The sequence below is a fragment of the Xyrauchen texanus genome, chromosome 25, assembly GCF_025860055.1.
Source record: "Xyrauchen texanus isolate HMW12.3.18 chromosome 25, RBS_HiC_50CHRs, whole genome shotgun sequence".
Lineage (NCBI taxonomy): Eukaryota > Metazoa > Chordata > Actinopteri > Cypriniformes > Catostomidae > Xyrauchen > Xyrauchen texanus.
Window position 1 is genome coordinate 40496263 of NC_068300.1, and position 144179 is coordinate 40640441.

General features: G+C 39.7%; 4 protein-coding genes across 5 annotated transcripts; 3 read left to right on the forward strand and 1 right to left on the reverse strand.

The window, feature by feature from the left end:
- Positions 1–9409: 9409 nt before the first annotated feature.
- aar2 (AAR2 splicing factor) lies at positions 9410–13937 on the reverse strand. 2 transcript variants are annotated; one of them, XM_052091711.1, is made up of 4 exons: positions 13760–13937; positions 12703–13461; positions 10577–10806; positions 9410–9751 (listed from the first exon to the last, which is right to left on the reverse strand). In XM_052091711.1, the coding sequence occupies exons 2-4, from the start codon at positions 13457–13459 to the stop codon at positions 9584–9586; spliced, it is 1155 nt and encodes a 384-aa protein (XP_051947671.1). In that variant the 5' UTR covers positions 13460–13461; positions 13760–13937; the 3' UTR covers positions 9410–9583. The 2 variants fall into 2 exon arrangements, with proteins under 2 accessions (XP_051947671.1, XP_051947672.1); XM_052091712.1 differs by having other exon boundaries at positions 12703–13464.
- A 714-nt stretch (positions 13938–14651) lies between these two features.
- Positions 14652–48692, forward strand: LOC127618997 (translocating chain-associated membrane protein 1-like). Its single transcript, XM_052091714.1, has 11 exons — positions 14652–14923; positions 18711–18771; positions 21090–21211; positions 22830–22946; positions 23028–23086; positions 32294–32378; positions 32493–32563; positions 35121–35225; positions 35871–36014; positions 39499–39656; positions 44735–48692. Exons 1-11 carry the CDS (start codon positions 14804–14806, stop codon positions 44803–44805), a joined length of 1113 nt encoding a protein of 370 aa, XP_051947674.1. The 5' UTR covers positions 14652–14803; the 3' UTR covers positions 44806–48692.
- Positions 48693–56219: 7527 nt separating this feature from the next.
- On the forward strand, positions 56220–88835 carry LOC127619008 (PRA1 family protein 3-like). The gene is made up of 3 exons (XM_052091738.1): positions 56220–56478; positions 60000–60217; positions 87880–88835. The coding sequence occupies exons 1-3, from the start codon at positions 56309–56311 to the stop codon at positions 88053–88055; spliced, it is 564 nt and encodes a 187-aa protein (XP_051947698.1). The 5' UTR covers positions 56220–56308; the 3' UTR covers positions 88056–88835.
- Positions 88836–90889: 2054 nt separating this feature from the next.
- LOC127618998 (serine/arginine-rich splicing factor 6-like) lies at positions 90890–102924 on the forward strand. The gene is made up of 6 exons (XM_052091715.1): positions 90890–91104; positions 91984–92156; positions 94773–94888; positions 95140–95342; positions 102025–102102; positions 102181–102924. Exons 1-6 carry the CDS (start codon positions 90998–91000, stop codon positions 102602–102604), a joined length of 1101 nt encoding a protein of 366 aa, XP_051947675.1. The 5' UTR covers positions 90890–90997; the 3' UTR covers positions 102605–102924.
- The last annotated feature ends 41255 nt before the right edge of the window (positions 102925–144179 follow it).

Consider the following 144179-nt stretch of genomic DNA (forward strand, 5'->3'; position numbering starts at 1 on the left):
GCGTTAACTTTTGTTCTCTTACGAGAGGTTCTCTCGTATTGCGTAAGCTAGCTTACGCTATGGGAAAGATTAATCTTTTCTGAGATATTGAAGCCAAAAAATTATCCATAATTTTTGTATCCATTGTCAACGCAGTGCGGCAGCTGCAGACCTTGAGCGGGCTAGCTAGCGAGCTCATAGGTTGCTCTGTGGCAACTGCTGCAGCCTATAGACGAGCTTGGGCGAACTCGCATCCAATGAGAGGCGTCCGCAGCTCACTGCATCAAAGCCCGCCAAAATGGGCGTGACTAGAGTGCATATAAGCGTAGTTCAGTAGGCTGGAACCCTGATTTTCATCTCTTCAGCGAAGCTCTTCGCATCGCTGACCTGGAAGCCGCGTTGCCGTTCGAGGGGCATCAAGCAAGCGTGGACAGCGCTAGAAGAAGCCGGCCGTCTCAGCCACCTTCAGCCATCCTGCGAGCTACGCCATCCGACGACGTATCCTTTTATTCAGCAAGCTAGTTCTCACGAACTATTCACAAAAGAGTACGAGCGTCTTTTTCAAGATGCCTCGCTCCACTTGCGCCTCATGTCGCGCCCTTCTCAGCACAGGAGACCGCCACATCATCTGCGCTCTCTGCCTGGGACTGGGGCACGCAGAGCTCGCCCTCACTGAGGGCGGATGCGATTTCTGCGAGGAGCTACCGATGTCGACCCTGCGGGCTCGACTCGAAGCGCTCAAAGCAGAAACCGCCGCGCCGCCTTACCTTCAGCCGCGCAGGAAGAAGCGCCGCTCACAAAGGCTGCCGGAAACTGTGGTTGAAGCGACTGCCTCGCCGGAGCCTCTCCCTCGAGCATCGCTTTCACCCTCCCCGCCCCCCCGGGACGCGCAGTTGCCGCCGAGCGGCCACACTGTTGCCATCTCAGATGACGAGGCGGAGGATAAGGGCCGCTGTTCCATCATGGCTTCGGACAGCGAGGAGTGGTCAGGCTCCCAAGCCTCCTCCTCGGCCCAGGAATCCAGCAGGACCCGCGCCGGAGTCGAAGGGAGTTAACACGCCTCCTCACACAGGCCGTCGACCGCCTCGGGCTCGAGTGGTCACCGCCCCTGAGCAGGCACCCAAGAGACTCGACGGCTGCTTTCTTCAAAGCCATCGCCGCTCTACACCAGCGGCCGGGCCGCTCCCTTCCTGCCGGAATTACATACGGAGCTTGCAAAGTCGTGGAACGCTCCTTTTTCAGCCAGGACCCGTTCCCACGTCTCCACCTCTCTCGCGTCGGTGGACGGCGCCACTGAGAGAGGCTACTCCTCCATCCCCCGGTCGAGGACTCGGTAGCAGCACACCTTTGTCCGCCCTCCGCGAGATGGCGTTCCAAGCCTGTGCTCCCGTCTAAGGCCTGCAGAGCGACTTCCGTCTATGTTGGCGCGCCTATTCCGCCGCCGGCCAAGCCGCATCTGCTCTGCACTCAATGGCCGTTTTACAGATCCTACAAGCAGACCTTCTTCGGGAGTGGGATGAGAAAGGCAGGCACCCAGAGGCTGTTACTGATCTACGAAGCGCGACAGACCTCGCCCTTCGCGCTACCAAAGCTGCAGCCCAAGCTCTAGGGAAGTGCATGGCCTCGCTGACTGTGACCGAGAGACATTTATGGCTAACACTAGCCGACATGGGAGAAGCAGAGCGCTCCATGTTCCTCAATGCACCGCTCTCTCCGACCGGTCTCTTCGGCTCCGCGGTGAGTGGCATTGTTGACCGCTTCTCAGAAGTCCAGAAAGCCACCCAAGCCATGAACCTCTTCCTGCCGCGTCGCGCTAGCTCCTCTGCAGGCCGCTCACGTGATCAGCCTCCTGCACGAGCCTCTTCACAGCGCCCAGTTCAACAAACTCAGACTTCTTAGCGTCGACAGGGCGGCCGCCCTCGATCGCGCTCAGACAGCCGCCGCAGACCGCCGCCCCGCGGGCCTCGATTTAAGGTAACGCTGAAACCAGAGCAACCGAAGTCTTCCTAACTTTGTTGAACAAACGACGGCTCAGTCCCGCCGCGGCCGGACCACCGTCAAAGCTTTGCCCCTGTCAGTCCCCTTCTCTCAGGCTACTACAGTGGTGAATTTAGCAGCCAACAAGCCGGTGACACTGCCCGCTTGCCTGCACTCAAACGCCGTTTTCACGGCGACCCAAATAAATCTTGTAAAGAGCAAACATGTCTTATGTGTAGAAAAAGTGCCCACAACCCAGTGTTCGCCCCTACACACAAGCATAACACATCCCGTGCCCCTATCAGAGCAAGCTCTCATAAAGCGGTTACGAACCGCTCGAGCGTCAGAGTCAATGAAGGCGCCCACAAATGCGTGCGCGCGCCCATTCTCTGCCCGCTCTGTTACACGGCCAGCATTCCAATCGGGAAGTCACTCACAAAACAGCCTGTTCATGCTGTCTGCGAGCAATCATGCATAAACACACTAAACGCGCTCACACATTTTGTTCAGCGCTCTGTGTGCGGCAATCAGAGCGAATTGGCCATTCACCCTCTAGCGTTACGCTTCAAAGCGTGGGAAGCTATTCCAGGGATATCCAAGTGGGTGTTAAGCACAATACAACAGGGCTATTTGCTACAGTTCGATCGCCGCCCTCCTCGCTTCAGAGCGCGGCTCGAAACCACTGTGAACACAGAAGCAGCGTGCATGCTTCGTTCAGAAATAGCAAGCCTTCTGTGCAAAAGGGCCATAGAAAAAGTGCCACCCTCTCTGAGCGAGTCAGGGCTTTACAGCCGTTATTTTCTTGTTCCCAAGAAAGACGGCGGCCTCAGACCCATATTAGATCTTAGGGTTTTGAACAAGGTGCTTGCAAAAAGACCTTTCAAAATGCTTACAATCAGGAAACTTCTCGCGCATGTGCGCCAGGGGGACTGGTTTATTTCTCTCGATCTGAAAGATGCATACTTTCAGATTCACATAAATCCCCGTCACAGTCCTTCCGTTCGGCCTGTCCTTAGCACCCCGTACTTTCACGAAGTGCATGGATGCGGCACTCGCACCCCTGCGGAGTCAGGGTTTGTGAATTCTGAACTATTTGGACGACTGGCTGATTATGGCTCAGTCACATATGGAGCTTCTGTCTCACAGAGCAGTTCTCCTCAGCCATCTGAACAGTTTGGGTCTTGCAGTCAATTGGACCAAGAGCTCACTACAGCCCAGTCAGACCATTTCCTTCCTGGGAATAGAACTAGACTCCGTGGCAATGACGGCTCGCTTATCTACACAGCGCGCACGCCGTGTTCAGTGACTAGCCGCATCTTTTCAGATGAACAGCCTCACGCCTCTGAAGAAATTCCAGAGAGTGCTAGGTTACATGGCCTCAGCCGCAGCAGTACTTCAGCTGGGTTTACTGCACATGCGCCTGCTTCAGCATTGGCTAAACACCCGCGCGTCTCGCCGGGCTTGGGCCACAGGCCGCCAGCCCATCAAGGTGACTCAGACCTGTATATCAGCTCTGCAGCCCAGGACAGTGGCCGAATGGTATCAGCGGGGAGTGACAATGGGAGCTGTATCTCGCCGAAAAGTCATCTCGACAGACGCGTCCAACACGGGTTGGGGCGCGGTCTGCGAGGGCTCTCCGGTTTTCGGCCTATGGTCAGTTCAGGAAAAGCTCCTTCACATAAATTGTCTGGAAATGATAGCGGTCGAGTACGCGCTCGTGCGCTTTCTCCCGGTCATTCAGGGTCACCACGTCCTGGTCCGTTCGGACAACAGATCTGTGGTATCCTATCTAAACCGTCAGGGCGGTGTCAGATCCAGGAACCTCTTCCATCTGACGAAACGCATACTGAGTTGGTCCCAGTGCCACCTGCGCTCGCTGAGGGCGACGCACGTGCCAGGCCACCTGAACGACGGCCCGGACAGACTGTCCAGAGACAATATTCCCCCAGGGGAATGGTCCCTGCACGCTCAAACAGTCCAGACGTTGTGGCACCTATTCGGCAGAGCAGAGATAGACCTCTTTGCGTCCAAAGAGAACTCTCACTGCCCAATATTTTTCTCGAAGCGAGGACGCGCTGGCCCAGGACTGGCCCAGACGCCCGCTTTACACCTTCCCTCCCGTCTCGCTATTGCCACAGGTAATGCAGAGGATCAGGAAACGCGTCACTCGGTGCTCCTCATAGCCCCGCGTTGGGAGAATCAGACATGGTTCCCGGAGCTTACGCAGCTGTCACTGACAGCACCGTGGCCCATCCCAGTGAGAGCAGATCTCCTCTCTCAAGCTCGCGGCACAATCTGGCATCCCCACCCAGAGCGCTGGGCGCTGCATGCGTGGGTGATCAACGACTACCCGTCGCTCTGCCAGAAGGAGTAATAAACACCATCATACACGCTAGAGCCCCTTCCACGAGAAGACTCTATGCATCAAAATGGTCTGTGTTCTCAAAATGGTGCACCGACAGAGACCTGGACCCGCGGACATGTGGGGTGTCGTCGCTGCTCGTATTTCTACAAGAGCTGCTGGATAAGGGCAGATCCCCATCCACGCTCAAAGTGTATGTGGCGGCCGTTGCGGCGTTCGCTGAACCCCTGCACGGCCAGTTATGGGGTAAAAGCGAGCTGGTCATCCGGCTTCCTCAGGGGAGCTAGAAGGATGAACCCCGCGCTCCCCATCGGTTCCTATCTGGGATCTTTCTATAGTTCTCGAAACTATGAAAGCCCCCTTTCGAACCACTTCAATCCGTGGATTTGAAATACCTTTCACTCAAAACCGTTTTTCTGACTGCCCTGTCATCAGTCAAACGTGTGGGAGACCTTCACGCACTGTCTGTCAGCGCTGCGTGTCTTGAGTTTGGACCAAGTGTCACCAAGGTCATTTTAAAGCCTAGACACGGCTATGTTCCCAAGGTGATCGGTACTCCTTTCAGAGCACAGGTCATTTCCCTATCGGCGCTGCCAGCACCCGATAGCGAACGCGACGCCAATCTCCTTTGCCCGGTCAGAGCACTGAGATTGTATACTGCGCGCTCCGCTGCTTTCAGACGCTCTGAGCAGCTTTTCGTTTCGTTCGGAGGGCGCACCAAAGGTCTCGCCGCCTCGAAACAGACACTATCTAGATGGATAGTGGACGCTATTGCTGCTGCATACGCGTCAAAAGACCTGCCATGCCCGTTGGGCATTAGGGCTCACTCCACTAGAGGCATGGCATCCTCGTGGGCATGGTCCAGCGGGATTTCCATTCACGACAAATGTATGGCAGCGGGATGGACTTCCCCCTCCACCTTTGTCAGATTTTACAATATGGAAGTGCCCGCTCTGCAGGCAAAACTACTAGCGGTTTAATACGCTACAGCTCCCCTGGTGAGCTGCACTGATGAGACACATTCCACACAGACCGGCACCGCCGCTCTGTCGTTCCCTTCCCACTATGTGCTTATGTATTACACAATCAATGACCCGCATTCTTGCCGGCCAAATATTTTTTCCCCACGCATAAGGGCTCCCCCGGGTCCCCCCTTAATTCCCTGGGGCTCATACAGTGGATGCTTGACGTGCACGGCGTTGACAATGGGTTCCCGTAGCGTAAGCTAGCTTACGCAATACGAGAGAACCTCTCGTAAGAGAACGTATCGGTTACCTAACGTAACCTCGGTTCTCTCTAGATGAGGGAACGAGTATTGCGTAGCTGGCCGTGCTTCGCGCCACGAGCGACTTTTCGCTTCAGTCAATGAAAACCAGGGTTCCAGCCTACGAACTACGCTTATATGCACTCTAGTCACGCCCATTTTGGCGGGCTTTGATGCAGTGAGCGCTGGACGCCTCTCATTGGATGCGAGTTCAGCCCAAGCTCGTCTATAGGCTGCAGCAGTTGCCACAGAGCAACCTATGAGCTCGCTAGCTAGCCCGCTCAAGGTCTGCAGCTGCCGCACTGCGTTGACAATGGATACAAAAATTAAGGATAATTTTTTGGCTTCAATATCTCAGAAAAGATGAATCTTTCCCGTAGCGTAAGCTAGATTACGCAATACTCGTTCCCTCATCTAGAGAGAACCGAGGTTACGTTAGGTAACCGATATGTTTTTTAGGGTTACAATACTTTCTCCTATCCCAGTATAATATGAAGTGTTCAGTGTAATCAGATTACAGTGTAATTAGTTACTTTAAGATAATTTATTTTAGGAGTGTAATACATTACATGTAAAATGACAAGTACAAATACAAGTACTATATGTCTGTTTGCATTTCTGTGACAGGAGGAAATACTGTACAGATGTCATTTTGAATATGTTGAATGGAACAACAAACTTATGAAAAGTGTTTTTAAAAGTAATTAGTAATCTGATTACTTTTCTCATGGAATTTGTTTTTGTAATTTTTTATTAAGATACCCAACACTAATAATAGTAGGAGCAAAAAAAGACACTTTTGATTGCAGACTTGAATTTCAGCAAATCTGAGGACAGTTTGAGACATTGTTGAGAAGCTTCTGAAACTCTATAGGAGACACGTGATATTACTGGGATCTTTTTCTCAGGAGAAACATCTAAGAAGCAGGAGACTTCAGAAAGTCTTAATTTGCTCTTTATTTAATCTCATCAGTTTACATATTAAAGAGAGCTCATTTGTGATTTTTTTTTTCTTGAGTTTCAATGTACAACACTGAAGCATGGGTTAAAATTTGTGCAGGACAAATAAACAAAAAGGTGAATGTCCACCATTGGTCCAGTAAAAGCTCTGATCTCAGTCCAGTTTTAGAAACGTTGGCACTGTTTTTAATAAAACTGTGATGCACAGATGTAGTCTTGACTATTCTGAGCCTCCTGGAAAAAATATGTTCCAAAAATGGGACCACACTGAATGGACTGAAAACCTCAGTATGAACAGACTCCTGCATACTGCAGGACAACTGAAATTACCCAACAGTGGAGCAAAAGCAAACTTATCTATGGGCATAAAAATCAAATGGTAAATGCGCTGTACAGCAATTAAGATGCTTTCACTTCGCAATTTCTGTACCACTAGCGTCACCAAAATAATCAGTTATCAAAATGTTCTAAAAGAAAATTTTCAAATGTTTATGTTCAAACACCATGTAAAAGTGAATTTTGCATAACAGGTCCCCTTTAAAAAGTAAGTTCCAAATTACTGTTATTTTGGAGCCCTACATCTTTAGCCCTCTATAATCTCACAGTGAATGGTAAAGATTTAGAAGGGAAAAGGGAATAGGGATTATCAATTCTAAATGGAACGCATCCATTGAAGAGCACGTCGGGGAATCCCCAGGGTCTGATGTAGTGGAAAACTCCACTGTTGCAATGCAATGCATCTGTCTGATTACATGGTGCATGGCGATTTCATGTTTTCAGCAGTTTAAGTTTTTCTGATGTACTTATAAATTAGCTATTTTTATTTGATATCCATTTGATGTCTGCAGAAGTTATTACTCTACCCCCTGCGTAACATCATTAACGACAGCTCTATATTGTTGAACTAATGTGGTTCTAATGATGGATGTGCGACATATTTACTACGGTTACACAATGGTGGTTAAGCAGTGAGTTACGCCATTGTATGGGATCCTTTTACATTACTAGGAAAAGGTGATGGACTATTACTTAGTAGTAAGAGATAAAATTGTGTCTGAGTTTTGAGCTGTTAGCTTTGACCTAGTAATGTTATTGCTGTTGATTTCAGGTTCATCACTCTTTGTTCATTTAATGTTTCTATTGTTTTATGCACTTAAAATGGACTAGATATGCTTATATAAATATAAATATATAATATTATATATATATATATATATATATATATATATATATATATATATATATATATATTATTTCTTACTACCTCACCATTGTGCTCACACATTGAACTTAATTTCTTCAAAGGATCAAGTGAGTGCCATCTTTAAGTGTCCTGCCTGCAGGGTACACAATAGATCAACTGCAAAATGTGCAGCAATATGGAACAAAGCCCATCGCTGTACTGTTTCTGCTGATGCAGTGGAGTCCACTGCATAAAACTTGACACAATTTCTTGTGTTAACTCTGCTGTTTTCAAATATTCTGCTCTTTTACAATATTTTTGCTGTTCAAATGTTAATATCTTGCACCTCATTTTTAGAATAGGTAATGGACTATCAGTAAGGGTTAAAAGTGGTTCAGTGTTTTTAGATGAAAGTTTTGATTTGATGGTAATTAATTTGAGTTCATTTTTTTATCATTTTATGTTGATTTTATGGTCATTAATGTTTGTAATTCTGCTATTGTTTTATGCACTTAAAATGAAGTTGTCTCAGTGTTTTAAATAACAAAATCTGGCCTTTGCACTGTCATTGCTGTTATATTAAAATGTATTTCAATCATGTCATGTTAAATGCACTTTTTAAAAATGTAAAAGAATGGAATAAATTATTTTCCTCTTTGTAATTTCATATTAAAATGATTATCCTACTAAAATGCATGTGAAATAAAATAAAATGGTTGAAAGTAATCCAAAAGTAATCAGATCAGATTACCCCAAAAATTGAATCTATGAGATTACGTTACTGAATGCATTTTTTGTCATGTAATTTGTAATCAGTACCTGATTACAATTAATAAGTAATCCATTCAGCACTGCATATAACTAGCATTTATTCAATTAAGTCAATCCCACAAATAAAGAAATAATAAACTGAAAACACAATATTGTAACTGTGCATCAGCTTAAACTGATTTAACTGAACTGCATTACTATTACAAAAATATAGTGCTCCAGCAAAGTTCTGGCAAATCATCAGCGACCACAAATTAACCACAGGTTAAGTGCAAATCATTTTTTAAAAGGTAGGCAGCCTCACAACAAATTCAATTTTTAATGCAATGTAAATGATTAATGCAAACAGAGCTGCATATATCTTTAGTTCCTGGGTCACCTCTTCCTTAAACTATCAGTCCACCACCAACTTATACAGAGAACACCTGTATGTTGTATGATACACTACTGTTTTTATCCATGGGGAATTGAGGAAACAAGGAGGATTTGAACATATATTATGAAGACCAGATTATTGGTAATATGAATCATTGCAAAGTATTTACAAATGACCGGTTTTCCAGCATGTGAAACTGTAGTTTTACTACCTAGGGATCCTGAGTTTTCACACCTGTCATACGTCACATTAATGCCTAATATCCGATTTCTGAGGCAGCAGCGAAACAAATGTGACTGCGTTGCTACATATGTTCATGATAGCTTAAAACTATTTTATAAAAATCCATTTATCTGTCCATGGCTGTAAGTGATTCCTGCTGAAAAACTAAACATGCGGAGATGTCCAACAATTCAAAGCAACTACCAACTATCAAGAGTCTCAAAGACATAACACATGTTCTGTCTGAACTCTTGTGGTGATATTTGGTATTCAGGAACACAAAAATGTCAAAATCAACAGACAACAAAGTAGGGAAACAACCAACTTTAATCAAATGCATTGGTCAAAAACATTTCAGACAGTGACAGGAGAATATATTGTTGCTGCAGTACTATGAATGTTATATGAAATTACATTAGCGGTGTTCATGTGAAAAGAATGAAGCATGCAGTTTCAAGCATAGTATGAAAGTGGATCTCAGATACAGCTTTAGTCCACCGTGACTCCCTCTGGAAGCTCCACCACCACTGGAGCACAGTCTTCAAGATCTGCATCAAAATCCCACCGAAACTTCTTGGTCAGATGGGCTTTAAATTTATCAGCTCTTTTCCGTAATGTGCTGTCCACCCCTGGGCTGCTGGCAAACTGGAAAAAGTCCTGAAAAGCAACAAAGGGAGGCAAAGTAGTTTAAAACAAACAAAAAAAAAAACTGATCAAATGCATTTACCAAGACATATTTATCTCCGGTTATGAACAGAACGAGGTCAGACCAATTTTGTTCCAAGTGTAGGTAATACAGTGGCCACTAAAAGTATTTAGACTCTTCAATCATACTTAAAAATTTACAAATGTAATTTCATTAGATAACAAAATATCAAAGCAAGTGGTGTTTATTTCTACACTTTTTCCAAGGCATTATAAAAAGTTTATGATTGAAATAAAACAATAGATATAGACTTCAAAATGAAGACAAAACTTGTGACACTCTGTGGTTGTCAAACGTTAGTGAAACCTGTTCATAGTAAATGTGCTGAACTCCACCTGTGGTTGCTCTGCTAGGACACCTGTGAGAACTTGAGAAGAAATTACTTCAACTGTACATCCACTAAAAATCACCAGAACACCAGTTACTAAGTCCTTGCAAAGTGGTTTAGAAAGGTGCAGTTACAAGCAGGACTGCAGACAGGAATTCTTGGGACAGTACAAAATTAATTCAGCGGGCCCCCCTCCAGTCCGTGGCGGGGTTACTCACCCCAATCCGGATGGCGGAGGACTGTCAATCTGCTTCTGAGACAGTCAATCCAAGCATCTTATCACATGGCTCGTTGTGCATGAACACTCCTCAGTAACACATCATCAACAAGCTAACATCTCTCCCCCCCAGTGAGCAATTGTGGCATGCTGTGTGTTAACACACTCAATTCCAACAACCTTATATTTTTTCAGTTGATACAATGAGCAGGAAAACTGTGTGAATTGTACCTGCAGTGTGGAGGTGAGGAAGTTGTTCTGGGAAACGATATCCACAAAGAAGTCTGGAGGGATTTCTCCCAGCTGATGATAGAGCACAGCGATGAGTCCCAGATACAGGTCTTTCCTCTCTCTCATGGCATCCTCAGAGCGACACAGCAGAGCCAGTAGTGTCTTCCAGTGCTCAAACGCCTCATACACATTACCAATGATGAAACATACAAATGCAAACTGCAGTTCTCCTACACATAAGAACAATGCATTACTCCATGATCATGTTCTGTGATTAAATAATTCATAACAGTTATAATAACTACATTTTTCTGAATTTTTTTTATATTACATGCAGTTGCTATGCGGTTGTTAGGGTGTTCTAAGTGGGTTTAAGCATGTTACTATGTGGTTGCTAGTGTTTTGAGTGGTTTTAGTACATTTCTATGTGCTTAGGATTGCCAATTTTGAAGCTAATAAAATACGGGGCAGTTGTTGGGGGTAGGGGGTCTGCTGGCTGAAGTTTTCAGACGGTCCCTTACCGAACGATTTTGCTATGATGCAATCAACGAGCTTAAATATGGGACAAACCACGTCCCATATTGATTAGATATAGGATGCATCATTTCATCTTTAAATACGGTACGATCCCGGTGGCAACCCTATATGTAGTTGCTAGAGTGTTCTGAATGGTTTTAGTACATTGGTATGCAGTTACTAGGGATTTCTGAGTGGTTGCTTTCTAGCCCAGTTCAAAAGAGCCCACCCTTAAAGGGGTCATGACATGGGTTTTTTTATTGTATTATTATGTTCCCTTAGGTGCAATTATAGTATTAATATATATTTTTTTAAGAAAAACTTTTAAAATCTAGTGATTTATGACCTTTTCCCACCCTGTTTCTCATCCTCTGATTCAAACAGTCTGTTTTGGGGGCGTTTTCCATTTAAGACTTCAGTGTTAACGCCCACTGTTATGATTGGCTAACGTCAGTGCCTATGTATCAATTATTGACGCCCCCAGCCAGAACAATATGCAAGTAAAAACACTGTGATTATTCATAATGAATGAAACTGCGCTTTAAAAAGTAGTTTAAAGTTTAAAATAGATTACTTACAGTTTGCGTTGTCGTTGTTCCCAGAATAGTCGGCACGGACTTATCTTTGAGCAACAGTTTTCTGGCAAAGCCAGCATCATATTGAGATTTGTTTTCAAAACAGTCATCCTTAAAATGTACAGAACAAACGCTTAAGTTAACACTGCCGTGACTGGGACGTCCGCAAAAAATAAACTGCATCCATTTTTCCCTGACGTCTGGATCTTTCGGCAGCTTATTCAGAGGTTTTGTTTGACCACAGCCAGGAACAGCACATCTGTGTGGCATCGTAATTTTCCTGTGCACAAGTAGTCTCTGTCAGAGCTTGCTGTCCATCGACTGAACACTTGTGAGGCGACGGCGATACCGAAATGAGCGTAGTTGTCTTGCGCTTAAAGCGTAGTTATCTTGTGCTGGAGGCGGTCATATGCAAACGCTGGTACGTCACTTCTAACCGTCACGTCACTTCTAACCATGAATCCAGAACGAGCTGTATTTTGAGCTTTTTTTTTTTTAAATAAATGATTCGTTTAGAATGGGGAGGACGTCTTAAAATATTAAACTTGCAGGACGTTTTAATGATACAAAGACCTCTTATATACCAAAAGATCAAGGCAAATTTGGTTTCTCATGTCATGACCCCTTTAAGTGTGGATATGGCATGGTTCCCTCCTTTACCGTAAATCTATGGGTTTCTTTTAATGTCTGCAGGGAACAACTCTCCTCAACAAGCTGCATGATTTGAGGTATTGAGGCCTGTAGCACATGGTGTGGGACAAATGAGGTGTAATAATTAGAGTGAGGAGTTGGGCCTTACCCAGAGTTTGAACATTAATATATGCTTGCCTTGACATACATTACAAATGAAAACACTTAATTACACTAAATAAATATAATTTAGCTCCCTTACTAGACAAAACAAACAAACAAATTAGATATCTTGAACTTTCACAACAACAGGATCGTCCTAGAAGATTTAACATGTTTCTTGGTTAGTAAAACTGGAATTAAATGCAAACCTACACCAACATCAGAACGACAACCAATGCTCACCTAGTACATTGAGCGGCTGCTCTTTATAATGGCTCTCAATTACGCAGTTGAGAGAGTAGCTCAGATCCATACTATACTGAGTGATCTGAGCAGGTGTGGCGCCTGGCGGGTATGCCTGTTTGGGAATGTTGGAAAAGCGCAACTCTGTGCCTTCTCTTAGTTTCATCCGAGGAAGTCTGTCCAACCCCTCCTTCATATTCTGACATTCCCGATCATTGCGAGGAAGATTCTGCTCCTCCCTGTCTTTAGTATGGGTCAGCTGCACTTCTGGGATCACATCACTGAAGGCACACACCCGACCACTGAGTGGTTGCAGTGCACTAGCAACCTCCTGATTGAGTCTATCGGTGAGGGACACCCACTTTCGAAGGGTGTCATACGGGTAGGGCCCCAAATATGCATCCAGTTCTTGAATATTGGCCCTCATTTGCTCAACCTCATCTGGGTTCTGAGAGAAGTCCAGATCTTCTTCTCTCATGTTCCAGTGTGCTACGATCACCTCCCGTGGTTTCAGGGTGAGGAACAGACCCGTTTTGGGACCGATCTCACCACAGGCGCCATTAGTGTTGGCCGAGCAGTAGTGGAGGAAGTGAAGTCCTGGAGGAATCATCTTCACCCCGCGGAACCGAGGACCCAAAGTCCAGGTTTTGTAGTCAATTCCCAACTCAGTTCCCTCAGGAACACCAAGTAAGACCAGCGTGGCGCCTTCTTCAAACAATCCCAGAGCCACCTCAGGGTCCATGTCTGTTCCTGCCATTTCTGCTGAATGTAAATAAATGAATAAATATTATATTATGTATAGTATAGTATAGTCACTTTGTCATTTCTTAAACAGCATTACTGTATGATGTAAATGTTTAAAGATATAATTGTTTTGTGTCTGATGTCATAATAGAATAAATTACAGCTTAGAATATTACACACTATCACTTGTTTCTATCCCAAAAAGTTTTATCTCCATTAAGTTGCATATTGCTATAAAAATGTGGTAGATACGATTATTTTTATGAGTTTAATCAAATGTTTTTTAGATAAAGCTCTACATTAGCAAGCTAACCTCAATGAAAATATAGATGTCCAAGGAATAACAGACAATTAATAACCACAAAAGGAGAAAACACGTATTAAAATGAATATTTTGTAAATACAAAAATAAATAAACTCGTAACACCAAAATGATTGCGCTCAGTCACAAATCCAAAATTTTAAATTGAAGGCCATGCTTGTGTGAATGAAGAAACAAATCCCGGTAAATAAAAGACATCAAAATAAAAGTCCCATATACACGTTCAATGTTTTATTTGTCAAATGTGCAGCAACGTGCATCACTTGTAGTCAACGAAATGTGTTAACTTAAAAGCTCAACTTCTCCTGAAATAAATAAAATAAGTTATATAAAAGGAATGCCGTGCGTAGAATAAGAGTAGGATCAACTTGGTTCCTGGATCTCTTAAAATACAGAAAAACAACAGAAACAAAGAATAATTTAGAAGAGAGTTTCAAGATTATGAATCAGATTTTTAGCATATATCACATATAAGTTAGGCCTTAATGCATGTCTAAGGAAAATGAATTGTGGCTGTCCTGAATTTAAATGTACAATTTCAGTCAAACATGCGGTCTAACTAGTCGAACAAAAATATGCATGACTGACTAAAATTATTTCTGGTTCTGTGCAGGCTCCGCATTTGTATAATTTGTTGCCACAGTGTTCGCCACAATAACACAGTTACAACTGCTACTATAAAATAGTAATGGGATCTCCTTCAAACAGTGTAAGAAGATCCAAATATTTCTGTTACGTTATAACACCATGTGGGGGAATCCGACGGATAATAAAAAGGGGCATATGAATAGATTTTTTTCCTGCTGCTGCAGAACAACGATTTGTAGTATGGACTTTTATTGCAACACGTTCGTAGGATCCTTCACCGCTTCCGGCACACATCATAAGAGGGTGTGAGTGTGTTGAAGCTTTCATGACATGAACAGTGTGAATATACTGGAGATCTGCTGATCTGTTTGCGTCACCTGCGAGTATCTGCAGTAAACACGGCTGTTGATTACCTGAGAGAGAGAGAGAGAGAGAGAGAGAGCAGCGATGGGATTCCGAAAGAAGAACAAGAGTCCGCCTGTGCTCAGCCACGAGTTTGTCATCCAGAATCACGCGGATATGGTGTCGTGTGTGGCCATGATCATCCTGCTAGGACTCATGTTTGAGGTTATTATTATGTAATGTGTACACTAATATAACATTATTACATACTAAACACATATTATCACGTACCCTGCTAGGTCGCATGTTTTAGCTTATTTATAATCATACATGCTTCTAAATAAGTCGTTTTATTCCTGGTTTTTAATAATCATATATTCAACAAAAACACATATTATATATTCCTGGTTATTCATAATCATATATACACCAAAATATCAAATGAAATGTCTAAAATGACACCATTAAATATGTATATTATATGTATATGTAAGAAAAATTCAATAATTTAGTGATGTGGAAAAATGTGGCTGATTTTAACAAAAAAAAAAAACTACTGATATTTTGTCACTTACTTGACTTATTTTGTCATCAGATCATTGTTTTACTTAGTCATTATGATTTAAAAAATGTACAAAAGTAAACAATTTTTTACTATAAATGATTTCCATTCAACTTGTTGTACACATAACAGACACATTTTTAAATGAGCCACAATCATAGATACAGTGCCTATAGAAAGTCATCATACCTTGTCATGTCAATTTACATTATGGAAATTTAAATAAATTCAAACTAAACTTTTCCAGCTGTATTTAGACTTTATACCTTCAACATCAAATTGAAAATACCATATTGCAAATTCTGAACAATTATTAAAAATTGATTAGTAAAATACTTGGTTTAGATAAGCGATCAACCCCCTTAGAGTAACCATTACAAACTTGCTCAGGTGCAACCAAATTCCCTTAAGATCACAAACCTGGCTAATTTGACCCCACCTGACATCAGTTGTTTTGATTACTTCAGAATAAAACCAGCTGTTCCATGAGAATTCCATTACTGCACTTCTATGTCTGCGATCTGCCGTAGAAGAAGAAGAAGAAGAAGAAGATTCCATTACTAGTACTGCATGGTGATGAATTTAAGAGTTCACCATGGTTGGAAAGGTGCTTTCAAAAGGGCTCTGGGATAAAATTGTGGAAAGGCACAGGTTAGGAGAAGTGTACAAAAATATTTTAAACGTTTCTATCCTTCTGTGTTCCATTCAGAGCATTTTTAAAATGTGGAATGCACATGACACCACCAAAGCCTTGCCTAGATCGAACCGTCCGTCCAAATTGGATGACAGATTGGATATTGATCAAGGAAGCTAGGATTTGCAAGCCCTTATGGCTGAGACTGATCTGTCTGTGCTTGTGAGAGCAGATTCCCAAGCTTTACACAAAGCTGGACTGAATGGAAATCTGTTCTCATAGTCAATGTGTTGAATGCAGGAGTAAAGACCTGAGCGACTTTGACGAGCCAAATTGTTTTGGCCAGATGACTGAGTCAGAGCATCTCTAAAACGGCAAGACTTGTGGGGTGCTCCAGGTCAGCAGTGGTGAGTACCTACCGATAGTGGTCCGAGGAGGGACAAACCATAATCCGGCGACATTGTGTTAGGCACCAAAGGCTCATCAATGCACAAGGGCAACAAAGGCTATCCCATCTGGTCTGAACTGACAGAAGGTCTACTGTGGCACAAGTTACACAAAATGTTAATGATGGTTACAGGAGGAATGTGTCATAACACACATCGCACCCTGCTGCGTATGGGGCTGAGTAGCAGCAGACCGGTCAGAGTGTCCTTGATGAGCCCTGTCACCATTGAAAGTGGCTACAATGGGCACGCAATCATCGGAAATTAACCTTGGAGTATTAGAAGAAGGTTGCATGTTTCAGTGAGTCCTGTTTTCCTGTACAACACATGGTCGGCCATGTATGTGTGCACCAGAACACACAACGGGAAGACTACTTGAAGGTCTAGGGAGCGTGGTGCTCTGGGCAATATTCTGCTGGGAAACACTTGGTCCGGCAAGTCACATGGATGCGATTTTGACACATGCCACCTACCTAAACATCGTTGCAGACCAGGTACACCCCTTCATGGCAATGGTATTCCCTGATGGCAATGGCCTCTTTCAGCAGGATAATGCACCCTGCCACACTGAATACATTGTTCAGGAATGGTTTGAGGAACATGACAAAGAGTTCAAGCTGTTGCTTTGGCCTCCAAATTCCCCATATCTCAATCCGATTGAGCATCTGTGGGATGTGCTGGACCAACAAGTCTGATTCATGGCAGCTCCACCTCACAAATTATCTGCTGCTAATGGATCTGCTGCTAATGCCTTTGTGTCAGATACCACAGGACACCATTAGGGGTCTTGTAGAGTCCATGCCTCAGCGGGTCGGGGCTGTTTTGGTGGGACACGGAGGATCAACAGCCTATTAGGCATCATAATGGTCATAATGTTTTGGCTCATTGATGTATGTGCAGTAGAAACTGTTTTTTTTATTTGCAGTAGAAAATTTGTCTTGTTTATATTTCGAATTCACAGCGCATTAGCCACAATGCTACATGCAGCCAAATACAATAACTCTTTGATTTTGTAATTTATGATGACTTATACACCCATTTTTGCAGTTGTATCAGAGTAATTATGGGCAAAATACAGACAAAAGGACTTAAGCAGATGTGTGAATGTGTTTGGCTGCAGATGAGACATGAGTGAATGGGCACTTGTGAGTATTTGAGTTGGTTACTTTTGTAGACTAATTAAACAAAAGAAATCTTGCACACCACTGTGTTCATGTTGAATAATGACTAAAAATCATTAACAAAGTAGTAGGTAGAGCTTCAGGTCAGACGGATGACATGGACCAATGGCAGTAAAAAGGTGTTCAGCAGCAGGATAGAACATTTCCTGAAAGTTCACCCAGATGAGCTGTTATGAACGACCGAAACAAAAACACCAGATTTTTTTCTAAATTACATCATACTCATTTGTTCTTCAATTTTGTTTGAGTATATCTGGGCCTTTATGTTGTAGGGATGTTTCTTTTCAGCAGGGACTGGACAACTGTCCTTGATTGAAGGGAAAATGGATGATGCCATTTACACCAAATTCACCCAAAGGAAAATCTGTGGCCCTCTGCTAGTCCACAACTGAAGATGAGCAGGTGGTTCACCTTTTAGTACAACAGCGACCTTAATCATACCACCAAAAAAAAAAACAAATGCAGTGGCTTAAGGATAGGTAGCCAAGTCAGAGACATGACCTTAATTCAAACCTGTATTCTAGTTTTTAATCTTCTAAAGTGTTGGAACGGTTGGCTTTTTTTCCTGTTACTTTAATGTTTTAAGGCAAAATAAATAAAGCTGGAAATAATTGTTATAATAGGTTTTGATTTCAGGCTGTAAGACAAAAAAGTGACTATTCCAAAGGGGTATGATGAGGCACTGTAAATACTAGATGAAAAAATATAACAACATGGTGATTAATGAGGGGGGAGGGAGGTTATTTTACACTTCTAAAACATTTTTGCACTTGTTTTTGCAGCTCTAAATAGAACTCCGAATTGAAGTGCAGAATGATCTAGCAATGAACAATTCTAAATAGTGAAAACATTAACAGCTTAATCACATGCCCTTGTTTTGCTTCCTTATTGCAGTGATTCCATTTGATCTAGGTTTGGTGCCAGCATCTGTCGTATGAATAGAGAAGAGATAAATGTTTGGTTAAATAACAATTGTTCTGATAAGAATAGTCTCTCTTTAACTATCATAAACTACATTTGAGCTATTTTGATATACAGTATGACAATCAACAGCTAATGTGTAAAAGCTACCCTTAAAATTCAGATCTCAAACTATCCTGCAGAAATGCTGGATGATTTTTAAAGGTTTTTGAATCACATGTTGCATTATGTTTGTATGTATTAATATAACTTATTTTCTCAATTGCAGGTGACAGCAAAGTTTGCAATCATGTTCATCACCATACAGTACAATGTTACTCAAAGCCTGGGTAAGTTTGTCCACCTCAGGGTCCTTTTATGCAGCTAAAGGCCTCCATATACTTCCGGTGAAGTTATTCTTCATTTGTGAACATTCAGACACCAATCACACCGATGTGGGAGGTGTTTAGAGGAGCATTTAAATATGAGGACACTACATGTAAAACTAATGTGACATTAAAATATGTTATCAATGACTTTATGCCTCATTCTATGAGTAGAATTCATATGAGATCAGTAAAAGAAGATGTTTTAACCACTTGATGATCATTTTAAGTAAAATATGTTGAAGAAAACTGGTAATTTGTCTTGTTTACATTTTGAATTCATGGTGCTAATGTGCTAACATGCTATAATATGAGGCGATTACACACTGTTATTGTAATGTATGATGATGCTTATACTACTGCAAAGATGGGTGTATAAAGGAGTGTTAATGTTCAGAATACAGACAAAAGAATGATGAAAATAATTGCTTTTGCTGCAGATGGCACATGAGTGAATGGGCACTTGAGAGTATTTGAATAGATTTGATTCCTTTTGTAGACTAATTAAACAAACAAAAAAAGCATGACATGGTCTTGGAAAATGTCTTTACATGAACGATCGTACAGATGTTGGAACATTTTCACCAGCTCGCTAATAACTCTATATGCAGGTGTGTTCATGTTGACCGATTTTGAATGACTGAACATAATAAACAGAATGAGCAAGGTTGGTAAAGCTCCAGGTCACACCTACTGATGACGTGGACCAATGGTAGTAACAACGTGTTCAGCAGTCTGTTAAAGTTTTCCTATAAGTTCGCCTAGGCGAGCCATTACGAACCGCCGAACAAACACAAAAGTATTTTTGGCCAGACTAAATTACTTCACACCCGTTCGTTCGTTCATTCGTTCCATTGCCAGATGCTTGAAAGATGATGTTTAAGGAAACAAAACTGCAACGCTCCCATTAGCTTAGCAGGTGTTTGACTGTCACCAGAGATGTCTCCTAGCAACCCAATTCATAAACAATTTGCAACACTAGCATTTGTGTTACAGGTGTATGATTACCAAAAGAGAGGTTCATTTACCATGTTTTGAACACCCTCTACTCTGCTAACGTTTGTTAAACAAGCTATATCATATAAATATAAATATCATGTAATGTAGAAACTTTGACTCATTTATCAATATTATTTAATATAAGTCGATGTTTATAACTTATTTTGTGCATCTTCCTGGGTGCTGACATGTTTGTGTGACGTCACGCACCTGCATCTCCGCATTATTGGAGTTTAACATTTCCACACTACTAGTTGGAATGACTAATTCAAGTGGCATTCCATTGCACAAATCCGGCTTTCTGACTAAAAGAAATCCATAGCAAGCGTCCATCTTCAGGGTCCAAGCAGATGAGAAAAGTAAAGAAAATGTCCACAATTGCCAAATTTAAAGAATAGGCTATATGCTATGGGTTATGTGGATAAAACAGTTTTTGTGGCAGATTTAAGCTTTCTTTTCAACTTATTTATTATTTAGTTATTGTGCCCCAAGGACCAGAAATTTATTAAATGTGTGGTGTGTCCTTGGATTCTCCTGGCATAAATTTTTTTTGTACGTTTTATTAACTTTTTGAGTGTTGCTCTCAGAAGATATGGGTCAATTAGGCATTTTGGGACACGGCCAGATATCTTAAAATTATCTGATAAATCAACGTTGTTTTGATTTCTTTTGTGAGGAATGTCTAGATGATAGCCGTCAATTGTAATAACTTGGACAAATAACAGATGGCACAAAAATATAAGGCCCTAGGTTTTCCCCAAAAATATGCAAATGACATTTTATCTAAATGTAAGCATTCACGATTGAGAAGAAACAGGAATTTAAATTATATTCCACAAGGTTCCTGAGGCTTATAGTGTCCCCTTGAGCCAGAATTTGACATTTGGTGTCTGGCCTCAGATGTCCCTTGTGTCCATGTGTACCGATTTTCTTTGTGTTTTGAGTTTGTGTTCAGAAGATGCATGCCAGTCAAACTTGGCCACACCCGACAATTGTAGTGGCTTTAATTGTGAAACGATTTGACAAATTGCTATTTTTGTCAGGAGCATCTCTAGGTGATACGGTTGTAAAGGTTGATTGTAGTCAGCTGTTGTGAACTGATGGTGGAGATTATCTGGCATTTAACCTCATCAACACAATGACTTCACAGGACGTATGATGAGACAGTTTGCAAAAATTGTCTCTAAAAAGATCTGCAGTGTTTGGATCATTGACTGAATAATGTGCTGAGATTTTGACTTTGAGATGAGCTTACTTTCATGTGGCTTTTTGATTTTGTTTAGAAACAGAGGACAAGACCGAGCCGGTGAATTACAAGTACGGTCCCAAAGACATTGCTACTGTGTTCTTTTACCTGCTCATCGCTATAATTCTGCATGCCCTGATTCAAGAGTACATACTTGATGTGAGTAATGTCTCATATTTTACATAAGTCAATGAGTCTAATTCACTAACTGCATATGCACATATTTTTGCAAACATTATCATATGGAAATCATGATTTATGCTTTTGATGTGAAGCAGTTCATAGGTTTGTATAGATTTATCTTAACATCTTGCAACAACTCAAATAATCATAATCAATCAATCAGAAATGTGTGGAGAAACTCCATTAGTGATGTTACTTTAGTGAAAAATATGTTTACATTTTAAAACTTGTTTGGAAAAATGGCAGAAACATGTTGATGTTGAAAAAACACTTCAAAGATCACCAGCATACAATATAATGTGGGCCGGATGTTGCGCCAGATGAGTTGACAGATATTTTCTATATTTTATGATACTGTATATACATTTTATGAATTTAAAATCAGGTTTGTATTTCCATTTTGCAAATCTGTTTCTTTACCACAAGTGAGTCTCTGTTAAACATTGATTTAGGGCATCAAATTTAGGTTTAAATGTAACCAGAATTGAAATCCTACTTTTAATGCAAGAAATTCTATTTAAGAAGATTAGTAACTATACAGAGTCCCTTAAGTGTTTAGAATAAAATACAGTCTACCTCTTACCAATCAACACGTAGATTGTGGTTTTGTTATTCTTTATTTTCATTTATTACTGAGTGGTTAATAATTAACCATTAACAATTATTGTTCTGCTGCTTCCAATCTGAGGACAAACGGTTTTCTTTTTTAACTACATGGTTTATATTGTAACATTTTAGAATTCAAACCTTTTAATAAATGCAATAAGTTATATGTTTTAATAAATACATTTGAATAAAATGCTGGAACCACCGATCGATTCAAAGGAAGTGAATATCGGTTGGTGGCCGATCAATCAGAGAATCCTTTCTCAACAGTAGACTTTTTCTGCTGCTCCAGTTGAGCCAGTAGCTCATGTATTTACTTGCCCGGTATTTTTTCTAAACACAATACATTTTAATTTTAAGCAATTTTTTTTCTACGTTCTACAATTTTATTTAAATTGTATTTTTCTTTACAAAAAATTACTAGGTTTTTATAATGGCATTTAATTGGCTCCATGAAAGATAATATATAAATGTAAGCCAAATTTGCTGGAAAACCATGAAAATTGCAAACTAATACTTATTAATCATTATATGCATCAAATTCCAACTCATTTCTTACTGTCATTCTCGCAATTTGGACAACCATGTCTGTTAGGTAGTGTTGGATAACATTACCTTTATTACAAGTTAAAATCAGCAGAATTTGCAAAAACAAAGTTCATTTCATCAATATTCTATTATCGTCAGCAATACTGGCCTTATAGGACAACAACTGGCCTGAAACTTTTTCACACCCTTGGCCTGCAGGTAATCCTTTTTGTTGAGCCCTGAAATATATAGCTATTTTTATATTTGAGGAAGGGGGCCCCTGCAAGAAGTAATATAATTTGAAAATCCCTGCCAATATCTTCTCCCATGCAGTTGGATGTATGCTAGTTTTTATCATCTGTGCATATATCAATAAAGCATTCACATTTCATTGGAAAATCTGTATTTAAACGGTCTTTCATGACCAGCCTAAAGCAGAAATCTGATTCTGTCTCCACAGAAAATCAATCGTCGACTACATTTGTCCAAAACAAAGCACAGTAAGTTTAATGAGTCTGGACAACTGGCTGCTTTCTACTTGTTCTCCTTCATCTGGGGCTGCAGCATCCTTACCAATGTAAGACATTTCTACATGAGATCTCACAGATCTCCTTTCCTCATTTGTGTACCAAATAACTAATTGTTCTTTTTTTCACAGGAGGAATTTGTGACGAATCCAACATTTCTTTGGGAAGGCTATCCTCATACCCACATGGCGTAAGTAAAGGATCATGTGACACTCATTAGCTGCGTTTCCACTATTGGGCCAAATGAAGCGTGCTAGTTCGTGTCAGGGCAAGTTGCGTTGGACTGAGGTGGGGTCAATCTCCAAGGCGGTCTTTCTCTTAGTCAGGACTCGCTGCAAAGCCCAAAATAAGCAAACAAACTGCAGCTTCAATCTCCACCATGTTCATTTGGAGGGCTAGCTAGACCTTAGAGTCTGATACATCAGCTTGAGCTGGATGGGTTTAGGGCAACGCTGCGGGGCTATTGGCCCAATGTTGGTAATGCTGATAGATTTTTTTGGATTCGCGGCTCTAGGTCTTAGGCTATAGGCCTTGGCTGACCAGTTGATAGCCCTGGCTCACACTGGCCCGATAGTTGAAATGTGGCTAATTATTCTTACAGCAGTGTTTGCACTTTTTTTTTTTTTTAACTCTTTCCCTGCCAAACACGGAATTTTCCGGGTTTTATGAAAAAACGCTTCCCCGCCAAACACGGAATTTTCCGGGTATCCGTGTTTTAGGTGGTATACGGTAAGGAAGATCCGCACGCATGTTTTGAAAGAGTACGCAACTCTTTGATCAAAGAAACTGACTGCGATCGTCTCAAACGTGAAGTGGAACACCATACTAATACTAAAGCACTTGTTTGATAAAAATGCCTTTTTCTCAGCTTTTTGTCCGAAATGTTGTTTTTGACAAAACCTACCTCTGTTCAAGTGGCAATAAAAAAAGAACAAATGAAGATAAAATAAAATCGTTTTTTTTTGCCTAAAAGCAGAGGCTCAGATCTTCATTTTGATATATAGCATCTTCATATATTCATGGAAGAAAATATTCTGCTGGCCATTAAAGTTTAGCGAAAATCGTCAAAAACCCTGGCGGTGGCTGGCAACTTTTTTTAAAAACGCTGGCGGGGAAAGAGTTAATATTTTGTAGTTGCATGTAGAACAAGATTTGTATATTTCCCGAAGAAACATGAGTGGTGTTTTCTGTGGAAAAGTCACTACCAAATTGCAAAGGTCATTGTGAGTGGTTGCCAGGGCATTGCTGTACAGTTGCTACAATGTTCTGAGTGGTTGCTAGATGGTTGCTTACTGGCCAAAGCTAAAAGATTAGTGGATTTTTTTCCCACTGTATTGTCTGCCTGGTGACAATTATAAGCCTGATCACTTCTCTCTGTGATTTTGAAGTATCATTCATGTAGTTATAGATTTTTTGTCTGAAACCAAAAATTGTGGAAACACTGTGCCGAAAACCAAAAAGGATTTTTTTAAATGAAACTTCGATTTAAAAAAAAAACAAAACTTTGATTTAAATTAAAAAAAATATATATATATATGAATTACTTTTATATTATAAAATAATAATATTTATATTTAGGGCTATCAATTTAACGTGTTAATTCAGTGCAATTAATTATATAAAAAATAATGTGTTAAAATATTCCTGAGCAATTCAAGCTTGTAGTACAGGGGGCAGTAAGCAAAACTTCAACTCTATAGACCAGGGGTGTGCAAACTCTTTCTACTGGGGCCAGATGCAAAAAGAAATAGTGTCGGGGGCCGCATCGTAAAAAATCTATTAAAAAAAGTTACTAGATGCAATGCAACTAGACCATTATTGCATCCTATTTATATTTCAGAATATTTTTCTGCTTTGACATTATTCAAGGAATTACTCCTTCTATATTAGTAATTCATCAGTCAGTTTCTGTTATGTGGTTACTTCTATTACAAATACTATTTTTGATTTTAATTTGATAAAAAATTATTGCGCTCCTTTTAACTTGGCTGACGTGCAAGTGCAAGCTGAGTGTGTGCAGTACACGGTGAGATACACGAGTTTCTCATGCTCTCTCCCATCTCCTAACTCTGCGAAGTCTGTGAATCATATTTCAATGAAACATCAGAACGAACCAAATCACTACAACGAATTAAACTTCCCAGCACTATAGAGGACATTATCGAAATGTGTGCTCTGCTAGCGTGTCTCTGTGTGCGCTCATTAAACTTGGTGCGGCCACTCGCGCTGCACAAGGACAGCTCTTCTCAGTTGCATGATGCGTGGTTGTATCGGGATATTTTATCGAGAACGAGTACCTGAGCAAAGGATCTAATCTGATATCAGTCCTTTCACAAATGCAGAATATCTGTTGTGTGGTGGTGCTTCCGTTCATTAAAAACTCCTGAACTCTTCCAATGTATGAAGCTGGTAGCAACTAACGAGAACACACTTTTGGAGACGATGCGTTGTGAAATGTGGCTGCACGAGCCAGCGACACTCAGTGTTCAGAATATTAATTTCATAAAATTTCTCAATAGCGGGCCAAAATTTCTAGAACCACTCTGATGGCCCGCGGGCCGTAGTTTGGACATCCCTGCTATAGACAACACGCAGCCCTAACAGACAGAGAACAAACCACACTTACCCAGAGCAGACAACACAAGATGAGAACACTTTCTGTGATTTGTAGGCCAATGATAGACTTCTGTTCAATAATATGGGAATAAAATATATATTGCATTGTAAAGCAACTTTTTGTATTTACTTTTGTAATGCTTGTGTTTCAAAATAATGTGATGAATTTTAATTATCTTTATAATTTTTTTATAATATATATTTTTATTTATAATTATTTAATCATTCTATATTGAATTGTTGTTATTTGAGGGGCTTTCTCAGAAAATATTTATGTGTCTGATTAATTAGATTAATCAGCATATAATTTGACTTTTGGCGAATTTAAGCACATCATTAGAGGTCGACCGATATGGGTTTTATAATGGCTGTAATAAACTATACAATTAATTAACTTTTATTTAGCGTTATATTTACGCAAACTTTCACACACAACTTAAAATAATAAGATTGTGTGTTTTAAATGGTAGATAGCAGTGCCTCCTGGTTTTCCTGTTAAGTCATCCCATTAAGTAATTGTTTGCAAATAACATAATTGTAATACATTGAGAAGGACACATGTAGGGATGGGATAACATTGTTAAGAAAATTAATGTTAAATAAATAAAATAACATGAAAACATGAACATATGACTATAAAAAAATAACACTGCATCAATATTATCGAAAAAGAAACATCTGAAATATAGCTGCATTAGTTGACGCTGAAGAATAAATGAAATCCAGGAAACTGAAGCCCCTTCTATGACACATCCTATGAGATTAATCAGATATCCTAGATACACAACATAAACATAACATTACAACTTGTATCTGCACTAAAGGATGCAAATGCAGTTACGTGCTATAGTCGGAGAGTGTAACTCCCGTTGTGGATGCGCTCTTCTAACAGCGCGCTGAAACACGGGCAAGCAAAAAGAATTCGCAACATTCTATAGTTTTCTCATAATGTTATGTATATGGCAGATATTACAATATTTTCATCTACTTTATCAAGTGATTGCTGACATCGCCTATATATTGGGTAAAATTATGACGTTTTAGTCTGAGTAAAACTGACTTAAATTACTGAACAACACATGATGATTATTGAGGAATTATGAATATAATTTAAAGGATATTTTCATCACTATATAAAAACTGTGACAAAAAAGTGTTGATTTTCATCGTCTCTCCGAATATAGGCTATTTCTGTAATATTAAGCTTTAATTATGCGTTTGTTATTGTAAGTAAAAATAGAGCCAATGTTATATTATGTTTTGTTATATATTATTTTAAATAGGCTTCTAATTTATTTAATTAAACTTAACAGCTCAAATAATACACAACTTTTAATAGAAGTAATAGAAATAATGTAAGCAGTTTTATTTAAAAAAAAGCTTCACATTTCTGACTTTTAAAATCTCTATAAATGGTCCCCATTCACTTCCATTGTAAACTTGATTTGAAAATGTTTTAAATAAATGATTTTGTGTGATAATTAACATTGTTACAAATGCTTTTGATTAATCATAAATTGTATTGAACCAAGATTTTACCTTTTAAGAATTATAACAACTAAAAGATAAAATAAATAGAAATGTTAAACTTTACAACCTTAAAATCTAAAATATTTCAGTTATTGTCTCCCTCTCCATACTGGCAGCTCAGACAGCCTGACTGATGACTGGACAGCTGAAAAAGAGCATTAGTATAGTGCTGACATAATAATGTTCTTCCCCTTACAGTTGCACCTAGAACTTGAGACATTTAAACATCTTTTTATTTGACTTTTGTGAAAGGAGAATGCAGAAGTGACAGGAAATGATAGGGGGAAGAATGGGAGCACTACACATCAGAGCATGTGCTGGCCACGTCACTGACTACTTATTTTATTTATGATGAGAAGAGGTCCAATGAAACATTCTGTACATGTGGAATATCTGGCCACTGTAAAATTACAAATGTCAAACTTAGTGTTATATCTATAGACCACTTCAAGGAGTGTTCGGTGGTGATGTCATTGACCCACGAACATTTCCTGCTTGTTGTCAAACTATTTCAAAACAACAGCAGGAGGCACTTTATTTGTAACTAACATTAACTCATCAAAATGTGGACCTTTTTGGATCCTCATAAGTAACTGAAAGGAATATGCGTTATTTTATGGTTTACATTCTTGAAATGGTCTGTACCAGCTGTACAGTACATTAAACAACAAGAGCACCCACATTTATTAATTTATATCCCATCAGTGTAAAATGGCATTACACAACAGTGAGTTTCAGTCCTTGAAGCTTCACTGCTTCACTCCACATGTTTGTGCTCATGCCATTCCAAATCAGAAGCTTGTGGGGATTTAGGTTCTTCCTAGTTTTAAATACACTTCTCAAGTCTTTTGAATTTGTTCATTAAAAACATTTGTTCAGATTTGTTCACTGAGACGTTTAGTGAATATTTCTGTTACATCAGTGTGCCAGTAGGTGGCAACAAATTACAATTTTCTTTATTGAGGACCTAAAGCTGACATGTCAGATTGTAAGGACTATTGTTTAGAAGAATGACATGCTTGTATAAAAACTACAATTATTTACTGTTATTTAAAGCACCTCTTGATCTTTGAGCAATGTCATCATCTAAAAGGTAAGCAATTTTGTAAAAAATTTAAGAAAAAAGCACAAAAACAAATTTACAGTTGAAGTCAGGGGTTTACATACACTTAAGTCATTAAAACAATATTTTTAACGACTCCGCAGATTTAATATTAGCAAATTATAGTTTTGGCAAGTTGTTTAGGACATCTACTTTGTGAGTGACATGAGTAATTTTTCCAACAATTGTTTACAGACAGATAGTTTAAATTGTAATTGACTATATCACAATTCCAGTGAGTCAGAAATGTATATACACCAAGTTTACTGTGCCTTTAAGCAGTTTGCAAATTCCAGAAAATGATGCCAAGTTTTTGGATAATTGGCTTCTTATAGGAGGTGTACTGAATTGGAGGTTCACCTGTGGATGTACTTTAAGGCCTACCTTCAAACACCGTGCCTCTTTGCTTGACATCATGGGAAAATCTAAATAAATCAGCCATTGTAATGTTTGGAGGAAAAAGGGCGAGGCTTGCGAGTTGAAGAACACCATCCCAACTGTGAAGCATGGGGGTGACTGCATCATGCTGTGGGGGTGCTTTTCTGCAGGAGGGACTGGTACACATCACAAAATAGATGGCATTATGAGGAAGGAAAATTATGTGGATATATTGAAGCAATATCTTAAGACATCAGCCAGGAAGTTAAAGCTCGGTCGCAAATGGGTCTTCCAAATGGACAATGATCCCAAGCTTATCTCCGTAGTTGTGGCAAAATGGCTAAAGGTCAACAAAGTCAAAGTATTGGAGTGGCCATCACAAAGCCCTGACCTCAATCCGATTGAAAATTTGTGTGCAGATTTGAAAAGGCGTGTGCGAGCTCAGAGTCCTATAAACCTGATTCAGTTACACCAGTTCTGTCTGGAGGAATGGGCCAAAATTCCAGCAACTTATCAACCACTTGACTTGAGAAGCTTGTGGAAGGCTACCCAAAATGTTTGACCCAAGTTAAACAATTTAAAAGCAATGCTACCTTCTGACCCACTGGGAATGTGATGAAAGAAATAAAAGCTGAAATAAATCATTATCTCTACTATTATTCTGACATTTCACATTCGTAAAATAAAGTAGTTATCATATCTGGCATAAGACAGGGAAAGTTTTCTGTGATTAAATGTCAGGAATTGTGAAAAATTGTTTAAATGTATTTAGCTGAGGTGTATGTAAACTTCTGACTTCAATTGTATATATTTAAATTGAAATACTTTGGCTTTACTTACAATATTATCTTCCAATATATGTCATGATTCCATTGCCTCTGAATGGCCCTGTTGATCTTAGATATTGGTCCTCGTGGTGGCGCGATTACACTGCTCAATCCGGGTGGAGGAGGACAAATCTCAGTTGCCTCCGCTTTTGAGACCTTCAACCCGTGCATCTTATCACGTGACTCTTTGTGCATGACACCGCGGAGACTACCAGCATGTGGAGGCTCGTGCTACTCTCTGCAATCCACGCACAACTTGCCATGCGCCCCATTGAGAGTGAGAATCACTAATTACAAACACGAGGAGGTTACCCCATTTAGGACCTAAATATAATAGATATTGGCAGATCACAATATATATTGCACATTTATTTATAGGCTCCATGTGAGAATTTTACAATACCAATTTGACATGATTGTCTAACAGAGTAATGAAAAGCAAATTACCTCTTTTTAATATAATGAAAGACAAACAAGTTCATATTTTCATAATAATGTAAAAAAAACTACTTTGGCGTTGATCAGCACCTGAACTATGTTCCTGACTCTACAATTGCATTCTTGGTGCAACAAAATAAACATTTTGTTATGATTGTCTCCCTCATAACCATCCCACTTACAGTCATTATTGCAAAATAATCTCCCACAGGATGATCAGGACTTCTCTGCTTCACATCGGGATCTTGGAGGGATACAGTACAGTCAGCCAGATATTATTATATGGTTACATGTAACAGACATGAAACACTGATTTGAGTAGAAATTATGATATGAGAAGAGAGAGACTGTGCATTCTCCTGAAACACCAAGTTCTGATCAACTTGTTAGGTGTTTAAGGTTATCCACAATACCATGTTTACTGGTCAAATATCTATCTGAGCACAGAAATATTTGTCATTAAATGCCAAAACTGACCAATCAGAATTGAGTATTCCAGACAGTTGTAACTTAACTTTTTTACTTGGAGATAATACGTCCTTCCCTTGTTTTAATATTGTATTTATAATACATTGATGGTTTTGAATGTTTGCTTTAATTGTAATGACTGTCCCATTCAGCTTTGAGATAGCTAGTAGATGGCTTTCAGTTTGACATTTTAAGAGACATTTGACATGTCTGCATTACAAAATAAATAAATGAATAAATAAAGACAAATGAGTAAAGAAATAAAGAAAAGAAAAAAGGAAAGCATTACCTTTCAAATGTTGTGGCATGAATGAATGGATGCTGTTTGCGTTTATAACTGCTCTGTAGTCCACTGGCATCTTTGGATCAAAAATATAGTATTAGTAAATAACTGGACAGTAACCATTACTTATATATTGTGAGTTGTGTGTATGCTTTTCTTCGTTATTACTTACGCTTGCCACAAAATCCAGTGTTTGTTTTTTTCAAATCCAGCAAATGTGTCTTTTTGTTTTCAATTTTGTTGTTTTTAATTATTTTTTTTTACAAATATTGTACAATTAGCTTTTTATTAATAGGTGTTTTCTTCTTCACATTTTCGCTACCCAGGCCACCCCCCACCCACCCCGAATAATACTCAAATTCTCAAATACTTAAACTAACTTACCTCAACCTGAGAATAGTGGGCTGTTGAGTAAAAAGAATAAAAATAACACTGATTATTTGCTTTATTCTAGCAGTAGCCAAGATTTTACCATGAACTCCTGAGACCCAGCAAATCTACAATTTTTGCTTAAACATTTTTAACATAATTGTTTGTGAGTAACATATGAGACCTATCATTTTGAGTTACTTTGACCAAGAGACACATTTTGAGTTATAAACACAAAAGTATAAAGGAAAGTCCTGGCTTTCTTATGATTTAGGCTAATTATTATGTTTCTGTTCCACATTTTCACACATTATTTGATGAAAGATTCATTCAAACCTACATAAAACATCTAGCTACAACAAAAATGTGTGATTTGGCTCATTGCAACATCCCACTAAAATTGTCACAAAACAAATCATTGCAAAAAATGTACACAGAAAAGGTTGAAAATTCCCCTCTGGCTAAACAGCATGAATGTAATACCAATATTAGTTATTTATGTGTAGTACAAGTCATTGTTTAAATTAGTAAACTAAGTAAGTGTGAAGAGACCGTGTTTAAACAAAGATTTGTATTAACTGAAGGATTAATGACTAAAGTCATAGAATTTACATTCTTAATTAACTGCGGAAGTGCGAACAGATGCATTGTCTTTTTTTTTTTTTTTGATGAAGGCTTTAGTTTGCAATTAATGTATTATCTATGTATTCCATTTTAAGAGTGTAGTCCATCCTTAGACCAAGGTGATGCAGGCAGAAGACCGTAAGGTGCACTGCAGTTCGACTGTAAGCTTGTGACAGATTCATTTCAGTGCAGTGTCCAGCGACGACGTATCACATGTCTGACGGTTGGAGTTTGCATCATTTCATCTTCTGTGAAGTCCATCATAGTAGACTGAAGTGATATCAGGCTGGCACAGGCTGCAGATATTCACCATCACTCAGCAACGTGCAGTAAAGGGAGTAGGACATCATGCAGGACCAGAGGTGGATCTGGCAGGCTCTGGTAACCTCAAGATATATTTCCCAAGGTTAAGACAGGGAAAAAATAGAATTATATTTGTGTAGATGCCATTCACTTTAAAATTGGATTATAGAATATGAGAAGTGTTTTTGGATTCAGGCAGACCTGATTAACTCTATGTTAATGGATATATTATTACAATTTGGTAAGCCTGTCTTTAATCTAGACATAAAGAGAGCGTCCCAAACCATCTTCGGAAGATTATTCCATAGTTTAGGAGCCAAATAGGAAAAGGATCTACCTCCTTTTGTGGATTTTGTTTTGATATTCTACTTGTCGTGGTCTGTTAAATATTTGTCACAACACATTATATGCACTATCTATGCTCAAAAACTGACCTACAACCCTCATTCTGTCTCTTAGTTTCCAGGTGAAGTTTTTCTATATCTGTCAGATAGCTTACTGGTTCCATGCACTTCCTGAACTGTATTTTCAGAAAGTACGAAAGGTAAGGCCACATGCATTTTGAATGGAAAGATTCGTTTTTCTATACTAGTCTATATGGTTCTTGAGATGCTATTCATAATTAAAAAAGATATTTCTTGTTTGTTCTTGATTTTAGGAAGATATTCCTCGCCAGTTGTACTACATTTGCCTTTATACCTTTCACATTGCTGGTGCCTATGTCCTCAAGTGAGTTTTTTCTTATTTCAGGGTGAATCATATGACCAATAAATCAGCAAGACAAATTAATCTGCTATTTTTTTTATATATATATATATATATATAATATATCTGCTATAATATTTGAAAATTCAAATCCAGGGTGTGCTGAGTGACTCCAGTCAGTCAACCAAATTGGCCCGGTTGCTAGGGAGGGTAGAGTCACATGGGGTAACCTCCTTGTGGTCGTGATTAGTGGTTCTCGCTCTCAATGGGGCACATGGTAAATTGTGCGTGGATCACAGCCTCCACATGCTGTGAGTCTCCGCGGTTTCATGCACAATGAGTCACGCGATAGTCGCACGGATTGACGGTCTGAGAAGCGGAGGCAACTGAGATTTGTCCTCCAACACCCCGATTGAGAACCGCGCAAGCACGAGGAACTACTAAGTAGTGGGAATTAGGCATTCCAAATTTGGGAGTAAAGGGGATAAAAAAAGATGGGTGATATTATTTCATTTGCTGTTTTTCAGCATTCAGCTCGAGTGAATGCTGTCATTAAATCAAAAGGGTGGCATACCATAAAGAAATTCTCAAATTCACATAAATTCACTTTTTACTTTTTATTTACATTTTGTGCTGTTAATATAAGTTGTGATGAATATTTTTGTGTGATATAAGATAATGAAACAGAAGCATTTACAATAGACCTGTCATAATGAAATAAATACGTAAATAAATAAATAAAACTACTGAATTAATTGTAACTGTAAATGGTGGATTGAAAGAAAAGACCTTAAAGGCACAGTTCACCCAGAAATGAAAGTTCATTATTTACTAACCCTCATGCCATCCCAGATGTGTATGACTTTATTTCTTCTGCTGAACACTTTTTAGAATAATTTTTCAGCTCTGTAGGTCCATACAATGCAAGTGAATGGCGGACAGAACTTTGAAGGTCCAAAAAAGCACATAAAACCAATAATCCATATCCATATATTCAGAAGCGATATGATAGGTGCTGCTATGACACAAATCAATACATCCTTTTTACAATCAATGTCCATTTTTACTTTCACATTCTTCTTTTGTTTTTGGCAATTCACATTCTTCGTACATATCGCCACCTACTGGGCAGGGAGGAGAATTTATAGTAAAAGGGACTTAAATATTGATCTGTTTTTCACCCACACCTATCTTATTGCTTCTAAAGATTTAACCTCTGGAGTCTTATGGATTACTTTTATTCTGCCTTTATATGCTTTTTTACCTTCAAAGTTCTGGTCACCATCCACTTGCATTAAATGGACATACAGAGCTGAAATATTCTTCTAACAATCTTGATTTGAGTTCAGCAGAAGAAAGACATACACATCTGGGACTGCATGAGGGTAAATGATGGGACAATTTTCATTTTTGGTTGAACTATCCATTTAGGTCTCACATGTTAGTTAGCAGTGGGGATTTCTTTAAGACTGCAAGGGAAGCTCAGCTTCCCCTATAATGTCAAAAAAAATAATGGTCAAATATGTACTATTGTGTAAACAATTTATTGACTAAAAATGCGTTAGAACACGTTCATCTCGAAGACGAGTTCGTTCAGAATCAGCTACATTACATATAGCAGGTCGGCTGACTCGATTTACTTCTCATACATTCCCGTAGCGTCAGTGCATTTCCCTGTTGAAGCCGAGCGTCCATTGACTTCAACGGGGCTGCTCTGAACAGTTTTTTTCAGTGCTTCGAAAATAGACGGTCATTGGATAAATGCTGCGATTATGTCCCGCCCACGGACGCTCAGCGTCTCTGGGGGTGAATGAGGAGTGGGCTTGCCCGGACTCGGGCTTCAGCGTGATGATTGGAGGATCTGTCGAAAGACTGCATCTCCTTTTGATTGACAGCGAATCTGTACTATAAGAAGTCACTGAAGCTATTTCGGCTCAGTCCCATCATGGATTTCTCAAGTGTAGTCGAAATACAAACTGCTGCAACCTATTTCTTTATATTTGTTTGGCGAAATTGCTAGTCAATTTGCATAATACATTTCACACAATTATACACCACATTCCTTGTTTCAGTTTTACCAAGTTTAATATATTTTGTTTTAGAGCGTTCGTTCGTTCGTTCGTTCATTCATTCATACAGTAGGCTAGGCTAGCGTCGTACGGGTGAAACTGCGCACGATGGCAGACGGTGCTAATATTGTCGACCTGATTTTGGTGAAGCCATTTGAAAGTCTTCCTTACGAGGAAAAATTTAGAATTAAATAGCAGGGCAGATCAACACCTAAGATTGATTTAGTGCAAAAAATAGGGTAAATAAGTTTATAGTGTAGGCCGAAAATGAGCTTCCCCTCTTTGAAAGACCAGCAGCCACCACTGTTAGTTAGTATATCACAATGTATGATTCATTCACAGTTTTTAAAATTGATCATCAAGTCATAGCTATTTACCTGGAAAATGAGTGCGCCAACAATGGCTCCATCTACGTAGGGGGCCTAAATCATAAAGAAAAAGTTTATGGACATGTGCGTGTGAATTATTGAAGAGTGAGCATAACTCATGATGTCTTGTGTGTTTTCTATCAGTCTCCACCGTCTGGGTCTAGTTCTTCTGGTGCCACATTACCTGGTGGAGCTGCTGTTTCATGCCTCACGACTCTTCTACTTCAGTGATGAAAACAAGCAGAAGGGGTTTGTTCACTTCCTATCTTCAGCCCTCAAATCATTCTGCATATACATGGTCAGGACTTTATTTTCCAGCATTTTAGCTGACCAAAATCATTACTGCAAAGTGATATAACTTCTGTATGATGTTACTATTATTTACGGACATTTGGTCATGTTGAATATTCGAGTTTAGCTTTATTAACAGGTTTGGACATCCTGGAATATTTTTAGCTGTTTAAATGTTACTGATGTATACGGTTGTTGTATGGTACAATAACTGACATAAATTTAGTTAATGTGGGTATTTTGTGTTTTCTGATATTTATGCTTTCTATTCCATATTCATTACAGACTACACATTTTGAGCCACAATAAACGTTCTACATCCCCAGTTATTTCTATTTGGACCTCTCTTTGTGCAGAGTTGCATTGTCATGCTGGAACAGAAAAGGGTCTCCAAAAACACTTTTTATTTCAATTTAGAAGCACTAATTATCTAGAACTTGTCCTCATTGTAATTACTGGAATAGCCAAATCCATTATTTAGAAGGGGGTGTTCCACATACTTTTGGCCATAAAGTGCCCAAGTCATTTCCCCACTCTGTTGGACTTCCTCTGCAGAGATAATTTTTGAGGTGATGAGTAAATGGCCCTGTGTTTCTCTCTCAGGTTCACGCTCTGGGCTCTTCTGTTTGTCATCACTCGTCTTCTGACACTCACCGTCTCAGTTCTGACGTTCGGTTTCGGCCTGTCCCGCACAGATAATAAGGGATTCTCCTTAGCAGAAGGAAACTTCAACGTGCTTACAGTCAGGTTAGTCAGATGGGAACACTAACATGTTTGGTTGCCTTACGATATTTTATTACAAGTATCTCTGGAATACTCATTATTATTATTATGTTAGTGTTTTACTGCATAATAATAAATAGCAAAATGTAAAAGAAGAAAAAAGTGTTTGACGTTTAGAGTTATTTTAGTGGAACACCTGTATTAACTGTTAGATGCTTCTCATCTGTGTCAGTGCATGTTGATATCAGGCATACTGAAGAAGATTTGGGAAGTTCTTGTGCATGTACATGTATGTCATTTTTTACATTTTCAGATCGGACAATTATTTCCTTTAAAATCTGCATGTAACCGGCAGCGAATCAAACGGATCGTCCAAAACGCATCTTAAATATACACTCCCGAAATTCATTCACAAACGTATCTTTTATTTTATTTTTGTATTATAATTTTTTTCTGATTCTCAATGCATTGCGCTCCTCTTGCTGTCTCTCTGTTTTTGATTAGCTGTTGCTTCTAGCCTGTCTCTCATTTGTCAAGACGCACTCATTGGCCAGATTTCAAGCAGGTTTGAAATGTGTCATAGCGCCTGCGATTAGTCTGGCCATGCCACTGACGTGCGCACACTACAAGCCTTCAGTACCTGAACTCTCGGTATTGGCCAATCCCAATCCGATACTAGTGTTGTTGTTTTATTTTCTTAATCTAGTTTTGTATTTTAGTATTTGTAGTTTTGATTATCTGTACCTTACTGTGCTGTTATGTTGTTGCATTGTGGTATGTGAAGTCAAGCTTGTTATTAAACACTATTCACAGTAGTGCTGTCAACAGTTGAAAACTAAAGACCACAAATCTAATTATATTTGCAATTAAAGACTTTATTCAGTTAGGGGAAAACAGCTACAGATTTCAAATCACCAGATTTCTAAATCTCCTAAGTCCACAAAAGAGTTCCATATATATATAATATAATTAATAATAATAATAATAACCTTTATTTTCTATAGCGCCTTTAAATGTACATCTCAAAGCGATGTACAAAAACAATTAAAATAGCAAAGATACAACACACAAAATAGACATAAAACACAGTAAAATAAACATAAAAAACAACAAGCATAAAAGACAATAAATCAATTAAAAGCTAACCTAAAAAAATTAGTTTTAAGCTGAGATTTAAAGATTCCAAAAGATTTGGCTTGCCTGATCTCAATCGGTAGAGAGTTCCAAAGTTTTGGAGCTAATGAAGAAAAAGCCCTATCTCCCATTAATCTCAAACGGGTTGAGGGAACAGTTAAAAGACCAGTATCTGAAGAACGAAGATCACGTTTTGGAGTATATGGAGTTAAAAGCTCTGTCAAATATTGAGGTGCCAAACCATGCAGTGCCTTGTAAGCAAGCATCAAAATTTTGAAATCCACCCTAAACCTAATGGGAAGCCAGTGCAAAGACTCCAAAACGGGAGTAATATGGTCTCGTATGTTAGTTCTTATAAGCAAAATATAAGCAAAACAACCCTGTGTTATATTGTTTATAGAGCGCAATATTGCCCGCCCACTTTTTCAGCAGTTTGGGTGCCGTAAGTATTTTTCCCATTTATTTCTTCCGTACACTTTTCATTCAAATCCTCCATTAAAGAGTCACGAACCAAACCAACCAGCTCCAAGGTGAATCACAACATCACAGACTTTGTTTTAAGGCAAAAAAGTATTTGAAAATCTGACAAAAAGACAAAGGTACAAGTCTGTGCACTTACCATCTTTCATGAGGGCACAAACTACAATCCCATAATCATTGCAAATGACGTATTCGAATATAAAAATATGGAAATGTATAAATTGATTTTAGGTTGTACGTTTGTTGATAAAAATATTCTGATAAACACTAATATACAAGTAGTTTGAGAATGCAAGGAGACTGACTCGTTTGCGTCATGGGAGTGGGCAGTCACATCCGGACTTATATCGCAGGCTTTGTTGGCTGTGGTTCTCTGATTAGCTAGAACATGGTTAATCTAGTGGTTCAGCAGGAATTCCTCAAAGACTATATTTAAACAATGAAGTTGAAATAACCCAGACTGATGGCTTCAATGGAAGCATATACCATTGATGAACAACCTTTTGAAGGTTTATAAGTTAGTGTTGAAAATCAATTAGTCTATACAAGAAATTAATGGGATTTTTTTCTTCTGGAACCAGACGGTTGCACTCCATTGCAAGGAAAATACCTGGCTCTTAACGAAACTGTATTCGAAACGCATTGCTTATGCTGTGAGAATCTAAGAGAATAAGACACAACGGCCAAAGACTTCGTTTGATCTGTAAAGATGTTAAGGTTTCACACTGTACATTCGTAAACCCCGGGTTAACGTCCTTTTTTGCATATTTGCGGTGTCAATAACAATGATTGGATGAATGCGTCTCTCGACGGACACTCAACCTGTCAATGGAGCTGCTCTGCTGTCGAAATGTTGGCAAGTAAATCAACTTTGTTTGCCTTTCATATTCTGAAATATGGCACGAAATGCACACAAAAGGAATACTGTCTCATCACACCTGTTATCACATTTGACATCTTTATCTTATCGGTTTCCCTCAGAAGGAGAATGTAAACGCCGTGTGAATATTAAATGAAGTAAGTACTGAGGCATTATATGATTGATTGAGTGTTGCTCAACTTTCTGTAACATTCTGACACCACCTTGTTTCCAACTGTATACATTTGGCACAGCAATGCAGTGCTAACTCATGAGCAGGGTTTCGTATCCCCGGTTAAAAGCGGTGCGAACAACCTTTCAAAAATACAAGTGTGAAACGTTACATAAGCAGGGGTTAAACATACGATAACCCGGCGTTAACCACAGTTTGAAAAGCCCTTGTCCAATTGCTAGCCTCAGTGATTCAAATGAGGCATATTTTGCTAATATAACTTTAAAAAAATATTCTTCTAATATTGTTTTGCATAGTTTGGGCTATTTGTTCTTCTATGATTTAGTCTAGGGTTGTCACAATATCAAAAGTTTTGTAGTCCGGACCAATACCAGTAAAATTTCACAATTCTCAACACCTGTTTTGATATCATTGCAAAAATGGGTAATATGCTAAACGCACGCCTTTTAGCTTATTTAAAATTAAATATCAAAATACTGTAAGTAAAAAAAAAAAAAAGAACCATAATAAAAAAATAAAAAGTACATTCAATTTAATTTACTGTGAGGTGCGACCGCTCCTCTTCTGATCACTTCTCACTTCCTCTGGTCAAGCACCAGCTCTGACACCAAAATCAGCACCATTTTGGTGTAAAAGGAGTAACAGCGCATGCACTGAAATAAACATGTGAGCAACTGTGTGTGAGTAGGCTCCAATTGAGGCAGTACTCTACTACTGTACTGCAGAAACACTGGTGTCGTTAAATCTTTTTTTATTTTAGTGCCAGTACTTTGAACATCCCTACTTTAGACAGATATGAATAAACAGAAATATGTATAATTTGATGGGCTCTCTTCTCTCAGGATGACCTGCCTGTCAGCCATCTGCCTGACCCAGGCCTGGATGATGTGGAAATTTATCAATTTCCAGCTAAAGAAGTGGAGAGAACAAACTCAAATCCAGGCTAGCAAGAAGAAAGCCGTCAGCCCAAAAAGCAGACCCAGCAAGAAGGACACTCGGGGTGAGTCTCTTCAGAACGTTTTAATTTTTGCATTTAAATGTAAATAATTTTAGAAAGATAACATTATATCCTCCGTGTGTGAAAAGTTAAACTGTGTCCTAATCAGATGCGATGCGACAAGAAGCGCAAGTGTTGTGTGACGTGACAAATGCAGCCAATTATAAGCTGGACCAATGAGATTTAAAAGTGGGAAGGACTACTCGGCACAATGCTACAGAAATAGTAGCCACCCACTTTACATCAGCCATTTTTGTTTCTGGAAGTAGTTTTCCCATTCATTCTTTCCATAGGGTTTTCATAAAATACTTCACAGAAGAGAATGAAGCCATGAACCAAACAGCTCCATGGTGAATCATAATTTAAAGCAAAAATATTTGAAAATTGGACAAAGGTAAATTACTGTGTTCTTAAAGGGTCATGAAACACTACAACATATTTTTTTAGATGTTAATCGGTATATATGTCTTGCACACAAGGGAAGAGAATATTAACATTCGTTATTTTTAATTTCAAGAGGGAAAGGGTTAATTTAGCGATCTTTCAGGTTTGAAATGAACATCGAGTCAACATTACAGGTCGTGACGTACTGGGTTTAGGTTTTCCATTGAATTTCCAAACTCTCAATCAGTCAGTTGAGAGAGTTGATACAGTGGGTAAGCAACCAAAATGAGCCTTACTACCACGGGGAGTAGAGCCACGTGAAAACTATAAATTGTCACACATGAGACACATTCACCAAATCACTGCCAGGAGGTGCAAAGGGACACTTTTGTCACCATTGTTTAATAGTGTGAAGAAAGTGAGAGTTATTATGTTTAAATTGTAAATATTATGATTTGTGTTGTACTTTTACGTTTTGAGTAGAAGGTGATCTAACAATGCAAAATTAATTGCAGCATTAAAGTTATAGCTTAGTAAGCTCATGGATTGATATGCAGAAAAAAATGCTCGATTGTCAGCCTTTTTCAATAAATTAAAACTGTTGCTATTTAATTATCTTCCCGAAAATCAAAGCTAAAATAAATTACAAACATTCATAATTTCATTTGTTATCCCTAATGAAAAACAACAACAATGCGTTTAATTAATGGTGTGCGTTTAATTAATGGAGTTATAATTGACTCGGCTAGTCGGCAGTGTTGGACTAAACTTGTTAGAAGTGTGATGGGGTGGGTAAGGGCGTGTAACTCGATTGTGTTTTAAAGGTAAAATCATTGCCGATACAGTCCCATAGGGCAGCAGCGTTCATGATAACATGATAAAGTTTATTATTCAACTTAATTAAATTATACAGTAGCCTACAATACCGTGAGTGTAGTTCACAATAGTGTGGAACATCGTTGTATGGGTTTCCTCTGGTGTTACGATTTAACTGGGGCTGAGTTCTGAATAAAACTTACTACATAATGTTGGCATTCGTGTACTGATGAAATTAAGTGGTATAATTAGGTTGACACGCAGAATGACACAAAAAAAAATACAGAGTCAGGAGATTCGATCTAGTTTAAAAACAATAAGGTCAGTGCAACTTCACACAGCATTAGCAGTTTGAGCTATTAGGCGGTGATAACAGTAGTTACATCTTTGTTAAAATTAGGTTTCTTTATTCGGGGTGAAATGGCACACATTATCAAGCAATGTTAATGCCATTTTAACACTTGCTTTACGTTCAAAATATGATGGTCTTGTTAGATTATGACATTGTATGAATGGCCGGCTACATGATCTAAAAAAAAAAAACATGATCCATCAGACCAGGCCACCTTCTTCAGTTGCTCCATGGTCCAGTTCTGATGCTCACGTGCCCATTGTAGGCGCTTTCTACAGTTGACAGGGGTCAGAATGGCACTCTGACCAGTCTGCGGCTATGCAGCCCCATATGCAGCAAGCTGCGATGCACCGTGTCCTAACACCTTTATACCATGACCAGCATTACGTTTTTCATCAATTTGTGCTACAGTAGCTCTTCTGTTTGATCGGACCAGACGGTCTAGCCTTTGTTCCCCACGTGCATCAGTGAGCCTTGGATGCCCATGACCCTGTTGCCTGTTCACCGGTTGTCCTTTTGGTAGGTACTAACCACTGCGTTCCGGGAACACCCCACAAAACCTGCCGATTTGGAGATGCTCTGACCCAGTTGTCTAGCCATTACAATTTGGCCCTTGTCAGAGTCACTCAGATCCTTTTGCTTGCCCATTTTTCCTGCTTCCAACACATGAAATTCAAAAGCTGACTGTTCACTTGCTGCCTAATATATCCCACCCCTTGATAGAAGCCAGTGTAATGAGATAATAAATGTTATTCACTTCACCTGTCAGTGATTTTAATGTTGTGGCTGATCAGTGTATGCTGCTAATCTAATCGATCATGTTTGATATAGCCTTGCCCATGTGAGTCCCCACTGCACCTTTTTCAGCTACATTTTGTTTTGTTTTTTTAACACCACCTCCCCCCGTTGTGCTAAAAATATTCTAAAGTCCTAAATAATGCACTAAACCGATTGGAACACAGATTTGTCCTGACATCCTCTACAGATAAAATAAGCATTGTATCACCATGGTATACTGAGTAAAATAATTGTAACCACAAAATTAAACATAGTTACTATATTAACACCATATTACTGTAAAAACACCATTGTCAAATCTGTTTTCTGCCCAAAAAACTTGGTTACTACAATATTACTACAGTAAAACTACCTTTACATTATTTATTATTTATTATAAATCGTAATAAAGAAAAAATTAAGAGTGTAGTCTAGAAACAGAATGGAAATAATTATGCACCAAACGCAGAATCGAATCCTGGTTGTACAGACATGGCACACCGACGTTACGCTCCACACCATTGGAGCGACACGCTCGACACTCTTTATTGTGCATTTCTATGTTGCCAAAAGACTATTGGGGTTAAATCTGAAAACAAATATTACAGAAAAATTATCAATATTGTTAAGCTTTGGGCAACATTGGTTAATAGCACATATTAACTAATAATAAAATACTATGACAGATAATGAATAACAAAGCTCATAACCTACTGGTTTGAAATGCATAGCTTTTCTGGTTATAATGAAAAACTATGAACTCATGTATTGAGACAAATATTATACAAATAATGTGGTCACAGTAGTCATTTTCACCCCAATTCATGTAACAGAAAATTGCGATTCTTATTCAAATATTTTATATTTTGTTTGATAAGTGTTCTGCTCCCATAAATAATTATTCTGTTCACCTTTTCTTTTGTTTTGTATTACCAGGAGAATATAACATAACAATGATATACATATAAATTAATTCACATTTGATGGTCCTTGTTAAAAATAGAAAACATGGGCTAGCCTATCGGCAAATTAAAAAAAGCACAGGTTATAGAGACTTAACAGTTTTTGGAAGTCACAATTGTTTGAATATGTGGTCTAATGATGCTCGCTCATAATGTCTGTGCATATGTATAAAAATTATTTCTAATGAAATATGAATGCACAGACATCCTCGTGTACACTGAATGCTGTAGTCAAGTTATCATGTGTCTCCACTGCAACATTTACCCAGAATTTTCTTACATTTTTTTGTGGCGGTTGGCAAAACAAGTTAAACTTGCCCTTACCGCCTCCAACTGAATGGTCATTACATTGGGTACATTGGAGTTCTGAGGCATTCAGCTCTGGCCTGCTGAAGTTCTGTGGTTATATTGCCTCTTAGTGGTTTAGAGCTGCTAATGACTCATTCATGCGGTGATCATGGTGGCAGAAAGCCTATTCTGAATAGATACCCACTGTAGTACTGTGACGCAATTCCCACCAGCGCTGCTGACAGAGAAACAGGACAGGCTTTCATTGAAAGGCAACATCTTTTAAAAGTTTGCGCAGCTCGCATGAGTGTTTTGAGATGTGTGGTGATATGCTGTGTATCTGACTGGAACTCGTTAGAGATGCAGTATACATTGATTGTCCCAGACACAAACGCTATCCATCCATGATCCATCCATCCATCCCTAATGTAAGTGTGTTAACCGATCAAAGCACTTATCTAAGTAAATCATCATCTTGGAAGAAGTCAAAAGTTATTAAAATGTAAAAACATTAACATATTTTCAATACAGAGTACATGGCTTTGCTTTTATTTGCATCTTAAATTACAGATATAAAATACCAGTGCAAGTCATGTATTTTGAGCTTAAAAAAACGGTGTATAATTTATTTGTACCATTCTGTTACGAGCACTTATAAGAATCTTTGATGCTTTAAACTGCGTTATTCAAATAAAACTGATTGACTGGATCAGGCAGTTGTTGGGTTCACTCCACCTTTTCCCCTCACTACGCTGCGGATCACGCCCACTTTTAGTGCATCTTTTAAAAATGTGGTCAACTGTGCTGAAACGGGGGTGCTGTGACCCTTTAATGTCTTTCAATAAGGAATGAACAATCCAATGAAAATTCAAAACTTTTGAAAATACAAAATTATTGAATTAAAGTGGTTGATTGAAACAGTATATTAAAATTTTTGTGCAAAATATTCAGATATATCAGTAGTTTGAGAGTGTTGGGAGACCAACTCGATTGCCTCAGTCACAGTGATTCATGGGAGTTGGCGGTCGTTGCAGAGCTCTTTTGATGCGCTTTACTACAATTCTCTGATTGGTGGTTCTTTCTCTTCAGGATCATGGGTAATGTAGTTCCTCACCAGGAAATCTGCTATTAATCATGATATTTAAAAAAGTTGAAATTTGTGGAATGATAGCTTAAACAGAAGCATACACAATCGATTAAAAAATCTTGGAGCTCATGGTAGGCTTGTCTATAAAGGTTTATGGGTTAGCATTAAAGATGAATTTACCTATGGAGGAAATGAATGGATTTCAGAATCCTGACAGTTGCACTCAATGTAAACCAAGTAATCGAAATTCCCATCTGGTTAGGACCAAAAGTAAAATCAACAAGCGATCTCTTCCATTTAAATCTATCGCATTGTACCTCGTTCAGATATGCCTCGTTCATGTGTTTACAGTTATTACACTAAAGAAATATATATTTTAAAAAGTTGTCTTTAACAAAGCTTTTCTTACTGACAGGTTCAGTCAATGGAGTCATTAAACCAGATTACAAGACATCACCAAGAGCAAGAAAATCTAAATCCTCATAAGAGCAAAGAGAGTCAGCAGGTGCCCGAAATGTGATGCTGTGTTTCTACTCTGAACTCCGTGAAACAGATATGTTTACAAAGCAAAGAACCACAGGAACAAACTAAGGAACTTAGTTGTACAGCATGGTTCAACCTTTAATTTTCTCCTGTTTTTCCTGTTTGCATCTTTAAAAAGCACTATAAATTTATATTCATGATATCCATTATCTCATGACTTCTAGTAAGAATGGGAGGTTTTCAGAAGCTTTTATGATTTGCAGAGAATGCTACAAAGAAATTATTGCTCAAAAGAGGATGTTGCACTGTGTTGCTGGTGCATGATATAAGGGCATTCCACGTTCACTAACTGAATTCCCTTACAAAAATCGAGAGTTCTGGCAAACTTGCTGCAAATTCCCAATCAATATTTTCCCATCCAAATGAGCTTTGCAGTAAGCTCTTCATTGTCGCCAAAGGTTTGCTGCTGGTTCACCACTACCTGTGAAGAGCTGCAAACATTTGCGGTGAATCTCAAGCTCATTTGCATGTTAAAATAATGAGTGGGAGGCAAGTTTGTCACAATGTTTTTGTAAGGAATGTGTTCAGAACCATTTTATACCCTGAAAACTCAGCCCTGATGCTTACAAATTTATGCCGGCATATGCTTTGTATGAAACACTTTGTGTGATTGGAAGCATTTTGAAAAGTGTCCTTTTTTCATTGCCAACCTTTAGGCCCTCAGTCCTTTACGCTACTATGAAGCTCTGTTAGAAAATATTACGTCAATAAAAAGGAGCTGAGGTGGCAAAGGACTGTTAAAAACTGCTATACAAATCTGTTGTGTTTTTATATAGCTTTTAAATTACCTCAGATGTGTAATTTTTTGTTTAGAAATCGAGAGTAAGAGCAACCATTTTAGGGTTTGTTTTCAGTGTTCAAATGTGTTTGAACTGAGGAGAATCTTTTGCTGGCATAGTTTTTAGTGACCTTGGCCACAGTAGAGCTAATTTGACCAGAGCTCCCCCTGCAGGTTTAGATGATGCCAACAACTTAATTTAGAGTCTTGTTTTGGTGTTCGATTGCATTTGAATGCTGTTTGAGGAAAATGTTTAGACGACATGGTTTGCTGTGACAGCGGTCGTGGTAGAGCTAAGTGCATTAAGGCTACCCCTGCAGGCTTGGATGAAGCAGATACATGATTTTAGAGTATAATTTCAGTGTTTGATTGTGCTTGAATGCCATTTAAGGAGAATCTTGGCGTGTTGGGAGAAAGGTGCCTCTGGTTGTTTGTTGCAAGATACTCTGCTTTACAGGCTCCATATGTTTAGGATTAGTGTGCTGCCTCCCAGGAAAAAACTGAGGCCACTTTGTACAATGGCCAATCTTTTGGCGGCAAAGTTTAGCGACTGGTTGCGGTATAACTAATAGGCTTGGGTGATGCCTTGATTTATGGTCTTGTTTTGGTGTTCGATTGCATTTCAATGCTGTTTGAGGAGAACCTTTTGACGGAAAGAATTTTAGAGGTAAAGCAGGTTGTAAAGACTCCCTCCCCCTGCATGCTTGGATGAAAAATTTAGGACAATGTAATTTAGGGTCTTCATATAAGTGTTTGAATGTGAGGAAAATCTTTTCTTTAGCAACAGTGGTCACAGTAGATTTGGTTGTATAAGGGCTCCCCCTGCAGGCCTGGATGATGCAGTGCATGATGAGTTTCTTTAAGGGTAAATATGCCCCCCTTTTTTCTTTTTTTCTTTGCATTTTACCCCTCAAAGGGGTTCACATGGTAATGGAGGACCATTGAAATGTTTGGTGCTTATCATGGCTACCATGTTTTACTGATATAATCCATATGCATCGATAGTGATATCACTGTTGTTTTCAATTGTAAATATGTGATAGAGTATTGGAGCTAATTGTTGTGTAATGGCAGATTTTATTTTTCATGCAAAGGAAGCCAGCCTTTTAGAAAAAAAAAAAAAACATTGAAATTAGTGAAACGTTTTCAATCAAGGAGAGAGATTGTTTGCTGTTTCTGAAAGTTATACGTTTATGAAACTCTGAAAAGCTGTTCCTATGTGAAAGATAATGGAACATGAGCTGTTTTACTACACACATCTGTGACCTTCCTCCTCTAGTTTGGGTGGTCTTTTCTCTGTTATGTATCACTTTATGTATCTATAACTTTGATGTCCATGCCTGTCTGTGTCTATCAACATGAATGGGGCTGCTGCAGCAGTTCACATGAAACCATATTCTTTAAGTGTCCTTAAGATAAGAACAGTAGAAGCTGCAGTCTTCTCAGTTAAAGCACTGTTGATGTCCCTGTTATGAGTTTATTTGCCTGTGGGTGAGGGGAGTTGGAATGGCTGTGCACATGTGTGCATGTTGCGATCTATGGAAGAATCGTCTCACTGTACGGTTTGTTGCTTAATAGCAGAAATAATACTATAGGCACTATAACATGTCTGTTAAAATGTTCTGGCTTTAAGTTTCTTTTGAAAGCAAGATGCAAACTGCCAATTTCAATCATTTCGTAATGCCTTTGTAAGCGTTTTCACATGCATTTATACACTTGCGTCCGATGTATTGCCATGAAAATATGTCACACTGCACCCGAAGAAGCTCGATTTACTCCAAATATTAAATATAATTTATTTTTTGAGATTTATTTTTAGTTATTTTTTTTACTTGAAATAATACCTGTACATGTTTGTGACAGGTTTTGTGTGATTCACCACCTTGCTTGTTCTCAATTCAGGGTTTTAAAAGTATGCCATTTGGGCTATAAAAGGTAGTACATCAAATGTTTTGTCTAAATGCCCTTACGGATGCATTTTCCATGTAATAAAAAAACATTAAACTTTGGTTTAATGCAAATCTGATTCCTGAGATTCAAGTTGGTGCTGGTTCTTCTTTAATATGTTATCTTGGACATTTGAATGAAACCCCACACACAGACTCGCACTCACACACACACACGCACACACACACATTTACAGAAGAATCGTATTGCTGTCTGATGTTCAGCAAACTAAAGACAAAAATAAAATGTGTTGATTATATAGAGTAATTCAGTACTGAATATGTCAGATTTTTAAACTATTTTTATAAAGTTGGAAAAACTTAAGAGATGAACATTATTTAGAGCATATAAATATTTTCCTGTTTTATTGGTTTATTATTTTTATACTGTGTGGGGGAACATTTCTACCATTTTAGGGGTTGTAAAGTGAGATGCAAATGATCAACACCATTAAAACAAAAACGTGTAGTGGGATACTTTTTAATTTGCAGTGGTGTGCTATTTCATTTGGGGTTAAAACAAAGTAATTTAAACAATGAAAACCTGAATTATATGTCTTTGTTTTTCATTTTGACTTGTGGAATTTGACAAATTTCTCACACCCTCTCTTTCTTTCTTTTTCTTTGTTCTTCACATAAGAGACTCTAACGGACAACTGTGGTGTTTATGATGTGGCTTAATTGTTCATTATTTTGTGTGTGTGTGTGTGTATATACATACATTTATTTATTATATATATATATATATATATATATATATATATATATTCAAAATACTATAAGTAGTTAAATTCACAAAATACAAACGTTTTACAATGATATTTGGACAGAGTCTGATTAGCATATACATTCAGATATTTAAAAGAACCGCCTGTGAAATTAAAAGATGAACCAAAGCCTTTTCAAATATTACAACAGATACACAAAACATATTAAATTATTTTCAACCATGCTTGTACATATTACATGTAGTATTTACTTTTCTGATGCTTGCCTTTATGTTGAGATATAGTTTTTTTTAATATAGAATGTTATTCATATATGTATTTATGCAAGTCTGTGTGATGCTTTTTGAATGTTTGTCCTTTAATTAAACCTTTTGCTTAACCCCAGTGTGAGACATTTTGTTTATTTGTTCATAATACAGAAATGTACCACCGGTGAAACAACATTTTCTAAAAGAGCACATTGCGAACTGCACATGGGAAAGAATAAATGCAATTTGAAAGAATGCAAATAAAATATCTTAAAATAAAACTTTTAACATTAACATACAAAAAGAAAATTGGCTTTTCACTATTTACACAAATGATTCCAAGCATTTAAAACCTGTTGCAGTGTTGAAGTCATTGGTTGGTTGTCCTGCCCCACTAGTTAAACTTTATCATGACAGGGTGTTATATAAGGTGTTTTACATTCAGCTTTGAGTTGGCTAAAACTCCTAAAAAACACCATCGGTAATGCTTTACCATAAGGTTCCATTTGTTGACATAAACAACATTAGTTAACATGAACTAAAAAATTAACCATAATTTTACAGCATTTGTTAATCTTAGTTCATGTTGATTTCAGCATAGAGTAACACATTTTTTAAATCTGTATATTTTAGTGTTAGTGCATATGAACTAACATGAACAATTGTATTTTTATTAACTAAGATTAATAAATGCTGTAAAAAATATATTGTTGATTGTTAGTTCATATTACTGAATGCATACTTACTGTAAAGTGTTACCACACAATCTTAACCATCATATTGTGTTTTAAAAGAGAGATCATATTAATTGCATATTAATAGCAGAATTTTATCTTGCTTATTATATCACCTATATTTAACTTGGTCATGAAACCAACCAACCAGCTCTGAGGTGAATCACAACATCACAGATATCAGATATAAAGACAAAGGTACATTGCTGTGTACTTTAACGACTTTCATAAGAGCACAGACTACAATCCTGATTTGTGGATCTTTCTCTGCTGTACCATGGGTAATGTAGTTGTGTACCATGAATTCCGCTATCAAACATGATTTTAAAACAATGAAGTTGAAAATGAAGGCTTTTACAGAAACATATACTATTGATGAACAACCTCGTAGCTTGTGGTAGGTATATCTTTAAAGTTTTATAAATTATCGTTGAAAAACAATTAATGTATGGGATAAATAAATGGGATTTTTACTTTTTAATTTTTCGTGTTTTCAATCATGTGTTAATGCCAATGGCATAAAGTTTACCAAAGGTGTGTATATTTGGTGGAACTTTGATATTTCAGTTTCAGTTCCTATAATACATCTAAAATGCACTGTGTGCACTCAGAACCTTCAGGACAAAAAGTAGTTACATTTTGGTCTGTTCTCACACAAGACCAACTGGATCGTTTCAAAAGACATTGATTAAACCACTGGAGTCTGATGGATTACGTTTATGCTGATTAAAGCTTTTGGAGTTCTTGTCATGATTCACTTGTATTGTATGGACCTACAGAGCTGAAATATTCTACTAAAAATCTTTGTTTGTATTCAACAGAAGAAAGTCAATCACATCTGGGATGGCATGATGAGAGCATTTTTATTTTTGGTTGAACTATCCATTTAACATGCTCTAAATGTACAAGTTTCAAAGTAAATATTACTAGTATAAATATTTACAGGTACATTTATAATTTATGTAACACAATTAATTGTAAATAATAATATTTTAATAATTATTACACTGTTGAAAATTAAAAATGTTATTATATTCTTAATAATTATTTGTCTGTTAAATAAATTATTAAATTTGATGGCTTCCTATTATTTTTCTCTTCTGTCTTAGATGAATGATATACTCTTAACCTCTAAAATAAATATTTCTAAATGTCAAATTTAATCTAACTTATTGTCTGAAAAACTGTATATTGTAATTGATTGCTATAAATATTATTAATAATGATGTATTATTATTACTATTAATATTGTTTTTGTTTAATTCTTTTGATAAATAAACCCAGCCCTCTCACTGTATCGGGCTTCATATAGGCATATGTAGCTTTCTAATAACTGTTTCACATGAGTTTAATGCTGGTGTTCCTCCTGGGCAGTCATGTCAGCTCAGAAAGCTCCTCCGCTGAGCTGCAGTCAAGTCTCAGGAACTACATACTACCATACTACTCATACATTTCTGCCATACTCAGGGTTGGGGAGTAACAGAATACATGTAACGGGAGTACATATTTAAAATAAAAAATATAAGTAACAGTATTCCACTACAGTTACAATTTAAATCATTGGTATTTAGAATACAGTTACATTAAAAAGTATTTTGATTACTGAAGAGATTACGTTGCATTTTATTGTCATTTGTTTCATTTAATATTCAGTCCTTTCAGATGGAAAACATTTATACATATAAATGATGCAATCAATTGTTTTCCTGTAAAAATATCAAAAAATCCTTAAAACAAGATCAATTTGATTGATCTTGTTTTATAAACAACACTGCATAAGATATTTAGGTTTTTCAGAGAATGTATTTTTAACATGTGTATTTTGTCTTACAGAGTTTTTATAGTCAAAACAAGTGAACAAATCTACCTGTGCTGAAGAAGTAATCCAAAGTATTTAGAATACATTACTGACCTTGAGTAATCTTACAGAATTAGTTACAAATTATATTTTACAGCATGTATTCTGTAATCTGTAGTGGAATACATTTCATACAATTAGAATACATTACTAATTTTAAAAGTAACCCTCCCAACCCTGTACACTAAGGTGACCAGATTTCTGAAATAAAAAATGGGGACATTTTAAGGTCAGTGGTTAATAGGTCATTGAATATTTAATGTTACTTATTAAAAAGGGGGACAAATCGGATTTGATGTATTTGGCCATGGTGAATGTGCTAATGTGCTGTACTATGCACTGTAAGAAATTATTTTGGTTAAACTTTAAAAAGTATTTTTAAAGTTTAAAAACTGAAGAGTTCATTTAAACACTGAAGAGTTCATTTAAAATAAAATTTGATAAATAAATAATTTGAAATAAAAAGGTCTAGTAAACTAACAAGTAGTGGAATAATTTTTTCCATTATATCAGTGCATTGCCATTGTGCCATTATTTTCCTCAATAAAAACACATTATATTATGTGAACAAATTAGTAAATCTAAGTTGATCTGGCAAAAATATAAACTTAACAAATCATGTAAATACTTTTTATGATGTGGTGTATCACGCTGTATTGAATACTGTAGCCTTTGTCTCAATGAATTTCAAACATGGAGGTAAAGTTGATAATTTTTAATGCTCTTCTGTTTCATCTTCAATGAGTTCATTATTTTCTATGCTGTACAGATGACATTGTGGCATAAAAGTGAACTAACACATGTGTAAACTGAGGAACTATTGCAGCTGACTCCACAGCCCAGGGGTCCTGCCCTTTGAGCATCTTCATCATTTCATGAAATACAGTGAAGAAATGTAAACATTTTATCATATAACAAAGATATTCAATATTGTATAATAATAATAATGCTATTTTACCTAACTGTTTGCGTATCTCATATGAACCTGTTTTTCTTAATTACCACCTTTTATTTTGATAAAGTGTTATAGTGCTCCTTTTCACTCATTTCCCTGCAAGATGTGATGTAATAAATGCTGTAATATACTGAATTACTCTACTACATTTCTTTGCAGGTATGTTATTATACATTTTTATTTTTCCATGTTATTAATGTCATATTCTTATTTTACATTTATTTTGGGTATATGTTAAAACAACAAATGAGTATATATGTGAGAAGGTGCTTTCTTTAGTCAGTGTGTGATATTACTTTTTCAAGAGGGGTGAGAGAGGATGGTGGGCCAATTGCGCTGATATACACAATACACACTGATTAAAGATAAAATTGTTGATTTTATTTGTTCATCTGCAGGGATTAATTTGACTAATTTTGACCAGGATGATCTTGTGCAGTCTGTGTGGGAAATCCTGCATTATGAAGGCCAATCTTTCAATACAATCCTGCCAAATTCAGAACCTGTTATAAAATACATAACAATATAACTTGATAACTTAAATAACTAGTATGTGCCTTACTTTGAAGCTTATAACAATGATGATAATTCTCTTCAACTGCCTGGTCCAGTTCTTAAAGGGTAACTAAACCCTAAACCAACTTTTTTTAGTTAATGATCTGTTAGCATGGGGCTTTATTAGTACTGGTCATTGATTCAAGTAATTTTTTTGACATTTGTGTATAAAGTGTTTTAATTCTACAATATATGGTGTAAAAATTTCTGACTGCTGCCCTCTTCAGGTTGAACGGTGGCTACTGCAGTTGAATTTTCCTATTGGCTTTTGCGGTACTTCGTGACGTAAGCGGTGACAGCTGACGTAAGCAGGTTCCAGCTCACCACGCCAGATTCATGTACATGTCGTCTTGCGACCGTGTGAGGAATAATAATAACATAGTGTCTGACAGCAGCTGTCAATTAATCCGTCACTACGAGTCTCAGGTGCTCCCCCCGCTCAGCCCCGCACTCGGTTCGTTCCCTCTATCCCCGCCGGGGTCTACCCACTTTTCCAGCATTTTCAAATATTTCTAGTGGGTGGAGTCAGACTCTGAGCAGGTGTTTAGTTACCCTTTAATGGCAAAACTGGCTTGACCAAGTAATCAGTAAATAAAGACAAATTCATTGAAGCTGCTACAGTGAGCAGCCCCCTCTACTGTTCAAAATAAACAGTACACTATAGGCTTTGCTGCTCGGGCTTTCTTGCATAGTAATAGTTCACTATGAACGGTGTCTTGAACTCTGGAAAAACGGGGACATTTCCGGGCACAGCTTCAGTCGGGGACAGACCACCAAAAACTGGAAAATGGGGACGTCTGGTCACCTAGAAGTAGTTAGAGTTGTATGGGTAGTATCCCATTTCAAACTCAGCCATAGCCTACACTTGTACACAATAAAGTATCAGAATCAGAATGAGCTTTATTGCAAAGTTTGCTTACACACACACAAGGAATTTATTTTGGTGACAGAATACCAAAAATATACATACAACATACATACCAACATATATTATAATATAAATATATCAATTAATTCAAAGGATTTCTGAAATACAAATTTAAATCTGCCCCAGCAATCCTTATAAAACTTTCTCTTTTATTCTGTAAACATCTATAGGCCTACTGTGAAGAGAGGACAAGACCTTTTTCACGGATTGTGATGAGGCGTTTCCGCCTTATTTAGCAGCGTAAATCTAACACACTTTTTCATTTTTAGATTTAGATTTATAACATTATGCTTTGTGTTATATTACCCTGGAATTAGGAAAAAAATAATTAGGCCTACCACAGTTGTGAGGGAGTTTCTATTAAAGCTGCTGAGTGACAGGAAATTTGGCATCTTCTTCCTCTTTACAGTCTAATTCCATTACTCTCTTTTTTTCCTCTTCTGGAAAGTCATTGAAATGTATTAGTGGATTTTGTCTTTTGGTCTTAGAGCAAACGGGTAAGTGAAAATAATATTTGCTGTAATCTCCCATTCACCGCTGTCGAAGTTTTCTCTGCAAAATCTTACTTCCGCATTCCAAAACCCTGAGTGTGAAAAAGGTACTATTGGTCCTGATGTTGCGCCTATCGTAGGTTGCCACAGGTTCTGGCCCTGTTGAAGCTGGCAACCTGCACTAAGTATTGGGGGAAACTTTGGGTCTTAGTATAAGGACCATCTATTGATGTGTGTATAATTGGTAACACTTTAGAATACTGTATCTTACATAATGCATAACTAATAAGGAATTACTGCAGAACTAATAGGTCATTCTTCATTCACACTTAAGTCACTACTATTAACTACTAAGGAAGATGTGTTAACTAATCAGTATGTAATAGCATTTTATAGTAAAACTTAGCTAATCAATAATAGTTACTCAATAGTTATTTCTTCTGAAGCTGAATTAGTAGATAATTAAAAGTAGTTCATCAGGAGGCATGACTGAATTCAATAGTTATTGATTAGCTAATTGTTACTTAACACAACTATAAAATGCTATTACATACTGATTAGTTAACACATCTTCCTTAGTAGTTAATAGTAGTGACTTAAGTGTTAATGAAGAATGACCTATTTGTTCTGCAGTAATTCCTTATTAGTTATGCATTAAGTAAGATACAGTATTCTAAAGTGTTACCGTATAATTTAATAGTATTGGGCTATATGTTAGAGGTCCAAAAAAGCACACTGAAACTTTTCTCCTAGTATTGTGTAATTATTTTTCATGTTTTGAGATTGTCAGTAACTCATCCGTTACAATATTATTTATGCATAATTTAGGCTATTAATCGATAATAGTTCACCATTTCTTTTTTCTAAACAAAAAAAATACCTTGTGTTTTTGTCTCCATGTTCAAGCCACTCTCGTCTGGAGCAGATGAAAGCGCCTTTTGCCTTTTCCTCATAATGGTTATCTAATTACCCTTGTAAATTTAATAAAGACTGAACTTCTTTGTTAAATCTGTTTTTATCGCAAAGGACAGTCATTTTTTGGATGATGGCTTGCTCTTTGGCCTGCTTAGTTTTGGCCATCAATTTTCTAATTTTAAAAGCCAAACTACTCACTTTATATTTCATAAGTTCCCAATGTAATATTAGTACTTGAACCCTGTATAAAGTATTTTATAATTATACCTAAAACTTCACTCTTAAAATCATTGTTTAATAACAATTAATGGTTTACAATCCAGTATCCATTTCTACTCATGTTCTTTCTATTGACATTATGTGTTAAAAGACTTATATAGAACTGCAACGCTTATATCAATAGCAACGCTATCTACACGTTATCATCTCCTCTGACATTAACCATACATCTATAGATGTATAGACTGCACTAATCCTTATTTTGCCATGTATAAATGAGTTTATGGGGTTGATTTTTCACCAAGCATCAACAAGTCCTAAATTATTACATACCCCAGAAATAATCTTACTCACACTGTCTTTTAATATTTTCAGAAGCCATTTATCTAAATTACCATCTGGGGTCTAATTAAAATCACCCCCAAGAATATTTTTGGCATTCAAATATTTAGTAGATAGGTCTGCAATCCTTTTTCTAAATCATCAAATAATAACAATTTGCAGTTTGTACCATAATTATTAGCTACAATATATTGCTTATGTGATTCTTCTCATCTAGAATGTCTTTCTTTCATTGTAAACGATTTCCCCCCTGAAACTTCCTTTGAGAATAGCGACTCCTCCTGGCCTGTTTCTACCATGACTCCTCCAAATGTCCTGTCCCTACTGATTCCTCCAAAATGTGTGATTAGAACATGAATTATGTGTTTCTTGCAATAAATAAAAATCAGCCCTTTTTTCGTTCAAGGACAAAAAATAGCTTTTCTTTTGTTACTGCGATACTGCGGATGCCCCTAACATCAATATAAAATAATGTAAATGATTGGATTAGAAATAACTGGAACAACTATACCATATTGGAACAACTATACCATATCTGAAAAGTAGTTCAATTGTTTTGTATTTTTGAAATTCATTAATAATAAAAAAAAAAGAAGAAAATTGTTATCTGGCCAATCAGAAACAAATTTGGGGTCACTTGGCCCCGCCTACTTTGTTATTTACGTTTCACGCGAACGGTGCTTCCAGCTGCTTGTTGTTCCGTTTGTCGGTGCAGCAGCTGTCAGTGATCGGGAAGCATAGTGACAGGGATGGAGATCGCGCCGTTGAGACCCTGGGGGGATTTTTTCCCTGATATTGATAGATTTTCTAAACCTGATGTGTCTGATCTTAGTAAATGGAATAACAGAGTCATTAGCAATCTACTATATTATCAGACCAATTACTTTGCTGCGACCATCGTAGTGTTTCTCATTGTCGGGTATGTAAAGCTCTTTTATTGCTTTATTATTTACATGTATTTATGCAACAAGTGGTCGCTTGCATTGTAGTTATGTTTATTATCGTTAGTGTAGCGGCCCTAAATTGCGTACCCAGTTTGGCAAACTTATCCTCCATTTAATGCGGTGCTTGTTTATTTTCATTATTTCAAATTGACCCATAGGCCTACAAATCACGTATGCTTCTTCTCAGCTGTGCATGTGAAGTATGTCTTGTAATAATAGTTCATGTGTGGAATGTGTTTCATGTGGACCAACCCTGCTTTGGCTGGATGCTTGCAGGCATTTCAAACTCACAGGCCTTTTGTTTTCAGCTGTGTGGAATCACTGAGTCACATGGCATGTGACCAACTGAACTGCCAGCTTGACTGTGATGATACCAAGTGTTTTCCAAAACTGCCTGAGAGACGCCCAGCTCCTTTTAATAACCCACACATATTTTATATTGAATTACTAAATTTTGAAGTACACTGCCTTACCAAAAAAAATACAAATAATAATAATAATTTTATCTATATAGCTCATGCTGTTTGGATATAAATAAGCAGATACTTAAGAGTCTATGATTGGATCGTTATTGCAGTGATTAATATGTTTCAGCTGGCAACAATTATTTTAACCCTAACTGATGCAGTGTGTAGCTTCTCATTTCTTAAACAACCATGTCGTGGTCGTGGAAAAGATGTTACTGTGTTTCAGATGGGGCAAATTATTGGCCTGCGTCAAGCGAAGAAAACACCTGAGATTGCTGAAATCACTGGAATTGGGTTAACAACTGTCCAACGCATTATGCATTCACACAACCTTGAAGGATAGTGGTGAACCGTCAGATTTGCAGAAGAAACGTAGTTGGAAAGAAAACCTTGAATGATCGTGATCGGAGATCCATTGTTGCCAACTTAGCGACTTTGTCGCTATTTTTAGCGACTTTTCAGACCCCTTTAGCGACATTTTTTCAAAAAAGCGACTAGCGACAAACCTTAGCAACTTTCCAAATTACAAATATCGCCAGTACTGCAAGCGTGAGGTCTTACTAACCCGCTGCTCTGTTCAGTGAGCGGCTGAGAGGAGCAGCACATTCCGTTGACTGCACGCCAGCGGACATAGACATGAATGAGCTGCGCATGTGCACGCTGTGTTAGCTGGAACAAATCAGTGATCACATAGCAGCTGCCTTCTCCTTTGTTTTAATTCAAAACATTTAATTTGACCATTTTTTCTTGGCATGCGCTTATATTCACTACTAATCAGAGTTTTAGTTCATTCCGGTTCGGTTTCTGAACTCTCGGACTTCAGATCGTATATTTACAGACTCTATACATTTTACTTATCCAAACACAACAATAAACCTTCTTCAAACTCATAAACATGTAACGTTAGCTAAGTTCCGTTCCGTTGTCTAACAGAAAATATGTAACTGAGAACCGTTTTACTGGACATTCGGCTATATACTTATATAAAAACAGTATAAGCACGGTTTAGGGGAGACAACCGTTATTATAAACTGAAGTAGGCTACAGTACCGACAAATTAGGCAGAATGTAAATACGATGACGTCATTAATATGCTAATGACGCATGACGTCATCTGGCGACATTTAGCTACTTTTCGAGCAGGCTTTAGCTACTTTCCATTGAAAATGGTTGGCAACACTGCGGAGATCCCTAAAACGCTTTGTGAAGTCACATCGTAAAAAATCGACTGTAGAACTCACGGCTATGTTTAATAGTGAACGTAAGAGCATTTCCACGCGCACAATGTGATGAACTTCCAGAATTGGGAGTAAACAGGTGAAATTAGTGAGGCTAATTGGGAAAAAAAAAAAAATAACTTCAATTTGCAAGGGAGCATAAAGATTGGACTGTGGAGCAAAAGGTCATGTGGTCTGATGAGTCCAGATTTACCCTGTTCCAAAGTGATAGGCCTGTCAGTGTAAGAAGGGAAGGGCATGAAGCAATGTACCCGTCTTGTATGGAGTGGTGGTGGTGTAGTGGTTTAAAGCACACAACTGGTAATCTGGTAATCAGAAGGACGCTTGTGCGAACCCCACAGGCACCACCATTGTGTCTTTGAGCGAGGCACTTAACTCCAGGTTGCTCGAGGGGGATTGTCCCTGTAATAAGGGCTATGTATTATGTAAGTGCTATGCGGTGGATAAAAGCGTCTGCCAAATGCATAAATGTAAATGTATAGTGCCCACTGTACAAGCCTCTGGAGGCAGTGTTATGATCTGGGTTTGCTTCAATTGGTCAGGTCTAGACTCCGCAATGTTATGTGGCAATAAAATTAAGTTTGACTACCTGAATGTACTGAATGACCAGGTTATCCCATCAATGGATTTTTGCTTCCCTGACAACACAGGCATTTTCCAATGCCCAGATTAATCGGCTCAAATAGTGAAAGAGTGGTTCAGGAAGCATGAGGAATCATTCTCACACATGAATTGGCCACCATAAGCCCTTGCCTTAACCTCTTTGATGTGCTGAAAAAGACTTTACGGAGTGGTTTGACTCTCCTGTCATCAATACTAGATCTTTGCCAAAAATGTATACAAATCTGGATAAAAATAAATGACATTGCATAATGTTGTTGAAACAATGCCATGATGAATGCGTACCATAATCAAAGTTAAAGGCGGTCCAACTAAATATTAGAGTTTGCAATTTTTGTTTTGACCAGGCAGTGTATCAAGTTGATTAATGTATTTTGCTAATTTTATGAAAATGTATTATCAAGATTTCACTTTGATAACAGAAACATCCACAAATGTTGTAGTGTGTAGATGACTTGGAAACACACTTCACCTGTAAAATAAATGGTAACCAGTAACAGCACACAAAATATACACTCGCTGAGCAGTTTATTAGGAACATTATGGTCCTAATAAATTGCCTGACGTTGTCTTCTGCTGTTGTAGCCCATACGCAACATGTGTACGTGTTATGCATTCTGAGATGATATTCTTCTCACCACAGTTGTACAGAGGGGTTATCTGAGTTACCGTACTTTGTCAGTTTGAACCAGTCTGGCCATTCTCATTTGACCTCTCTCATCAACAAGGCATTCTGAGTAAATTCTAGAGACTTTTGTGTGTGAAAATCCCAGGAGATCAGCAGTTACAGAAATACACAAACCATCCCATCTGGCACCAACAATCATGCCACACTCCAAAACACGGAGATAAAAAATTCTCCATTTTGATTGTTGATGTAAATATTAATTGGCTCCTGGCCTGTATCTGCATGATGTTATGCATTTGCACTGCAGCCACACAACTGGTACATATTGTCTCAAGGATCACAAGCAACCAGGTGGTAAATCAGATGTAAAGTCCATCTCAACAAAACATAGCAGTACATCGTTACACTAATATTAGAAACCCTTTATCACCTATTCAGTAAAGCACTGCTTCTTCTGTACAAAGTGATGTGAAATAAACAGTGATAAATGTTGTTGTTGTTGTTGTGCATTTGAACTCCTAATCATTCTATGGATTATGCAGGTTTCTGAACCCCCTGGGCATGTTTCTCGGTGGGGCCATTTTGGCTCTGGTATTCATGGGATCTGTTTGGGCTGGAGAAAACAAGGCCATGATCAAGAACTTCAAGAAGAAGAATCCCACTGTGTTTCTGGTTGGTGTTATGGGTGTCAGCTACTTCCTGCTGTCCCTTTGTGGAGGAGTGATGGTGTTCATCTTTGGTATCACGTTCCCCATGCTCTGTGAGTACTATTTTTAACTTCTTGACTTGAAGTGTCACTTCTGCGCCACTATTGTCACCAAATGGACTGGGAAATATAATCACGGTTTTCAATGAGATTCCAGATAGAGTTGCACTACGTGTGTGTATGTGGGTATGTATGAAGGTGAGTGTATGTACGTATATGTATAATTATTTATTTTGTATTCTTTTTTGTTTTAATTACCTATGTCTTGCTGCTGTTTTTGGTATTGTTTGTATTGTTGTACACTGGAAGCTCCTGTCACCAAGACAAATTCCTTGTATGTGTAAGCATACTTGGCAATAAAGCTGATTCTGATTCTGAGATAACTCCCTCGTCTTCCATTGGTCATATAAAAAGATAGTCTTCCCCCGAACTTGTAGCATTTCTTGAACCAATGCTGATATGTCAGGCTGAAACTGGCCATTCAAACAAAAAGTATGTTGAACATTTAAAGTTTGCATGAAGCCACCCTGAAAGACCCATATCTCTGGGATTTAAGCACACATGACCTTAAGTATAAACATAACATTAGGAAAGTTTGTTCTGAACCAGAACCTAAAAGGATATCTGTGGGAAGGCCAACCAGTTGGAGTGGAAAAAAAGGAAATGACGTGCTGTACAAAAAAGTTGATGCAAAATCCAAAATGGTGTTTTATTGGAGAGTGCTAAAATATTTACAGTGCAGCAGAAACAAAAATAAATAAAAACTGTACAAAACGGAAAGAAAACAGCATCAATGTGCTAATTTTGGCTAAACCAAATGGCCCAACGTTCGCAACACTGCTTACTATACAAGTTCACAATCAAAAGTGCTATCCTTTAAGCCAGCAAGCTTATTTATAGGCTGAAGCCCCGCCTATAGGGCATACCAACCAGAGGTACAAAACTAAAACGTTTGTAACAATCAATTTAAATAATATAAACACCCAACACAACACTTAAACCTTCCAAACAGCTAAAACAACAACCATTAACAGAAAAAGAGTTTAACAACAAAGTATATGACAAACACAACTGTTTCCAAATCCCCCCTCCTCTGACATCACACCCAAAATGGTATCTTCCACAGGAAGTGATGTGGCTGTTGCTTTAAAAACAGTTTAACCTGGATTATGGGTTTGGTTGTGCAGAGTGTGAACCCGGGAAGTTTAACTGCAATAAGGTTTGTGGAAAATATGTGGGAAAATAAAGGTAATTATCATATAAATTATTGCGTGTTCTGGCATTCTGTTCATTTAGGAAAATAATGACAAACTTTAAGAAAACTATAAAGAGTTGCAAACTTGAACAAAACACAGCAGTGACAAACTTTGGACAGAACAAAGCAAAAGATCCATAACACGTTCCTGATGTGTACACAGATGTAAATATTGCCGGCAATGCACAGTATCCGTGAAATGGGTGTATGTTTGTAAGTCGAAGTTTATAGAGTCACTAGGTTAACCTGTGACAATATCTTTAATACTTCTGGAGTTATAGGCACTACAACTTTGGAAAAACATCACAAAAAAGTTATTTTTTTCCAGTGTTTGGAATGTAATGCAACCATGGGTGCTAAAGTCAACCGATATTAGTAACAGACCTGCATATCTCTTTAAAAAAACATTTTTTTTTTATGACCTGTAGTTTTGCTCCAAAATAATAGATGTAAGTTTTCATTTTGACCTCCCTCGACAAAATAATGCATCACTCCGTGAATATCGATCAATGGCATTTAAAATTTGGCTTTCATCATTTATGTTTATCTTCATTCAGAAAAATTAACAAAATCAATCATTTCAGTGAGGGAAGGTTTTGAAATGTGTAGGGCTGTCACTATAAAAACATTTTAACTCTGATTTCATAATGTTGTTGAGGTGAGGTCATGTTTGGCTAAAATTAATTCACTAGCCTAAATTTTGATGTACTCTGAGTCTGATTGGATAACAACAAAACGATTGTGCAAACAATATCTAAAAAGCCAACAGATACCCAAAGCAGATCTATAGTATAAAAATGTCTGTACATTTCAAGCTGACTGAGATTGGCATTTATGCCAGGTGTGCATACATTTATTTATTTTTTTATTATTGCAAGAACATTTTTATTAAAGGAATAGTTCACCCAAAAATGAAAATATGCTGATAATTTACTCACCCTCAGGCCATCCAAGATGTATGAGTTTCTGAGTATCTGAGTTTAGGATTTCATTTCAGGCCTCCTCCTTTAAACAATGCAAGTGAATGTACTCCATTTTTTGACGGTCCAAAATGCATATTTAGTGTGCATAAAATAAAGTTCTTCTGAATGCAAACAATTTATTATTTTTTGAAACAAAACAATACTTCTTTACTTTTCAACTACAAATGTTCGCAACCGTACATCTGTTTCACACGCTCGTGAAACCGATGACTTAAGCTCGTTGGTAAGGTCACGCGTTGAAGCGTGTCATTGTTTACAAGAGAAACTTGCATAGACCACAGACCAAGTGCCATTCACAAACCAAAGTAGTCCAAAAATATTTCAAAACAATATAATTTAAAAATAATAATAATAATAAAGACTTTTTACTGCTGTAAATAACCATCATTTATTTCGGAGCAATGCCGTTGCGATATCTACTTGTGCTTTTTCTTTAGCAGAAATATATATATATAGGCTATATGACCGTAAAGAATTCAAGCCACACAAGTTGTAGTTAGTGAAACCAAGGGCAAGAGCGTTTGAGATTCAAAGGATTTACACAGTGAAATCAAAGGTTCAGGTGATATCACACAGAAGAGAAGCTTCACAAATTTATTTATGCAGCAATGAGTGAGTGAATTGAGTGCAGGTGCGGTGAATTAAAAATCGAGTGATGAGGAGTAGAGCGCTGAGGTGCAGAGCCCGAGGGAGGCCTGACGATGACAATGTTTTCTCACATACTGGAGTTTGCTGGAAAAACAGCAGAATTCAGATATCGACCCTTTGTTCCTTTCGATGATCTGAAATCCTCAGGGGTAAAATGCCCAATATTTGATAGAATGTAGGAGTGTACTGATATCCAGGTTCAGCGTGATAAGCCAGAGCTTCAATCGCTCATGATCATGTAAAGGCAATCGATGAAAAGTTTATATTTTTCCCGGCCTGCATTTTCTTTGGGGTTTCTGAAGGTTGAAGCATCAAGGATACAGTGGTCCCCCCAGAAAATTTTTATAGGGGTGGCCAGTGGAGGCCACAGCAAAATCTTGGGGTGGCACCAAAAACAAACAAAAAATTCAGTATAATGTGTGTTATATTGTTTACATTTGTTTCTGGTTAATGTAACAATATGACTTTAAAGCCGCAGTCCAAAATCAATTTGTCGCGTGTGAAAATGCAGCCGGTGTCGAATTAAACTAGTCATTTTGATAGCGGTTTGTAATCCAGCAAGTTCAAAACAACTGTCTATGAAATTGTTTTTTTTAAAACATTAATGATAGACATTCAACATTACAGTATAATTGAAAGCTATATCAATTTCAACATTTATTAGGCTATGGAAAATAACAACTTTTAATTTAAGTGAACTGAACACAATCTTCACATAACCCATTAGAATAAATGTTGTATTTACCTGTGGCCTTCCTACCTGTCTAACTGATAGGAAATATATAGAAATTGAATAAAGTTATCAAACATTCTGCCCTGCATTAATAAATTATATATAGATGAATTCTTATTAAAGCTACAATTTTCTGATGCCTTTGTTCTTTTATTAACATTAATAACAGACATCACAGCAACTGGTTTATTAGGCTACTGTGACTTTAAGATCTGCCGCTGCCTAACATGGCATCTCATTTTCTCACAACTCTATGTTCATTTCAGACGTTATTTAACTCGTTTAAGACCGCTCTTATGAGAATACTCGACAAAACTGACATTTTGACATAATTGTGTGTGTGTGTGTGTGTGTGCGTGCGTGCGTGCGTGCTCGCACTTGCCCCTACAGTCTGTTAAGGCTAAATGGGGGATCATTTTGTGTGTGTGTTTGTCTCACATCAGGACATAGCATCCATTTCATTAACAAGGGTAACCTAAATAGTCTTGTCTATTCAACTTCACCTGCTGGCCCAGGACCCATCACTGATTCTGCCTGTTCCTCGCTGTGCTCTGCAAGATCCCCTGTAGCAGCCTCTGCCTGCTCACTGGCTTGCTGCTCTGCCTCGCTTTGGACATTATCTTCAAGTGTGTTCTCACACCTGCCTTCTTCCTCAGACTTGCACTCCCCTGTGCTACATTTCTTCTTAAAAAAATTTGAGATGCTTGTCGATTTTCTCTTCATCCTCTGCAAATTGATATAGCACAGTGTGACTAGTCATAGCTAGTAAACTAACTTTGCAGCTTATCAGCGCTTGTGTTAATTCAACACTGTAAAAACATTACTGAGGAAAAGTTAACTTAGAGCATACATTCATGTCTTCACTATAAGCCACTACTGTTATGGCATACATACCCGTTGCCATTTGTCATCTCTCCTAAAAGTGTAGATGCTCTCTTGTGGTCGAATCAGTCAGTCAGTCCTGCTTCTTGCGCTGACTGAGCAGTCAACGACGGGATTGAAGAGGGGGAGGGGCAGTGAAACTCTGGTGGTGGCGTGGGCGCCAATCAATCTACAATGTTTTTTGTAGCTGCAGCGGGTGTTTTCACTTCACGAACTATTGTGAATTAACATTATGTATTGAAATTAAAAGTACCCACTGCAGAAATCATACTAGGGGCGGCCACCCCTTGGGGGCACCCCTGCAAGGATACACACACCAAACAACCATTTTGAACAATACACTTATACAAATACAAATCTACAGCAAAGACAATTACATTTTGTACAGCGCTCCTCTTGTAAACAATGACATGCTTCCTGCCTCCTCCACGTGATGCATAATCTTTCCAACAAGCTTACGTCATCACTCTCATGCAGGTTCAGGTTCAATCTCTCCTCATAAAATTGCCTCCGACTGGCGCATTTGAAGCTCTCTGGCAGAGGCAGTCAGTTTTTGTTTTGGCAATTAACAATTTTTATTGATTCCAATAAACATAACAGGAAAAATGGAATCACATTACATAAATCTAAACCCTTCCCTTCAAATATTCCTACCCAACACAAACACACACAACCCAGTGGCCTGACATCAAACTAATAATGACACCGAAAATAAAAAAATTAAATAAAGAAATATTAATGCACACACACACACACATTCAATATAACCCATCTCCCTCCACCGTCTTCCTCCATGAGCCCTCCACAAAATCCAAGTAAATACCCCATTTCTTATTAAATAATCCTGTGTTGCCCAGCCTTCTACAAACCATCCCCTCAAAAGCTGCCACCCTGCCCAATTCCACACACCACCCCAAAAACGAGGGCGCTCCAGCTGATTTCCATCCCCTAAGGTTGACTTGCCTTCCTATCATGGTACCAGCCAGGACCCATCTCTTCATGAACCCATCTCCTACATCAATGACCGTCCCATTGCCTAGAACACGGAGCTTGAGGCAAAATGAAAGATGAGCAGCAAACACCTCACAAATAAAATTCTGGAACCTCAATCAAAAATCTTTACACACCCCAAAAAACATGGGTTATGTCCCCATATTTAAATGTTTCTCCCATACTCTAAGATAAGTTGAAGCTCCATTACCCAGACTCTGAATTAACAGGGAATTATACACTGATGACTCATGACCTTTTCCAAAGGCAGTAATCACTTCCAGAGGATCTGCCAATTTAAGGGGGGGGGGGGGGTGTGCTACTCCCAAAAACAGTGTAGAGCAAGTGGCATAGCTGTAAATGCTTATAAAAGTGAGATCTGGGAAACCCAAAATGTTGAATCAAATTTTCAAAGGTTCTCAATAATCCACTCTCATACAGGTCACCTGTATTAACCCCCCTCATAATCCAGTCTGTCCAGCAGAAAGGGGACTTGGTAATACATAGTTTAGTGTTCAGTCTTAAGCTCGAGGCAACATTTAGATAAATATCTGAATTAAACCCTCTGGAGACTTTTGTCCATGTGGAAATTCGAAATAACTGGGTGCGATTTAATTTCTTTGGTTAGATTGATACAAAGGCTTTGCAATGGGAAAATAGGGGCAATAACTTCCTGTTCAATACAGAACTAAGGAGGGGCAGTCTCAGGTGGAAGTGACCAATGAGCCCAATGTCTGAGACCGAATGCATAATAATAAAACAAAATCTTGGGTAGGCCTAGCCCACTTTTGTCATTCGGCCCATGTCATTTGTTGAAATGAAATCTTGGACGTTTACCATTCCAAATGAAGGAATTCTCTATGCTATCAAATTGCTTGAAATAAGAGAGGGAGACATCTATAGGGAGTGACTGTAGCAGGTAGTAGAATAAAATTAACCTTCCCAATCATCGATAAATGTAATGAAGCCCACCTGTCCACATCGCTCAAATTTTTTTATTAAAGGGTCAAAATTAACTCTTGCTAAACCAGACAAATTTGATGGGAATAAAATACCCAAATACTTAATGCCCTGTGTGGGCCACTGGAAGGCGCCCGGATGGAAGGCTGTTACTGGACAGTATGCTGTCAGTCAAATCTTTGGATTTAGACCAATTGACTTTGTAGCTTGAGAACTTGAAAAAGGAATTAATAATTCTTTCAAAGCAAGGCATATATCTAGTAAGGTCAGAGACAAATAATAAAATATCATCTGCGTAAAGCAGAAGCTTATGCACCATACCTCTCGCCATCACCACTGGAAAATCATCCTCCTTTCTTATCGCGGCTGCTAATGGTTCCAGGGCAAGACCGAACAATAATAGGGAAAGAGGGCAACCCTGTCTAGTGCCCCTATCCAGAGTAAAATAATCTGAAATTAATCCATCCTGCAACAGTGTGTCTATAAAGTAACCAATAAATGTACTCCCGAACCCATACATTTCCAAAATCTTAAAAATATAATCCCACTCTACCATGTCAAATACCTTTTCGGCGTCAAGTTAGATGGCAGCGACAGGAGACTGATCATTCGCCATTGACCACATAATATCGATGAGATGCCTAATGTTATCAGAAGAGCTACGGCCCTGAATAAACCCCACCTGATCTATATGTGTAAGAGATGTCATAACACTCTGGGGTCGGGATTTTTTCATCATTACATCGGAAACAACAAAAAATTATCCGTCAATTTGGGGCATAGAGATAAGTGTAAGACATCATTAGAGACTATAAAGTGTCCACTTTTATTTGTGTACACTCAAAATAACAACAAAACCTTGTGCTTTTGTAAAATAAAGAAAATAAAAAGGGTGAGCTTTCAGCAGACTCTGGGTTCACAAGCATATATCTGAAACGCGGCAAAAAAATGAACTGAAACTCTGCGAATACTTATCACACAAACATGAAACTTATGTCTAAAGAAATCATAAAATGTCTACTTTTAAATAAAACAATTCAAATTTAAAACAAATATTCACCTGCAATGTAATCTGTATGAAACAAAGCGATGTACAGTTTCTACTGGCTCAGCGAATTATCTCTAATGTGATCACACCCACCAGCAGAGCGCATTATTCACACGCTAATGTGGTGAGACCATCAAATCAAATGGTAAACGCCCCTGACTGTGCCTTGAAAACATATAGTTCATTCACTTATCTGCACGTTTGGAAGACGGCATGATACACAAGTGAGAAAACTCCTGGATAGTGACAAAGAGTTAAAATTTTCCTCAGAAGAAGCGCGGTACTCAGATGAATGTTTGTATTTTGAAGAGAGACTTGATCCAGCCGAGGATACAGTTTCGGACGAGTAAGTCATTTTGTTTTAATTACACTCACCTAAAGGATTATTATGAACACCTGTTCAATTTCTCATTAACTCTTTCCCCGCCAGCGTTTTTTTAAAAAAGTTGCCAGCCACCGCCAGGGTTTTTGACGATTTTCGCTAAAATTTAATGGCCCGCAGAATATTTTCTTCCATGAATATATGAAGATGCTATATATCAAAATAAAGATCTGGGCCTCTGCTTTTAGGCAAAAAAAAAACGATTGTATTTTATCTTCATTTGTTCTTTTTTTATTGCGACTTGAACAGAGGTAGGTTTTGTCAAAAAACAACATTTCAGACAAAAAGCTGAGAAAAAGGCATGTTTATGTCTGATATTTTGAGCTTCTCATACTCCACTTCATGTTTGAGACGATCGCAGTCTGTTTCTTTGATCAAAGAGTTGCGTACTCTTTCAAAACATGCTAGGGGTCTTCCTTACCGTGATAACACCTAAAACACGGAAACTCGGAAAATTCCGTGTTTGGCGGGGAAGCGTTTTTTCATAAAACACGGAAAATTCCGTGTTTGGCGGGGAAAGAGTTAATGCAATTATCTAATCAACCAATCACATGGCAGTTGCTTCAATGCATTTAGGGGTGTGGTCCTCGTCAAGACAATCTCCTGAACTCCAAACTGAATGTCAGAATGTGAAAGAAAGGTGATTTAAGCAATTTTGAGCGTGGCATGGTTGTTGGTGCCAGACGGGCCGGTCTGAGTATTTCACAATCTGCTCAGTTACTGGGATTTTCACGCACAACCATTTCTAGGGTTTACAAAGAATGGTGTGAAAAGGAAAAACATCCAGTATGCGGCAGTCCTGTGGGCTGAAAATGCCTTGTTGATGCTAGAGGTCAGAGGAGAATGGGCCGACTGATTCAAGCTGATAGAAGAGCAACTTTGCCTGAAATAACCACTCGTTACAACCGAGGTATGCAGCAAAGCATTTGTAAAGCCACAACACGCACAACCTTGAGGCGGATGGGCTACAACAGCAGAAGACCCCACCGGGTACCACTCATCTCCACTACATATAGGAAAAAGAGGCTACAATTTGCAAGAGCTCACCAAAATTGGACAGTTGAAGACTGGAAAAATGTTGCCTGGTCTGATGAGTCTCGATTTCTGTTGAGACATTCAGATGGTAGAGTCAGAATTTGGCGTAAACTGAATGAGAACATGGATCCATCATGCCTTGTTAACACTGTGCAGGCTGGTGGTGGTGGTGGTGTAATGGTGTGGGGGATGTTTTCTTGACACACTTTAAGCCCCTTAGTGCCAATTGGGCATCGTTTAAATGCCACGGCCTACCTGAGCATTGTTTCTGACCATGTCCATCCCTTTATGGCCACCATGTACCCATCCTCTGATGGCTACTTCCAGCAGGATAATGCACCATGTCACAAAGCTCGAATCATTTCAAATTGGTTTCTTGAACATGACAATGAGTTCACTGTACTAAAATGGCCCCCACAGTCACCAGATCTCAACCCAATAGAGCATCTTTGGGATGTGGTGGAATGGGAGCTTCGTGCCCTGGATGTGCATCCCACAAATCTCCATCAACTGCAAGATGCTATCCTATCAATATGGGCCAACATTTCTAAAGAATGCTTTCAGCACCTTGTTGAATCAATGCCACGTAGAATTAAGGCAGTTCTGAAGGTGAAAGGGGTTCAAACACAGTATTAGTATGGTGTTCCTAATAATCCTTTAGGTTAGTGTAGTTGACATGCTATTTTATGTAAACATGTGTTTTTTTACTAGTGGAACTGTTTCCAGACTTGCCAGGCAGGATTCAGAGTATTGCAATTTGAAATATGTTCTAATAATCAAGTTTTAGTTGCATTTAAATGCTGTTTCGGCTAAAGCATGATATGATTTAAATTGCTGTATGATATGTAATATGATAAAATATAATCTAAACATTCATATTATTTTTATAACTAACAAAACTTGTGCTTGCAAATATTTGTTCAGGTTAAATTAGTAAAATGCACTTTAAATATTTAAATATTTTATAATATAATACACATATTAGAAAATCAGCATATTATTATGATTATATCATGTGACACTGAAGACTGCAGTAATGATGCTGAACATTCAGCTTTGATCACAAATTGTATTTTACAATATATTCAAATAGAAATCTATTCTTTTAAATTGTAAAAATAGTTGAAAATATCACTTTGTGATTGATTTACAATGAATATTCATTATAGTTCATGCCCGTTTGCATATTACCTTTCAACACTAAAATTGTCTTACAAAAGTTCAGTTACTATATTGTTTTGTATGAATGAGTGATCAGGATGGTTTTCACATCATTTTGTAGCAAAAAATCTAGGCTACAAGATCCAGTTCTCAAAAGGCTTGTGGACAAATGTTTAGTATGTGTTATATGGCCTTATTTCAATTACTTAAAAATGTTGTTTTTTCAAAACCCATGCATAAACGTTATTTTCTCAAAACTACAAACGTGTACACACATGTTGCTCATATTATTGTAGCCCAGTTGCTCATATTATTGTAGCCCAGTTTGTGCTGAATACTGTGTTATCAGACTTTAGCCATTTAATATGTTTTTAAGCAACTGAAAAAAAGCTCAAATGTCAAGGCAACTTCTCCAGGGCCCAAAACACCCTCAGACCCCAGAGGGTTAATCGGTTAGCCAAAACCTTTGACAATTTTTACATCTAGCTGGATAATGGAAATTGGATGGTAACTTTTACACTCACTTGGATCTTTGTCCTTTTTATGAATCAGACTGATCCGCTTGTGTCATGGTTGGGGGAAGCTTTCCATTCTTTAATGATTCCATATAAACTTCTAACAAAAGTGGAGCAAATTCTGTAGCATAAGATCTAAAAAAAATTCAGCGGCAAAACCATCTGGCCCCGGAGATTTGCCTGTAGGTAGGGCCTTAATTACCTCTTCAAGGTCCTCAAAGGTTATCTCATAATCAAAAGAATTATTTTGCTTAGTCGTCAATTTGGGGAGTTCTAATGGTTCCACATTTTCTAATATCTTCATCAGTAGACAAAGACATGAAACTATTAAGATCGATAGAATTCTTAAAATGCATTATTAATATCAATGGTAAGGTAAAAAGTTCACCACCAGCAGATTTCATTGAGGGAATGTTAGAAAAAGATTCTCTTTTATATATATATATATATATATATATATATATCTCTATCTTTATATATCTAGCCAAAATCTTCCCTGCTTTGTCTCCCGACTCAAAGTATGACTGTCTTGCCCTGAATAGCCAAAATTCTACCTTCCGTGACAAAATAGAGAATTGACACTAGTGAAATACAGATATAATACTGAGGCCATCAGATGACATTCAGCGCTTCAGCTCTGCCTCTGTACTTTTAATATTCCCTTCCAACTCCACGAGTTCTCGTGCTTTGGATTTTTTGATGAATGAGGCATACTATATGATCTGACCAATAAGAACCTCCTTAAGTGCCTCACAAGCCATGCCCACAGAAGATACCGAGGACCAGTTAGTCTCTATATAAACATTGATTTCAGTCTTTAACATTAGTTGGAAATCAGGATTTTACAAAAGGGATACATTAAATCCTATTGTTGGCACTTTATTTTTCTCCATATGTGGTAAAAATTCTAAACTCAACAGTGTGATCTGAGAAGTTTCCAATTGAGCAATCCCCAACAGATGAAATGAGGGACTTGAATATAAAAAAAATATATATTCTACAATATATCTTATGGACTGATGAAAAGAATGTATTGTCCCTACCAGATGGGTTCAAAAGTCGCCAGACATCTGCAAGACCAAGATATTTACACCTACTGTGAAGCAACAATATTGATCTAGGGGGCTTACACACTTTTGCTTCACTATGATCAAGGACTGAGTCCATCAAAAGATTAAAGCCTCCTCCCAATATTATATCATGAGGGATTCCAGCGGCGAGAAATATATTTCCAGTGTTATAAGAGCAGAATAAATATGGCTATGTAATATGAACAGTGTGTGAACAACATGTACATATATGTGCAATTTAGTAGCAGTGACATTAAAATAATAGTAAGAATAATATAGATATATGCAGTGTATTAGCAGAATATATAAGAAAAAGAGTAAACATGGATCTTCTGTATGAACCATATAGACAGAGCTGTACAGTATGTACAGCTATGTGCAGTGTGGTAACATTATAAGAACAGTAAGAATAAGTGTATGTGCAGGATGGATAGTATGAAGAGCAGTAGAATATGGCTATGTATAGGTGTAATTACAGTATGTACATTTTTAAACAAGTAAATAGAACAGAATGGATGGGATAGGGTAGTGCAAATTGTCTGGGGGGGTCAATTGTCTCCGGGTTGCAGAGCTAAATTTCAGTAGGGTGAGAGCCACAGGAAAGAAGCTTCCTCTAAAACTGCTGGTTCGGGTGTGGAGAGACCTGAAAAGCCTCCCGGAGGGGAGTGGGGTGAACGGTCTGTGGTTGGGGTGGGAACATTCTTTGATGATGCTGCGCATCGTTTGCCCTGGATGGCCTCGATGGAAGGAAGTGAGGGGAACCGGTGACGCATTGGGCGGTTTTCACCACCCTCTGCAGTACTTTCCGGTCATGGGCAGAGCAGTTGCTATACCAAACTGTGACACAGTTGGTGAGGATGCTCTCGATGGTGCAGCGGTAGAAGTTCACCAGGATCTGAGGAGACAGGTGGACCTTCTTGAGTCTCCTCAGAAAGAAGAGACGCTGGTGAGCCTTCTTGATCAGGGTAGAGGTGTTGAGGGTCCAAGAGAGGTTCTCCGAGATGTGGACACCCAATAACTTGAAGCTGGTGACACGCTCCACCTGAATCCAGTTCCTTAGGGAGGAATTGATGCCCAGTTCACAGAGTTTGGTGATCAGTTTGGAGGGGATGATGGTGTTGAATGCTGAACTAAAGTCAATGAACTGCATTCTCACATAGGTGTTTCTATTGTCAAGGTGGGACAGGGCAGAGTGAAGTGCCGTAGAGATGGCATCCTTTGTGCTCCTGTTCTGATGGTAGGCGAATTGGAAGGGGTCCAGTGAGGGTGGTAAGCAGGTCTTGAGATGGGCCAGGACCAGCCTCTCGAAGCACTTCATAATGATGGGGGTGAGTGCAACTGGGCGGTAGTCATCAAGGCTTGTTGCATTGGAGTGTTTTAGCACTGGCACGATGGAGGTGGTTTTAAAGCACACGTGGACAGCTGCTTGGGCTAGTGACAGATTAAATATGTCAGTCCAAATCTCAGTCAGCTGCACAGCACAGGCCCCGAGTACACGTCCGGGGATACCATCAGGACCAGCAGACTTGCGTGCATTAATCCTGCTCAGTGCCACACACACATCAGTGGTGGAGAGTGAGAGGGGCTGGTGAACCGCAGAGACCACAGCCTTGATGGCCACTTCCTTGTTGTCCCTATCGAAGTGGCCATAGAAGTGGTTCAGCTCATCAGGCAAGGGGGTGTCGGTGACAAGGGGGGTGGAGTTAATAGCTTTGTAGTCTCAGGGCTCTACGCTAACTTTTTTCCCAAAGAGTACATGCGCTCCAAAATGAAAAAATTTAGGAGCACAGTGAAAATTAAATACAGAGTTTATTAACAAACAATTTATTACATACATATTTATACTGCGTGTATGAGTGTGTGTGCATGTACTAAGGGACACACATCTGTGGTACAGCACATACCTCCCAAATCACACATTGAACCCATGCCTACTAAAATCAAAGGATATCGGTTGTCCAGCTGCTTTTGTATGTTGACCGTCTGGCATACTATGCCACCGTGAGAAGTTTCGCTACACTATCTCTTTTCAGATTAACAATGGGCATTCCGGCTCTTTTCATAATTGGTGTTAAAACAAATTGAATTCAATTATTAAATGAAATTACACTCTACCTTAACCACAATTTATTTAAAAATGCATTGATTTGTTAAGAAAAATAATACTATTATTAAACATTTGCATTTAAATGTTTATTACATTTACATTTACATTTATGCATTTGGCAGACGCTTTTATCCAAAGCGACTTACAGTGCCCTTATTACAGGGACAATCCCCCCGGAACAACCTGGAGTTAAGTGCCTTGCTCAAGGGCACAATGGTGGTGGCCGTGGGGTTCGAACCAGCAACCTTCTGATTAACAGCCCTGATTAACAGCCCTGTGCTTTAGCCACTACGCCACCACCACTCCAATAAGTTTATAACTTATTGTATATAAACAAAGTGCATATAAAACGAATACAGTCTGAACAGCATAATAGACAGGGCCACCACTGGCCAAATTGATGACCTACGTGTGATATGAGCGTGAAGCGATTGTCTATGTTCCGCAATTGCTTTCGGGACCTTTAATTACGTATAGCGAAGGAGTAAGGGCAGCCAGTGAACTTTCTGGTGCCCTCCTAGGGAGTTGATGCCCTACGCAAACTGTGTAGTATGCATGGAGATAGCGGCGGTAGCCTACCGATAATAGAATAATGCACCATATCAAAGAAAAATAAATAATTAGCAAAACTGCAGCATCCCACAAATTGAAATAAATGTAAAAAAGAAAGATGTTATTTCACGTGTGCATTTAAAGTATAATTTTTCAATGTATATAAACAAAGTGCATATAAATACAATCTTAACAGCATAAGTTGGCTCCGCCCTCCCTCACGCATCTTTTGGGCATTTAGGCCTATATTATTCAATTAGTTGTCATTATTTTTAAATCTTTTGATTATTCATATCTTAATTTTTTAAAATATTTGTATAAATAGATTCTGATATGCGAGCCGGCTCCCAACGTTCACCTACAAGAGCTGACTCGTTCGCAAATGACCCATCACCATTTCAGATGTGGGTTTCCTGATACAAAGGATGAGTTGCCCACCTGTTTCTGCCCTCTACAATATTTGCAGAACATGAGGTTGTTTTTTAACTCTAGCCATGGGAACATTTTGAGACAATTTGCATTGAATCTATATGTTCTCCTTCCACCAGCTACAGTGGACATTGAAGTGACAGCTGTGGTCACGTTAGCTTTGCTCTCAGCATCCCTAACGTTAGCCGTCTCCGGTAAACCTTGTGAAGAGACTTCGTTAGTTGAACCTTGCGAATCCCCCTCACCAAATTCCTCTTTCTCCTCCTTTTCGCTTAAAATAAAACGTGATGTCGCCTATAGCGCTGCTTTTTTCCATTGTTCACCTTTCTCTCTCTGACTGGACCGCGTCATCACAGAAAACTCCACTTGTGGAATGTGGGTTTTGTAATTTTTAAACAAATATCTTAAAAGGGGGGGTTACGTTTGTATTCTTTAATCGCACACTGTGCTCGTAAATAATTTTTCCAGTTCACACATATCTATTTTTAGGGGCAAATGCGAGTGAAATACTCGCACTGTAGAGCCCTGAGTCTGTGATGCCTTGCCACATGCGTGAGGTTTGTCCTTGAAGTGATCCTCAATCCTTAGCTTGTGGTTGTGCTTCGCCTTTTTGATGCCCCTATTCAGGTTAGCCCTGGATAAGATATAGGCTTGAGCATCACCTGATCTGAATGCAATGTCTCGTGCTTTCAGCAGAAGTCTGACCTCACTGTTCATCCATGGCTTCTGATTAGGGAAAGTGGTAATCCGTTTGAGGGTGGTGACACTGTTGATGTTTGAGTTGATACAGTCCAGAACGGAGGAGGCATATGAATCAATGTCCGTGTTGCGAACACTCTCCAGTCAGTGTTTCCAAAACGCTGCTAAAGTGCCGAGTCAACTCCCTCTGGCCACACTTTGACTGTCCTTCCTGTTGGTTTCACACGTTTGATGAGTGCTTAATACTTGGGCAGTAGAAACGGAGAGGTGATCACAGTGTCCTAGATGGGGGAGGGGAGCAGCTTTGTATGCATCAGCTATATTTGTGTAGACTTGGTCTAAAATCTTTCCTCTTGTGGGGCATGATACATTTTGATAGAATTTAGGCAGTACAGTCTTTTAAATTTGAGTGGTTGAAGTCACCCGCGACAATGTAGGCTGCCTCTGGATACAGAGTTTGTCATTTACTGATAGCAGAATACAGTTCTTTCATGGCAATCTTGGCATTAGCATCCGATGGTATGTAGGCTGCTGTTACTACAGTTGATGTAAACTCTCTGGGCAAATAGAAAGGTGTACACTTAACCATGAGATACTCAAGGTTAGCTGAGCAGTGACTCTCGGTGATGGTGGTGTCTGTGCACCACGTTTTGTTAACATAAATGCACAAACCCCCACCTCAGGTCTTACCGCAGTCATCAGCTATTCTGTCCGCACGGAGGAGGCAGTGTCCAGCTAGCTCAATTGCGCTGTTGGGTATTCCGCTGTTAAGCCAAGTTTCTTTGAAAATCACGATGTTGCAGTCATCATTCTGTGTGTGGTGATCCACAGCAGCAGTTCATCCATTTTGTTCACCAGCAAGCGAACATTGGGGAGGAAAAGGCTTGGAACAGCGAGTCGATGTGGAGTTAGCTTTAGCCTCGGTCGAATTCCACCGCGTGACCCCCTGCGGCGTTGTTTGCGTGTCCGTCTGAAGAGCCCTCCAGTCGGTGTGGGGATGTTCGGAGGTCCTGTTGGTTAACGATCTCTGGAAGTACTCTAATAACGATGTCAGAATTGCAAGAATCGATGTCCAAGAGATCCTGTTGGGTATACGATATGTACGCTAAACTGTTTTTACCGGAAATTCTTGAGATAAACGAGCATATTACCACTACTTTGCAGAATCTCAAGAGACACTGAGCGTTGCGATGCGTTCGCGCCGTCATATTTCACATCCAGATGGTACCATGATGCAGCTCGCTCTGTCAACTCAGGGTACTGATCCTGACTTTAAGATTAGATTACACGATTGTGCACATGAATGAGTGACATTTGCAGCACACAACCAATCATGTGCGAGAACTTCTCACGAGAGACTCTGCAGGATTTCTCTCTATTGAAAGCTGATGATTATGGAAATAGGAATTTAATTTCAATTACATTACACAAGACATTGTATTAAAACAATATTACAATAAAATATATATATAATGCATTTACACTGCTCAAGAGTTCAGCATGAAATTGGGAAGACTTAAAACACATGATTTACACGTTACAAGAGATAACTGTAAAATTATAAAGCAATTAAAGACATTTACACAACAAGAAGAAACAGTGGCTGCTACGAGACCTCAAGACGACGGCTGCAAACGAATTCTTTGTGATATAGATATATAATAGCTGGTATATCTTAAGTGAATTCATATAGGCCCACGACAAGAACACACCGGCTTAATAATTTTAAAAGCCTAAATGCATTTCAAATATAAAAGCTTGCATATTTATTTGAATTGAAAAGGTTATCATTCAAAACTAAATATAGGCTACTATTGATTACAAAACAAATAGAGACTAAGATGAATACTCTGCCTAAGTTTATTTTCCATTTTCAAAATCTACCAGTTGGTATCAAAAAGTGTTTTAGACAGTGGAATAAACTACTTTGTAAATAAATATGGGATACCAAAAAACCTAGAATTAGTCTTAAAATTCATAAGTTGTCAAAAAGGCTGGGAGGACTAGAATTCCCAAATTTAATAAATTATTATAAAGCTGCCCAAATTCAACCTATATTGATCTGAATGAATGCAAATCTAAAGTGAAATGGGAGGAAGATGGAAATTTATCAAATGGGGGAATCTATTAGTAATATTTGTATTAATAGTACTTTTGGTTAGAAAAAAGAAAGATAGTAAAATTAAGAAAGATATTGTTAATTTACAAGAAATTGCTAAAGATCCTGACTTCATGGCAAATAGATTAGATAATACATTGAAGTTTTGGGCAGATAGAGGTCTGAAAATATATCACCAACTGTTCATCGATAAACGAATGGATATCTTTTCAAACCTAGCAAAAATGTATTTACAGGTTAGATATTCATTTATATTAACAGAAGTTAAAGTAAAAGAAATACAAAAGGAAATGCATCCATTAATAATTTATATAATTGATACAATACACCTAATCCAATAAATATGTTAGGAATTTTAAAGAGTGCACTTGAAAGAGATATACAGGACACTCTGAATAAAGTTATATGTTGGTAGGAGGATGAATTAAAAATAAAAATTAGTCCACAAGACTGGCAAGAAATATCATGTAATGCATTCCATACTACTCAATCCAGTGTTTGGAGGGAATATGCTTGGAAGATACAAATGAGATTTGTTATAACACCTGTTATTCAAAGTAACTACAACAGCTGTTAAAAGGGGATTGTTGGAGAAATTGTGGAGGAAAAAAAAGCTAATTGCAGTCAAATTCTATGCGAGTACTCTAATCTGTCTAATCACTTCATTCCAATAATTTGTCAATTTAATTTAATATTTAATTGCACAATAGAAATACATCCAGAAAATCTTATTTTGGGTAAAATGTAATTTGTCCTTAAGAAATAAATCTGAACAAAATATATTTAGGGTAATCAGAATAGCAGCTTTGAAACAGATTACAAAACCTGGCTTAAACCAGAACCCCCACAATTTCAAAGATGGAGAGAAAACATTTAGGAAGTATACCAAATAGAGAAAGTAACATTTAAAATGAATAATATAAGTCTGGATTGTGAACATAAATGGGATTTGCTTAAAACTATTATAAATGAATTTGGATCGTTTCCTTCAGATTCTTGAATTTTAAACAAAATTAGTTAAAATATGTGGTATGTTGTCCAATCTCATTTAATATTTTAAAAAAAGGAGGTGATTCATTAACTTTAGAGTTTATTTGAAATAAAACATAACATGCAAATGAATGAATTACACATGTCATTTATAGAGTATGTTATGAATGGTTATTCAAAATAGCATAATGTTTTTTTTATTTATTTATCTTAATGTACAATTTGCAAAAAATAAAAAGCATTAAAATGGCTACCACTGATTAATTAAAATGTGAGCACTTGGAATACTCTAGGCAAAAAATTGGTATGCAATATTAAGACATATTTGTTTTTATAAAATATATATGTTGTGTACTGCTTGTATTGCTTATTGCTTCAAGTAAAATACTGTATGTTCATCTCGAGTCCATGAAATAAAGAACGGGTTTGGGTGGCATTCACCCCTTTCCATAGCAATCTTGAGCTTTTAATATTTTAAAAGAACAAAGCAGATCTATAGTCATCCTTCAGTCCGAGCATTATTTTTCATCCAAAAAGACAACAATAATAGTGAGGGTCAATAACGTCCTTCTCCTTTATTAAAACTTGCATGGCTACAAATCTACTGACTTCAGTGTAAGAATTATAAACACAAAGGAGATCATTTTCCTACAGTAGCCTATTTAAACTGCTGAGCATGGCTTTTATCAGAAAAGACCACAATAATAGACAAATAATAATCATTTTGAGTTTCAATAATGTTCTTTCATCATTGTAAATCACATTTCACGAGTTGAGTTAAGGTGTCAATGCTCCGTTGACAGAGGGGTGATTTTATGAGTTTGCCACGTAAAAAAGCGGGAGATGTGCACAATAAACATTGAAAACATGCATTTTGGAGGGAGAAAAAAAGCTTGCAGTTGCTTTGATGGCAGAAAGTAATAAAAGGACTAATTTATGTTTAGAAGAAATGATGAGACATTCAATTTCTCTTAAAAAAAATTGAGAGTTTTAAATATTTCTTGCTTGGTACTCTCAAAGACATTATGTGTGAAGCAAAAACATGTGTGTGAAAAACACTCTGGTGTGATGTCACTTCATAGACTTCAATGTATTCTGCAGCGCTGATGTGAGTCAGATGAAAGACCCTTAACATGTGTAAACGTCTCTTTTGCACATTTAATCATTACTCTTCACAATCACAAAAGTTACCGATTATGGTTTCACAATGGCAAATTTATCCAAAAGGTGAGGAGTTGGCATCCCTGAAATTATTTTTATTTTTTTTTCATGTGTTTATATATTTTGTGGAATTTTTATAATTTTCCATGGCACAGCTGAAAATCTTTCACAGCACACAGCGGTTGGGAAACGCTGCTTTAACTGAAGTAAACTAATCGAAAGGAGGGGGGAAAAAAAAATTCAACCAATAATCAAAATATAATGGCTATAAGAAATTAGCTAAAGCATTGAAAATACCAATTTCCACCACCAGGGCAATAACTAACTAGTTCTAATCAACTGGAGATCTTAAGAATCAGCCTGAAAGAGGACATGTGTCTATATTGTCTCCACACACAGAGATGAGGATTGTTCGAATGACCAAAGAAATCTCCAAGGATCACAGCTGGAGAATTGTAGGAATTAGTTGGGTCTTGGGGTCAGAGTGTCCAACTACAATCAGATGTCACAAACATGAACACAAGTTGTTTGGGAGGGTTTCAAGAAAAAAAGCCTCTGGTCTCATCCAACAACAAACTCAAGCATCTTCAGTTTGCCAGACACTACTGGAACTTCAGATGGGCTCTAGGGTCAGATGAGAAAGAGAGCGATGAAAAAAAACAAAAAAAGCTTTTTGGCGGACAGTTTGATGCAATGCAAGATTCTTCATAGAGAATGAAGAGTCTGGCATGCCAGACTAGCCAAAATATACCCATACAGAAGCGACATTTGCAATAGGTGCAGACAATCTCTAGCCAATCACACTCACATGTTCACACTCCTGTCCAGGACTGACAGAGTTTTGTTCTAAAGTCTTTGAGACTTTTGAAATTGATTTGGGGGAAAAAGCAGTTGTTTTTATTTTAAAAAATTGTTTTTGATATATATATATATATATATATAATACACACAAGATGTTGTATCTGCACAAAATGCCAATAAATATATTTTAGGTTAAAGAAAAAAACATCTCTCAAACACATTAAACTGTAGAAGCAATGTATCAAGTACCTGACACCTCACATTTAACAATGAGCTTTTATAAAACATTTTATATTTTACATTAAAGCGTTTCGGTTTGGACTTTTTTTCAGCTCTGTACCCTTTTTGTTTAATGTGCTGCAATAAAAAATAATATTAATGGATTTAATTTCACTCAACTACAAAATACATATGCCCAAATTCCACTATTATAAGTCCAACACATACATTTTTCTTTGTTGTAGAGTGTGTTGTCGCCGTAGAACATGTTAATAACGTGAGCTATTATGCTACTCGTTACTAATACCTCTTCAGCACTCTTAAACAATTTAGGAGCTGAGACCAAGTCTTAACACTTATGAATCACACTTATTCTTAAGTCTAGGAATAAGAGTAAAATTCCATTATTCTTAGAGTTATGACACACTTAAATTAAAATTTAACTCTAAACAGCTTTATATGCCCCCAGATCTCTGAAACCTTATTAAATCACAGCAATTACATATTGGCAGGTGGCGCTTGTTGTGTTGCGTGCATATAAGCAGGGGCACAATTGCACATCATCTGGATTTTTTCCTCTTCAGGATTGCGAGAACATCTCTTGTGCTCTGGAAGTCAAATCTACCCTAATCGTAGCACCCTTTCAGCAAATGGATTCATTTTCTTGTTGCTGTGTGCTTTGATGGACAGCTTATTCTTTAAATTCTTACGATTTTGATATCGATTGCATTGTTGCTTTGCATTGTTACTTTGTGTTTTTCTTTCAGTGAAAAATTAAGAACCATTTGAATAACGATGTATTTTTGAAGACCGTGTTTTACAAATGTTTCCACAAGAATTTGAAAACCATCTCAGTTACATGAAATGTAACCCTGGTTCCTTGAGTGGTAACAAGATGCTGCGTAATCGCATTGGGACATGCCCTGAGTGTCACATGGCCTGAGGCCCTTGTACAATCATGTCAATTTATTGGCTGGTGGCAATTAAGCGACGCCTCTAGGGAGGTATGTTACGGACTTCATAAAATCTCACTTTGGTTCCATAGAGTCAGATTTTCTGCAGGAAGGCACGAGTATGCCATGCTCCTTATAGAACAGGCTTGAATTCCTAAAGGCGAAGGTAAACCGCGCATTTCGTAAGCACTTGAAACTGCATCAGTAAGCCAATGAGACCATCTTTGCTTGGACACCGAAACACCCATGTTGCGGCCACCAAAGCACACACACAACTGCTCTGACTTATGCCATTGGCTAGTACGGTCAACATAAACTCCCAAAGCTGGGCAAAACATATGCAATCATTCATGCTCCTCTGAATCAAATGGGGGAGGAAAGAAAGGATGAAAATTAATAGTCTACAAGCTAAATTATGTAGAAACTACAATGGGCAAATGGCCCAAACGAGGTCTTAACACCACTCTTAAACACCCTGGCACAAATTCCATACATAAGGGATTGATCGACAGGGCATGCACATTACCCACACTTTTAAACGATCACAATGCTATTAGCAGGGCCATTTTAAGAGTCAGAAACTTCCCAGTGACTGTTGCCAAGGGCTCAAACGGAGCAACCAAGAGCGCCTCTAAAACAACACAAGCCTGCGTATCCCGTGCATAAAACCCAAGACAAGAGAAGGTCTAATGACAGACTCCATTCATGAGCACATGCTCAGCCGCTATAGCAGCAATAACTGTAAGCATTGTCTGGGCACCCTGCCTCCAAAACGCTCTTGGAAATCCAGCACCGTACCGACAGAGCAGTGAACTGGATTTTCACCTTGTGCTAGACATCAAGAAGCAAAAATACGACACTTGAACTTATAAAGCTTCCTAGTTGATGACGCTCTAGCATTCAAAATGGTATCAACCACAGTGGAGGATAATCAATCATTTAAAAGAGTGCCCCATTGAGGGGCCATACCCATAACTTCCACAAGTCTGGCCGGGGTTGCCAAATGCTGTCCTGAGCCTGAGACAACATGTCTGTTCTGACTGGAATCTCCCAAGGCATTTCCTCTAGGAGAGAGACCAGAGTCGAAAACCATACTTGATATGCCCAAAACGGCGCCACTAACACAAGCTGTACCTGATCCACCCGAGCTCTCTGCAGAACTGCGTACATCAGACTGAACTGTGGAAATGCGTAAATACGCATTGTCGGCCACTGATGCGCCATCGCATCAATGCCCAGCGTTGCCGGGGCGAGGGGGAAACCAGAGGGGACAGTGTGATGTCTCCCTCGAAGTGAACTGGTCCACTTCCTCTCTGCCGACCCTTCTCCAGATTTGTTCCATAATCTGAGGATGCAATGTCCACTTTCCGCACATCAAGCCCTGTCTGGACAGGAGATCCACCCCCAAATTCAACCAGCCCGGGACATGCACTGCTCGTAGAGATGGCACATCTTCCGTGCCCACAGAAGAATGCGACATGCCAGTCTCTGCATGTAATGAGAACGCAGTCCTCCTTGGCGATTGATGTAGGACACCACTGTCCTGTTGTCTGACCGGATGAGGACATGGCTTCCCACCAGCAGCCATGTGTTTAATTCAACACCAGCAGCACCGTGAACATTTTCAGACTGTTTGTGCCAATATTGTCACTGGCCCATCCAAACTCCGTAGGCTGGAGACCCTTGTATACTGCACCCCAAACCGTGGAGGATGGGTCTGTCGTTATAACTTTGGGACGACACACCTGTCCCAATGAAACGGCCAACACCAAAAGGCGGGTCTGTTTTCATGTTATCAGAGTTCGGTAGCACCCATCTGTCACTTTGAAGAGACTGAACGCATATGTCAGTGGTTCTGTGTTTGTCCTATGTTGTTTTATGTAGCACCATGGTCCTGGAGGAACGTTGTCTCGTTTCACTGTGTACTGTTCAAACTGTATGTGGTTGAACGACAATAAAAACCACTTGACTTGATTCAGCACTGAAAAAGGTCTTGCATGCAACATGCCCGGGGGAATGACAGCAGAAGCCCCAAAAGCTGGTGAAATGTTCTCTCAGGTAGAGTCCCACTCTGAACATCGATAGACACTGACAAAATGACAGAACGTGAACTAGAGACAGACGTGCCTGCATCGCTCGCGAACCCCTAGAAACATAGTATGTTGCCCTGGCAACAGGACACTCTTGTCTAGGTTACACATAGCCCTAAATGGCTGAGTGACATCTCGATGTTGGGCAGCCAAAGTCTCTGAGTGGGCAAAAAATCATCAAGATAATTCAAAACGTGGGTGCCTTGAAGCCTCAAGGGTGTCAAAGCTGCATCTATACATTTTGTAACAGTGCGTGGTGCTAGTGCAAGTCCAAATGGAAGAACACAAAATTAATATGCTTGTCCCCAAAAGCGAATCTGAGAAAGCTCCTGTACTTCGGCACAATCTGAATATGGAAATAAACATCCAAATTTGATTAGGCAAATTGAAAAACAGTCACTCAATGTATTTATAGCAGAGGACGCCAGATAAACCATCTTCCGTAGCATAGAATGGGGAAGAGTGTGTGAACATGGAGGGGAATTGAGAGCAAGCAGGCTTTCCACAATGGCCCCAGCATTCTTATGGGGGGGACAACGTGTGATGTTTGTTCATTGTATATTTTGTGTACACTTGTGCTCGATGAACATTTGAATTCTGTTATGCATATCTCGAGACCCTTGGTCATGGAGACAGCAGCTGAATTCGGGAAGCGTTTGAAAAAAAAAAAGTTTATTTGCGTTCGCTCCCCAGCAAGCTGGGGGGGGAAACTGAACCATATTCTGGTTGTTGGCCGTTCAAAGCACGTCCAGCGGCGAACTCATTCTGATACTGACCAAAGAGCAAAACTGTAGAGAAAGTGATACGTTTATATGGTTCGGTTTAGTTTACTCTTTCGTTACACATCAAGCCCATCAGGCTCATGTGTAGACCTATTTCGTACATTGAGTTGTATTATGTGTGCCCAGAGACCCTTGGTCATGGAGGAAGAGCCCAAACTCGAGCTGAAAATATTCAATGCTCGTTTGCCATTGTAAAATACAGGGTTAAATTTGTGTACTGAAAAACATTTTAGACACTAAACTGATCCCAGCATATAATGGGGAACAACGTGTATTACCCGGATCGAGCAAAACACCCTTGCGAACAAAAGCATCTCTTTGACCAACTCGTTCCCCAACATGAGCCGCAGGAGGAAAATACAAGGGAAATTACAAACGGCGCCAATATTAGCTCCAAGTCATACCTTAACGCGATGCGCTTGGTAGGGCGTAAAACCATCATGTGTAGATCCAACAGCTGACTGAAAAGAGAGACATCAATGTCTCCACCACTGAAAAAATCAAGCAGAGATTGCAGTGCGCATTTCTTGTCTCACCAGAACGCCCGCATGGTCCACGAACGTGCAAAAGTGAAAAGAACGAATTACATTTCCTCTCATCTCCTGATAGCATGCCAAAAGAATAATGGCACCGACAAAGCACTCAGAGTTGGAATATTCTCTTGTTCCAGCCCCCTAGTCCTGTGGCTGGGCTCACCGGCCCATGCATGATCCCCTCTGCCATGAGCAGTTCACTTTGAACAGGGAGGGGAGAGAGAGAAAGGAAGAGGCTGCTCCCCCATTGCCTTATTCATGTGCATTCTCACAGAATGACACCGAAAAGGACAATAGGTAAAAAGGGCATATTTGTTCCTTGCCTTCCAATGATTAATTCTCTCATACAGTGTTTTGTTAATGGCAATGGCTGAAGACGCACATGGTAACTTTTTTGCATGCTTCGTTCATCAGAAAATGGCCACTGAGCTAGGCATCAGAGCATGTCCTATGAAACTCGTACTTTCGCTCAGGGGGAGGGCAACAAAAACGAGGAAGAACCTGATGTCCGTTCGCATTCCAAACTTCTCAGACACAAAGCCAAAATTCCAAATGGCTCCCACACACTGAGCTCCAAATCTGGATGCCGTGGAACTGGAACAAGTGGGGATAATGCCTCGTGGGTGAGAAATTGCGAGCCTCAAAAAGTGCAGCTGTCCCCGTCGGACCCTTGTAATGTTTGGGGGAAAAAATTATTACAATTGCTTCGGAAATCGACTCCGTATAAACAACGTCCTTGCGTGTTTTTGGAGAATTAATAGTCCTCGCTTTGATGTGAGTCATTGGAACAAACACTGGCTTAGAGAAAATTGTGCACTGAAGAACAGAAAATCTGACTCCATGGCACCAAAGTGAGCACTTATATGAAGCTGGGATGAGTCCATGCTCTTGCTGAGATTGAATGCATTCACTGTGAGCACATGGAACTCAAGATGCTTTGCTCTCAACTTGTATTCCTTCTGAAAGCTGAAGCTGCTTTCCTTCCACTATTCCTTCTGCAGCTCCTGAGGAAACACACAAGGGAGCTGAACAGGGACTGGATCTAAAGCACAAAGAGTTTGAAGATCATTTGCTGTCGGCTTGAGCCGTACGTCTCTCTTCTCCGTCTCAAGTGACTTTGCCTGTTTAGTGCGCCCACGGCGATTTGCATCTCGTACTGGCGCAATGCTATCATTCATGTTCATCTGTTGTAATGTCAAGGATATTTTGTTGCGGAGCTTTCATTATTGAGACATACTCATGAAAGGCATGTAATTTTCTCCCGCAGGCAGGAAAATTAGACCTAGCGGCCTCTGAGTCTTTCTCTGGTGTTACCACCTTTTGGGGTGCTTGCTTAAATGGGCTGTACCATGAATTTGCAATCTGGCTACCAAGGTCTCTGCCCAGGAAATTGTCAGGTCTACGGACGGCCCGGTGTCTGTGGAGTAACATCCCTGGCTACATTTTTCTGGAATTCGATTCTCACATTCCCTGCCATGATGGGAAAGAGAAAGTGACCTCTGTAACACATGATGGTTTCACCTTGTTTTTACTATTGTTGACAGCATTCCAGAAGACTGCCATGTCACAAAACAGAAATTTAAGGTGCCTTCATGTCACATACCAGCCCTCTTTCCACGGCGTCACGAGCCAGGAACAAATTTATGTCTTGCTGTTGTAAGTTACGTGTCAGGAGACCGCTGTGTTGCAAAACAACGACATAAGACATAATGGGCTTTTTTTTTCTTCCCTTGACCCTCTAGAAGGCCTGGGCAGAAAATAAAAAAACACCCATGTTCCCAATACAGCCCTCTTGCTTTAACCGGTGTTGCAAACTGGAAACTGGTTGGTGGCATGAAGGTCACTTTCAGTGCCTGTTTTACTGTTTTTGGTGACTTGTCTGAATACTGATGCTTGCTTCAGGCCTGAAGAAGGTCCGCTAAAGTGTCTCTCTCGCTCTCTGCTGTCGACGAGCCGGGAAAAATAACATTGTCAGGTTTCAACAGTGAAACTACTGTGACCATCATGGCATGAAGCGAACGGCAACAAACAAAGTTTTCAAACCCCCTTTTGGTTGGTTGTGACATAAAACTACACACAAAAATTCCAGTTTCAACCGAAAAACACAGTTATGCTGTACAACCGCCCCTGGACCCCTGTGGTCACCAGTCTCTGGACTTTTATACGGATGCGTAGCTTGGTCTTCGGGTGATCTTCAGCTGGAAACTGAACAGTTGTACACTGCTATGTGTCAGTTTTGCTCTCAGAGGTTCCATGTCTCCTCACCAAAGATGCGATATGTAGTGTACTGGCCTGCAGAAAGGATTCTACAGCCTCTATTTTCTGGTAGCGTCAAGGACAGTGGGCTATGGCCTATACTGGTTTTAAGATACATGAATCAGACACTCAAGTAGTCTGTGCTCGTGTTCTGTCTCCATGCAATCTAGAAGCTAATAAAATAATTTCAACTATTTCAATATAAGTATTTTATGTCCAAGTAATTTATACATTTGGTAAGTAGCCATGTAAGAAGATAATGTACTGCCATTATGGTAGAATAAACCCTTCAAATTGCCTTAACATTAAACAATTTTTCATTTTATAGTGCAAACTCAGTGGATTCTCTGTTTTACCCCACAGTGATCCTGATCCACGCTTCACTGAGACTCCGCAGTATGAAGAACAAGTTGGAGAACAAGATTGAAGGTGTTGGCCTAAAGAAGACTCCCATGGGAGTCATACTGGATCTCCTGGATCAACAAGAAGAGAAAATCAACAAAATCCAAGATTTCTTGGAGAGTAAAATAAAAGATTGAACATGGGAAGCATGTCAACAAATTATGTTTATTTTTACTCAAACTGTGTTTATCCAATTGTATTGTTCATTGTTGTTTTTTATTAGTTTCTTTGTCTATTTTATGGTGTTTTTCATAAGAGACATTTGTTTGACAAGTAAATGTAAAAGGAAATTTCTTTTGAATATTAAAGTATGCCAATATTCTTTAAACATCCATCTTTATCACATCATATCACCATGAAGTAGGTAAGATGAACATTTTAAAATGCTGTTTTTATTTCTGCTATAAACCATTAAAATTGTCTACCGAACTGTATTTGCTGCCTATCAAGACAAATTATGCAAACTCATGTCTCATTTCCTTGTGTACACAACGTTTTGACATTTTGTCTCTTTTGGTTTTCAAAGAGAATTAATTTGCATGGATGTTTATGCTGTGTAAAGCTCAATTAAATCTATATAGACACAATGACTAAAAGCACTTTGACATATTTATAAATTTGTCATTTGTAGATTTGGTTATTGATGTATTTTTAATCTAATAGCAAAGGCGATCATCATTCTTCTATTTCACATTTATAATAGCAATTACAGCTTCAAACACAGTTGATCTGTTATTGCTTACATTTATTAATAGACAATGTTGTGCAAACCTGGATGTGTGTGTGTGTGTGAATATGATTTGCAGATAAATAAAAAAAAATGCTGACACATCCTCTGCTCGAACAAATCTTGACATGAATTTGATTTCAATGCACAATACCTCTTTGTTTAATAAAGTGAATTGTGGAAAGTTTGGACATGTTTCCAGTATGTACACAGAAATCAGACCTTTCAATCATCCAGTCTTTTTTTTCTATTCTTCTGGAACTTTCATGCAGAATGCTTCCTCTAAAGAAATAATCTTGGGTAGTTCTGCACTCACTGTTTGTATTGTACTCCGTAATATTACAATTTGGTGAAGTATATTCCCAACAAGTTCTCCTTTAGCTGCACTGAAACATTTTGTTGTTGTTGGTTTTAGATAATTACATTTTGGACATCGGTTTCACACATGAGTTTCCTTAATATAAAATGTAAATGTGTGCTTTATTCAAATATTTTGTGTTGAATATACCCAAAGGAATTGAGTTAAACTCAAATTTGATTACCCAAATAACATTTTACTACGAGCCAGCAACAATATATATTAGCATATAATATTTTTTTTTTCTTTAACAAATATGGTGCTGCTGAGGATTTATGCTGATCCTCAATCAGCCTTTATGCTGATGATCCCTCAGATTTGCCTCATGTCCAAGCAAAACACATTTTTAAATTCAGCATGGGAAACTACTTCTTCTTCTTCTTGTTTAATGGCGATTAACTCCTAAGGAGCATTATCGCCACCTACTGTACTGGATAGCAAATGAACCTTGGGTGATAAGTCTGAAGTTTAAAACTGTTTCCTCTTCCTTCCTACCAATGGACCATTGACTAAATATCTATATCATCCCACACACATCACCAGTATTTATAGTACCTGCAAGAGAAGCTTCATTGAGTTTCATCCGGCGCTGCGTGTTCAGCTCCTCCGTCCACACTCAGCCCCCATGGCGGGTTCAACTTTACAGACATATTATATTCTAAAACCCAAACCTGAATCATATATAAACGCAATTAGTGCTCTATATATCTGTCTGTTCAATAAACCTTTTCCTAGAATATCCTCATTCTTCATTCTATCCTCTCCATTTTCCAAATGACTGAATAATACACCCCGAAAAATATTATACTTACTACAAATAAATAAAACATGACATACATTTTCAGATACACCACACACATCACATAATCCATTCTCATGTAACCCCATAATTGCCAGTGTTGAGTTTAACCCTGTATGTCCCAGTCTTAACCTAGACAGCAATACCTCTACTTTCCTATTTCCAAAGCATGGGAAACTACCCATATCCTCAGTCTAACCATTAGCTCCATGCTTATCCACAATGGTAACCTCCAAAAAAATCCACCAATACAGAAACTTCTCTAAACGGTCTCCTACTTCTTTAATTTTGTGTATAAATACATTAAAATAACACTTAATTAAAAAATGTACTCTCCCAATCCTGTCCCATGCAAAGCATGCTGGGTAATGCAAGTTCCCTGCCCGGCTTCAGCAATGCTTTGATGCAACAAATATTATTCACATTGTTCCAACAAAACTGGATTAAGTAAACAGATGGATTGTGCATAATAAAATTAAATTAAGACCAAATGCTAAAGAAATGTGTTGGATTAACTAATTGTAATTAAGTAAATTGAGCAAGCTGTAAAAATTATGTTGAGTGGACACAATCCATTTGAAGTCTGAATCCATTTAATAATTTCATACCAATGTATTCATTTCACTTTTTTGAGTTGAATTTTACTTTGAATGTAATACAATATGATTATGTTCTCATCTCAAACATAAATGTATTACGTTGATTTTAAGTGTACTGGTTTAGTATTTTCAGTAGAGCTGCTTTCAGTAGAGTTTCCATCTCAAACAAGACTTCAAATGACCTAATTGAGGATTGCTAGTTCGATCACTTGTTTTATTTGCTGACATTATTTCTGCAGGTAATAGCAAATAATGCAATTACCTGCATGGTAATTGCATTATTACACATGGTTGCTTAGATAATTTAGAAATGGATAGATTATTTACATGTGTGGACTAAAAGTGGAGTCTGTTTGGGTGCAGTCTCGTCACATTTTAACTTTTTGTTTAATTTCCCATTCAGCTCATGAAAACACGCTGCGTGATCATGAGAAGGATTACCTCAAGGGTGGGGGCTTTTATTTAGCAAGGTAGGCGTTTATTTTGAAAGTAAAGAGCTTCCGGTTGAAAAGAGAACAAAAGCCAATCGTGTCTGTTTTCATGTGCTGTATTGAATGTAATCGACGTTACGGCTGCTGATTTAAGACTACATCAACATGCCTCGAGTTTACATCGGACGATTGAGTTATCATGTCCGTGAGAAAGACATCCAGAGGTTTTTCAGCGGCTATGGGAAGCTGCTGGAGGTGGATCTGAAAAATGGGTGAGTTCATGCAAATCTAGAGCACGCTTCCATTATCATGAACGGAGCTTGAAAGTGTGTGGTGCATTTGTGTTATATAATCACTGATTTCCAGTAACTCATCCACGCTGCTTAATGCGGTGTCTGCTTTTATCGTAAACTGAATTGTAGGTTAGATTCAAGATCTAAACGTTACTTTGTTATCTTGTGATGCGAGCAAAACTAACGGGCCTCTTTGGAAAACTGATGTGCATGTGTTGCAGTCTTCGGTAATATTGAACTAGATTCGGCAGGTAAATACAGTTTTGTCATAAGGAGTCATTTTAAGCAGTTAATTGTTTATAAGCAAGTACTTTGCTGATACACGCCACGTTTGCAATTTCTAGCGCCTCCATTTCTCAACAGAAGAAACAGGATTGGTAGAATTGAAATCTACATTTGCCCAGGATCCTGAATTGGGCGGTGCTTAGTGGGGGCGGAAGTTATCTTGATTTTGTCAGATGGCTTCACTGTTCGGCCGAAAAAAAATGTGAATTCAAGTAATTTTAGTGGGAAAGAACGGAGCCCTTTTGCAATTTTATATTTCATTCTCTCTTTTTAACTTCCTGGCGAAGGCATGACGTTTTTGTAATCACCAAGGGAACTAAATGAATTTAAGCCATGCATTAGTATTACTGCTTATACTACCTATTTTATCATTCTAATTACCGACTGTCTATTTGGTTATGGAGTAATCTGATTTGTCATTAGTTTTGACGTTGGGCCTTGAACCTACAACTTTACGATTATCAGATATTTAACCACTACACCACACTACCCCCATAAGAGTTTAAGTGGCTTTGCAATAAATCAAACATTGCTTTCTAACCTGGTCATGTTCAATGTTGCTTCTCTGTGTAGGTATGGATTTGTTGAGTTTGAAGACACGCGTGATGCAGATGATGCAGTCTATGAACTGAATGGAAAAGAGCTGTGTGGAGAGCGAGTCATGGTCGAGCACGCCAGGGGTCCTCGCCGAGACCGTGATAGCTATGAACGAGGGGGTTATTATGGAGGTGGCAGTGGTGGCCGCAGTAAGTGCCGTCATTTCAGTTATGTAATGAGGTGTGAAATGGCACAACTTTTTGTCATAGTTGTACAAAGTTAATGTTAATGATGGCTGATCATTCCTTTGATTATTATTAAGAAAGTGATTGGCTTTAATACACTAATTGAAATTCTTTGCCATTGTTTTTATTTTTGTACACCTAGATTTCTTACAGATAATTACAAGCATAAATCATCATATAATTGAAAATAACTTGCTGCTCATTGTCCAAGTTCCCCCAGGCCTAATACTGCTTTCAAAATTCAAGACTTTCTCTCTTTCTAAATAGTTCATCAGTTTAAACATATTTGATTTCAAATGATTTTTTACATATTAAAGTTTCCTGTATCTGCATTTAAGTCAAACACCTTGCTGGTGAGCTGCAACTTGGGCAACTGAAAAAGTTATAAAAATACACAGCATTTTCCTAAAATGTATTAATTTTTTTGGTAAAGAAACCTAATCTGAAGTGACATTTATAATTAAAGGTGCAATATGTAACAATGTTCATGTAATATTTGCCCTTTTTTTTGCCAATGTGTGAATGGTTGTAACGCAACTTAAAAAATGAGTCCTTCCTAGGTTGCCTGTTAAAGCTTGTAGACCGATTTTCATGCGAAGGGAGTGGGTCTGTTTTGCCGGAAAAATTCAAAGGATGTGACATTTATGCGTGCTCCCGAGGGTCTTGCCTTCGAATAGCTTCTCTTCTGCTATTCAACAGCGACACTAAGATAAAGTTAACTAGTGTTGCAGACTGCCTAGAGATGGAATCCAGCAAACATCTGGCTCCCTGCGCAACAAACTCTGGAGTATTCACACAAAAAAAACATTTATCTACTGAATCCCATCTGGCTAAGTGGGGACATGATCGTGGTTGAGTGAAAACTTGAGTGAACATCGGCAGGGCATTTCATTCCTGGAGGGAATTTTGTTTAGTTTTGGATATCAAAACTGACCCCGAATTGACATTCTTATTGGGCAGGTAAGCTTGCATAACTGCAAAGCATGTGAAATATAGTACCATAAGGATTGATCTGTGTAATTTTAGCTAAACAACAATATCATGTGTAATGAATGCTAGACAATGTTCAAGATAACGTAACTTGGCAATACAGAAATATATACATTATATTATTATAAAACAATAGCAGTTGTAATGGAATCAAGTCAATACTGAATTGTCAACATATTTATAATGTACAGTCTATTTTATAAACGGCTACTGTCATCCACCAAATTTAGCTAACCGCAATTGATAAAGCTGGCTAGCTCGCTAATGCTGACATAGGCTGTGGTATAAATTCAGTTAATGTGTCATAAAAAAAAGAAAAGTGATTACTTCAAACTACAGTCTTGCATAGTCTGACCTAATTTGTTTTAGCCCTGTTCCATCACTGGAGAGTGAAATATATTATACAGTCACAAAGTTTGTAGTAAAACAATCATAACTGTAATTTTAATTATGCTACCTCATCTGTTAGCACGTATATGAATCATGTTGTCTCTATGTTACATCATTGTTTTGGCCACATGCACGAGCAATGGGTAGCTGGCTGCAGTTCACTTAATGGCCACAGGTGTCATTTAATAACAAAGGTTTCTGAATCTTACATACTGCACCTTTAAGACTGTTTTGAATTTATTATAGTTTGAGTCATTCTATAAAAAAAATTACTTTGAAACTTTTAGCCTTGTCAAGTGGGTTGCCAATTCTCCTTTAGGATTTCATATTCACTTTTCACCATTTGAGTTAACATACAACCGTTTTAATGTTGCATATTGTAGATTGTAAGTCACGGAATTAGACTTTGTTCTTTCTTTTAATCTATTGGAGTGTTTTCTTTCTGTGTGTTGGCGGTATTTGGCATGATTGTGCTCCTTTTCCCACATTTGTTTTTTTACTCTTTTATTAGATATCATAGCCCGGTGGAAAGCATCAAAGTCCATGTATAAGTTTAATTTGTTTTTTCACAATAACAAAGTCCTTGATGTTTCAATTTGAAAGAGTCCAGTGAGGGCTGAGGCTGTGGTTCAGATGACTACCTGACGGGTTTGGCCTTGGCCTCTTCACCTTACAATGTGTGTGTGACCTTTGCCCCTTGATGCTTTGGCTGACCTAACCGGAAGCCAAGATGACCTCAGCCTTTTGCCAATAGACCAGGGGTGATGGTGAGGATGCCACTAGTTATTGCTATGTTGTCCATATGGAAAGCCTCTTGCCAAGATGTAATATAAAACTGAAATGGAGACATTGGGTTACACTAGCATTTCTTGAAGGGCAAGTCAGAGATGTCCATTCAAGGGTGTGTGAACCTAAACATTAAAGATTTAAATGTAATCAAAAAATTATTTTTGCCCTGAATGAACCGAGAATGAGTGTCTTAAGCTTTACGAGTGCCTTAACAGTTACTGTCTCTTATCCAAATAGTATTGTCTTTTCTGGGTGGCAGCAAACGACTCTTGAGACTGAACAGGTTGGCAATAAGCAACGGAGGGCAAATATGTCTTAGGTTCTAAAGTTAATGTCAGTGGCGTCCATCTGTCCTCTGTTTCTCAGTGTCCTAAAAAGATCTTTCTATACTCCATCCCCTCTCTTCTGAAGGTGGTTACAGCAGCAGAAGTCGCACTGGTAGGGACAAGTACGGCCCTCCTGTTCGCACGGAGTTCCGGCTTATTGTGGAGAATCTGTCTAGCCGCTGCAGCTGGCAGGACCTCAAGGTAAACATGGTAGAATACACATTAACATTGAATCCCAGTTTGCACACTTTCCACCTTACATAGTAGGGTCAGTTCCATTGTCATTAAAAATAGTTAAAAGTTTTAAAATACACACGTCTGGAAAAACTCCAGAAATAATATCACGGATGTCGTTCTGACACCTATTCAGTATTTTTAATCTTTTTAGAATTTTTAAATGCGATCTACCTGTTATGACAAAGGGTTCACAATCAAACTGGTTCTGTTTGCAGGATTTCATGAGACAGACAGGTGAGGTAACCTATGCAGATGCCCATAAGGAGCGTGCCAACGAGGGGGTCATTGAGTTCCGCTCGTATTCTGATATGCGGAGAGCTCTGGAAAAACTGGATGGAACGGATATCAATGGCAGGAAGATTCGTCTAGTTGAAGACAAGCCACGGCGTAGACGCTCCTCCTCTGGGAGCCGATCTCGGTAAGCTCTTGCTTATCAAATTTCCCTATGCAAATTTCACATGGGGGTTCAAGTTTTGTGAGCTTTAGCACATGAATTTGTGACATTGACCAAAACGAAACCGCTTGGTTTGGGCAGTGCTTTGTACATAATTACCCTGAATATTCACAGTGGACGAAGAAATAATTTTAGCAGTGTGTTTCTTTATAAATTCGCTTTCCCAGAGTTTAAAGTGCAACACAGAAAAAGAAGCTCCTCGGCAAGTCATTTTTGAGGGTTTCACACATGCTTAACATCAGCCTACTGCGGGTTGAGCTGTGAAATTCCAAAGGTAAATGTAACCAGCCTTAAGGCAGCATCCGAAAACCTGGTTATGTAGTGTGCGCACTCCTGCGACTCACAAGTCGCAGATGCTACGACGGATTTCAAAACTGCTTGAGTCATCAGGTTGAGAGACCGGTTATAAGCAACAGCCAATGAAATACAGAGAGAGTACAAGAGGAGAGCAAGGCATTGGAAATCAGGAGACAAAAAATAAACTCTCAAAAAAATGTTTTATCCCAAACTGTGGAAACTCATTACTTTCACATTCTGTGCAATAATGGGCTTGAGCCAGTCTTTCATGTTTGTTGACATCTCAATAGAGGTCGACTAGGGCTGGGCAATATGGCCAAAATTGTTATCACGATAATCTTTTTCATATTGATCGATATTTATCATGATAAACATTTACACATTGCACTTTCTTTTTTTCTTTTTTTCAAAGTTGATGGAAGAAAAGTAAAATATTAATTCTAAAGTCAAAATAGTCTCTACAAAACTGCACAGGGTGTCCAGAGACGGCAAAAGCAGTGGAGTCTGCAGGATCTTTTACCAAAATATAAAAATATTGTGTAGTTATTAATTGAAAATGAATGTTAAAGGATCATCTGTTTGTTCTGAAGCATAGTGACAGCAGTCCAGTATTTGTTGGAATATTTTTACATTGAAATATTTTTTTATATTTCTTTAGATTCAGATACCCAAGTATGGGGCATTTAAGCCCTTGTGACTGGAATGATGCTGAATGAGACTAGTCTACCAACTAGTAATTTTAGTCTTTCCTTATCCATTCCAGACATCTAATTAATTTTCACACAATTAGAACAGAAATAGATTTGTTTATTATTAAAGGCTCGTAACATGCTGATTAATAAAGATACATTTAGAAGGGGAAAACGTTATGGTCTAAAAGGTGCTTTGAAACCACGTTAACTCATGCGGCGCTTGTCTACACACATGCAGGGAAAAGAGGAAACGCGTGCAGAGCGGGACAGGACATAAATGATGCATGTTTGTTACAGAACAATATTCAAGATTACAGCGCAGAAAGATCAGAGCTGTTGTCCACATCACTGTTGTTCTGTCACGCTCTTTACTAGAGACTATGAGAGGGAAGTCATGAAGTTTGCGGTGCGGATGGAATCAATCCAGTGTCCGACGTAACCTAATTGTTAGCAAGGCAGCTAGCATTAGCAAGTTCATCCAGTCTGCCCCTATGTTACAACTGGCGCGTTGTGAGCGAAGCTGAGAGCGTTTAATTCATTTTGGATTTCGTCCGCCCCAGTGGAAACGCAGCCTGAGAAAGCCGAACTGCTTGTGTTTTAGCAACACGCAGTAAATATCGAAAATTCCTCAAAGCTTAACGTGGATTTTCTTTTATCGCGATATATCGTTTTATCGCCCAGCCCTAAGGTCGACCAATATAAATGCTGCTCGTACAATATTTAATACCGATCAGCCACAACATTAAAACTACCTGCCTAATACTGTGTAGGTCCCCCTTTTGCTGCCAAAACTGCTCTGACCCATCGAAGCATGGACTCCACAAGACCTCTGAAGGTGTCCTGTCGTATCTGGCACAAAGATGTTTCAGCAGATCCTTCAAGTCCTGTAAGTTGAGAGGTGGGGGCCTCCATGGATCGGACATGTTGGTCCAGCACATCCCATAAATGCTTAATCGGATTGAGATCTGGGGAATTTGGAAGCCAAGTCAACATTTTGAAATCTGTCATGTTCCTCAAACCATTCCTGAACAATTTTTGCAGTGTGGCAGGGTGCATTATCCTGCTGAAAGAGGCCACTGCCATCTGGGAATACCTTTTGCCATGAAGGGGTGTACGTGGTCTGCAACAGTCATAGAATGGTATCAATAACATTGCGAACTCTGTTCTACATTACAGAGAAATACTAAACCATAATAATGAGCCTTTAAAATATAATTTTTACAAGTGAGCCACAGCGACACCGGAAAAATTGATTCTGAATGTTTTGGAAAAACCAGCAAGAGACTGTCTGAACGTTTTATTAATTTATAGAGAGAAATGCACATTTTGGTAGCAAACAGACAATGATCTCTGGATCAATGATGGTAAGAGTGATTGCCAATAGCTGATACCTTTTGACCATGTAATGATGATATTTGGCTCGTTTTCCCATTAATCTATTAAATGATCAAATTAATATAACAAATAATTTGCCTGTAGACACCAAACACACATTTGAAGAAACTCTTTATTATAGTATTAAGTACAGATGACAGAAAGGCCGTATATGGGCATATATGACACGCTGATACAGAGGCACGCAGTCTCGTGGAACACTCATCTAAAGATCTCACACTTTGTTTCTGCTTTCCAATATTATTATTATTTTTTTGTGAGTGCTTCCAATGACCTCTGATATCTCTGCTCAGGAGATGCTTTGAATTCAGTTCACTTTATTTCCATGGAGCAGTTTATTGTGACCACAACTCTGCAGCCTGTAAAATAATACAAAAACACGTGTTTTTTGTACCTCGAACCATGATTTATATTTCAGTTATTGTCATTATAATAATATTTTTTTTACATATACAAATGAAGCAATAAAAACTATTATACAAGTAATTTTCCGCCTGCATGTTTAGAAGGATTCTTGCCGGATTCTTGGAAAGGTGGTTACGTGTATATATACATATATTATTTTGTCACTTTATTTATTTGCTTTTTCATTTGGCAAGCAATTTGAATTTAGAAAAGTGTTTGATTTCGCATTGAAAATTAAATTTTCAATGCAAAATCAATTTCTGATGTAATTGGATATATATATCGTGAAGGAGACATTGAATATCTCAATTTCTTTTTAATTAAATAATATCGTTTATGAATATCAACTCATTAAAATTCACCAAGAAAATGCTTAGAACTAAACAAAGTCCTTTTATTACTTTCTGCTATCAAAGCAACTGCAAGCTTTTTTTCTCTTCCATGTTTTCAATGTTTATTGTGCACACCTCCCGCTTTTTTACGTGGCAAACTCGTAAAATCGCCCCTCTGTGATGAATTCTGCAACTCGTCATGTGGAGGGCGATGCGGCGCTTGGCGCTGGCATTGAATGGAGCGTTGATGTTATTAAAACTCACTATTATTATTGTCTTTTTGGATAACAAATAATGCTCAGACTGAAGGAAGACTATAGATCTCAGGCATGAAAACCCCACACCTTTCTGGGTTTTTTTTTCAAAGTCTGCTACACCATGAGTCTGACAACTGGACACACTGCCAAATGAACTGCATGTCGGAAAGTAAGCCTGAGGTAAGCAAGTTAGCTTACAGTGTTAACTGTCCTGTCAGATACAGTGATGATGAATTTAATTATTTAACCCATTGTTATTAACCAATAATTTTAGCTAAGCTAATTATTCATTTATGGAGACGAGTGGCAGCAACCTGGATGTAATGTAGGTTAACAACAACAGGATAGAATGTGTTTGTATCTTTCTTGTTGCACGTTATCTATACGACATGTAAGATAATGCAAGCAGGAGCAAGCTCCTATCTGATGGCTTTTACAGAAATGAGCTTGACCTCTTTTTTTTTTTTTTTTTCACATGTTGAATACGATGCTGATAAATTAATAATGCACTCTATACTTTTTAAACGATCATGGCCAGAAAGATACTGATTTTAATTGTATTGGTCCGAATATAAGACAATGCTTTTTTTAACCCACATAATATGTCTGAAAAAGCACTCGTCACAGCCGCATGCATCCGGAGCAGAAATGCTCCCTCGCGAGGACTGTTAAACACCCACGGATACGGTTCTGTGCGCTCGTATTACGTACACGCGCCTGATTTGTTTTATGTGCACTATTATGGTACTAGGCAAACGCTATAAGAATGTATATTTACCCATAATTTGTAACATTCAATAGCTATTCAGACAAAGTACACCCTCCAATCCAGGGAGTAGATGGCAGTCAAGTTCTTCAGACGAGATGATGACAAATATGAGCAGGTGGGTCGCATACTCTACAAGAACATCCGTTCAGCAGGAACCACTAACAAGCAGCAGCAGAGTCTGCTTGAAAAGAACTCAATTGTGGCTGCAAAGGATCCAGTAGTGCTAAGAATCTCAAAGAGGCCGCTGAAGAGGAGAAGCGGGCAAAGCTGAGACCTGCTGCTAAAGAGAGAAAATGGGCCCTTGAGAGTCTGGTTCAGGCGAAAAATAAAAACAGACCCCCTCTTACGCTGCGTTTTTGTGGAATGACTTGCCACCACATTAAAATGGCCCCCATATTTTATGTGTTTTGTGTTTTAATATATTTTCTATTCATTCTTTGTTCAGCACTTTGGTAACCTTGTTGTTTTTTAAAATGTGCTATATAAGTCTCTTGGTTTATTTCGGTCATGAAGACTCAAAATGATTCACTGACTCACTCATAGCACAGAAGACGCTCATTTTATCACCACCTAGTGACATTTCCAGAAGGGGTCACTGAACTAATCAGTTAATAAAATTGAACAAATTTGTGAAACGTAAGCAAGCCTCACCAAAATACTCTAATTATAAAAATAAAGCTAATTCTGCACAATTGTAGACTTGAATCACTAAAATATCTGGAATTAGTACATTTAACTTATCCTTTAATAAAATTATCCCCAGAAAAAATTTCTGTGGACCAGTGATTGTCTTGCCTTTTTCACCCCTCATAAGTTTGCATCCTTGTGATTTGTTGTGGCATTGCAAGAAGAAATCTACATATTAGAAAAGCAAATTTGTTTTTAATTACCCATTAAGCACTCTTGACACCTAGCATACCTATGCGACTTAGTGGTGTGCTGTAGAATTTTAGTCGTAAAAGGTGCCGTGGCAGAAAAAAGTTTGGGAATTACTGTCATAGTGCATTGTGCTGCAATCTCTTCCCCAGGTAAATTACACGCATGTACCTGGCCGTCCACTGAATCTAAAAGAAAATGTGATTCATCAGACCAGGTCACCTTCTTCCATGGTCCAGTTCTGATGCTCGCGTGCCCATTGTAGGCGCTTTTGGCGGTGGACGGGGGTCAGCGTCTATGTAGCCCCATACGCAGAAAGCTGAGATGCACTGTGTTCCGACACCTTTATATCATGGCCAGCATACATTAGCTCTTCTGTGGGTTCGGACCACATGGGACCACCTTCGCTCCCCACGTCGTTTTGGAGATGCCCTCACCTGGTCGTCTATCAATCACAATTTGGCCCTTGTCAGAGTCGCTCAGATCCTTACGCTTGCCCATTTTTCCTACTCCCAACGCATGAAATAAAAAAACTGACCTTTCACTTGCTGCCTAATATGTCCCACCCCTTCACAGTTGCCATTAACAGGTGAAGTGAATATCATTAATTAGCTTGTTACAGTGGTTATAATGATGTGGCTAATCAGTATATTAGCCTATTTGCCCATGTTTACGTTATTGTGATTTGTATTGTAATACATTATAGATGATTGACAGAGTGAATGTTTTGTTTCCCTTGTGTTTTTGTGTGAGCTGGAAGAACAGACATTTAAAAATAAAAGTCCCCAGTTCATTTTGGTCAAATCCACTATCAGTTGACCTGGTTATCAACAATAACTGTGTGTGTGTGTGTGTGTGTGTGTGTGTGTGTGTGTGTGTGTGTTCCAGGTTTATAGTTTCAGTCAGGGTTGAATGGTCTTGTATTTGATGCATCGAGTCTGCAATCACTTGTTTAGTGTGCAAACCAACACGTCTGAAAACAAAAGACTGTCTGTTGCAGGACGGCTATTGCAAGTTGCGTAGTGTGTGTGCTTGGCTTAACTGAAATGGAACCTCGTAAGTGAATAAAAAAAAAACTCTTCAAAGGCTTCTCATGCAAAGCTCACTAGAAAGTAACATTAACTGTGTGTTTTGGGGTTTTCCAAAGGTCGTGTAAAACCTGAAAATATCAGGGCATTTTTTTTAACTGTGTTTTCCACGCCTGAAAGAATCATGGAAATTGGAAAAACTGAAAGTCAGAAAGAGAAAAAGAATGGAAATGTGTAGTTGACACATGTATGTTGTTCGTTCTGCTCTAAAATGTTTAATTTGCTATGCTAGCTATTGCTCCTGTGTAGAGAAAGTTGATTGCGATTTGATCTAAAGTAATTTTGAGTCAACTCTCTTCAGTGAATTGGTCAAACTGGTTTACAAAATGGTCTAAATTCTTTAGCAAATTTTTATAAATCCTTATACAGTAATCTAAAAGTCGTGGAAATGCATTGGTAAAAAAGGGTGGGAACCTTGGTTAACTTTACAATATGCATTGTGCTTGGGCCCGTCATCGCTTCTTTCAGCTATATTTCCACGTGTTTTTGTAGATGGTAACTATTTAAAGTTTTGCTACAATTTTTGTTTATTCAGGTCTCGTAGCCGACGTAACTCTCGTAGCAGAAGCCGTCGTAGCAGCCGTTCCAGGAGCAACTCGAGATCCCGTTCAAGGTACAAGGCATACCCAATATGTATTCAATCTGAATTGCATTATCTGGACCCTTATCAGTTTCTCATTCTCTCTTGTAGGTCTCGTTCTCACCGCTCCCATTCCAGATCGGGCCACAAGTCTCACTCCAAGTCTCCAAGCAAGTCTCGCTCACGCAATCGTAAATCCCACTCGCGTTCTCGCACCCACAAATCTCGCAGCCGATCGGCTAGCCACAAGTCTCGCTCTCAATCGGATGACCGCAAGTCCCGATCTAAGAGCAGTTCTAAAGTGAAGTCTGATCATGGGCGCTCTGAGAAGTCGGTCAGTAAGAAATCCAGGAGTAGGTCTGCTTCACCAATGGAGAATGGTGACAGGGAACGTGCCAAGTCTGTGTCTCGCTCTCCTACTCCTAAAGCAGATAAAAGCTATTCCAAGTCACCAGACCAGCGTTCACATTCTCACTCTAAGTCAGGCTCGCATTCTAAATCCCGCTCCCGTTCCAGATCTGCTTCCCAAGACTAGCATCAAGTTCGACTAGACGCAAGGTCCTTAGCATTACATCAGGTTTAATTTGTTTAAGTGATCATTTAGTGTGCTGCATGTCCTTGTTTTTATAAACTATGATCCTCTGTTCCCATTGATGCCGAAAAAAAGCCTCTTGGTTATGAAATTACTGTCTACAGCATCTTTCGGCTAATAAAATATATAATATGAAATGCTAACTATTACACCATGTAAAACCATGACCTTATTATAAATGTTCCTTTTCCTGTAACAATTTTTTTAAGTCATTGCAAACAGTCTTTTCTTTTTTATTAAAATTTGCTCATTGATCTACTGGTGTTACGTTCTGACCATGTCTATTTTCACACTAAATAAATGGTCCTGGTGTAGAAAAGTCTAAATGGTTATTTTTCATCTATGAAGACCATGTGCTAGATGCAGAATTATGTGCATGTTGAAAGTGCAGACTTATCTAGAACTGAAAAAATAAACATATAATTTAATTATATTTTTAGTGATAACATTAAACTATCGAAATAGAAACAGTTGATCTGTTTAGACAATTCTACAAAGAAGTCTTCCATTTCCTGTTACAAATATGGGTGCAGAATATGCAGGGGACGTTCACATACTCCATATTCAATTGATATTCGCATACATTGCGTAAAGGACCATTTGAAAATTATACCCGCTGCCCCAAAATGTTGGTGGTATCGGAAAGTTCATTCAATTGACTTCATTTTTGTAGTAGGCTGCCAGTGCATCACTGGTTTTCTACAGAAGAGGTTTAGCCAGCATGGGCAATTGTACAAATGGATTCCCTTCAGAAAAGAAAATTCCAAAAACCAATTCTACTAATGTTATTTTCACATTTCAAAGTTTGTCCTAGGTTCCCAGTGCATACATAGACTGACAGACTACAGGTGAGATTTTCCCATTATGTCTAATTACAAATGCAGTATTCAATTATTTTAGAAACACATTCACAATGCGCTTTTGCGACAACTTTTGTTACATTGATTCACGTATGTAACTGGTCTGATCTGTTACCACACATTGATGGCATTTGAAATTCCCAAATTGCTGGAGTAAAAACATTTTAAGTTCCTTTATTTTACTCCGAAACAAATAAAAAGAGTTAAGTTTAATTAGAAGAACTCCAAAAGCAATCATATTAGATTACAAATGTAATCCAAGAAATTGTTACTGACTAATTTTACCAGATTACAATTCAGAAGTAATCTACCAAGCACTGTATTCCTTTACATTTATTCATTTAGCAGACGCTTTTATCCAAAGCGAATTACAAAATGAGGAAGGATACAACATAAGCGATTCATCCTAAGGAGATGTTTCAGTTGCATCAGAAAAGTACTATCCAAAACAGATTAATGTGCAACAAGAATTATTTCCTGCTCACTAAAAAGACATGTCTTTAGCTGTTTTTTAAAGACTGAGTGAGTCTGCTTCACGGATCGAGTTGTGAAGGTCATTCCACCAACAAGGTACAGTGAAACCGTTAGTCGAATGGTACTCTGGAGCAGTGCCGATTTCTCAGGACCAGCAACTCCTCTGCTGGCGTAACATGCCTAATAAATATTTTGTCATTCTCATTTATCTTTTTGCCTATGTATTTTCAATCGCTTTACACTCATAATTAATCTACAAACGAATAGCCAAAAACTAAAAGTTTATCCAATCAGAATTTATTCCCAAAGCCATGCTCCTCCGAAGCAGCACGTGAGTCTGAGCTCGACCGTGTCAGGATTCAGAATTTCTTCAGAATCCCTCAACAGTGCAAATTAATTGGCATCTAAATTCAGATTCATCAGCCAATCAGATTGATTTATTTGTTCTTGTGGGTGTGGTCTTTAGGATATGTCCCAGTCCAGGCCTTCTAGTTGCCGTTGAGTGACGCAATCACACTTTAAGTTATGTATGTAATTTGAAAGCGAAGAGTGCGAGATGCTGAGTTGGCTGTCATCACTGCTGTTATTGCCATTGATAAAGAGATCATTATAAATGTAAAAACCTGAGATGTTCTGCATGATGGTGCGATTGATTAATTAAATGGGAAAGGAGGGCTGATTTTCACTTCGAGCAAATTGTTAAGTGCTTTTTGCATTGTTATAGAGGTAGAGTAGAGGTAGATTTGTAGAGGTCTATTTGCGTATGCAGGGAGGCCTGCAATGAGAGCGTTACAGAAGTCCAGTCTAAATATGACAAGTGATTGAAAAAGGAGTTGTGTGGCGTGTTCAGAGGGCAAGGGTCTTATCTTCCTGATATTGTGGAGTCCAAATCTAAGTGATCGGGCTGTTTCCGAAATTAAGTTGGATTTCGATGGTTACCCCTAGATTTCTGACCATTTTGGATGGTGTTATTGTAGATGAACTCAGCTTAACATAAAAAAAACAAAACAATTATCTTTAGACTCTAATCTCTGTCTTGGATGGTTCTATTCTGACGCTGTTCAAACTTAGTAATGTAGCACTTTTTGTACAATTTCCTTAAGATTAATCACTTATGATGTAGCCGTCCTCATTTGTAAGTCACTTTGTATAAAAGCGTCTGCCAAATACAGGGGCATAGTCTCTGGGGGATTAATCCTGATAAAAGTCGTTCCGGCAAAGTTCTGGGACTGCAAAATTTGTTCATTCACACTGCAAGATCTTTCCCGTAATCTTTGGTTGTATTCACACACATCCCGGGACAATCCTGTAAAGACAAAAGTGACATCACATTGTGACGTCTAATGTACAGCCCGCATTTTCTTCCTCTTGTAAACAAATAAATTGCGTACAACTAAACGAACGGTTAATTTCATAATTGCCGCATAGCTCCCTGATCCCGGTGAGATTTGCAGGATAGCCAATTTTATTGATTTTATTCCGTCAGTTGTACTTTTATAAATAGCTCATTAGATAATTTTTGTTTTGTTCCATGTTAATTGTTTTTGTGTTATTGGTTGCTGTTTGACACTGTGGTTGTGTGATAGTTTAGAAACTTATATCACTAAATTCTGCAAAATAAGGTGTTTTTGTCCTTTATAGTGGTAAGAAAATAAATGTATGAACAAACAGTTGGCCTATCAGAAGGTTGCAAATGCTGTGGCTAGTTAGTTTACCTAAAAAGCTATATTGAGTCATTACAAAACTGGTAAAAGTGTACTGTATCTGGTTGTGTTTCTTATGTAAGGGGGTCTATAATGAGCAGCACATTAGATCATGATATGAACATACCAAATTGCCCTCTGTTCTGTTTTACGGATGTGTTACTGGCATTCCGACTGGGTGATAAAAACGATCGAACACTGTTATACAATCTAATTTGCATGTTGGCTGCCCCATTTCAACGATGTTCTGTCCTCCACGGTACAAGCCAAAATGCACAATCTTCTCACAAAGAATGCGGTAGAGGTGCTTTCATATGAATTAATAAGCCTGCTGTGCGAATGTGTAGCAAGTCCTCACGGGTGTGTTAGAGCTGGTGTTTACTACGATTGAGCACAATCTGTGCTGGTGTTGCGTACAAAGATCTTTTTGGAGAAATGTCCTCTGGTTTGATGAAAGAAAGATTTTAATGTTTAGCTATAATGACCATTGTTATGTTTGGAGGAAAAAAGAGTGAGGCAGCATCATGTTGTGGGGGTGCTTTGCTGCAGGAGGGACTGGTGCACATCACAAATGGATGGCATCATGAGGAAGGAAAATTATGTGGAAATATTGAAGCAACATCTCAAGATATCAGCCAGGAAGTTAAAGCTTGGTCACAAATGGGTCTTGGCATTGGACAATGACCCTAAGCATACCTCCAAAGATGTGGCAAAATGGCTTAAGGACAAAGTCAAGGTATTAGAGTGTCCATCACTAAATCCTGACCTCAATCCGATAGAACATTTGTGGGCAGAACTCAAAAAGTGTGTGCAAGCAAGGAGGCCTACAAACTTGACTCAGTTACACTAGTTCTGTCTGGAGGAATGGGTCAAAAGTCCGCAGATGGGAGTTTTACTTACACAAACATGTTCTGAGGGCCGAAGTAAATATGATTGGTTCACAAAGATAACCAAACAAAACATAGAGGAGGCAACCTCTGTTGGAGTGAAAAAAAGACAAAATCTAATCTGTGGTTTGTTCAGTAATTAGCCATCACTGAGGTTTTCTTCCAGGAAAACTGTACTGTGAGCAATATTAATCCCAGTAGTTAGTATTACTGGTGTAGGGTAATGCTACAACTCTCGGGGCAGGAAAACTGTGCTGTATTAATCCCAGTGGTTAGTATTACTTTTGTAGGGTAATGCTGCTCTTGGGGCAGGAATACTGTGCTGTATTATTCCCAGTGGTTAGTATTACTGGTGTAGGGTAATGCTGCTGCTCTCAGGGCAGGAAAACAGTGCTGTAGCCATTATTCATTCCAGTGGTTAGTATTACTGGTTTAGGGTAATGCTGCTGCTCTTGGGGCAGAAATACTGTGCTGTATTAATCCTAGTGATTAGTATTACTGATGTAGGTTAATTCTGCTGCTCTCTCGGCAGGAATACTGTGCTGTAGGCATTATTAATTCCAGTAGTTAGTATTTCTGGTTTAGGGTAATGCTGCTGCTCTCGGGGCAGGAAAACTGTGCTGTAGGTATATCATTCCAGTAGTTAGTATTACTGGTTTAGGGTAGTACTGCTGATCTTGGGGCAGGCATACTGTGCTGTAAGCATTATTAATTCCAGTGGTTAGTATTACTGGTGTATGGTAATGCTGCTGCTCTTGGGGCAGGAAAACTGTGATGTAGGAAATATTAATCCCAGTGGTTAGTATTACTGGTGTAGGGTAATGCTGCTGCTATTGGGGCAGGAAAACTGTGCTGTATTAATCCCACTGGTTAGTATTACTGGTGTAGGGTAATGCTGCTGCTCTTGGGCAGGAAAAATATGCTGTATTAATCCCAGTGGTAAGTATTACTGGTGTAGGTTAATCCTGCTGCTGTTGGGGCAGGAATACTGTGCTGTATTAATCCCAGTGGTTAGTATTACTGGTGTAGGGTAATGCTGCTGCTCTCAGGGCAGGAAAACAGTGCTGTAGGCATTACTAATCCCAGCGGTTAGTATTACTGGTGTAGGGTAATGCTGCTTCTCTTGGGGCAGGAAAACTGTGCTGTAGGCATTATTAATCCCAGTGGTTAGTATTACTGGTGTAGGGTAATGATGCTGTTCTTGGGGCACGAACACTGTGCTGTATTAATTCCAGTGGTTAGTATTACTGGTTTAGGGTAATGCTGCTGCTCTCGGGGCAGGAAAACTGTGCTGTAGGTATTTCATTCCAGTTGTTAGTATTAATGGTTTAGGGTAGTACTGCTGATCTTGGGGCAGGCATACTGTGTTGTAAGCATTATTCATTCCAGTGGTTAGTATTACTGGTGTAGGGTAATGCTGCTGCTCTTGGGGCAGGAAAACTGTGATGTAGGCAATATTAATCCCAGTGGTTAGTATTACTGGTGTAGGGTAATGCTGCTGCTCTTGGGGCAGGAAAACTGTGCTGTATTAATTCCAGTGGTAAGTATTACTGGTGTAGGGTAATGCTGCTGTTCTCAGGGCTGGAATACTGTGCTGTATTAATCCCACTGGTTAGTATTACTGGTGTAGGGTAATGCTGATGCTCTTGGGCAGGAAAAATATGATGTATTAATCCCAGTGGTAAGTATTACTGGTGTAGGGTAATCCTGCTGCTGTTGGGGCAGGAATACTGTGCTGTATTAATCCCAGTGGTTAGTATTACTGGTGTAGGGTAATGCTGCTGCTCTCAGGGAAGGAATACTGGGCTGTATTAATCCCACTGGTTAGTATTACTGGTGTAGTGTAATGCTGCTGCTCTTGGGCAGGAAAACTGTGATGTATTAATCCCAGTGGTTAGTATTACTGGTGTAGGGTAATCCTGCTGCTGTTGGGGCAGCAATACTGTGCCTTATTAATCCCAGTGGTTAGTATTACTGGTGTAGGGTAATGCTGCTTCTCATGGAGACGGAATACTGTGCTGTAAGCATTATTCATTTCAGTGGTTAGTATTACTGGTGTAGGGTAATGCTCCTTCTCATGGAGACGGAATACTGTGCTGTAAGCATTATTCATTTCAGTGGTTAGTATTACTGGTGTAGGGTAATGCTGCTGTTCTCAGGGCAGGAAAACAGTGCTCTAGGCATTATTAATCCCAATGGTTAGTATTGCTGGTGTAGGGTAATGCTGCTGCTCTTGGGGCAGGAAAACAGTGCTCTAGGCATTATTAATCCCACTGGTTAGTATTGCTGGTGTAGGTTAATGCTGCAGCTCTTGGGGCAAGAATACTGTGCTGTATTAATCCCAGTGTTTAGTATTACTGATGCAGGGTAATTCTGCTGTTCTCAGGGCAGGAAAACAGTGCTGTAGGCATTATTAAACCCAGTGGTTAGTATTACTGGTGTAGGGTAATGCTGCTGCTCTTGGGGCAGGAAAACTGTGCTGTTTTAATTCCAGTGGTTAGTATTACTGGTGTAGGGTAATGCTGCTTCTCTTGGGGCAGGAATACTGTGCTGTATTAATCCCAGTGGTTAGTATTACTGGTTTAGGGTAATGCTGCTACTCTTGGGCAGGAAAACTGTGCTGTATTAATCCCACTGGTTAGTATTACTGGTGTAGGGTAATGCTGCTGCTCTTGGAGCAGGAAAACTGTGCTGCATTAATCCCTGTGGTTAGTATTACTGATGTACATTCTGCTGCTCTCTGGGCAGGATAACTGTGCTGTAGGCATTATTCATTCCAGTGGTTAGTATTTCTGGTTTAGGGTAATGCTGCTGCTCTCGGGTCAGGAAAACTGTGCTGTAGGCATTAATTCATTCCAGTTTTTAGTATTACTGGTTTAGGGTAATGCTGCTGCTCTTGGGGCAGGAATACTGTGCTGTAGGCATTATTAATTCCAGTGGTTAGTATTACTGGTGTAGGGTAATGCTGCTGCTCTTGGGGCAAGAAAGCTGTGCTGTATTAATTCCAGTGGTTAGTATTACTGGTGAAGGGTAATGCTTCTGCTCTCGGGGCAGGAAAACTGTGCTGTATTAATCCCAGTGGTTAGTATTACTGGTTTAGGGTAATGCTGCTACTCTTGGGCAGGAAAACTGTGTTGTATTAATCCCACTGGTTAGTATTACTGGTGTAGGGTAATGCTGCTGCTCTTGGGGCAGGAAAACTGTGCTTTATTAATTCCAGTGGTTAGTTTTACTGGTGTATTGTAATGCTGCTGCTCTCAGGGAAGGAATACTGGGCTGTATTAATCCCACTGGTTAGTATTACTGGTGTAGGGTAATGCTGCTACTCTTGGGCAGGGAAACTGTGCTGTATTAATCCCACTGGTTAGTATTACTGGTGTAGGGTAATCCTAATGCTGTTGGGGCAGCAGTACTGTGCTGTATTAATCCCAGTGGTTAGTATTACTGGTGTAGGGTAATGCTGCTGCTCTCAGGGCAGGAAAACAGTGCTGTAGGCATTACTAATCCCAGTGGTTAGTATTACTGGTGTAGGGTAATGCTGCTGTTCTTGGGGCACGAATACTGTGCTGTATTATTCCCAGTGGTTAGTATTACTGGTGTAGGGTAATGCTGCTGCTCTCAGGGAAGGAATACTTGGCTGTATTAATCCCAGTGGTTAGTATTACTGGTGTAGGGTAATGCTGCTGCTCTCAGGGCAGGAAAACAGTGCTGTAAGCATTACTAATCCCAGTGGTTAGTATTACTGGTTAAGGGTAATGCTTCTGCTCTCGGGGCAGGAAAACTGTGCTGTATTAATCCCAGTGGTTAGTATTACTGGTTTTGGGTAATGCTGCTACTCTTGGGCAGGAAAACTGTGCTCTATTAATCCCTCTGGTTCGTATTACTGGTGTAGGGTAATACTGCTGATCTTGTGGCAGTAAAACTGTGCTGTATTAATCCCACTGGTTAGTATTACTGCTGTAGGGTAATCCTGCTGCTGTTGGGGCAGCAATACTGTGCTGTATTAATCCCAGTGGTTAGTATTACTGGTGTAGGGTAATGCTGCTTTTCTTGGAGCAGGAAAGCTGTGATGTAGGCATTATTAATCCCAGTGGTTAGTATTAAGGTGTAGGGTAATGCTGCTGCTCTTGGGGCAGGAATACTGTGCTGTATTAATTCCAGTGGTTAGTATTACTAGTGTAGGGTAATGCTGCTGCTCTCAGGGCAGGAAAACTGTGCTGTATTAATTCCAGTGGTTAGTATTACTGGTGTAGGGTAATGCTACATCTCTCGGGGCAAGAAAATTGTGCAGTATTAATCCCAGTTGTTAGTATTACTTTTGTAGGGTAATGATGCTGCTCTTGGGGCACGAACACTGTGCTGCATTAATCCCAGTGGTTAGTATTACTGATGTACATTCTGCTGCTCTCTGGGCAGGAAAACTGTGCTGTAGGCATTATTCATTCCAGTGGTTAGTATTTCTAGTTTAGGGTAATGCTGCTGCTCTTGGGGCAGGTAAACTGTGCTGTAGGCATTAATTTATTCCAGTTTTTAGTATTACTGGTGTAGGGTAAAGCTGCTGCTCTAGGGGCAGGAATACTGTGCTGTAAGCATTATTAATTCCAGTGGTTGTTTTTACTGGTGTAGGGTAATGCTGCTAATCTTGGGGCAGGAAAACTGTGCTGTATTAATCCCAATGGTTAGTATTACTGGTTTAGGGTAATGCTGCTACTCTTGGGCAGGAAAACTGTGCTGTATTAAGCCCACTGGTTAGTATTACTGGTGTAGGGTAATGCTGCTGCTCTTGGGGCAGGAAAACTGTGCTTTATTAATTCCAGTGGTTAGTATTACTGGTGTATTGTAATGCTGCTGCTCTCAAGGAAGGAATACTGGGCTGTATTAATCCCAGTGGTTAGTATTACTGGTGTAGGGTAATCCTGCTGCTGTTGGTTCAGCAATACTGGGCTGTATTAATCCCAGTGGTTAGTATTACTGGTGTAGGGTAATGCTGCTGCTCTCAGGGCAGGAAACAGTGCTGTAGGCATTACTATTCCCAGTGGTTAGTATTACTGGTGTAGTGTAATGCTGCTGCTCTCAGGGCAGGAATACTGGGCTGTATTAATCCCACTGGTTAGTATTACTGGTGTAGGGTAATGCTGCTGTTCTCAGGTCAGGAAAACTGTGCTGTATGAATCCCAGTGGTTAGTATTACTGGTTTTGGGTAATGCTGCTACTCTTGGACTGGAAAACTGTGCTGTATTAATCCCACCGGTTAGTATTACTGGTGTAGGGTAATGCTGCTGCTCTTGTGGCAGTAAAACTGTGCTGTATTAATTCCAGAGGTTAGTATTACTGGTGTAGGGTAATGCTGCTGCTCTCAGGGAAGGAATACTGGGCTGTATTAATCCCACTGGTTAGTATTACTGGTGTAGGGTAATGCTGCTGCTCTTGGGCAGCAAAACTGTGATGTATTTATCCCAGTGGTTAGTGTTACTGGTGTAGGGTAATCCTGCTGCTGTTGGGGCAGCAATACTGTGCTGTATTAATCCCAGTGGTTAGTATTACTGGTGTAGGGTAATTCTGCTGCTCTTGGGGCAGGAATACTGTGCTGTAAGCATTATTAATTCCAGTGGTTAGTATTACTGGTGTAGGGTAATGCTTAAGCTCTTGGGGCAGGAATATTGTGCTGTATTAATTCCAGTGGTTAGTATTACTGGTGTAGGGTAATGCTGCTTTTCTTGGGGCATGAAAACTGTGATGTAGGCATTATTAATCCCAGTGGTTAGTATTAAGGTGTAGGGTAATGCTGCTGCTCTTGGGGCAGGAATACTGTGCTGTATTAATTCCAGTGGTTAGTATTACTAGTGTAGGGTAATGATGCTGCTCTTGGGGCATGAACACTGTGCTGCATTAATCCCAGTGGTTAGTATTACTGATGTATATTCTGCTGCTCTCTGGGCAGGAAAACTGTGCTGTAGGCATTATTTATTCCAGTTTTTAGTATTACTGGTTTAGGGTAATGCTGCTGCTCTTGGGGCAGGAATACTGTGCTGTAGGCATTATTAATTCCAGTGGTTAGTATTACTAATGTAGGGTAATGCTGCTGCTCTTGAGCAGGAAATTTGTGATGTATTAATCCCAGTGGTTAGCATTACTGGTGTAGGGTAATCCTGCTGCTGTTGGGGCAGCAATACTGTGCCTTATTAATCCCAGTGGTTAGTATTACTGGTGTAGGGTAATGCTGCTGCTCTTGGGGCAGGAATACTGTGCTGTAAGCATTATTCATTTCAGTGGTTAGTATTACTGGTGTAGGGTAATGCTTCAGCTGTTGGGGCAGGAATACTGTGCTGTAGGCATTATTATTTCCAGTGGTTATTATTACAGGGTAATGCTTCTGCTCTTGGGCAGGAAAACTGTGATGTATTAATCCCAGTGGTTAGTATTACTGGTGTAGGGTAATCCTGCTGCTGTTGGGGCAGGAATACTGTGCTGTAAGCATTATTAATTTCAGTGGTTAGTATTACTGGTGTAGGGTAATGCTGCAGCTCTTGCGGCAGGAATACTGTGCTGTATTAATCCCAGTGTTTAGTATTACTGGTGTAGTGTAATGCTGCTTTTCGGGGCAGGAAAACAGCGCTCTAGGAATTATTAATCCCAGTGGTTAGTATTACTGGTGTAGGGTAATGCTGCTGCTCTTGGGGCAGGAAAACTGTGCTGTTTTAATTCCACTGTTTAGTATTACTGGTGTAGGGTACTGCTGCTTCTCTTGGGGCAGGAAAACTGTGCTTTATTAATTCCAGTGGTTAGTATTACTGGTTTAGGTTAATGCTGCAGCTCCTGGGTCAGGAATTCTGTGCTGTATTAATCCCAGTGTTTAGTATTACTGGTGTAGGGTAATGCTGCTGTTCTCAGGGCAGGAAAACAGTGCTGTAGGCATTATTAAACCCAGTGGTTAGTATTACTGGTGTAGGGTAATGCTGCTGCTCTTGGGGCAGGAAAACTGTGCTGTTTTAATTCAAGTGGTTAGTATTACTGGTGTAGGGTAATACAGAGAGGAGGTGCAGCGGCTGACGAACTGGTGTAGAGCCAACAACCTGTCCCTGAATGTCGACAAAACAAAAGAGATGGTTGTTGACTTTAGGAGAGCACAAGGTGAACACACTCCGCTGAACATCGACGGCTCCTCTGTGGAGATCGTCAAGAGCACCAAATTCCTTGGTGTTCACCTGGCGGAGAACCTCACCTGGTCCCTCAACACCAGCTCTATCACCAAGAAAGCCCTGCAGCGTCTCTACTTTCTTCGAAGGCTGAGGAAAGCACATCTCCCAACCCCCATCCTCACTATATTCTATAGAGGGACTATTGAGAGCATCCTGAGCAGCTGCATCACTGCCTGGTTTGGGACTTGCACCGTTTCGGACCGCAAAGCCCTGCAGAGGATAATGAGGACAGCTGAGAAGATCATTGGGGTCTCTCTTCCCTCCATCAAAGACATTTACAAAAAACACTGTATCCGCAAAGCAACCAGCATTGTGGACGACCCCACACACCCCTCACACAAACTCTTTACCCTCCTCCCGTCTGGCAAGAGGTACCGAAGCATTCGGGCCCTCACGGCCAGACTGTGTAACAGCTTCTTCCCCCAAGCCATCAGACTCCTCAATACTCAGAGACTGTCTGCTACCTCAATAACTGCTATGTGCATAGAACATTATCTCATAGTATGTTATGTTTACATTTTTAGAAACTGTCATCTTTTTGCACTACTGAGTACTGGTCGGCGCTGCACTGTCTATTGTCCTGTTCATTGTCAGTAATTTGTTGTACTGTCCTGTACTTTTTGCACATGTTTGCACGTGCACTTTATATAGGTATATATAGGTAGTTTATATAGGTATTTTATTTCGTTGTGTTGTCTCATGTGGTCCTATGTTGGTCCTTTGTTGTTTTTATGTAGCACCATGGTCCTGGAGGAACGTTGTCTCGTTTTGCTGTGTACTGTACTAACTGTATATGGTTGAAACGACAATAAAAACCACTTGACTTGACTTGCTGCTGCTCTTGGGGCAGGAATACTGTGCTGTAAGCATTATTAATCCCATTGTTTAGTATTACTGGTGTAGGGTAATGCTGCTGTTCTCAGGGTTGGAAAACAGTGCTGTAGGCATTATTAAACCCAGTGGTTAGTATTACTAGTGTAGGGTAATGCTGCTGCTCTTGGGGCAGGAATACTGTGCTGTAAGCATTATTAATTCCATTGGTTAGTATTACTGGTGTAGGGTAATGCTGCTGCTCTTGGGGCAGGAAAACTGTGCTGTATTAATTCCAGTGGTTAGTATTACTGGTGAAGGGTAATGCTTCTGCTCTCGGGGCAGGAAAACTGTGCTGTATTAATCCCAGTGGTTAGTATTACTGGTTTAGGGTAATGCTGCTACTCTTGGGCAGGAAAACTGTGCTGTATTAATCCCACTGGTTAGTATTACTGGTGTAGGGTAATGCTGCTGCTCTTGGGGCAGGAAAACTGTGCTTTATTAATTCCAGTGGTTAGTATTACTGGTGTATTGTAATGCTGCTGCTCTCAGGAAAGGAATACTGGGCTGTATTAATCCCACTGGTTAGTATTACTGGTGTAGGGTAATGCTGCTACTCTTGGGCAGGAAAACTGTGCTGTATTAATCCCACTGGTTAGTATTACTGGTGTAGGGTAATCCTGCTGTTGTTGGGGCAGCAATACTGTGCTGTATTAATCCCAGTGGTTAGTATTACTGGTGTAGGGTAATGATGCTGCTCTCAGGGCAGGAAAACAGTGCTGTAGGCATTACTAATCCCAGTGGTTAGTATTACTGGTTTAGGGTATTGCTGCTGCTCTTGGGCAGCAAAACTGTGATGTATTTATCCCAGTGGTTAGTTTTACTGGTGTAGGGTAATCCTTTTGCTGTTGGGGCAGCAATACTGTGCTGTGATAATCCCAGTGGTTAGTATTACTGGTGTAGGGTAATTCTGCTGCTCTTGGGGCAGGAATACTGTGCTGTAAGCATTATTAATTCCAGTGGTTAGTCTTACTGGTGTAGGGTAATGCTTCAGCTCTTGGGGCAGGAATATTGTGCTGTATTAATTCCAGTGGTTAGTATTACTGGTGTATGGTAATGCTGCTTTTCTTGGGGCAGGAAAACTGTGATGTAGGCATTATTAATCCCAGTGGTTAGTATTAAGGTGTAGGGTAATGCTGCTGCTCTTGGGGCAGGAATACTGTGCTGTAAGCATTATTAATTCCAGTGCTTAGTATTACTGGTGTAGGGTAATGCTGCTGATCTTGGGGCAGGAAAACTGTGCTGTAGGCATTATTCATTCCAGTGGTTAGTATTTCTGGTTTAGGGTAATGCTGCTGCTCTCGGGGCAGGAAAACTGTGCTGTAGTTATTAATTCATTCCAGTTTTTAGTATTACTGGTTTAGGGTAATGCTGCTGCTCTTGGGGCAGGAATACTGTGCTGTAGGCATTATTAATTCCAGTGGTTAGAATTACTGGTGTAGGGTAATGCTGCTGCTCTTGGGCAGGAAAACTGTGATGTATTAATCCCAGTGGTTAGTATTACTGGTGTAGGGTAATCCTGCTGCTGTTGGGGCAGCAATACTGTGCCTTATTAATCCCAGTGGTTAGTATTACTGGTGTAGGGTAATGCTGCTGCTCTTGGGACAGGGATACTGTGCTGTAAGCATTATTAATTCCAGTGGTTAGTATTACTGGTGTAGGGTAATGCTTCAGCTCTTGGGGCAGGAATACTGTGCTGTAGGCATTATTAATTCCAGTGGTTATTATTACTGGTGTAGGGTAATGCTGCAGCTCTTGGGGCAGGAATACTGTGCTGTATTAATCCCAGTGTTTAGTATTACTGGTGTAGGGTAATGCTGCTGTTCTCAGGGCAGGAAAACAGTGCTCTAGGAATTATTAATCCCCGTGGTTAGTATTACTGGTGTAGGGTAATGCTGCTGCTCTTGGTGCAGGAAAACTGTGATGTTTTAATTCCACTGGTTAGTATTACTGGTGTAGGGTAATGCTGCTGCTCTTGGGGCAGGAATACTGTGCTGTAAGCATTATTAATTCCATTGGTTAGTATTACTGGTGTAGGTTAATGCTGCTGCTCTTGGTGCAGGAAAACTGTGCTGTATTAATTCCAGTGGTTAGTATTACTGGTGAAGGGTAATGCTTCTGCTCTCGAGGCAGGAAAACTGTGCTGTATTAATCCCACTGGTTAGTATTACTGGTGTAGGGTAATGCTGCTGCTCTTGCGGCAGGAAAACTGTGCTGTATTAATCCCAGTGGTTAGTATTACTGGTGTAGGGTAATGCTGCTGCTCTTGGGGCAGGAATACTGTCATGTAGTCATTATTAATCCCAGTGGTTAGTATTAAGGTGTAGGGTAATGCTACATCTCTCGGTGCAAGAAAATTGTGCAGTATTAATCCCAGTGGTTAGTATTACTTTTGTAGGGTAATGATGCTGCTCTTTTGGCACGAACACTGTGCTGCATTAATCCAAGTGGTTAGTATTACTGATGTACATTCTGCTGCTCTCTGGGCAGGAAAACTGTGCTGTAGGCATTAATTCATTCCAGTTTTTAGTATTACTGGTTTAGGGTAATGCTGCTGCTCTTGGGGCAGGAATACTGTGCTGTAGGCATTATTAATTCCAGTGCTTAGTATTACTGGTGTAGGGTAATGCTGCTGCTCTTGGGGCAGGAATACTGTGCTGTAAGCATTATTAATTCCTGTGGTTAGTTTTACTGGTGTAGGGTAATGCTGCTAATCTTGGGGCAGGAAAACTGTGCTGTATTAATTCCACTGGTTAGTATTGCTGGTGTAGGGTAATGCTGCTGCTCTTGTGGCAGTAAAACTGTGCTGTATTAATTCCAGTGGTTAGTATTACTGGTGTAGGGTAATGCTGCTGCTCTCAGGGAAGCAATACTGGGCTGTATTAATCCCACTGGTTAGTATTACTGGTGTAGGGTAATGCTGCTGCTCTCAGGGAAGGAATACTGGGCTGTATTAATCCCATTGGTTATTATTACTGGTGTAGGGTAATGCTGCTGCTCTTATAGTACATTTTTCAATATTCTAGTATGTTTCTTATATATCAAAATACTTATATGAGTTTCCTGGCCTTTGTGTGACCCAGGAGAGAGCATATGAGGTTACTAAAAGTGTTGATGCTGCAGAGGCCACAAAGAGCACCCAGCTGTAACAAAATAATGAGACTAAGGAACTTGAAGATAGACTAAAGCCAAGTTTCTACCAGTAAAAAGATATCAAAAGGCTCTGTGAGATAATGGTGGCAAATAGTATCCATTGGTTACAAAAATAACAAAGGGGCACAGAAATGAGGTAATGCCAGATAACAAACTGTATAGAAGAGGAGGTTTTGGACTAAGACAGTCAGAACGGACAGCTGGCCTGTCTCATGTTTGTTGGTGTTCAATAAACTGCAACTTTGGCATCTGGAACTCAAGACTCTGAGAGTTTTCTTACAACTTAGAGAGATTCATCGTGATATTCCACGACATATCTTTGGCGCCCAACGTGGGGCTGGCATTGAGGTCAAGGGGGCAGAGGTCGCTGGTGGGACGGCTTGCACGAATCGCACAGAAACACCGGCGCCAGAAACTGAGGTAAGCATCTTTGCTTAAGGTGTTTTTGTGTGATCTGTGGTAGCGAGTCCCGGTAAGTGGCTTCCCTAAGACTTTTGCCAGTCCGGACATAGAATAATTTGGACTAATTTGCTAATATAGAGGCGAGTTCCAGATTTCAAAAATTGGGGGTGGGATTGTTTAAGAAAGGTTATTTAAAGAAGGTAGAAAAAGCCTGGGGGTGAGTCGAGAAGCGACGGCGCGTGCAAATTCCCGGTTAGGTGCATTTATTCAAGGTTTTGCCAGAAGAGTGGCTGAAAATCCTGTACAGGTGAAAATCCTAACATTATTATTGCCTTATTATTGCCTTTATTGTCATTGCCTATAACAACGAAATTTAAATTGCACTTCCCATGGTGGTAACACATAATATGACAAAACGACATCAATACATAAATACATTATAAGAAAGAACAGATAAAATGATAAAAATAGCTAAAATATAGTCATTAAAAATGCAGAGCAATCTAAATGCTCATGAGTTCAGGTATTTTACAGCATTTGGATAAAAACTGTTCAAAAGTCTAGAGGTGCGACCCCGGAAGGATCTGTAGCGCCTTCCAGATGGCAGCAAAATAAAGAGGCCGTGACCTGGATGGGAACAGTCCTGAATTATATTTTTTGCCTGTTGCATGCATCTGGTGTGATATATGTCCACGAGTGAGGGGAGCTGTGTGTGAATAATATTTTGTGCTGATTTCCTAACTCTGTCCAGCGCTTTTTTATCAGCAGCGGTGCAGCTACTAAACCACACCAGAATATCGTGTGAGATAATACTTTGGACAGAACAGTTGTATAAGGATAAAAGCAATTTCTGGGAGAGGTTAATTTTATTGAGTGACCTGAGAAAGTACAGTCGCTGCTGAGCTTTCTTCACAAGGGCTGTAGTGTTGGTTGCCCAAGTGATGTCCTGTGAAATGTATGTCCCAAGGAATTTGAAGTCCTCAACCCTCTCCACAATTTCTCCATTAATGTAGACGGGGGCAAGGTCAATCTTCTTCCTGCGGAAATCTACCACCACCTCTTTGGTCTTAGAGGCGTTGAGAGACAGGTTGTTAATGGAGCACCAGGCGGAGAGTTTTTGAATTTCATCCCTGTAGGCAGACTCATCATTGTTGTGAATAAGTCCAACTACAGTGGTGTCATCTGCAAATTTGATAATAGTATTACTTTCATGAACTGGGTTACAGTCGTGAGTGTATAAAATGTAAAGTAAGGGGCTCAACACACAACCCTGGGGTGCCCCAGTGCTGAGTGTGAGAACAGAGGAAAGTTGCGAGCCCAGACGAACTGACTGGGGACAGTCTGTGAGAAAGTCATTGATCCATCTGCAGATGTTTGTGCTGATGCCCAGTCCATGTAGCTTGGACACCAGTCTTCCAGGAATGATACAATTAAACGCAGAACTAAAGTCCACAAACAACAGTCTTGCATAGGTGCCAGGATGTTCCAGGTGAGTCAGCACACAGTGCAGGGCTGTGTTGATGGCATCAGCGGTTGACCTGTTTGCTTTATAGGCAAACTGGTGCTGGTCCAGTGTGGGGGGAAGGGAGGATGTTATATGTTTTAGCAGCAGTCTTTCAAAGCACTTCATAACAGTGGAAGTAAGAACCACTGGTCTATAGTCATTGAAGCTACTCACAGCTGATTTTTTCAGGATCGGCACAATGATAGCAGATTTAAGGCACTTGGGAATGGAACAGGTAGACAGAGAGAGGTTAAAGATGGAAGTAAATACCCCAGCCAGCTGATCTGCGCAGTCCCTCAACACTCTCCCAGGGATCCCGTCGGGCCCAGCAGCCTTCCTGGGGTTCACACCAAGAAATGCCCTCCTGACCTCCTCTTCTCTCAAGGAAAATGTCGGGGCATCATCTTTGGGCAAGAGTATTATTGGTCCGGCTGATGTTGACTCAGTCCCATTCACCTCAAGGCGCACAAAGAAGTGATTGAGCTCCTCGGCCAAATTGCTGCTGGTACTTGGGCTTGGGCCTTTTGAACCCTTAAAGTTCGTAAGGTGTTGTATTCCCTGCCAAACGTGCCGTGGATCCCCTTCGTCAAAGTGCTCCTCTACCTTCCTCCTGTAGGCCACTTTTGCTTCCTTGATGCCTGTCTTTAATTTGGATCTGGCGGTGCTGTATAATTCCGTATCCCTGGACTTAAAGGCTTTATCACGGTTTTTCAGCAGCAGCTTGACCTCCCTGTTCATCCATGGTTTATTGTTTTGATAACATTTGACCTGTCTTTCAACAGTGACATTATCAATGCAGGTCTTAATGTAGTGCAAAACAGTGCAGGTGTAATCCTCAAGACTCTGCTGTGAGAAAAGTGCCCAGTCAGTGTGCTCAAAACAGTCTTGCAATTGTGGGATCGCACTAGCAGGCCAAAGTTTGGTTAGTTTAACAGTATGCATGGATCTCTTAAACACAGGTCTGTACGCTGGTGTAAGAAAGAGGGTCAGATGGTCAGACTGCCCTAAATGGGGGTGAGATGAGACCTTATATGCCCCTCTGATATTACTATAGACATGATCCAGAGTATTATCACCTCTGGTTGGACATATTACATACTGATGAAATTTGGGAAGTACAGTACACAGGTTAGCATGATTAAAATCCCCTGCCACAATAAAGATTCCATCCGGGTGGGTGGATTGCAGTCTATTCATACTAGTTTGCAAGATATCCATAGCTGCATTAGAGCTAGGTGGAATATAAACAGCCGTGATAAAAACAACAGTGAACTCACGCGGCAAGTAGAAGGGCCGGCATTTCAGTGTGACAAACTCCACGTCTGGTGAGCAGTGTCTTTCAGTCACTGTGGCATCGGTGCTCCAGCTGTTGTTAGAATAGATGCAGAGCCCCCCTCCTTTGCTCTTTCTGGAGTTGCCGGTTCTGTCGGCCCGGTGTGCTGTACGACCCGCTAGTATAATAGCTTCATCCGGAATCCCAGAGTGCAGTCACGTCTCTGTAATTACTACCAGCGAGCAGTCTTTAGCATAACTGTTTGCCTCGATGATCATCGCCAGCTCATCCATTTTGTTGCATAACGATCTGGCATTGGACATAAAAAGGCTGGGCAGTGCGGGCCTGTGTGGTGCCCTCCTTAGACGGACTCTAATCCCGGCTCTACGACCTCGCTTCTGTCGTCGATCTCTGCGCCGCCTCCTGCGTCTATCTCCCGGGATAATAATCCACTTGCTCCCCACTGGTCGCACGATCTCCGGTGGTAAGTATTCAAAGTTGTAAGTTTTGCTTACAACTAATTCTCCATACAGTGTCCCAATCTTTAAAAGTTCCTGTCAATTAAATGTCCGGGTGTTTGTAGACACAGACGTAAACAAAACAAACAAAAATAACCACATAGGGAAGAGCAAAGCCGCTGCAGTACCCTGCGCCGCCATCTTGTTCTTAGCCACTGGGTGGAGAGGTGAAAATTTGTGTAAAAGTCCTCCAGGTGTTAGATTAAGTTATTTATTGAAGTGTTTGACGGAACCCGGACTGTGCAGAAAATGGGGAATTGTTGAACTATGTGCACGTTTGAGATAATGAATAATGTGCATGACTAACTATGTTGTTGGTGCATGTGTGCTTACGGTACTAATTGCGCTGTTTTTGTGTTTATTCAAATGCATGATTACAGTGTTGATAATGTATTGTGTGCAAAGGCAGAATAATACAGATAATCAGGTGCAATAAGGAAATGATAAATGAGAGCAAAAGTGGAAAATGAATTGAAACAGTGAATTGAATAAAACAATTGTTGAAAAAGTATAAAGACGCAAAATGGCACCTGCTTCTCTGACATCTCCTTGCCTTGCTCTGCTCACTGGTCGGCTGAACGGACAGCTCTTTGAGTGAGGGGAAGGGGAGATTCAGAAGAGAAAAAATAGAATAATTGGGAAAAAGATAAAGAAAAGGCAAAATGTTTTCCATTGCAGTGAACAAGACTAGAGAAAAATGCAGAGACAAGCGAGTTTTGTAAAGTTTGGAGATCAACACAGATCTGAAGAGTGGGAGAGAGAATTGGAAAGAGCGCTGATAAAGTCAAAGGGAATCAGCGATAATTTTTGGAAAGAATCAGAGTACATAGATTACGCAGGGCAGAAGCGAGAATTAACTGTAAAAAAGAAGGAGTTAATGAGAACCTTAACTGAAGTGGTGAATTTAGGAGAAATAGAACAGGAGTGGCCATGTGTTAACTGGTTGGATGTTGCGGTTAGGAAGATAGATCCTAAACCATTTGTGGATCACATAACTACACTCTGTAAAACAGGCCATAGAGATGAGATAGATGCATACAGGGGACATTTGAAAGTGTCAGTCAAGGAGGTGAATATTCCTTACTTGAAATCTGAAGTGGCACATTATTGGGAAATGTTGGAAGAACCAGGCTTGGGAGTAACTGTTTTAAGAAATGTGGAAATAACTAGTATAATAAGAAAATTAGAAAGAAAAAGTAATGTGATATTCTATAAAAATGACAGCGGAGAGAGAGTACCACAATTGAAGGAACAATTGAGAAATTTGAAGTAAGGATCTATTTAGACTACCCAGCAGAAATAAAGCAGGCATGGGTGGAAATACATGAAAGATAGCCGAATAACCACTAAAGGCTTGAAATATATAGGGAAACATAGATATGTATGATATAAAGCAGAATGCAAAACTTAAGTGTGTATTGCTAATAAAGACATAGATAATGATGTATTACTTATGTGAAAGCAATGTATTACTCATGATGAAATGAATATGTAACCAAACATGAAAAGCATAATGCATGATAAAGCAATAGTTAGAAAAATAAATGTATTAGTTTAGACACTTATAACCATGCTGTATGTATAAGAAATAAGCAATGTACAATTGTGTTAACCAGACTTTGTACCCAAGCTGTATGTATAAGAAGTGATGTATAACCATTTTTTTAAGAAAAGTCTTGTAATTCAAAAAATAAGACTACTAACAAACATAAAGCATGAATAATCAAATAGTTGGTTTTGAGAAGAAATAAAGTGAAACCATATAAGCAATAAAAGAAGGAACATAAGCAAATAATAAAATAAAAGAATAAGAAAAAATATGAGTTAAGAAAAATAAAGGGAATAACAAAAGAGTATAAAGAAAGAAATAAAAGATAATAAATAAATGTAAGGAGAAGAGATAATAAATAAAAGATACATATAAGGAATATATAAATAAGTATTAGTTATAATAAATATTGGCTTTGTCATTTAGTTGGACAATCCAAAGTGTAGCTGGTGAGATTCAGATAAATGAGCATAATTGTTGATTGTCTCTCTCTCTCTCTCTCTCTCTCTCTCTCTCTCTCTCTCTCTCTCTCTCTCTCTCTCTCTCTCTCTCATACAGTACGCTGGAGAATGAGTGCTGGGAAAGAGAGAAGGGAGGGGCTGCTAGAACAAGAAAAAGGAGCTGTAAAGGGGGGATTTGAGCATGCACAGAGAAACAGAACAATACTTTTTTTCCTTGTCTCAGTTTTCCTCCTGAAACAGAAATCATAATGTGGAAATAAGCTGTTACTGAATTTGAGAGGAGACTAACTGAGAGGAGAAATTAAATAGAATTAAAATGATTAATAATAGAAACACAGGAAATTAGTGATCATTTCTGGAGTTATGAACAAATTAACTAGTCAAAAATGTTAAGGTGATTTTTAATAGAGAAAGGAGAATTAGCACCAATGTAGAAATCTTCTTGAACAGAGACCCAAAATGGATGTGACCGCTGTGGGTGGAAGTACATGAGTTTTAATATAAAAATAATTAACAGATATAGCGATCAACCACTGTAAATAATGAGTGTTTTTTATGGAAATAAAGGAGAGTGATAAAAAGAGGAGAGCAAAGGGATGGGCAGAAGTAATAGGTTTGTTTTAGTATAGTATTTTTTGAGAGCTCTGTGCAAACACACAGTGATTATTTTATAAATAAAGGCCTTGTTTTTGTAAAAAGTGTGAAAATTTCTGTGTTTGTGAGAGTATCTGTGTTTGAAAGTGTGGAAAGTATGACTGAATTGTTGTTATATTCAAACAAATGGTAAAAGAGGGCCAATTTGATGATAAAATAACTAATAAGAAAATTATATTTTGTATCTTATGCAGTTCAATCTTAAATGTGAAAACTTCACATTCATGTGTCCGTTTTATGTTCTGTTTGGTCCAGTTTATGAGAAAATTATTAAATTAAACACTAGAAAGTTGTTTTAGATTTTTCTATGATTTTAAAAATGTCTGGAGAACAATTTAAATGTGAGTGCAGCGTTATCGGTGTATACTTGATCAACCAACAAAAGATAGGCAGAGATTTTTTATTTTTGTTAGAGACTGTCTGATGAAGGCATTGAGGATGGCTTTGAGGGGAAACAGGCCTCTCTTGATGTCTTCAGACAGACAGAAAGGGGCCCCGACTTTAGAAAAATATAGATAGCAGATAGATAGATATTTTATTTTTATTTTATTTATTTTTTGTTTGGTCTACACAGAATAGGTCTTGGTTGATCATGGGTACACTGAGAAGCTGCATTTGAGACAAAAATTAAAGGTAAATAAATTTAAGAATGATTTCAATCATTTAAAAATTGGTCTAGCAGAAACATCTAACCCATGAAGATTGATGAACGTGTGCGGAAAGGACCAGCCTGCCGCATCACGAATGTGTTCAGGCACGAGCCTGCCATAAAAAACTGAAGAATGTGCGCGGAGAGGACCAGCCTGCCGCGTCACAAACCCGTTCAGGCATGAGCTTGGGATGTTGACTCAAGGACGTAAGAGCCCGGAGTAGCATGAACATCCAAACTATAAAATCTGATGAATGTGTGCGGAGAGGACCAGCCTGCGCATCACAAACCTGCTGCAGAGGGACCCCTAGCCAAGGCTTTAGAGGCGACCCCTCTGGTGGAGTGAGCCCTGACACCTACTGGCGAAGCTTGACCGCGCCTCATAGGCCAGGGCAATAGCATCCCTCACCCAATGTGACATAGTCTGCTTGGTAGCGGCTGCCCCCTGTTGCGGCCCCCAAAGCAGACAAACAATTGCCCAGACTTACGCCACTAGCTAGTCGCGGTGGACATAAGTTTGAAGGGCACGGACTGGGCAGAGTCCGTGAAGACTTTCCTGCTCGGCGTTAAAAGCGGCGGGGAGCAGAAGACTTCCAGAGTGACAGGGTGTAGTGTCGAAAAAGGCACCTTAGGAAGGTAGTCAGGATGAGGATGCAGGATAGCTTTGGCCATACCTGGGGCAAACTCTAAACAGGCCGGCAAAACAGACAGAGCCTGTAGATCCCCGATTCTCTTAAGAGAGGTAATCGCCACAAGAAAAACCAGCTTGAGAGTCAGAAGTCTATCAGACGCTGACTCTAGAGGTTCAAAGGGGGTTTCGGCCAGACCCTCCAGGACTATTGCTAAGTCCCATGAGGGAGTTCTGGTCCTAACAGGAGGCCTCAGTCGCCTGGCTCCACGAATGAAGCGAGTGAGTAGAGGGTGCCTCCCCAAAGGCGCCCCGTCCAACAAGGCGTGGCAAGCCGAAATGGCGGCCACATAAACCCTGAGAGTAGCGGGGCATATGCCTGCTGACAGTTTTTCCTGCAGAAAGTCCAGAACTGAAACAATTTGGCAGTTAACTGGATCTGCACCATGTAAACTGCACCACCTTTCGAAGACACCCCATTTATTGGTGTAGATTTTTCTGGTGGAGGGAGCCCTAGCACTAAGAATGGTCTCGATAACTTCAGGCGACAGCCCTGTGTTCCTCAGTTGGTACCCTTCAGGGGCCAAACATGAAGTTTCCACAATTCGGGCCGGGGATGAAATATCGTCCCCTGTGCCTGAGACAGAAGGTCCCTCCTGTCCGGAATCGCCCAAGGCGAGCTGTCGAGGAGAGATATAATTTCTGAGAACCAAATCCTGTTCTGCCAGTGAGGCGCTATCAGTAAGAGGCAAGACCCTTGCTGGCGAACTCTGGCTAAGACTCCCGGGAGCAGAGAAACCGGGGGAAAAGCATACAGACACATTCTGGGCCATGTATGCGCCAACGTGTCCAGACCCAGGGGGGCTGGGTGACTCAGAGAGAAGTAGAGGGGACATTGCGCAGTCTCTTGAGAGGCGAAGAGGTCCACTTCTGCTCTGTAAATTCTCTCCCAAATTTGTTGTACTACCTCGGGGTGGAGTTTCCACTCGCCCCTCGGTATGTTTTGTCTGGACAGCAAATCTGCACCCACATTTAGGCGTCCAGGGATGTAAATTGCCCTGAGTGACAGGAGCTTGCCCTAGGCCCAAAGGAGAATCCGACGTGCCAGCAAATTCAGGTGGCGAGAGCGTAGACCTCCTTGACGGTTTTAGGAGACTGCTGCTGTGTTGTCCACCCGCACAAGGACATGGTAGCCTCTCAGATGTCGGAGGAAGTATTTCAGGGCCAGAAATACCGCCATCAGCTCGAGGCAGTTGATGTGCCAATTGAGCTGATGACCCTCCCATTCCCCTTGGGCTGGACGACCACTTAAGATCGCACCCCAACCCGTCAGGGAGGCGTCTGTCATTAGCATCCTGCGACGACATGACGCACCGAGAGTGGGACCCAAGGAAAGGAACCGGGGTCTGAGCCACATAGAAAGGGAAAGAAGCGCTCGGCACGTAACCCTTATTTGCCTTAGGGGACTGGCCCTTGGATGAAATCCCCTGGCTTTTAGCCACAGCTGAAACAGTCTCATATGGAGAAGGCCCAAAGGAATCACCGTGGACGCAGACGCCATGAGACCTTGTATTCGTTGATACTGATGAACAGTGCAACTTTGACCTAGCCTGAGATTGCTCAGGGAGTTCTGGATGGAGCTGACACAAGCGGGAGACAACTGTGCCCGCATCGTGAACGAGTTCCATATAATCCCTAGATAGGTAATTTCCTGGGTTGGAGCAAGAACGCTCTTCTGGACGTTGAGTCTCAGACCCAGAGAACCTAGATGAGCCAAGACGATATCCCTGTGCTGAACTGCCAGTTCTTGAGATTGTGCTAGTATCAGCCAGTCGTCTAAATAATTCAGAATGCGGATGCCCTGGAGTCGCAAATGAGCCAGTGCTGCATCCATGCATTTCGTGAATGTGCGGGGTGATAGGGCTAGGCCGAATGGAAGAACCCGATACTGGAAGGCTTCGTCCCCGAAAGCGAACCTCAGGAACTTCATGTGCTGTGGCAGAATTCCAATATGGAAATATGCGTCCATGAGATCGATCGTGTCCAGCCAATCGAGATGTTGGATCTGAGACACGACCAGCTTGACAGTTAGCATCTTGAACTTGAACACCCTGACCGAGCGGTTCAAGCCTCGAAGATCTAGAATCGGACGCAACCCCCCACCCTTCTTGGGAACCAGGAAGTATCTGCTGTAATAGCCTGACTCTTTCTCTGGAAGGGGAACATGTTCTATGGCCCCTTTTGCCAAGAGATTTTGCAGTTCTTTCCACAGTAGACATGCCTGCTCCGGTCTTACGGTAGTGGGAACCACGCCGTTGAAACGCGGAGGGCGGCGAGTGAATTGAATTCTGTAGCCTCTTTCTACTGTCTTTAGAACCCACATAGAAATACCTGGCAGAAGTTTCCACGCTGCCAGGTTCTCTGAGATGGGTACTAATTTCAACACTTCCTGTTGAGGGGGTGTTGAGTGTTCCGTGTCCTGGACTAAGGCAGGAAGCAACGGTACACCCAACTCTTTGTTGGAAGCCTCTTTCACCCGAAACACCAAAGGCAGCGGGAGTGAAAAGGTTTCGTGAGGGTATCGGGAGGGCCAAAGTGGATGATACACGCACCCCGTCCCGAAGGGAACTACCCTCACAAAGTTGGGTACAAGAACGTCACGGCTTCTTTCTTTTAGAGATCACAGCCCAGAGGTCCTCCTTGGGTGGCTGCTGAGGGTGACGAGCCTGTCCCCAGTCCCTACGAGGGGGAGCACGACTCGCCATGCTCTGTTTTTGAGCCTCTCTCCTAGCAGAGGCGGGGCGAGACTGGGTGGCCGACGGCCCCGCCCCCTGAGTGCGGCGAGGAAGAAACTGCCCAAAGGCTTCCTCATGGCTTTTCGCCTCCTGGAATCTGGAAATAACCGTGTTCATGGCGTCTCCGAAGAGACCAGAAAGCGAAACTGGGGCATCGATTAAGAAAACTCTGTCCCTATCTCGGATGCCTGACAGGTTAAGCCATAAATGCCTCTCCATACTGACTAAAGCGGACATAGACCGGCCAATGGCACGGGCTGACTGCTTGGTCGCGCGGAGAGACAAATCCGTAGCTCGACGAAGTTCTGAAAAGGCCTCTTCGTCGAGAGTTTCACCCGCACTCAGATCTTTTAGCAGGTCAGCCTGGTACGCCTGTAACACAGCCATGGTGTGCAGCGCAGCACCAGCCTGACCTGCCGCTTGATAAGCCCTCCCCACTAGCATGGAGGTAGTCCTGCATGGCTTAGAGGGGAGAGCAGGTTTTTCAAGGACGATGCCGAACCCGGCGAGAGATAACCCGCAAGTGTCTCTTCGACCGGCGGCATCCTCGAATACCCTCGCGCCTCAGCACCCACGATAGTCGAATATAACGACGTCGAGGGCACGTGAACGCGCGAGGTATAAGGGTTCCTCCACGAACGAGCAAGCTCATCGTGGAGGTCATCAAAGAAGGGAAGGGACTGATGAGGTGTTCCCTTCCCTTGGCCATCAGACAGAAATCTATCCTCTAATTTGGAGCGTTTGGGGGTTTCTTGGTCACGTGGCCAGTCTAATTGAAGTCTGGCCACAGCACGAGTCACCACATCGAGTAACTCCTCAGAGGATTTTGCATCATGTTTTGAGTGCTCTGATGTGGGTAACTCGAAATCTATAGACCCAAGGGAATCGAGGTCCCCCTCCTGAACTGAAGAGGCGCGGAGCGCTTCAAGAACACGAGAAGGACCAGCCGGATCTGGGGAGAGAGCGAGCGAAAGGGACGCACCCGTCTCTCGCTCCTCAGCCAGATCCATACGAGAGCCCCACGAATGAAGTGCGGGTGCTGGCTCTCGGAAGTAAGCGAGGCGAGCGCGAAGCATCCCGACCGAAAGAAGGTCACAATGCGTGCACCCGCCCCGCCCCAATGCGAGAGCTGCGTGCTCTTCCCCCAAACAAACAAAGCAAAACTCATGCGTGTCCTTGTTCGTCATGAGACGTTGACAAGGAAACACGCATTGTTTGCTCTGTTTCTCCGTCATTCTCTCTTTTTTCTTTCTTTTTTTTTATATATAAATATATATACTCTTTCAGAGCAGAGAGAGAAAGAAAGAAAGTTATGTGCACTGCCTAACAATTTCTAACTCCTAACAAAGAGAGAAGAAAGTTTTCTAGCAGGTTGTGAGACACACAGCATAGTATGCTCTGAATGAAAAATATCAGTCGACACGCTGGTGATGCCTCTATTTTATAGCCTGGCCACAGGTGCATCTAATGAAGCCTTTTGTAAAGGGAACAGTTAATATAATAAATTATTATAAATATCACTATTTTTAATGATTGAATAATAAATTAAATATATTATTGTGAGAATCTACAATGAAAGAAGAAGCTGTAATGAGATTAGAAACAGTGTGAAGGAGTGGAATACCCCCTTCTCACTCTCTAAAATTGATAAGTATCTGCTTGAAACAGAAGAAAAGAGCAGATTTTGAAGGAATATCCATAAGTTGTTTTATTTTATGTTATTTTGATTTGATTTTTATATGTAAAATGATGCACTTTGACAATAATGTTAGATAGAGTGATATGAAGGAGATGTTTGAACAGCTCTCCTCATCAATGATTAAAGATTGTAAATATTCAGAAGGCAATCTAAAGTTAAGAGTCTATACTAAAGAAAAGAGAATAAGTTGAAAATTCATCTGAAAGAATTAATGTAGGTTCAAAAACTATCTAGAGACCATTTTTGAATTAAGGTGATGTTTTTAAATGAATCTTCCTAGAAGCTTGACAGGGCTTTGTTCTGATGTTAGTTCCCACCATAATACATAGTTTTGTGTAACATTTGCTAAAGTAGCAGAAATAAAATCTGAATGGAAATTAATGATCTATAAATGAGTCCAATTTTAGCATATTTTACTTTTACTTTGGACAATTTTAATAAATTGATGAATTTTTAATAATGCTTTTTGGAATTTAACCATGTTTTGAATTGTCTCCATATTTAAGAATTTGTTGATGTTACATTGGCTGTGTCGGTTCTCTGGTGATACTCCCTGAAAAAGAAAATATCTGTTTACTGATACCAAATTATTAAGGATTGAGGACTGGGCAGTATCAAGACCAGTTGCAAGAGGTGACGCCCCAATGACGGGTAAGACTTGACAATGGCATAAAAGGTTAAGCAACCTAAGGCAGGGGCGTCACTGCCCTGGAGACCTGACCAAGAAGGTTTGAAAGGGGTTTAAGGAAGTGGATGAATGCTCTTAGATCAGAAGCATCAAAAGGGAGGTCTAGAAGAAAAAATTTAACGTTCCACTGAACCCGACTGCATTTTAATAACCGCTTTACTAAAATAACTTATCACAGTGTTAAATACCAAGCATTCTGTCACTGTGTTGTCAGGGGATCATACCCTGTGTAGAGAATTATTTATAGATTGGTTTTGGGGGTAAAGTTTTGAGAGCCGTTGCAGACAAAGGAGTGCTTGACTTTTTATAGAAGTATTAAACAAACATGGGAATGTTTGTATGGTAATACATTTAGACTGGAAGATGATTTAGTACTTTTACTTATGCTTTAATTGAACTCATGTACATTTTAAAAGTAATGAAGAATGGAAAAGATACATGGTGGTGACTAAAGATTAAGATTGCTTGTCTTGTTTGTTTGTAACACTATAAATGGAATTAATTAAGTAATAGGGTGCAGAGTTGGCTACAATTGGTATAATAATTGAAACAACTGTTCTTGAGAGGGGAATAATATTATATTGTGCGTTACCATTGATTAAATAAAAAAACAGATGAAGTACTGATCAATGTAAATGGTCCAATGCAACAGAAAAACCAAACTGGTAGGAAATTGATTCCTCCAATGATATGTTACATATTTGATCATTCTTTTATTGATTTAATACTCTGAATTACTCTAATGTAGTCTGAAACTATGAAAAACAGCCTAGTTTGCAGGAAAATGAATTAATATATTAATCAAATGAATGTAGAAAGTAATGATTGTTAGTCAATATAAAAAATGTAACCATATGAGGTGATTACAGTGTTCTTTATGCATATAAAATGATATAGTCATGCTGTTGCCATCATTGAAGCAAGTTAGGACAGGATGACCCACTGAAGGAGAGAAGGTGGAAAACAATTGGGGCCTACAATACCAATGAATAAGAAAGACATATTAATATGGATGTTATTACTGGCATACTTGGGACAAGTGTTGCCCCCAATACAGGGCCTACCGGAGAAACGCCCCAAGAAGGACCAGGATCCCCAGATGAACAATTCTAAGAAAGCATACTGCAGAGTGGGTTCCCTACAATCAGCCTTGGGGATCTTGGTTGGCCTTTTCAATGAAGCTGACCTAAAACGACATACTCCAGAAAGTGAATTCAGAAAGTACAGAGCACTTGTCGGACTGTTGAAGTAACTATGAATATGGACTTCCCAACGATGAATACGAGGCAAGATTCAGACGAAGAAGAGCAGCAAGCACAAAACCAAGAACCCGAGGAAGAAGAAGATCAGCAGGAACCGGCTACAGAATCTGAGGAAAGAGAAGAGGAAGTAGAAGAAGGGCAAACGCACGTAGGGGAAGAGCATGCTGCGGCAGAAAGAGGGATTGAAGTAAGTGCCGCTGTAGAGCAGGAAAGTATAGAAAGTGAGACGGAAGTACATGTCTCAGAGGAACAGGACCAGGAAGGTGAAGGAGAAGAAAGACAAGAAGAAATTGATCATCCTGCTGAAATGGATACAGAAGCAACTGAAGACAATGAAGCAGGCCAACAAGCGCAGTCGTTTGATGAAGCGTTGTGGCACATAGAGGAAAGAATGGAAGCTCAAGGAGGTATTAGTGCGGTTACTAACATATTTGGGACAGGTATTGCCTCCCATATAGGGCCTACCAGAGAGGAGATCCAGGAAGGCCCAGACTCCCCAGGTGAAGGACCGTCACAACGACCATGGTATGATGAATTTCCTACAATTGACATCTCAGACCTTCAGTATTATTTCCCAGAATGAGCAGAGACTAGATAACAGAGCACAAGAAATCAGAAAGAAGCGAACGCCTGGATCATTAAACAAAGGTGAACCCAAAAAGCAAAGAATCTGGATAAGCAATTTGGCCAAGCAGAACAAACCGAATAATCTGCCTAAAAAGAAACCTGACAAAATTATCACCCCAAGACTGAAAAAGCCAATAAATTTAGAAAACGATATGGAATCCATAGAGTCAGCAGGAACAGAGGAATTATTAGAACACGCAAATCAAAATGACTGGTATAAATGGGCCAGATATACAGCTAAGCAAGCAAAAATGACAAACTGTGTAATGTGCTCACCCTCTCCATTGAAAAAATTGGTAGTAGTCCCAAATCAGTATGATTATAAGCATTGCGCTGAGTATTATGCCAAAAATTGGGGTAAAAACACTGTTCTCCCTGCCCAGCAGAATGTTTGGCATTCTTGGGTCATCCGGAATATGATAAATATTATAAGATGATAGGGTGGGGAGATGAATGCAGAAAATTAGACGTACGTGTGGATAATGAGAAAAAAGAAAGCCCATTATCATATACAATAAATCGACAACTTGAATATGAATGCTTTAACAAAACTAAAGGAAAAACGAATGTAGTACAATTTAAGCGCAATTGAGCAGTAATATGGCATTTAGATGATGAAATGTTTTTTAATAACAATGTGATTAAGTTTAGTGGACCGCAATATGCAACAGCGACATTAGGACAAAATTTTACTGCGAACATAACTCCAGGATGTCTAGGTGTAGTTGTCGGTCATTGCCTTACAGGATGTGAAAATCAGACTCTAGTATCGCCTGCGATAATCCATGAGGAACAAACGGATCTATAGTGGACTATTTTTGGTTATATGGGAGAGGTGAATTGAAACCTGCACTACCTAAAGGCTGGAAAGGACTGTGCGCAAGAGTAAGGCTAATACATGAAGTAACTATGGTAGAATGGGACCCTTCTGAAATCCAAACTGCACCAAAACCTTTAGTCCACAACAAAGCAAGGGTGAAAAGAGCGTACACCCCAGATCCTGATGTCTACCTGGATGAAATTGGCCAACCAAGAGGAATACCTCAAAAGTTTAAAGCTAGAGATGAGATTAAATCAGGCAACGCCCTGGGTAACACCCTGGGTAACACCCAACAAAAATGTAGAATGGATTAATTATATTTTCTATAACCAACAGAGATTTATAAACTATACTGACGAGGCCCTGGAGGCATTAGGAGACCAATTAGCAGCCACTTGTAAAATGGCATGGCAAAATCGTCAAGCACTGAATTGGTTATTAGCAGATAAAGGAGAAGTATGTGTTATGTTCGGAGCAGATTGCTGTACATACATACCAAATAATACATCTCCAGAAGGAGCTTTTACCCAGGCAATGAAGAAACTGCATGACCTGCGAAAGGAACTTAAATCTAATGCAGGTAGAGATCAGCTCATTGGGACATGGTTTGATGATCTTTTTGGTTTATGGAAGATGGGGCTAATGAAAATAGGTATAATAATAGTTATAGGACTGACCTTATTTTGATTATTTTTTTGTTGTATTATACCCATTCTGAGATCAATAATGACTAGAACAGTGGCTAAACATATGGTAACTGTTTCAATGCTACCACCGGGAACAGGGATAGAAACTAGATACTGTACCATTGGGCCAAGATTGGATGAACTTGATGAGATTTACTGAGAAGCAATCCAGAAATAACACTGGAATTTAAGGGGAATTTTATTTTTGAACACTTTTCTCATGTTTTTGTTAGTAACGGAGATAGCATGAGTATTGTACTTTCATTTTACATAACAGAATATATAGCAACTCAAGAAAGGAGTAAGAGGGTGTTTTGTTTGTTATTTTTGGCATATTCCCCTATTACTCTCAATGTAACCAAATACTAATGAAGTATATCTTTATTACAATGAACCTAATCAAGTAGAAGTAGTATTGCTGATGATTATGTTTAAGCGTAATATACCTGTGAAGTAATTGCCAAGAGAAGACATGTGAGGGAGATATTTGAAGAAAGGAGCAACGAGCACTTCAGTGCTTGGCTGCAAGTGCAAATAGACTCAACTGGTGGTTTAAAAACCCGCTGTCTGCTCCAACACACCCCCAGATAGCGCTCCAGGCTACCGGAATTGTCTGTGAGTTCCTCTGGCAACGAAGGATGCATATTACTATGTTACTTTTACTAGTGTTTTGTTAAGCATATATATATATATATATATATATATATATATATATATATATATATATATATATATATATATCTCTTCTACTTAATGGATAATCAATTGTACTCTACATCACGCAAGGCTTTAAAGTTGCATGCACATACTTATTACAAATGAGTTGATTTTTGGGAACAGTGATAACTAGAGGACTGGGATCTTTTACTCCTTCCTAGCCAAGTGTGGAGAGACAGGTTTGGTCCCAAGTTCTGCAGAGTGCAGCCCCATAAAGACGGCATTGGATAGTGGACTGAGTGGCCTACTTTGGCTACATGATGGAATGGGACAGGCTGGCTTGTGTGACTGCACTCTGGTTTGAGGGAAATAGAGTGTGAGACTTTTATAAGTCTCAGAGGTGGGAGTATATAGTATATTTTTCAATATTCTAGTATGTTTTTATATCAAAGTACTTATATGAGTTTCCTGGCCTTTGTGTGACCCTGGAGAGAGCATATGAGGTTACTAAAAGTGTTGATGCTGCAGAGGTCACAAAGAGCCCCCAGCTGTAACAAAATAATGAGGCTAAGGACCTTGTAACACAGCTGAAGATAAGGAGTAAAAAACAACTAGTGGTCAAATTAATTAAAAAGATAGACTAAATCCAAGTTTCTACCAGTAAAAAGATATCAAAAGGCTCTGTGAGATAATGGTGGCAAATAGTATCCATTGGTTACAAAAATAACGAAGGGCCACAGAAATGAGGTAATGCCAGATAACAAACTGTATAGAAGAGGAGGTTTTGGACTAAGACTTAGAGAGATTCATCGCGATTTTCCACGACACCACTACCAACACTGTTGAGAATTTTTTTTTTACATGATACCACCTGTTTTTCAATTATTGGACCCGCCTCCTATACGTTTTGATTGGTTATCTTTGTGGACCAATCATATTTCATTCTGCCCTCAGAACATGTTTGTGTAAGTAAGTGCATTCTGACCCACTGTGAATGTGATGAAAGAAATAAAAGCTGAAATAAATAATTCTCTTTACTATAATTCTGACATTTCATATTCTTAAAATAAATTAGTGATCCTAACTGACCTAAGACAGGGAATGTTTTCTATGATTAAAAGGTCAAGAATTGTGAAAAACTGAGTTTAAAAGTATTTGGCTAAGGTGTATGTAAATATCTGACTTGATCCCCTCCTGGCTGACCATGAGGGTCATTCACTTGCGGCATACTCATGTCGGTCGCCAGACTGCGGCATCATGTTTCCTCTCTGAAAGTTTATGTCGTGTAGTGCAGCATGTTGGGATTCTGTTCCCCATATGTATCATCTTAGTGTAGCAATGTTAAGTGTACTGAGTCATAAGGGAACATCGCGGTTATGTACATAACCTCTGTTCCCTGAGACGAAGGGAATGAGACATTGTGTAAGTTGGCCACACTACAAGACTTTTTTTTTATGTGCGAGCGATGCGCTCTTTGTCCCTCAATCATAAAACTCAGAGGAATGGTGTTTGCGCATACGCTTTTATAGCAGACAGCTTTGCGCCTGAAAGGGCAGGGCTCAAACACCAAAGCCAATTTTACAATTTGTGTTATTGTAGAGGTTTCAACTAGGTCATGTAGAAGGACACTCCTCATATGGGTCAGCTTAGTGATGCAATGTTTCGTTCCACTCATCTCAGGGAACCAAGGTTATGTATGTTACCGAGACATTTTGCTGAGTGTAGGATGTAGGGGAATAAGGCCTTGACATCTCATCCTGCTGGAGGTACTCCATATTTGTTCCCACAAAAAGACAATAAGAAAGGCAAAAAAGTTAAAGAAAGATATCAACTCATAATGTTAGCAGTCCAACATTCATCGGAATACTGGAAGCACGGTTAATAAATGTAAAAAAAATTCTGTGCAATAACAGTTCAAAGTTTGCACCAGTTTGTAATTTTTGGCCTTACTGGTGATAGTTTTTAAGAAGAAAAACTCAGACTTTGATTCAAATTTTCGATGGATCATAATTTATTTATACATTACTAGTACTTTTGTCCCTGACTTTTTCTACTCTAAACTCATACGTTCTCTTACGAGAGGTTCTCTTGTATTGCGTAAGCTAGCTTATGCTACGGGAAAGATTCATCTTTTCTGAGATATTGAAGCCAAAAAATTATCCTTAATTTTGTATCATTTGTCAACACAGTGAAGCAACTGCAGACCTTGAGCGGGCTAGCTAGCGAGCCTTCCGTTCCGCCGCGCAGGAAAAAGCGCCGCTTCCAAAGGCTGCCAGAACCGGTGATAGAAGCGACTGCCTCGCCGGAGCCTCTCCCTCGAGCATCGCTCTCACCCTCCCACCCCCAGCGGCCGCACTGCGGCCGTCTCGGAGGACGAGGCGGAGGATAAGGGCTGTTCCATCATGGCTTCGGACAGCGAGGAGTGGTCAGGCTCCCACGCCTCCTCCTCGGCCCAGGAATCCAGCAGGACCCGCGCCGGAGTCGAAGGGGAACTAACACGCCTCCTCACACAGGCCGTCGACCGCCTCGGGCTCGAGTGGTCACCGCCCCCTGAGCAGGCTCCCAACAGACTCGACGGCTGCTTTCTTCAGAGCTGTCGCCGCGCAACACGAGGATTCGGTAGCAGCACACCTTTGCCCGCCCTCCGCGAGATGGCGGTCTAAGCCAGTGCTCCCGTCTAAGGCCTGCAGAGCGTCTTCCGCCTATGTTGGCCGCGCCTATTCCGCCGCCGGCCAAGCCGCATCTGCTCTGCACTCCATGGCCGTCTTACAGATCCTCCAAGCGGACCTTCTTCGGGAGTGGGATGAGAAAGGCAGGCACCCAGAGGCTGTTACAGATCTAAGAAGCTGACGGACCTCGCCCTTCGCGCCACCAAAGCTGCAGCCCAAGCTCTAGGGAAGTGCATGGCCTCACTGACTGTGACCGAGAGACACCTGTGGCTAACGCTAGCCGACATGGGAGAAGCAGAGCGCTCCACGTTCCTCAAAGCACCGCTCTCTCCGACCGGTCTCTTCGGCTCTGCGGTGAGTGGCATTGTTGACCGCTTTTCAGAAGTCCAGAAAGCCACCCAAGCCATGAACCTCTTCCTGCCGCGTCGCGCTAGCTCCTCTGCAGGCCGCCCACGTGACCAGCCTCCTGCACGAGCCTCTTCACAGCGCCCAGCTCAACAAAATCAGACTTCTCAGCGTCGACAGGGCAGCCGCCCTCGATCGCGCTCAGACAGCCGCCGCAGACCGCCGACTCCGTGTTAGAGTCAATAAACGCGCTCACGAATATGTGTGCGCGCCCATTCTCTGCCCGCTCTGTCACACGGCCAGCAAACACTTCTCTGTATGTAAGTCCCGTGCCCGTGACTATGCTCGCGCATCACTTAACAGACGTGACTCTTTCCCCATTCACCTCAATCGGGAAGTCACTCACAGAACATCCTGTCCCTGCTGTCTGTGAGCAGTCATGCATAAGCACAGTAAGCGCGCTCACACATTCTGTTCAGCGCGCTGTGTGCAGCAATCAGGGCGATTTGGCCATTCACCCTCTAGCGTTACGCTTCAAAGCGTGGGAAGCTATCCCAGGGATATCCAAATGGGTGTTAAGCACAATAAAACAGGGCTATTTGCTACAGTTCGATCGCCGCCCTCCCCGCTTCAGAGCGCGGCTCGAAACTATAGTGAACACGGAAGCAGCCTGCATGCTTCGTTCAGAAATAGCAAACCTTCTGTGCAAAAGGGCCATAGAGAAAGTGCCGCCTTCGCTGAGCGAGTCGGGGTTTTACAGCCGTTATTTTCTTGTTCCAAAGAAAGACGGCGTCCTCAGACCAGTATTAGATCTCAAGGGTTTGAACAAGGTGCTTGCAAAAAGACCGTTCAAAATGCTTACAATCAGGAAACTCCTCGCACATACACGCCAGGGGGACTGGTTTATCTCTCTCGATCTGAAAGATGCCTACTTTCAGATTCAGATAAATCCCCATCACAGGCCATTCTTGAGATTCGCCTTCGACGGCCAGGTTTATCAATACACCGTCCTTCCGTTAGATCCTGTCTTTAGCACCCGTACTTTCACGAAGTGCATGGATGCGGCGCTCGCACCCCTGCGGAGTCAGGGCTTGCGAATTCTGAACTATTTGGACGACTGGCTGATTATGGCACAGTCACATACGGAGCTTCTGTCTCACAGAACAGTTCTCCTCAGCCATCTGAACAGTTTGGGTCTTGCAGTCAATTGAACCAAGAGCTCACTACAGCCCAGTCAGGCAATTTCCTTCCTTGGAATAGAACTAGACTCCGTGGCAATGACGGCTCGCTTATCTACACAGCGCGCGCGCCGTGTTCAGCGACTAGCCGCGTCCTTTCAGATGAACAGCCTCACGCCTCTGAAAAAATTTCAGAGAGTGCTAGGTTACATGGCCTCAGCTGCAGCAGTACTTCAGCTGGGTTTACTGCGCATGCGCCCACTTCAGCATTGGCTAAACACCCACGCGTCTCGCCGGGCTTGGAAGGGGTAATAAACACCATCATACACGCTAGAGCCCCTTCCACGAGAAGACTCTATGCGTCAAAATGGTCTGTGTTTTCAAAATGGTGCTCGCGCCACAAGCGACTTTCGCTTCATTCAATGAAAACCAGGGTTCCAGCCTACGAACTATGCTTATATGCACTCTAGCCACGCCCATTTTGGCGGGCTTTGATGCAGTAAGCGCGCGGACGCCTCTCATTGGACGCGAGTTCGCCCAAGTTCGTCTATAGGCTGCAGCAGTTGCCGCAGAGCAACCAATGAGCTCGCTAGCTAGCCCGCTCAAGGTCTGCAGTTGCTGCACTGCGTTGACAAATGATACAAAATTAAGGATAATTTTTTGGCTTCAATATCTCAGAAAAGATGAATCTTTCCCGTAGCGTAAGCTAGCTTACGCAATACTCGTTCCCTCATCTAGAGAGAACCGAGGTTATGTTAGGTAACTGATTCATTTTCAGTGTTTACCGTGCACACCAACGTTTTCCATGTGTTGGACAAATCTCCGCATGATGCTTGCATAGAGCGGTGTGTTGAAGCCCATAAGCTCGTCCGGTGTAGACAGGGTGATACAGAGTCTGAACTAAATGAATCATGTAGGTGATATACTTTGGCTTAAAAAAATAGCATTTTCTGGTGTACAGTAATGATAGTATAGATTTAAACAATGACACAAACCTTATTTCACTGAATAAATCCTCCAATTTGTACGAGTTGAGAACGAGAGGCATTTCCAGCTTTGAAGGACATCCGGGGCTTAGCCCAGACCATTTTATGCAAAAACAGGGATCACTCGAAGAGTTTTTTTTTTAACAGTAACACTTTACTTTCAGTCAAAGTACATCTTAATTGTGTGAGACTTTAGTAGAACATAATATGAACTGTTGTGTATTGGTATATTACATTTAAGTCAACAAAACTACTGTCCTAGAGAGTTCAGTCAATCTCTTTTCACCTGCTCCTGTCGCTCTCCCTTCTCATCAAGTGTTGCTGTCTTTTTCTCTCTCCTTCCACCAGAAAGCTACCAGAGAGTCAAAAGGTGTTTAATGTTAACATTAGTTTAACATTATGTACACACACATACACACATACACTCTCTCTCTCTCTCTCTCTCTCTCAACACACACACACTCAACATACAACATACACTATTTACCTCTTGCTTTCTATCTGATGTCCTTCTCATTACTTGTTATATTTCACTCTCTCATCACTTGCTGTTGTCTCTCTCATCAATTAATATTGTCTCTCTCATCACTTGCTGCTGTTTCTCTCTCTCTAGTACTATCCTCGACTAACTAATCCTCTCTCTTCCCTGAAGGAGGAGCTAGCACAGTCGTTGACATCAACTAACGCTACTTAGTGGCGCGTTAACAGCAGTTAGCAGGAAAGACAGCAAAAATGAAGCAAATGAGGCTTTGGGGATTTTTCCGAAAGAAGTCAGTGGGTAAGAATTCAAATTTTGTTTTGGTCCTTAAAGTCTGAAGATCATCATCTGGCTGGCTTTCACCCACAGTAGGCTAGTTATTACAAAAAAACACAGAGAAAATAACTCAATAAAATTACCCAAAAGGCCCTACCCAGCGTTTGGGTTGAAAAAATAACCCAGCCTTTTTAGTGTATTATTAGTAGTGTTTTCTTTTTCACGTTAACATATTATTTACAGTGAAAATGTTAGTTAAGCTAAATACAGAAAAAAGTTTGGCCCCCATTGATTTTTCATCTGAATATCTGTGATTTAAATGTATATATATATTTATAATTTTAACAAAATAATTACAAAATTAATGAAATTCTTATTTGTTATTCAACACGGGACAAACTAGGAAAGGCTGTAATTGTTTTTGTATTTTTATAAAAAAATGTGTAAATTGCATGATGAAATTGAGTCACATTGGAAAAGTTGATAACTGATTTAAAAAAAAAAAAAGAAAAAAAGATCCTTCCCCATGAAATTCCAGGAGTATTATATTTTGTACTTTAATATATATATATATTAAAATTAATATTTTATTATTTATGTAATATACATTATAAAGGAACAGTGAAAACATCACATTAACTGCAGATATATCAGCCAGGCTTTGTCATATTTCAGGAACTTAATTTTGCAAGACACAACAGGCAAATATGTGCTCTCACCACTACTCTTCTCCCAGTACACCAACGTTGTATTTCCTTCACCTGTTGAGGAAGTTCTGAGTTCTACTCAGTAGCCATTCAGTCTATTCTCTGCACTTCAGTTACTGTCAGGGGCGGATCTAGACTAACCTCTAGACCTAAAATATTTATGGGGTGGCGAGAGGGGGGCAGGAATTTTTGAGGGGTGGCAACATATGGCAGACTTATATATAATTAATTTAATCACGTTTATCACAGTTTGATGAGAAATAGTATGTACACACTACAAAAGGGCACAGGCTGTTTACAAACTCATACAGACAAACTTAATCTCAAGCAATCAATGTCTTGCATTTGAGGTTTCATGTGAAACAGTTCATATTAGGAGTAAGTGACCATACAATGTGATCTCACTTAATAGGAGATAGAAGTATGATTGAAGTAAGGGCATTATCACCGGAAAGGCATTTAGGTAAGACACAGGTGATGACAGGCAGATGTGTGAGAGGGGAAGCAAATGCAAACAGCATTTGTACAAGAAGAAACTATACAAAGAAAAAGGTACACATGAAGATCTATGGACTGAGCTGTACTAAAGTGAGCATAAATACACTGTGGAAATAAATAGGTCACGGCACTCAAACAAGGTACTGGACATCGCTTTAATTGTTTACTCAGAACACACATTATCCCCATGTGTCCCTCAGTAACTTGATACATTTTTTGACAGATGAGGTCTACTTAAAAAGTGATGAGAAATACAGTACAGTATATACAATATTCACAGCAGTTAAGGCGACATAAAAGGGATATTTCATGCATGTAAATATGAGCTGCTGTATCAACAAATCAACAAAAAGGCTCAGAGTTACAGAGGGTTACATGCGACATGTTACATCAAAACCTCCACAAACCTGAAAAGAAGTCACATAAAAATACATTTTGCTCCCAGTCTGAAAAAGTACAAAAACATTTTGTGAGTAGGTTCATACAGGCCGTTTCTGGACAGTTTTATACTGTATATACAAAAGAAGAAACTTTAAAAAACAACAACAATAACAACACTGCTTCATGTTCTGCAGGATTTACACCATTTACTCCAGTGTCACATTTTAATCTTTGTTTCTCACACTTTTGGTTTTATTAAGGTTCTCAGTTGCCAAAACAAAGATATAAACATAGAAATTTAAAGTCCAGATTCTGTAGAGGTCATCATTTTAACAGCTTTGTAAAGGCTCACCAGTGAGCATAACATGAAGTTGTCATGCCTATAACAGCTGAATGCGGCGATTTCCATGTTGCTCTGCAAAACGCTTCACAAATTTATCTAGATCTAATGCCCTTGTGCGTTTTGATTCAATGCTGAGTACAGCCAAACTCGATAGTCTCTTTTCTGTCATAGTTGACCGCAAATAAGTCTTTATGAGCCTGAGAGATGAAAAACTTCGTTCACAAGATGCACTGCTCACAGGTAAAACAACCGCTATTTTACACAACCTGAACAACTCATTAAAAAACACATCCTGGTATGGGCTAAAAACTGACTTTTTTTTTTTAACTCCATTAGAGTGGTAGGACTCTCCTTTTCCCACTTTTGTCTGTCTAGTACTCACCTCGTCTGATGTAACTCGTTTTTGAGATCCTCAATATTTGAATCATAAGAGAACAGCCTCCTCTCTCAAAAAAGTTGGACTTGCTGGATTTAATGCCTGGACACCCTGCATAATGTTACAATTTGTGTTCGAAAATCTTCTTCCTATTTCTCCAATCATGATATCCAGAACTGGATAGTGCACAGAGACACAAAACTTGTGTTTGCTATCTGGAACTACATGCTGCCCCAAGGTGGAGTGGATAACAGTATCCTGAAGCACCTTTGCTGTCTTTCTTGGCCTCTTTGGTTTTCACTGAGTTGTATCAATGTTACTTCGTTGACATAAATCAAGTGTTTCACTCCACATGTCCTCAAAAGAGGCTTGACTACGGTACTGGACCGGTGTCTCTTTAAGTGCTTCAATAAGTTCAACAGCCTTAGCACTGTTTTAGACTGGAACATGTCTGATAAATATTTGGAGTCACTCGGGACCTTTCTGAACAGAACAAGAGATCCTGCAAAATTCAGATCAATTTGAGCCAATATCCCTCTTGCTTCAACAGCTCTTTGTGGATGCTTCTCAGATGCAATCTTTTCAAGCACCTGTACTATTGCAGGCAACCTGTCCATAACATTGCGACATGCTATGTGCCTATAGGCCCAACATGTATCACTTACATATCACTGTTGGAGTTCCCTTGGTGCACCATCAAACATCTCCCGCTGCACTTCCAGCCATTTGTTATGTACATAAGACCCAGACATGACTACATAGTCGTTCCAATAATGAGAAGAAGTTTCCTGCATTTGCCACACTTTTTACAGCATCTACTATAACTAAGTTCAAGCAGTGTGCACTACAGTGAACATAGAAGGCATGTTTGGCTACTTCTTTTATTTTTGCTTGAACACCTGCATGTGCCCCGCACATCACTGCTGCGCCATCGTAGCCCTGGCCTACAAGGTTTTTCTTTTACTCCAGCCCATGCTTCTCAAGGAAGAATATAATCTTGTCACTTAAGGCGGCAGCATCCAGGTTTTCTGCCACTTCAAACTCCAGAAAGCTTTCATGAACCACACCGTTGTAAAAATATCTGAGAACAAATTACATTTGCTCTTTTTTCTGAACATCTTTAGTTTCATCAACAAAAACTGAAAACTGCTTGCTCGTTTTAACTTCTTGAATGATTTCTTCTTTGACCATAGCAGCCAAGCACTCAAGTATTTCATTCTGTATTGTTTTACTCGTGTATTTTGCATTTTTAGCTTGTTGTTC

What these genes read in the sequence shown, in the direction of transcription:
- aar2 (XM_052091711.1), bottom strand. Translation starts at nt 13,459, where the DNA reads ATGGCAGGAACAGACATGGACCCTGAGGTGGCTCTGGGATTGTTTGAA. An exon ending in GCAGCCGCTCAATGTACTAG is followed by an intron (nt 10,807 to 12,702) that starts GTGAGCATTGGT and finishes TCTTATGTGTAG; the next exon opens with GAGAACTGCAGTTTGCATTT. An exon ending in TCCTCACCTCCACACTGCAG is followed by an intron (nt 9,752 to 10,576) that starts GTACAATTCACA and finishes GTTGCTTTTCAG; the next exon opens with GACTTTTTCCAGTTTGCCAG.
- LOC127618997 (XM_052091714.1), top strand. Translation starts at nt 14,804, where the DNA reads ATGGGATTCCGAAAGAAGAACAAGAGTCCGCCTGTGCTCAGCCACGAG. An exon ending in GCTGCAGCATCCTTACCAAT is followed by an intron (nt 22,947 to 23,027) that starts GTAAGACATTTC and finishes TTTTTTTCACAG; the next exon opens with GAGGAATTTGTGACGAATCC. An exon ending in ATTTTCAGAAAGTACGAAAG is followed by an intron (nt 32,379 to 32,492) that starts GTAAGGCCACAT and finishes TCTTGATTTTAG; the next exon opens with GAAGATATTCCTCGCCAGTT.
- LOC127618998 (XM_052091715.1), top strand. Translation starts at nt 90,998, where the DNA reads ATGCCTCGAGTTTACATCGGACGATTGAGTTATCATGTCCGTGAGAAA. An exon ending in GAGGTGGATCTGAAAAATGG is followed by an intron (nt 91,105 to 91,983) that starts GTGAGTTCATGC and finishes TTCTCTGTGTAG; the next exon opens with GTATGGATTTGTTGAGTTTG. An exon ending in TCCTCTGGGAGCCGATCTCG is followed by an intron (nt 95,343 to 102,024) that starts GTAAGCTCTTGC and finishes TTGTTTATTCAG; the next exon opens with GTCTCGTAGCCGACGTAACT.
- LOC127619008 (XM_052091738.1), top strand. Translation starts at nt 56,309, where the DNA reads ATGGAGATCGCGCCGTTGAGACCCTGGGGGGATTTTTTCCCTGATATT. An exon ending in GTAGTGTTTCTCATTGTCGG is followed by an intron (nt 56,479 to 59,999) that starts GTATGTAAAGCT and finishes TGGATTATGCAG; the next exon opens with GTTTCTGAACCCCCTGGGCA. An exon ending in TATCACGTTCCCCATGCTCT is followed by an intron (nt 60,218 to 87,879) that starts GTGAGTACTATT and finishes TTTACCCCACAG; the next exon opens with TGATCCTGATCCACGCTTCA.